This window comes from Drosophila takahashii, chromosome X (genome assembly GCF_030179915.1).
Source record: "Drosophila takahashii strain IR98-3 E-12201 chromosome X, DtakHiC1v2, whole genome shotgun sequence".
In the NCBI taxonomy this organism is placed as follows: Eukaryota; Metazoa; Arthropoda; class Insecta; order Diptera; family Drosophilidae; genus Drosophila; species Drosophila takahashii.
In genome coordinates, this window is record NC_091683.1 from 22,640,926 (window position 1) to 22,775,408 (window position 134,483).

General features: G+C 36.7%; 2 protein-coding genes and 1 long non-coding RNA gene across 4 annotated transcripts; 1 reads left to right on the forward strand and 2 right to left on the reverse strand.

Moving 5' to 3' along the window:
• Positions 1–11,110: 11,110 nt before the first annotated feature.
• On the reverse strand, positions 11,111–12,080 carry LOC138913913 (uncharacterized). The gene is made up of 3 exons (XR_011419794.1): positions 11,977–12,080; positions 11,683–11,758; positions 11,111–11,241 (listed from the first exon to the last, which is right to left on the reverse strand). It is a non-coding gene; the product is annotated as an uncharacterized lncRNA (long non-coding RNA).
• An 11,561-nt stretch (positions 12,081–23,641) lies between these two features.
• LOC108065066 (G2/mitotic-specific cyclin-B-like) lies at positions 23,642–25,825 on the reverse strand. The gene has a single exon (XM_017152923.3). It carries the CDS (start codon positions 25,634–25,636, stop codon positions 24,137–24,139), a length of 1,500 nt encoding a protein of 499 aa, XP_017008412.2. The 5' UTR covers positions 25,637–25,825; the 3' UTR covers positions 23,642–24,136.
• A 21,271-nt stretch (positions 25,826–47,096) lies between these two features.
• Cda4 (chitin deacetylase Cda4) lies at positions 47,097–113,507 on the forward strand. Of its 2 annotated transcripts, none has more exons than XM_070219060.1 (8): positions 47,097–47,160; positions 72,021–72,112; positions 72,173–72,284; positions 80,917–81,044; positions 89,666–89,808; positions 105,044–105,263; positions 107,409–107,794; positions 112,564–113,507. In XM_070219060.1, the coding sequence occupies exons 1-8, from the start codon at positions 47,112–47,114 to the stop codon at positions 112,886–112,888; spliced, it is 1,455 nt and encodes a 484-aa protein (XP_070075161.1). In that variant the 5' UTR covers positions 47,097–47,111; the 3' UTR covers positions 112,889–113,507. The 2 variants fall into 2 exon arrangements, with proteins under 2 accessions (XP_070075161.1, XP_017008523.2); XM_017153034.3 differs by lacking the exon at positions 47,097–47,160 and adding an exon at positions 64,087–64,260.
• Positions 113,508–134,483: the final 20,976 nt, after the last annotated feature.

Sequence of the window (134,483 nt, forward strand, 5' to 3'; positions counted from 1 at the left end):
AAAATAATCCCTTCTGCAAGTTTCGGAAAGAAGTCGAAGAGCAACATCGGCATCTTTGACTTCTAAATTTTTTTTCATTTCCATCAATATTTTATGAATTTTTCACTTTGAAAATATGGTAAAAGAAAACTACTTGCCCGAATTCTTTGAAACTTTGGCATAAATTAGTTTAATGTATTATAAAAAGGATCCCAAACTCAATTTGGTCATTTTCTTAAAAAAGAAAAACGTATTTTTGGCCAAAAATCTGATCGGCTGGCCCAGTGTGCAGAGGTAAGAGACAAAAGTGTTGAACAAAATAAAAGCAAAAAGACAAGCAAAGAGTCTTTTTTGTTTTTAAGCACCTTAAAGATTCTGTTTTTAACAGCTAAAGGTTGCTAAAGTCGGTAGGGCGTTTCCGAGGCCTTAACATCGGATTAATATATAGAAAAATATAGTGATTCATATATATTAAAACCAATAAGTTGGTAAGGCGTGTCCGTGGCCAAAACAGCGGATATAAAAAATATAAAATTTTGTGAAAAGTGCATTAAAAAAAAAAAAGTGCCCACAAAATAACATTTGCAAAAAGTGCCTAATTGCAAATGAAATACTCTTGTATTGGAAAAAAATCCACAAGAGAAAATTGCGCAAAATCCAAAAATTTGGAAAAATAAGGGTAAAAAGTGCCTACAAATGCTATAAAGCCAAGAAGCTATAAAGCATAAAATTGAAAAATCCGACTAAATAAAAATATTATTATTAAAGAAAAAGTGCACAATAAATAATAATATTACCATTAGCATTGACTATGGTTAACAAGAGCCTGCAATATAAATGTAAATATTGTAAAAGGGCCTTGAATTGAATCGCAATTAAGCGTTCAACTCCATTAATTTGGATTATGGGAAAATATACACCATTGGGCAAATAGCCTGCAGATGCAATATTGCATTTTAACATCCCGAAACTGGGATAAATATAATACATCAAGCTACCGAGAGGACGATCTCGGCACCATAACTTAATTTCATTTTGGAAGGAAGAAGACTTGCTGGCTGACCGCAGGACCTGGACACCAAGGGAAGTCGTCGCCAAAATCGTCGCTACAAGAACGTCGTCGACAACATCTTTGAAAAAACGCTATCGTCATCAATGGGCTAAGTCAACGTGATCAACAGATAAGTTCGATATTAGTAACTGATATAGTTGTAAAAAGCACGATGTCGATGTCCGATATTAGTTATTTTAGTGCAAAGGTGGCCTTCTTAGAGAAAGTCGAGCAATTAAACAAATATCTCGATGAGACAGTAAATAATTTGAGTGGCTGCAAGGATTCTCTTAACATAAGAAGACATAAGATTAACTATTTAGCTACAAATTTGTTTAATGTGGTGGAACAGGCTAGATGTTATTTTGAACGCAAAGAATTTGAACGCATTATTGATGAATTGGAGTTCGATGTTCAAAATATAGTAACGGCCATAAAGAAAAGATTCTGCACTGAAGGATATTGTCCTTGGGTTCTTAGGGAAGAAGAGTTTCTTCCCCTGCCAGAGAAACAGTTTTCTAATTATCTGGATGAATTAATTTGTGGCAATGAATTCAAACAAAATAAGAATAGTTTAGAATCAAATATAATAGATTCACAAGCTTCATTATCGAGTCCATTAAAAGAGAAAGAGTTAGGTAGCTTAACGATACACTGCCGTGATATTCCGCCGGCAGGACCTCACTTTGGAGGTGAGGTTCTTTTTAGTTCACCATCCGTATTAGTTGAGGTTAATGACGTTCCAACCGTTCATTTAGTAGAAGAAGAGTCAATAGACAAGGAATTAATAAATGAAAGTCCTAAGTCAATTAGGATAATCAAGTCATACTTTCGGGCCAAGTTATATAATTACAAATTTGTGAAGCAAAGTAGTAGCTATTTAAAAATGATTTGGTGCACAATAAAACTATGTCTGTTTAATTATACGGTAAATGTTAAACGGTTAAAGAATGAAAAAGAATACATGAAAAGGTATCATGTTAAAATTAAAGATTTAATAATTAATGATTATAAATTTGGTAATAAAATCCAAGACCGTTGCAGGGTGTCTAAACATATAAAATAAAAAGCAAATACAATATATCGAATTAAATATACAGTCCACTAATTTCATATTTGCATTGTTAACAAAAATAATCTAAGTAATTATAACCCCTACACCGCATCTTGCCGCCCTTGGCAGAATGTTCAAGAAGAACACTTTTTATAATAAATTTAAGAGTTTACGAGCTCTGTCAATGTCAATATGTAAATCTATCTAGAGCCGTAAATAATGATCTGTTATTTTAAACCTACAAGGGTGCAGTGCTAACACTTGTAATCATAAGTACAGGCCACTTCAGCCTGACCATAAATATAGTTCTCACACTGTACAAAGGGTCGCCTTGCGGGAGGCCGTTGATAAGGTTCCCGCTCAGGCAAACAGATGTGGTCTCTGCGTAGACCATATATAAGTATATCATAAGATTTTCATGTTAGTTACGTAAGCGAAGACTTAATGAAATAAAATCAGTTTTAATACAGAACTCAACTGAAAAGGTTGTTTTATTTAATTCATCCCTTTCAGAGCAGGTCGAAGTTTATGTACCCTCATGCGCGGATCCACGGGGGCTGATATGGGTGATATATCACCCCCCACTCGGGTGAAAAATGAAAGAAATTTTTGTATTCAAAAAGTATGCAACAAAAAAATTGTTCTGATATCACCCCCCACAAAAAAAATCCTGGATCCGCCACTGTATACCCTTGCATAAAAATCATATTAAGCAATTATAATAGTATTACTAAAACTGTAGAAACCGTATACCACAACTATTTTAATAGTTACGTAACCATCTTTGTTGGTCAGTTTTACCAAGCAAATTTTTTTGTGTGTGGAAAAAACACTTGGTAATTATACCCGTTACTCGTAGAGTAAAAGGGTATATTGTATTCGTGCAAAAGTATGTAACAGGGAGAAGGAAGAGTTTCCGACTCTATAAAGTATACACAGAGAGAATTTTTCATGAACGGTGCACTTAAATTGAGAATTTTCTACTCAACATAAATCCAAGTACCCACTTTAAGTAGAAAATACTCACTTTCAGTACCAATTTTTTAAATAAAATACCTTGAAATTGATTATTTTTACTCTATTTTTACTCTATTTTTACTCTACGAGTAACGGGTATAATAAACGGAATTGATGTAAATTTTTCTATTTTTATAAGCCTACAGAAGGTATTAAAAATGTCGTCAGAAGTTTTTAAGGCAGTAAAGAAGACCCTATAAAGTCGATATATTCTTGATCAAAAGTCGTTACAGCCTTGTCCGTCTGTTTCAATACCATTTTCGAGCTGCATTTAAAAGCTAGTGATCTGAAACTTTCATAGTCGTCATATAATATGTTCAAGTTTGAAAGCCGTACCGATCAAACTAAATGCAAACTAATAAACATCGGGGCTCTGATGTTTTTTCTCCTCTAATGCAAAGGTACAGAGAACTAGCTCAGAAGGTTACCATGTAAGAACAGTGGGAATTTCTATAATAATAAATTCCATTTATGCAACAACCCAGCCCCTCCGACATTGCTACACATAACCCCAATGCATATTCAAAGTCAGGTAGAGTTGGCCGGTCCTTGGCTCCTTCTGTCATCGGTTCCGTTATAAACGACCTTCGCGTGATTTCTAGCAGCTCGTGGTGTGCAAATTGAGGCATTGAAGCAGCTGCCACAGAAGCACCAACAGCAGCTTTGATGCGTTTTTAATCAAATTCAATAAAATTGCATTGCCCTCGCGCATAAATTTTGTGAAAAAATGGAAATCGAATTGGTTGTTGCACACCCACAAAAGGGAGGGTATGCATATTTATACACCGTTGGGTGTACACCTTCATGTTCATAAAGGTCTTCAGCTTTAATGTGTGGCACACTTTTAGAAAGCCAAACTTTGCAGTCCAATTAGACTGCCTGGAACATGAATCGAATCTCGGAATCTGTAGAAAATATAATGTTATATTAATAATATTTATTGAGCGGGCAGACTCTACGCAGCGCAATCTTATTTCGCGCCCCATTTAGATTCAGTTCTGCGAAAACTATCTGTTCAGGGTTGCTTTATTTTGATGCTCGATTTTACATATGGACGCATAGAGAGTCTTCCCATCCGATGCATATGGATATGGATATACAGCACAGTTCGCACAAAGTGCCGTAACATTGGCAGAGATGCGGTTAATCCAAGCTGCGGGCGGGTGGCGAAAGTGGGTGGCAGATGGCGGCCCACACAACTCATAAATATACAGATGTGTTTGCGCTCGTGTTTGATCAAACAAGATGGCGGGTGCATAAACAAATACGACGAGCACGCATCCATATGCATGAGGGCGCAAGTCAATGTGGTTGTTGTTTCCCGGGGGGCGACGGGGGAGTGGTGCCGCCACCGCATGCATTTGCCACCGGTGGCCCGCAAGGCCGCCTTTGATTTGAATAATCTCGGCTTAATGTTTTTTCTTTATTATTTCCCCCGGCACAGGACCCCTTTTCGATGGAGGTAGAGTGAGCGAAAGTGAATCGATTGCGTGGAGAGAATGGGGATCAAACGTCGATGCATTTGACAAGATACCACCGTTGACATTCTACGTTGACGGTTCACTGCAACCTACATAGGTCGCAATTCGTTTTTAGCTTTAATTGATGTCCGGCTAAACTATCAAAAACAATACCATCTTTTGTCTACGTGAACACCATCGATAGTCTTGTCTATCGATCGATATTATAGATAATATCGAAAATTACCAAAACATTACAGAAACAAAATAAAACTCAAAACAAAATTTAATCGATAAATTATTAATCGTAATCTGAAAGAAAAACACAAATCCTTTTAATTTTGCAGCAATTAAAGAGAATCAAGGTGCAATTTTGAGTCACAATTAAATTATCGTTGTGTTAAAAATGTAAAATACAAATATTTCATTGTTCTTAACAATTCCCAAAATGACATATTCAAGCGACACTATCGATATTGGATAAAATCTTAGAACCATCGATAACATCGATAGCACTATGAATCCTAATAAGCACGACTTTCGATGGTGGAAGTCAAAGAATATACATCAAGTATACTTCAGCGCGTTGATTTGAAATTTACCATTTACAGTATGAAAAGCAACATTATTTTTATCGTATTAATTACCAAAAAAACAGTAGATCCATTTTATTCAAATGCGATTTAAATCTTAGATGACCCAAATAATAAACAATGTCTAGTGAACAATCTAGTCGGAAAGTACTAAAGAAGCCATCGATGGATTTTCCTTAAACGTTAAAGTTCACTATAGAAAACCGTTATTTAACTTTATTCTCATGCGTTTTAAATATAGGATAGCTAAATAATAAACATTCAATGGTGGACAAACTACTCAAGGTATCGAAAACATTAATAAAATGCAAAACAAGTCGTTAAAGAATCGAATTTATATTTTAAATTTTTATCTTTGGCACCTTGCATTTCTAATTTAAGAATTTTATAAAGGTAAAACGATAGACTCTTCTTATAGTGCACGCTGAAGTCGTTGTCAATCTTTCGATTTGTACCTAGCAGGGTTCTTTTTTCATCGCGGCACTGCGGTTGCAAATGAAAATGAAAATTCGAAATGAAAACGGAAAATGCAGAGCACTCACCCACCCACCGCACCACCCATCCACACATGACAATACAATTGAATTCGGCCTTGTCGAACTGCGATGACGGATTGAAGAATGGAATGAAATGAAATGAAATGGCAATGGAAGTGGAAATGGAAATGGAATGAAATGGCTTAAGCCGGGACTTACAGAAGCCCCGGAGACATCTTCGGCGTCATCCCTATCCCGTCACTCTGTCAGTCTCCCGCCGCCTGCAATGCATTCCATCTCCAGGATCCGGGATACGGGATACGGGATCCGGGTCTCCATCCCCTCCCGACTCAGGGGCTCCGGCTCAAGACTCCGTATGCAACCGCTGGCGGCGGTCTCCCGGATTAAGCAAATTTCGCTGTAAAACTATGGAAATTTCCGTCAGCCATGCACAGCTTGCCAAAAAACTTTACTCCCGGCAGTTGTGCAAAATGGAGCAGGAGGCGCCTGCACACATGCGATATACATACCATGTAGTCGCGAAATACTGCATATGACCGCCCTATATACTATACTAGACTGGCGAAAATTTGGAACTCGCGCTAGGTCTTTGGCAAATTTTAAATCAGAAAAGTTTCTGCCTACGGTTACCTGTTGCCGAAAACTTTGCTCCTTATCGTGCGACACCAGCGAAAATCTGTTGAGAAAGAAATACCTTTAACCTGTGCCAACTGTGGGCATATTGTTTTTAAATTCATTGATCTAACCCATGACTAATGATATGTCCTTCATTTTTACCAGAGTTTGGGATGCACTTTTCAAAAAGCAGAGTGGACTTGAAAATATGTCTAAAATAACACGCGGTATCTAAGGCTAATAAGATTTTACCAGCACCTCAAATAACTTTTAATTTCTTCCGTAGTCCAGCGCTTTGCACCAACATTTCACAAGGTGCTTGATAATAATAATAATGTATGTATGTAAATTAGAGCTGGCAATTCGGAAAGCGACCAGAACTTTCGAGATGACCACCGCAATTAATAAACATTTGTCGTACAATTGGTCAAAATACTAACCAAAAGTTATCCCCCATAAATTTGACTTAAGCACGAACATAAGCCAAACACATTTGCATACAAAGTGGGAAAGTGGGGACGACACAGGAAAATGGGGTGGGTCGGGAAAAAGCGCAGAAAGAGAGAACAATAAGTTGGAGGGGGAAATGCCAAAGTCACGTTGCCATAATACGCAGCTGTAAACAGCCTAGACAGCCTGTCTGACTTTGTGGGCCATCGGAGGTGCTGGCTTAGGTGGGTGGCATTTCCAAGTGGGTGGCGTGGGGTGGGTGGAAAATGCCTGTCAAAATATTACACATTAGCATGCATGAAAAATGAAGAAATGCGCAAGACACGGCCAAATTAGGTTGTAGCGGGCGAACGAGCGACACTGAGACACATAAGTATGCAAACAAAGGGTGTGTGTGTGCTTGCACAGATGCGGCCAATATTATAGCATTTAGAAAGGGGATCCTATCTTTCTTTAATGCGATTACTTTTTACTTGCTCCCTATCTTTAAGTAATCCTTGAGACATTGAGATCTTTTATAAATACGGCCATAGATGGGCATTTGACTTGACCTGCTGCCTACCGCCTAAACCGCTTTCCAAAACAAGTAAGAAAGTCCAAAATACTATTCCCATGATCACCACTGTGGTTAGGTGAGTTGCTTTTGTGCGGAACAAGTTCGCCGCTGACACACAAACTTTTTTATATTCATATTTATATTTATACATACACCAGCTCACACAGACATTTGTCAGGGGCCTTACACATGTTTGGGCCCGTGTCGAAGGAAATACGCGAAGTTCATATTATAAAGCATATAGGGCACATAATGGGGCGTGTGCCACAGACACGCACATACACTTCAGCAGCCCAAACACTCGGCTTCCCTTGCAACTACTCGTGTGTCTGTAAGTTAACTTGGCGCGCTGAAAATGAACTTGCCAAACACGTAACGAAGGTCACACAGCAGCACCAAACATGCCATTAGAGCCGGAGAAAGGGGAAAACAAAGGCGACTGGCAGAAACAACGGAGAGCAACACGCCGAAATAAGGCTAAGCCTTGGGGATCGAAGTTTCGAGTGCCCTTATTTACATACAGACCTAACGTACAACACAATGCCAGCGGAAATTGTTTGAAAATGTACGGGGCAACTTTGTTCAAATTGGAATGGGATTTGTATTTTGAAATCTAACGATCGGCAAATTAATGGAAAACCAAAATGAAAATCTCCATAATTGTTTTTTTGTCACGTATACGCATGTTAATCAAAATGTAAAATGTTCGTAATAATTTTGTTAAAATCGGATGGGTATTACTGTGGACGGCAGTCCACTACTTTTCTCAGTTTTGGGGCGAACATTATATTAGGGCGATTTTAGAATATTTAAAAAATTATTTCTATGAGTGCAGTGAAATACAAAACGCGTCCTCACCTCCAGATCGCTCCCCTAATCTATACGGGAAACTCTGACAGAAACTACAACGCACTGTGCAAGGGTATGAAATTGAAGGATGTTTTTAAAGGAAGTCCTAGAAATGTAATAATAATAATGGTAGTTAAGTGCCCCTCCGCGACAGTATCGAAATTTAACGGAACGCATTTCGCTGCGCTTAAAGTTGGCAAACAAACACGAAGACTCACGCACATACATACATACCTAAGGACACCATATCTTTGTGTTTGTACATTGACTGACAGCTCTTTGGCAGGACTTGCCTTGGTATTAGTGTCATTTGCCGTTTGCTTTTCCAACATTCTGACATCCTCATGAACTTTCGGCGAACGACATGCAAAGTCAAAGCAAACCAGCGAGCAAACTAGCAAACTAGCGAACTAGCAGGCTAGCACACAACGCACAGAGTGCATAAGAAATAAAGAACTACAAAACAGGGCAGAGCCAAAAATATCATAAAGCTGGGAACTGAACTAAAGGAGGAACGGAGCGGAGAACAAAATAGAACTATAAAGTCGGAGCAAATAGTCCTTACAAATAGGCGACAAGCGGGACATGAAAAAATATTGAGAGATGCTACCCCTCTTAGTTGTCTGTTTGAGCCAACTGCCGGCAGGATGACTGACGGATATACACAGTGTCTTCAAATAGTTTATGCACGAAGTCAGTTCTCTGAAGACTAAGGAATCTAAAAAATTACCCAATGACAAAAGTCTTGGAATAATATTCAACAACTTAATTGTGCTAGTTCTGTAACACCTACGAATTAGCGGCTTCTTAAGATATTTTTCGCCAAAAACATTCCGCAGGTTAAACATATTACTGATGCCATAAAAAAGTGATGTGCAGTTTGTAAAAAAACGGTGATAATAACCATTTTGTTGATACAATATTTCAGTAGCATTACTTTTAGATACTCATACTTATATTTTATATATTTCCGGAGCGATTTTTTAATGGTAATTTACAGTATTGTCTTGGCATTACTTTTTTTTAAAATCTAACGAAATCAGTTGTGGGTAGCCTAACTTTTTTTTAACAATCTAATGAAAGAATTTTAGTAGCATTACTATGTTTCATAAACCTAATGGATCTGACTTTTAGGGTTATATTCATTTTATTTATTATTTTTTTATACTCTGGTTTAAAGGTAGTTATAAATTGCCCATAACACTTGGACCTTATTTACATGTATTCGAAACCGATGCCTATTTAACCTTTATTGATTAGCGCCATAACTCAAGTCAGAGGGAACCATTAACTTGCGGCACAGACTGTTTCAATGGCGCCCCTGTTCACACTCTCGTGTTCGCATACAAATCGAAGTGTTTATGTGATTTCGACTGATGTTTTCAGTTTTTATTTTATGTTGTCATAATATGCGAGTCCTATGGGACTTTGCCTGTCGAAGTCTGTCTTTGTGAGTGCCTGAATTTAAAGTCAGCACACAGAACTCCAGTCTGTCTTGTCGGCATCGATTGGGTTTACCAAATGGCTCTGCTCATATTGCTGCGAACAACTTGAAAATTCCAAATTCCAGCGCTTTTTTCACATTCTTTCTTGAATGTCCTGGAATCATAATATAAACAGAAATGTTTGGGTAAAAAATGGTTCAAAGACTTTTCTTAACATTGAATATTTTTTAGTGGAAACAAAGTGACTTTAACAGTTATATACAACTTGTAAAATAATAATAAATGCTAACTCTTATTTCTTGGACGTGGCTGCATTTTATTTTATTTAACGGTTAATCAATCTATCATTTGCAGCACATTAGGTAAGGCTAATCAGATTGGGCCACAGCTTATGTAAAATTAAACTAATTTAAATAATAAAAATTGTATTAAAATTAATTATAGAGGCAAAAACCACAGGACTAAATATATGATAATATTCACTCAAGAAAAGGAATTGGAAAAAACATAAAATTAAATCAAAATTATATAGCCAATTTCCCAAAAAAAAACCAATATTTAGTTAATAACTTTACGTTACCGACATATTTAATAAATACATAGTTTTCTTTGAAACTTCCTTTCACGTTTTTTTTTTTTTTTGGAACCCTGGACTATGCTTTATTTAATATGACCACAAAGTTATTTTGCCAAAGTTTCAAAGCGAGCAACACTTCGAATTTCGTCCAGTGGAGTAAAGTGAACAAAGTGGTGCTTGAACCGCGCGCATTGTGGCACGTTCTTCGTCTTTCATCCTTGGCTCTGGCCCCCTTCCTTTGCAGGTTTTTCGATTGTCACCTGTGCGTAGCGGCACGCACCGTCACCACCAATCCGCCCTCTCAGACGCGACCCTTGGGAAAAAGCTGTTGCTCTTCCGGACCGCGGAAATAGTTTGCATAGCGACGCGTCCTCGAAAACCAGAAGCAGGTTCAAATGAATGCCTAGATTTATGCGTAATAAATTTCAATCTGTTGCCAACAAGACGTTGATTAGAGGCCAGATCCCTTGGCAAACCCCTCCAACTTGCACTCATAAAAAAAAATCGAAGAATTTCCTTAAAATCTAGAAAATTCTTTCTTGAATTTTTGCCAAAGGCGACCTCACCTTTGTTTCAAGAAATGGTTTTTTTGAAAGGCACCATTAAAACAAGAAAAAATATTTCTTGTTTTAAGAAATTAAATTTCTTAAAACAAGAAAGGGTTTTTTAGAAAGCCACCATAAAAACAAGAAAAAATATTTCTTAAAACAAGAAAGGCGATTCTTGTTTCAAAGGTGGTTTGTTTCTTGTTTCAAGAAATTAAATTTCTTAAAACAAGAAAGGGTTTTTTAGAAAGGCACCTTTTAAACAAGAAAAATTCTTTCTTGTTTAAATTTCCTTTCAAGAAATTTTATTTCTTGATTTAAGAAATAATATTTCTTGAAAGGAAGTTTTATATTAACACTGAAACCCTAAAAATAAAATGTAACTTGGTTTTTTCTTGTGCATACTATATTTATTTACATTTAAAACATTTAACACTTAACATTTCAACATTTTTAAATAACACATTTTTGACTCAAGAAAGCATTATTTTTACCCAAGGTCTGTTGAACTTCATATGACCTAAGGTGATCCATTTTCTTCGCCTTTCCTCATCTATAAAAAAAGAGTTATTGGGATATCAATGATTTGTTTTTAGATAAACAACTTTTTTGAAATAATGTAATGTTAATAATAGCCAAAATACAAACACGTTGGACAGACGACCGAGAGAGAGGAGCAAGACAGGTAGAAAATGAAGGGTTGAAAATCGAATTTCAGAGAGAGAGAGGCACGGGAGAGACACGTACATACATACATATATATTTACATACAGTCCTTTGCGCGAAGGGAGACCGAATGTAAGCAGGGCAGATCGTGTCAGTTTTAAGAAGGTGAAGAGAGAAACGTCGCGACGCGTAGGTCAAGCGAGCGAGAGAGAGGAGCAGAATATGAAAGGGTTGAAAATCGGGTTTCAGATCGGGTGAGCCGCGTACATGCATATATATTTACATGCATACATAAGTATGTCAAACAAATACAACATATTTTTCTTACCTTAGAAGGTTTTAAAACAAAATTACAGCTTCGACAAACAAATTATTTGGCTGATGCAACTGCAGGTATTTTCACTCTGAAAAATAAATAAAATGCGAGTAATAAGATAAAGTTATTATAGAACTGTACACCCACAAATTTAAGTCCAAATGTATGTATGTACGTAGCTCTTAGCTAAAAAACAATTCACCTAAATTGGTATACGCTTGGTAAAAAGATTTGAAATGTATCCTTTAATTACATACATACAATTGTACGCCCGCTATACAAAAAATTATATACATATTTACATACCTTTGAATATTCGGAAAAAGGCTTCACCTCTTATCCGCTTGAAAATCACGTCCATCACTCACGAATTTTTTTCACAACTGACGCTCGGGGGATCAGAGAATTCGGTAGCCGAGTAGGCCCTTCGTCCCACTTCGTTTTTCTTGTCGTTAACATTCGGCAGCCGAAGGAAGTCAATGGCTACTTTCCTATATTCTAGGGTCATTTCATTCATATATTCAAAGGTGATTTTGTCCTTAAATACGTACAAAAATGTTTTGGCTGCGACGGCAAAACAAACATATGAGATTTTCATTTTTCTATTTTTAAGAAAAATTCTTTCTTGAATTTTTTCCATCAAGAAAGGTTTTCTGTATTCAAAGGACAATTTTCTAATAACAAGAAATTTTTTTTCTATTTTCAAAGGTAGGCCGATTCAATGGCGAGATTTCCAAAATTTAGAAATTAATTTTTATGAGTGTGCGGTTCATTTTGGGTTAGAGTCTCATGATAAATGACCGGTTAACTTTGAGCGGCGACTGACCACCACGATGAACTGGCTAAAAGGATACTGAAAGACCCAAGCCCGAAAAAAAATCAAGAAGAAAAATTGAATGGGAAGAGCGAAGCCCTAATAAAGACCAATATGCAAATTATAAGCGACAAGATGAAGAGAAAATCCGTGCACTTGATACCCGAGGGTGGCATTTTAATTCTTTGTAAGCCAAAGGACTCCTCAGGTGACTCAATATAAAGTTTTAAGTCTTGCTTAGGTTGGTACGACAACTGCGTTACAGGATAACGCCTATCTATACATGCTAAACATGCTTGTTACGGAACTAACAAGACAGTTTGGCAAAATATATAATTATATACCAGTTTCCAGACAACATCAAAAATTAAAGAAACTATAAAACAAATTACAAAAATAAAGTAAAAACAAGAAAGGAAGCTAGCTTCGGCCAGCCGAAGCTTAAATACCCTTGCAGATCATTCCTATTAATTAACAAATCGCAAAAATGTTCAATTAATTTCATTAATCTCATTAATTTTCCGATCGTTCCTATGGCAGCTATATGATATAGTCGTCCGATTTTGATCAAATTAAAATTGAAATTCGGAAATATTTAAAAAGAGTCATATCCTAGAGTAGAAGATAATACAATAAAAACGAAAGAATCTAGAATTTATTTCCTATTACTTTTCCATTAATTTCCCGATCGTTTCTATGGCAGCTATATGATATAGTAGTCCGATTTTTTAAATAATTAATTCGAAATTCAGATAAATTTAAAAAATAACATCCCCAAAAGTAGAAGGTGATATTTCAAAAAACACCGAAGCTAGAATTTTTTTAACGTTTTCTTTTCCGATCCTTCCTATGGGAGCTATATGATATAGTTGTCCGATCCGGTCGGTTCCGACATATATACTACCTGCAATAGAAAGAAGACTTTTGGGAAAGTTTCATCCCGATAGCTCAAAAACTGAGAGACTAGTTTGCGTAGAAACAGACAGACGGACAGACGGACAGACGGTCAGACGGACAGACGGACAGACGGACATGGCTAGATCGACTCGTCTAGTGATGCTGATCAAGAATATATATACTTTATGGGGTCGGAAACGTCTCCTTCACTGCGTTGCAAACTTCTGACTGAAATCATAATACCCTCTGCAAGGGTATAATAATTGAAAATATATGTTTGTATCATAAAACTAAATATACCATATATTGATTGATTGATATATTAATTGTGCTGAAAATTTTTTTACCAACCCTAGTAACGGCAGAAGTTGCACACAAATATTCAAGAAAGGAATTCATAAAAAAATAATAAAGGATTCAAATCTTATGATTTTGTGTCTAAATGCAGCGCTTGCTCGGGGAACCTCTTTAATTAACTGGTTGTCCCATCACATAAACACAATCTTTAGGTCGAGTTTCCCCGGGTAGGAAAATGCCTCATTGTCGTCAGCATTGTTGTCCTTGCGGTTAATGTTTTTCGAGGGCGGAGGAGTGGCCAACGCCTTGTTAAATGAGTTGTAAAAATGCCTGATGGTCACTGGCTGCTGTTTCTCTTTCGTGTTGAGTCGCAAAAATGCACAGGAAAAAACTTTAAAAAGTTTACTTTTAAAAGAGAGCTTGATGGAGCGCTTTAAGTAGCTTTTACTGGACAAATATGATATGATGAGTCAGCCAATAAGAACTTTAAAATGAATGAATTTATTCTAATAATATTAATCAAATAACTAGAAAGCCATATTATATGAAAATATTTAATTCAGGACTTTATACGTGTATTTAAATATTTCGAGTATTTATGCAACATCAAAAATATTCCATTTCGAGTATATGGCCCAGTTTGAGTAATCAAAATAATTATTTCAAGTTCTTTTAAGCAGGTTGATACTGAATATTAGTTGTCTGTCTGCCAGTTAGGTTTTGTCTATGAAAATATACTCGCTATTTTGTTGTTTATTGAGCGCTCGCCTGGAATGTCATTATCCTTTGGTGTATTTGTCTTAGGCGCTCCTGTGAAATATACATAACGAGTATGAGACCACGCCCAGGTGGCTAACCCAGATTGCCGCATTTTACCGCACCCCCGACCTTCCTCCCTCCTCGCTCAGGGAAAACCCAAACCTATGCTGCGACCCTTTCGGGGAAAACCCGCCCGTTTCAAGTTTTAGCCTGTCAACAAGTCGCAATTTCAGTTGCATTTGTCGTCTCAGCCGACGTCGTCGTTTGCCATTTCACTTTGAAAATTGCCATTTCCGTTCAATTTCGCTTGCAAATTAGAATTCCAGTGATACGCTCTGTGCGCCTCCATGCATATAGAATGAATACATTCACATTCGCATTCGCTTGCATGTGGGTGTTTTTTGGCATCTGTGCGCATTTGTTTTTGCCTGTTTAAACTGTTGCATTTTCGCCCCCTGGATATATTCCGCATATATCTATATATACGGACCGAGGAGTATATGTGATTCTACCTAAAAAAGAAACGTCTGCCATGAGAGACTTTTTTTCTGCTTTCCAACACATTTACAGCTTTGATTCACTGGCAAGGGGTATACGAATTTTTTCAATTTCAAGCGCCCCCAATGTAGTAGATATTAAACAAATAATAAATTAAAAATATTGTTCAAAGAAAACAAAATATTTGAAATAAAAAAAGGGGAAAAAACATTTATGTTTAAAAATCATATATCCCTATGAAACCTAACAACTTGAGAGTATTGCAAACTTCGCGTTTCACGGAAAGCCTTTCTTTGGTTTTTTCTATTTTTGCACTTGTCGTATATGAAAGTTTTGCAGTTTATTCCCCGGGCTAAAATTACATTCCAGAATGTCGACGACGGCGTCTGTCTGAGTTTTCTGTTTATGCGTTTTTCCGCCGCCTCAGCCGGCGTAATGCAACTGCATCTGGTTCTCATTCGGAGTGTCGACTAGCTCCGCGGTTCGCCCAATATGTCGCTGCATACTTGTGGCAAATAAATACACATGTAATTTCAAGATTTGCATTTAATGGCAAAGCGTGGCAGAGTGGCAAAGAGTGCGAAACGGGGCGGCTCAGAGGTGAACCGGGTGAGTGGTGTCCCATGGGTTAGATGGCTCGGAATGTGAAGAATACGCGGTATTAAATATGAAGTGTGGCGTCGAGTCAACAATCAGCAATGAAATGCTAATGAACACATTCATAATTCCACGATGAGCGACTGCCGTGGGCTGAAAAGCGATCAAGATTACCCAGTTTTCCTTCTACGGCTCCTGACTAGATATTTTTTTCCCTAAAAATATCAACGACTTTTTAATTAGTGGAAATTTAATTGGGGCATTAATCCTTAACATTATAACGAGTGCTTTTTTTTAGAGGTATATAACTTTAAGTTGCAATAAAACAACGATGGATTATTCGATTGACATGCATTTTTTTTTTATTCGAAAGATAATCTTGCGGCATTACATTTTATATTTGATTTCTGGCATATGACCGCCACGGCAGTCCACGTAGTGACGAAGCGCACCAGAAGAGTGTACGAAGACGACTACCTATATATACAGGAAGAAATGCTGTGATGGTCCGATCGTAATGTGTGTTTTTAAAAGTTTGTTGTTGTAATTGATCCTTTCCTGGTAATATTGTATTGATTATAATTTTACTACTAGACTAATTGGATAAAAAAAGATACAACATCAAACTTTTAAAAACATAGGGCGGCAACACTACTACTATTTTGACCGCAGCTGTATATTTTTAAGTTTTTTGACTATGTTTTCTGGAATTTATTTCTGCCTTAAAAGAATCCTAAAATTATTCTAAGTATGGGGCTTAAAAGATAAAGAGTGTATCTTTTAAAAAACTTTAACATAAAAACAAACCATGCATCCATTTGCCTCTGAGAGCTCCGCAAAGTTGGCCAATTTCAGCATTTTTCGAGCTTTGAGGTCCTATTGCTAAGAATCCTTGCATCGGGAAACTTTTTGGAAAACGCAGTTTAACTTAGGAATTCATAACGAATCCAAAAATATAGCATCCATCGAGGTAAATTTTTGATGCTGCATAGTGTAAAGGTGCGATCTTCACTAGTTTTTTTACCTCGTTAAGAGGTGTTTTTATTCTTTTTTATTCTTGATCAGGATCACTCGCCGAGTCGATAGGCATTATGCATGCAGATTTTAGGGGTTCCTACGCAGCGCAAGTGTGTTTCAATAAGGTGAGTGGTATACCCAGAAAAAAAAGAACGAAAAAAATCAAAAACATTTTTCTTGCCTTGCGAACAATCCGTTCTCCTTTTTTTGTTCTCACATTTTGAACGTTTGTTCTCAAATCTTCCTAATTCAACACCAATATGTTCTAAAAGTGACCCCATTCGTTCAAAGCATGACAATATTTCGGTCAAATTTTATGAACAAGCGTTCATGAACTGACAACAAACGGGCTTACGCTTTTTTTGACCCCGTTTGGGCTTGATTTTTGAACGTTTCGAACGGATTTTTTTCTGGGTGTACGAATACTTTGAAAGATGGTGCAATACAAGGCAAGGCAGAAATGGTGCTGCAAAAAGCTGCCAGCTCTAAAAGTCCGAGGAATTAAAATGGATTATTTTACCTGTTTATCCTCTATGACACCCCCTGGCCCCTCTAATTCCCAATATGATAATGCAAAATCTAAATTATTTGAAATGGGGGGCGCGTAAATCATACAAGTTCTTTAGTTGGGTAACGGGTATTTAATAATCGAGGCACTCGACTATAGCGTTCTCCCTTGTTTTATTCTTATCTCATTCTAATTTATTAAAGTGGATGTTAAACATTTATATTTCTTTGTTTTTTTAGATTATTACCCATAATTTGATCGGTAAACAAGCAATGAAAATGTTTTCCATTCACTGTTTATACCCGGCGCTCTCCACTTCCAGTTTTCCCATTTCCGTCAGCTTATCCCTTTTTCCCAGAACGAGTTCATTATTTTATAAAGTTTGGCATAGAAACGTTCCGACGGAGACAACTGTAAACAACATCGAGGCATTGGCATCGCACACAGATTGCCACCATTCGATTATCTCAGATGAATGAATTGTCTTATTCGATTCGATGAGCGACTGACTGAATGAATGCCAGACTGACTGAATGGCTGAATGGTTGAGAGGGTGGAGAGCTGTGGCCTGGGGTCGGGTCTGAAAAATAGCAGCTCCGGATGGGGTGGATAGATAGTTATTTGCATGAACTGATTGCGAAAACCTTGAGACATGCCAAGACATATGGCCGGAGTTAACGACATTATGCAAATTGGATTTAAACATTTACGCAGAGCATCGTTGGATCAATCTAAGTTGGACCGGATGAGAATGAGGAAAAACTAAAATTTCGAATATGGCATATTAATAAATGTAATTCTTAGCTTAGCTTAGAATATATCATTGATGTTGTTTATAATACTACTGGTTTCTGCCGAACACTTTTTATATTTTGAATACCCCATTAATGTACAAGCGAATATAACAGTCAATTAATAATTGTATTTTATTGTACCATGTATGATGTGGCCGACACGTGACAATAATTTTCAGCTGTCTTCATATTTTTCAGTGGCCAAGTTAATTGGGTCCCGAAGCAGCCACAAGGAAATGATGTCTGGCAAAAATTCTATTTATGTGTATGCAGGAGTTTTAGTCGAGAAGACAGTGTGGCAGGGGTAAAATTAAATTAGTTCCAGGAAAAAAAAGAGAGGGAAAGACATGGGCTGCACCGGTTGCATGAACCTTTACGTGGATTTTATGATTTCATTGATTCGGGCCATTAAATTGATAGCAGATCATAAACATTGCCAAGCCACGTGACCTGGAGGCCAATCAGTGCAAATTTGATTTTCCTGACGAAAAAGTGCGGCAGAGGAGGCAAAAAAAGCCATGAGCCATGGGCAAATGGCAACTTGGCCATAAATCAAAATATTGTTTGACATTATGTCGATTTTTGGAGGGCACAGCTGGCGACGCGGGCAGCAGTCGAAAAGTGAATGTAAAATGAGTTTTGAATTGCCGACTATTTTCCGTTTTGATTCCAAATGTATTCAACCGTGAGTGAGTTAATGTAAATTGTTGGTGTAACTGGAGGAATTGACACTCATTTGTCAACTGAAAATATTGCTAAAGTGTTTGTAAAAATCGTAATGTGAAATTTTCTGGAAAATGCTGCCAGTTTCGGCTTTAAGTCTTACCGCTAATTATATTTTATTCCGGAAAATAACATTTAAATGAACTTATTTTATATATATATATTGATATACATTTTAAGCATTCATTTTATAAAAACATGTATATGTTTAAGCAGAAACTTATCTATAAATAAATATACTTATAACATATAAAAAATTATCTTACTTGCTTTGAAAAACTTCATATAATTTTCTAGCTGTCAAAAATTTCCATTCGATTCGAGTCTAACAGCTTCAATCATTTTTCAATTTTCCTGGGAAAGCAGCTGTAACTCCCCTAAAAAGGCTCTAAAAACACCTAGAATCAGTATTGATTAAAAGCGCCATAGAACATGACCAGGCAATTCATCTTAGTCGCCACCCATCAATTGACAGATTCGCGCACTGCGCTGAATTGCTTTTCCTACCATCTTCTGTTTTTCACTGGTCTTTTCCTTTGCGCAACTGTATTCGTGTTGCCTTTTATAAGGATCCTTTTATCATAATTTGCTTGCTTGAAACGCGAAACAGAGCGAAAAAATATGCACCTACTTTATATCAAATAAAAACACCTCTTAACGAGGTAAAAAACTAGTGACGATCGCACCTTCAACATACAAAAGTTCTGATATCAACATTTGTGACGAAAAATTATTACACTCGTCATTAAATAGACTTTCTAATATTTTCTCATTCGGCCCGCCCTAGCAGACTATTCCAGCCTTTTTCCCTTCACAGGCATTTTCTATTGCAGCGTGCCGAATGAAAAAATATTAGAAAGTCTATTTAATGATGAGTGTAATAATTTTTCGTCACAAATGTTGATATCAGAACTTTTGTATGTTGAAGGTGCGATCGTCACTAGTTTTTTACCTCGTTAAGAGGTGTTTTTATTTGATATCAGAAGTTTTTGTTTGTTTACACTTGCTCTCATAGGAGCTAATATATACATTTAAATTTAAATTGGTCAATCATAATTTGTAAGCCATTGTATTTAAACAAATTAAGTTAAAAAGTATTTCAAAATACCTTTTAAACGAGGTATGGCACATGTCTGTACCTTTAGTAGTGTAGAACTTACAAACTAACGAAATTTAGCCATTTTTAGCTTTTTTCCCGCTAAAGTAGCGGCTTTTTCCAAAAGTCGTAGAACAAAAGATTCCTATATGGAACTCTTAAGTGCAAATTTACTGATTCCATGACCCTAAAATACAGTTCGGATACCCTCACACAAAATTCAATACTCAGGAAGCTTTAGTTGTTCGAGCTGGCAAAAGTGGCTATTTTCGTATAAAAATAACTTTTAAACGTGACTTTTTACAGTAATGTGTTACATACCAAAATTTTAGGAATCTCAAGGGCTATACAGTTTAACGTTTTCAAGAAAATCGTTAGAGCCGTTTTTGAGAAAAATAAAAAAAAGCTAAAAAAAAAGTTTTCAAAAATTGTCTTTTGTTCATATCTTTTTAACTATTACATTTACACAAATTGCATATAAAAGGTGTTTATAGCATTTAAAAATACCTTTCAAACGAGATGCAGCACAAGTCTGTAGCTTTAGTAGTATAGAAGTTACGGCTTTCCGAATTTTAGCTATTTATAGCTGTTTTCCCGCTAAACTAGCTGGTTTTTCCAAAAGTGGTAGAACAAAAGTTTTTTATATCGATGTGATGAACGTCATATCAAATTTTCAAAACTTAAAAAACATGTTTTGGACAAACTGACAAACTGACAAACTGACAAACAGAATTAAATTTTCATTTTGGGAAGAAGAAGAAAATCTTATTTTGGCTATAACTTTGGAACGGAGCGTCGGATTTTGACAAATGACCCCTCATTCGACGGGTATTTTCAAAAGGAATACAACTAAAACATTGCGAGGGGGCATTTATCCCCACCGGCCCCAACAGCTCCAAATTTCGAAATTTTCACTTTTTCACTTTCACCGCTCTCTCTCCCAAGCCAATTGATTTTCTTAAAGTCTTGGTATGCAATCCTTTAAGTTTTTGCAATACCTTTCGATTGGTGTATTACTCATTACGATCGGACTATCACAGCAGATTTTCAATTTTGCGGCTATATAATAGTAGTCGCCTTCGCACACTCTCCTGGTGCGCTTCGTCACTACATGGACTGCCGTCCATAGTGATTTCTCACATAATTTCAATGTCAAATTAGTTTGGGAAAAAACGCAGCGCTATCGAAGACGGGAAAACTACTTGGCCAAATATTTTTGTTATCCCATAGCCACTCGGCGTCAGCTGGTAAGATCCGGAGAAGTAAGCAAGAGAAACGTCAATTTGAATAATAAATGAAAATGCATTGAAAAGTGGCAGAGACAGCTGCAAATGAGGCGCGGGCAACGTCATTATATGGAAAAAAAAAAGCATTAGGAACAAATAAAACAATCGACGGGGAACAATCCAAGGGGAGAAGATGGAAAAATGGTAAGGAAAGCACAGCAATCTAAGGAAAATCTCAAAGAAACGTGCAGGGCCTCAAAAATCACTTCCGCATTTCCTTTGGCTTTCGGATAATAGTTTTCTTGTTAGCATTTTTGGCCCAACAACACATTTGAACCACTTACTGTCATTTGCCAAGGCGCCGACCAGGCGCATTTTATGTAAAAAGCTAAAAAACATAGTAATAAGACATGAAGTGCAGATCGTTCTGCACGCACCAAAATGCGAATACTCTACATTTGATATTCTTACAGAAGTCGTGAAGCGTTCTCATTGGCATAGTAATATGGAAAAGTGTAATTCTTAGCCAAAAACGTAAAAATTACACTAAAATCAAAGCTAAACAATGAAAATGTAGATAATAATATATCGTTTCAAATATTATTCACTTAAAAAAATAGAAAACTAGGTATTTCTTTGATATGAATGAATATTCCCTCAAGTTAGGGCATAACAAGTAAGCATACTTATGGGGGCACATGTGTGTGGCACACACTTATTGGTGAAAATTGTTGTGGAAAAGCAGGCAAAGTACTTGAACTGGCTAAAAGTGGCCAGAGCAACCAAAGACGCTTCCTGACGTGCAGAGTGACTCTCGTCGAAGTTGCCCTTAAATTGCTAGCATTTTGCTGCCGAACAAGCTGCACACTTTGCCGCCCATTTAGCTTCGATGGCGAATGGCGATGCTTTGGCGAAATTATGCAAGGAATTTTGCACAGACACACAGACAGAGCTGGCTGGGAAAAACAAATGTGAACGCAGGCAGGCGTATAGAGACAGAAACAGAGACTGGGACACAAAGGGACCGGGAAACGGTAAAAAGGAAAATGCATTTGTGGCATCGACTGCCAGTTGACACACATATTTGCCATGCCAGCGACTTGGGGACATCGCCATACGAGTCAATGACACGGCAACCACTCCCACACAATCACCTATCATCGTCCAAACACCCACCAGCTACACCGAAAAAAAAGATGACCTAACCTGGGTGACTTTCAGAATAGCTAAACTCTAAATTAGTAGAAAACATACACTTACATTTATTTTTGGATCGGACATCAGATTTCAACCGATCTGTTACACAGATACACAACCAAAAATTTCCAAACTTATGTCCCATTACTTACATGTTCCGCGGTATAACTAAGAATACAAAAAATCGATGTTCGCCGACATTTCGAATTATGCGGCCTATACAATTGGACTAACGTTTATTATTTTCGCTGAAATCTACTCTCAATGCATCACGGCATGCCTAAAAAATAGTCCCCATTATCAACCATTTACCATCTCTTTGGAATTCGACGCCAAAGTTAAAAATCCCCAAAAATTTCAAGTTTTCTCTGATGGAAAAAAAAAATCTGAGAATTAAATCTTAGATGAAACAGATTTTAACTATTCTTTGAATCTATTGTTCATTGTATGCTTTAATTTCGGTTTAAAGCGTTTTCATGAGGACATTTTATTGGATTTATTAAACGAATAAAACCGCTTTTTTGATTTTAATATCTACTCCTAAATGTTGTCAAATTTTGAATAAGTCATGGCAACCTTTTATTGGCTTTTATTGGAATTCATTGACCAATATCGAATTTTAAATCATCACTGTAAACACAACCGAGATATTTATAAGTAAATTATAGTGAAGTATAAATACGTATAGTATTTTTCTCTGTGGAATAGGCACCACCCCAGTGAAGCCCTGAGAACTGTCTAGGGAAATGACAGGCATCAGGAGTCAACATCAACTTAAGCATCATTTTAACGTGTCATTTCAGCGTTTTGTGACGGAAATGTTTTGCATCATCGATACACTCACTCACTCACTCACCTCGCATATAAATGCAACCTGAATGAATGTGCCGACTGCATTCAATAATTTAATCACTCAGCGCTCCCAGCAAGCTCTTTGTTAATTTCCTCAAATCAAATTTAGCCATTGCACTGCTTTGCAAGAACGGAGTGAAAAAAATAATCTAAGAAAGTGCCCGGAAATTCCAGCTTTTACCTTAAGTGTTTGTAAACCGATTTCACTGAAGAAAATTTTTGAAACGAATGGCGATAAATTAGTATAGATAGTATTTAATAAAATTACGTGGTTTGAAAATATTAGTGCTTGAAATTTGAAAAACGTGCATTAAAACTGCGCGCCTCTTAACAAAAATAATTTGATTTTTTACTAAATTTAAATCCCAGTGTATTTATATGTGATTTGATTTCACCTACTGCTGCAGTTAAGTGATTAAATTTGCTGATGATAAATTTTGGTTAGTCGATCTGAAATAATTTTTTGTTTCTACATTGACAAAAAGCGCTCATAAAATATTCGGCAGCTTTCTCTAATCTTTAAAAGTTGCTTTGAAATTTAAAGCATAATTTGTTCAACATTGAATTGATCAAGTTAGAAATTTATAACATGGGATTAGATGACTAAATCCGTTATTAATTTTTTTTAAGCATTAATTTAAAAAACAATAGAACTAGCTTGGGGTGCTTTTTTGTATATATGACATAAACTACAGATAGTCTAATCCCCTTTATATTTTTGGGATACGGAAATATTTTTGCACACGTTTTTTGGATTTATTCATAATGCACAGAGCGAACAGTTTCCCATCAAAGCTAAAACTAAATACAAATACAGGTAGAGGATAACATTGGTGTATGATTATAAAATATAGTTCTTGGAGTTCGTGGAGCAGGCGGGCTCCAACTTGGTCCGACACTTGGTCTTACTGGATTAAATCACTCCTAGCGTCCGGCTCGCGTTCAACTTGTGCTCCAGGTGCAAAGATGCCGGAGCCAGCTCTTGGCAGCGGTCGAAAAGTTCTCAAGGGACTCCAGCAGATTACGATGTGTGTAAGGGGTGATTGCTTATGATGGTGAAGATAGCTATGCGAATACGGATATTATACGCATTTTGTAACGAACACGAAACGAACAGAATATTGAATACGCAACAAATTTAAAAAATGAAAACAAATTAAACTAATTTAGTTGTGTCTGGGTCCTCCGGCTCTACTTCCTCAGGCTGCTCACGATCGAGTCAATCAGCGCGCCGGTCAGCTCAGTTCGGAGCGCAATCCTCTGGAACTTGCTGCCCTGGTATTTGCTGTAGATGGCCTTCAGCTTGCCCTGGGGGGCATCCCGGGCCAGCTTGGCAATCTGCCGCGTAATGGGACGCAAGTGGGCGGCCGAGTAGCGCGAGTAGTAGGTGAGAGTGGGCGTCCAGTGGCGGTCGTTGAAGCCCGTGCCAGCCCGGTAGTTTCCATTGAGCAAGTGCAGCGAAAGGAACAGCGAAGCAGCCGCAATTTCCGATGGCCTGTAGGAGGCCATGTCGTATTCCACGGTAGCCAGCTCAATAAAGTACTTGGACATCGCGTGGTGCTCGTCCTCAGCGCCGGCAGCCTTTGAGTACCGCCTCAAGAAGTGAATCGGCAACGGACGCGACAGATTGCAGTCGATGGCCTTCAAGATCCGCAGCTCCATCTGGCGGATCTGCCGGGTCGTGTAGGTGTCATCGGTGATGAAGACAAAATCACCGATGGCCGGCGGGAAGAGCTCCTCGTACTTGGTGGCAGTGAAGAGAGCCGTCACGCCCACCAATTGCAAGTAGGTGCGCTTGGTGTCCTTAACCACTTGCAGATAGCGATCGATGATGGCCACCGCCAGCTGGAAGGTCTCCGCAGCCAGGTGGAACTGCAGGTGGACCTCGTTGATCCAGTCGATCAGGACGGCCCGCATCTTGTGGGACACCTCCTTCTGCCCGGCGAGGTGGTCCTTGTGTATGGGCTGCTGCAGCTCCACCTGGTACAAATAGTCGTAGATGTCGTTCGCATATTCGGAGACCAGAACCAGGTTATCCTTGTCGTTGGCATCGATGTCCTCAATCCCAGCCAAGCGTTTGCTGGAAAGGGACATGGTGGTTGGAAACGTGGCCTTGATCAGGGGCATCCTGGTCGCTTCCTTCTTGGCTTCTGTCACCTCCTTCTTGGCTTCCAGTATTTCCTTGCGGGCCACAGTCACCCCCCTCACGGGTTTGGCCAAGGCAGCACGAAGCTTGGTCAGAGATTTATTGGACAGAGAACTGTCCTCGTTGGCATTCTCGTTGGAACTGGCCTTTACTTTAATCCTAACAGGTTCTACAGTCGTCTTGGCCGGAACGCGAGTGCGCACCGAATTCGATTGCAAAAAGGCCGACACACCCGCCTCGTTGGCCTTGGGTGGAGCGGCTGTATTGCCATTTGTGATGGTTCCCTGGGCCTGTTTCTTCCAGTGGGTGTCCACTCGAGCCTTCGCATTGCGCAGGGCATCTGTGAGCTTGAGATCCTTGGAGTCTTTCTGTGCCGCATCTTTTGCAGCAATGGCGCGATTTAGACCGCGATTTTGCAAATCTCCCAAAGCAGCGCGTTTTGTTGTCACCTCCTGCAAAGGCTCCGTCAATTTCTTCAGTTGCACTTGCCGGAAATTCTCCGAAGCGTTCTCATCGCCGCGCAATTTCAGGGTTGTGCCCACCATTTCATTTATTTCTTTTTATTAATACAAACACAAGTAACACAAAGATCAGCAGACGCTTGGCTGATTAAACGCTTTCTTAGACTTCTTGGATCGCGTTTCTTTAAATTGAACGTGGGTTTTAGTTTAGATATTGATTTTGTTGTCCGAATAATTAAGTTGTAATGTACAATTTCCAAGTCGAGTGTTGCTGAGATTTAGCCAATTCTCCGAAAATCTGAACGAGCTCTGCGACGAAGGGAAGCCAAGCTGCAGTTAGAACTTGAAAATTGTACATCTCCCCCATTTTCCGACAGCCAGAAAATATACTTAAAATGTACCTGCGAATGGAGCTAAGACCAATTGGAAAACCAGCAAAACACTAAATCACTTCATTTTGCTTTGCGAAAAAAATTTACAATTGCAGCAAGATAACATTTCGTGAAAAGCAATAAATTAATAATCGAAATGAATCCGAATTAACAAAATCAAATGTATCGGCAAAATAAACATAAACAGTCGCCGCCTGTCAATTATATGGCATGTTCATGACATTCTCGCGGCTTTAGGTCCAATACTATTTGATATATTTTCAGTGATTTCGCAGTCGCTTCTCTGTGGCTGAAGAGGACTCTTTTGTATATAAATGCGATTTAGACATAAGAATTATGTCATTACTAACGAATAATAGTACTCAAAAATTATGAAAAAATGTAAACACTTATTGCATATTTTCGGAGGCATTACTGCCGCTTTCACAGTTTTTGATGACCGCCCAGTTGCCGTGCCCATAACCCATTTACCCCCAAAGGCAGTTGTCGCATTTAGATAACAAATAATAGACATGTTTCGGCTGTTTTTTCAAATATTATTATTACTTTGTCGTTATTGTTGCAAGCTATCGTTTGTTTACACACCGTTATCGGCTAATTATTTACAGTTTGCCACCCCCATTTCTGGATGGGTGATTTTTCGGGGTTTCGGGTTTTGTGTTTGCGCCAAATTGCCAAATTTGCATTTAATTGTAAAGCCCAATATAATTGTCCTTGATATAGATAATTTAATAACAAAAGTAGATTGTCGATGGGAGGGAAAAATTATAGGGAACTAGCAGTAAAGCAATGTGATAAAATTAGCGAATTATTTGTGAAATACAAAGGTTAATCAAAATCATAATGATTTTTAAATAAAAACGGTTATTTTGCATTATTATAAATCTAAATCTATAAATCAAAAAAATAAATTGGAATAAATAGTCAAACCCAAGTAAGATGTCTATCCCTAGATGAAAATTTTGATGAACTAATGCTCTTATTTTTACTGTGTGTTTGTATTATAATTTTTTAAAATACAATGTATGAATGTTTCTCTCGAACCTTTTTTTATAATTCGAATTTTTCATTTAGTTTGGTTGTATATTTAAAAACAAGAAGGAATTTATAATTTAATTTTCTGACCGTTCATATGGCAGCTATGTAATATTGTGACCCGATTTTTTAAAAATTGTATTTAAAATTCAGAAATATATATGAAATAATATTCCCAAGAGTAGAAGGTAATATTTCAAAAAACACCGAAGCTAGACTTTTTTACGTTTTTTATTCGATCCTTCCTATGGAGCTATAAGTTTTTTTTTGCGAAAATCTCTTTTAAGCCCTGTTGGAATACATACTTTTCAACGATTAAATGTAGGGGAGGGTAGGGTTATATATATTGTGATATATCACCCCCCACTCGGGTAAAAAATGAAAGGAATATTAGTATTCAAAAAATATGCAAAAAAAAATTTGTTCTGATATCACCTCCCACAACAAAATCCTAGATCCGCCACTGTTGATAAAGATCTTATTTATACGTGTATATATTTATTTGATTTTATTTTCAACACATCTTCACTCTGGCACTGCTGAAACACAAATAAATTGAATAGGTTTGCTAATTTGCGCACCACCTTTTTAGACTTCTTATTAGTATTACGGTACAATGTACTGTGTACATACATTGTCGACACGATTAGCGGAGACAACTACATTTATTTGGAATTTTTGTCGTGATGTTATATGTGAGATTCGACGAGTTCGTCACATTACCCTACACTCCCCTACCGTTTTAACTGGAATAATAAAAGCTAAAAAATATTTGTACTTTGTGTTTGCTACCACTTACTTGGTGGTTTTTAAAAATCCTCTTGCGAGATCCCATTAAGAAATATACGTATAATATTATCAGTTGATTATTTGAGTTTGATGAGACCCCCTTATAGCGACGTCCATGTCAGCCCACATTAAAGCCAAAATGTGCGAACGCTCAGCATTTTTCGAGGCCAAATGCCAACTCATGCGAAACAGCGATAAAATTGCATTCAATTTTGTGCGTCGGTATGTTTGCATATGTGTGCGCAGATTGCACATAATTACAGTCATATAATAATGAAATAATATAGCAATGTAATAAGATTAAAAAAATAATAAAATCAAGCCCAGACGCCTCTGTCCTCTTGGGTGAATATGGTTTGACCTCTCGGGGGGCGGCATTATCGAAAAGTAAATAAACCCGCACTCATACACTCGCATGCGGATATGCCAACTGTGAAATTGCGTAAGTGGGCGTGAAAGTAGGCGGCAGTCGTGTGCGCGCACTTCCGCTTCCGGTCATACATCACTCGGAGGCCCCATCTCCTTGGGCCAGGCCTACGTGTCTGGGCCGCTATCTTCGAAATACAGAGAAAAAAGGACTATCAAAAAGCAAATTTAAGTTAATGTGGATCACAATCAGAAAACTGTGGAGACTTCAATATCCTAAAAAGGTTAAAATGACATAAAAGGTTAGGCAGAACACCTTCTATTAATTCTAATAGTAAAAATGACATAAAAGGTTAAGCAGAACACCTTTTATTAATTCTAATAGTCACAAAAAAACATACAAATATATCACAGTGGTTTTTCTAATCTTGATAGAAAATCAAATAAAATTTTAATTATACAAAGTAATCCAATAATTAGTTAAGAATTATTAAGAACAAACCATTCGGAATTACTAATTGGTTCGATCAACTGATTCTTCGGGTTTCCTTAGTGCAGTCGAACCTACACGTTCTGAAGCACCCAATTTGTGGCCAAAAATGGAAGGGAACCGAAAGGGTATAATGTAAGGGAGAGGGGGCGTTAGCGAGTCAAGAGACAGAGACAGCGAATGAGGGTCCACGTAACCAAAAGCCGTAAACGCAGCATAACATAAAATATAAAATGCGAGCAAAACAAAAAGAAACTTTTTTGATGTTTAAATTATGTTGACATCCTTCTTATGTGAGCTCTCATAAAATAGAACAAAAAATAAAGAAGAATAACAGCAGCCTGAGCGGCGACGTCAGGGAAGTCGCATCATCAGTTGGAAACGGGTTGAGACCGAAATCGGGATTGGCCTTTTTATCTGTGGGACGGTGGGCTCACAGGGATAGAATTTATCCTAAGATCCTTAATTTGAGCTATCTAAGTGTTTAAAATTGGAAATGGGGCGTGGAAATTTTTGGCTGTATACCTGTGTTATTGGACCCTGGTGGAGCACTTTTTAATTTTGGTAGGAAGTTTGTTTTTAACCCTTTACAGCAGATTTATTTTTGATCAGGATCACTGGGCGAGTCCACGTAGTCATGTCTAACTTTCTATTTTAATTGCGTCTTCAGACTAATTGTTCGAGGAAATGTTTGTAAAATATGATAAAACATCGACCTATCCATTTTCACATCGATATTTTCTCCACCTCTAGTATGGACAGAAAACAGCGTTTCAATTTGCAAAATTGTGGGCCCACAGTATTTTTTAAGTTTCAGCACGATTTCGAAATTTCGAAAATTGTCTAAAAAATGTGAGAATATATTTTGAATTCGAATGATCTTTTCAGTTCAGATAATGTTTCAATTCTCAGCATGCATTTGAATATTTTAAAGGTGTAAAGGGTTTTCCTTTTAAAGCAGTTTACTTATTCACACATGAAAACTAAATTCTAGTTCATTGCAAAATATTTAATACCTAGTGAGTTGGCTAATTTTTCAAAAACGCTCCCTTGACTACGCGTATTTTAACGTCTTCAGACTGGTAATATTTTATCTCTAATCAACCCCACTGTGCCTTGATATGGCAACAATGCGAATGGGGCTTAGCCGGAGTCCCAAAGACGCTGCAGTCGGCTCCAATGAAGGATGTGAAAATGGCTATACGGATGAGTCCTGATCCGCATCCGGCTGCCTATCCGGGTTGAGTTCGGGTTCGGGTCGCTGATTAGCGCATATGACGTATACGACATGTGTCTGTCCCTTTTTGCGGCCGCCTCGAATGTGTGTGTGTGGGCTGTTGCTTTGTCTTGTCCTTTTCAAAAACCCTTTTTTGCCAAAGCATCTGTTTGTGTTTTTCCTTGTCCCTTTTCCTGCATTTTTTCATACACAAAGTTTGTTGGTGTTTGTTATATTGTAGCTATTATATTATTTTAAGCCCCACAAAGAGCTCATTAATTTCCACACATAAACAGGCCAAAAGAGGGACATGAGTATATTCTCAAAACGTAAAAAATGTAACTTTAAAAGAGGGAGGGTAAATATATTACATCTAACAGCATGTGTTCTGCCAAAGAGGGAAAAGATTGATCTGAAGATGTTCTTAGTTTATTTTATACAAGTTAATATTTTTATCTTTGAATTTCCTTTCTTGGGCTTCAATAATTCACATTTATTCATGCCATTTTCGGTATCTTTTGATCTGTTGCTGCTTTCTTATCCATTAATGACATATGCTCCACTACGTTATAGTACAGTGGTGTTTAAAATAATAGTGGTCAAGGGAATTTGGCAGGCCATGTTAATATTTTCGCACAGAATAATTATTGGGTATCATTTGTGAGGCTCATTTTATTTAAAATAAAATTTGTTTCGTATTGGTAAGTTAATCTTCTTATAATACGTATAAACTCCTTTTTTTACAATTTGTATGATTTTCCCCACTTCATTACTCTTGTCTCTCATAAATTATAACTATTCCGGCAATATTTAAAAAATATTTGTTAGGCCACTGTTATTCTGAACACAGCTGTTTGCATTAAACACATATTCCCCTCTAACAAACTTAACCAATGGAGCCATAAATTATGAAACAGTTTTGTGCTGTTTAAGCATATCATAATGCGACGAGCCTCAAAGAGCCATTTCAGTCGTGTGTGTATAAAAATATATGTACCTATGTAGCTATACATACAGCCCTCCTACTGGACAGCAGCAAATCTACCCCAGCTCCACCCGTTTTTTCCTCTTTCCTCTGTGTGTTTATATGGGCTTTCATGTCTTTTATTTATTATGCAAGCCAGGAAAATCCAAAACCCTTGAAATGATGCCACAAAATAATTTAAAAGTAATCAGGCAACAAATGTTTGCCTTGTTCAGAGACACATTCCACCACTCTTTTGTTCGGAGTTCTTGGGATTATACCCTATTCCAGGGGAGTTCAGGAAAAGGGAAAGGGGAAAAGTTTTCCGAGCATTCCGGAATGCATAGCAATATAGCAATCTTCAGCACTCACTAATTGCCGGTCCCACTATAAATTTATTAAAGACGACTGGCAAATATGTTACTCCGAGGCATTTATAATTAATTAGCAGCACTAATTTGATGCCCTCGAATGGCCACAACAGTTGCCGCAATTTGTTTCCAGATGGAAGACGCTCGTCCTTCCGGAAAATGGAAAACATTTAACTGCCTAGGCCAAGGTCAGGCCAGCGAACAATGGGACTTTCCTGGAAAGATTTTCTTGGCTCCGAAGGCTGGTTCTTACTGCCCAAAAAGGGATATTAAAGCAAAGTTGCTTATATGTAGCTGACGCGCGTTGGCGAGACGTTGAAGGCGATCATTAGAAAATAACAAAAAGAATGCTGGGATGTCGAAAGGTCCATTGGAGTCACAGAATACATTTAAACGCATTTGGTTAGTCTCACTTACTATATATTTATAGCTACAATATTTTATCCCGCGGATAAACAACTCCAAATGGCGTTTCACCCGATTTTCTGTTGACACATCTGACTGAGGGGCCCTTCGGTCACTTCCGTCGGCTTGTCACTTCCAGCTACATAAATTGCATTCAAAAGTGGATCGGGGAATTAGTTCGGGGTCAGCTTCATTTGCAAAATGCATGCGGGAACACGTATTGCCGGCCCCAACCCTCCGAAACCCCTCCAAAAACCCCTCCATATCCATTATCCAGTGCATTAATGAGCGACCAGAGACGCATTAATATGCCAACCGACCGAAGTTTATCTGTTTTTTTTTCTCCAGAAGCTTTGACAAATTGAATTAAAACCAGAGCAGACACAAAAAGCAAATAAAGATAAAGCAAAACAGATGACACTTGAGACAATGGAGATGTGCGAGCGAAGCATTCAAGCGCTCAAGTGATTTAAACGGAAGGAAGTTGCGTCGGTCAATACAATTAGTTTTACTTAAAAAGCACTCAAATAATTTAAATTTAATTGGGGTCAAGAGAGCCTTGCGAGTGTGTGTTAGCGGGGGAGTCAGCTGCAGACATGTCCTCCATGATGTTGGCTGCATCTGACATTATCTAATTAGGCAGAAGTCGGCTCCCCTCCCCTCCCCTCCCCGACCCACTGCCTCACCAATTGCGTGCACTCGAAATGATTTATTTCAGCTCCCAGGAATGCCCCGCCACTGTTTAGAGCCTCGCACCGATGACAACGAATGCCAATGTCATGGTGCTAAAGGCGTGCAGATAGAGGATAAGGGGGTCTTAAGCGCACTCAGAAAAAAAAATTTACCTGACTTAGAATACAGAAAACATTTATACTTTTCAAAAATCAGAAAATTAAAACGTCCGCGATTTGAGAAATAGTTGAAAGTCACAAAACCTCAAAGAGCCTCAAAGAGTGTCTGTGTCTGGCGCCCACACCTTTAAAGATTTCCAAAAAGTATAAATGCAATGTTGTTGTGTATATGTATACCTATCAAAATGTAGAAGACATTCTTAACTGAAAACTTTCAAAAGTGCATTGCGTTTTATGAATTTTGAGTAAAGAGTCCACGCAAATCAATGCAACGTTTTTCATCAACAAGAATACAATTTTATACTTCCTTTTCGCCGGTTCCTGGTCCTTTGTGTTACTTGAATTTATTTTTAAAATATATATAGTGCTAGGATGCAAAACAAAGAAATAATAATAATATGACTGTCCAACTAAGAGCCTGTCCATCATACAAAAAAAAAATAATTTTCCAACTTTCAGGTCCTTTTCCTGGCACCCCGATTAATTGCGCTTTTTCGGGGGGTAGACATTATGGTAACTGCGGTGTAATTTTCAATTCCATAGTAAATCGATCAAGTCGTGTCAAGCAAATCGAGTAACAGGCGTCGGTCAATAATGTGAGATGAAAATTAGTTGGTAGTGAAGCACCAAAACCAAATCAATTACCAAACCAAAAACGTACAGAATGTGCTAGTTGGCACAAAGGCTGAGGAGGCAGCGAATCGGTTATGCCCAGACACACTAATCAAAATTCACCGCAGAACCCAATTTTGTGCGACAGTGTAGGAGTGGTAACTTCTATGGATCCATTATATGGCCCACTTGTGCGCTCGTATGCGGGGCCACCTTAAATATTAAGCAAGTTTCCAAATAGGAAGACACTCACACATGCACCGGGAAAAATGATGGGATAGAAAAATACAAGACATTGTTATACCAGGCAAACAAAATAAATATTTTAAAATATGAATACACTCCAAGATTCGTAGGGGTCATATTTCATAAATTAAAGTTAGATATCCCCATTCAAGATGGCAATCATATTTAACACCCAAGCTTTTAATCATAATAAGGGCCACAAACGTGGCCATGTGTAATGTTTTCGCTAAGTGTGCCCGTTTTTGGGGGCGTGGCAGGGGGCGGGAGTGATGGTAACCGCAACATTTTAGTTGCATTTGCGACGTTCACCGCAAGAGGCAACGCCACAAGGACCAAGGACATTTACCTAAATTAAAGCTAATGAATTGCCTCTTCGCAGAGAGTCCTCCTTTCCCCGCCCAGCCACGCCCCACCCGGCTGCGTCCGCAAAACCACACCCCAACCACCTACCTCCGCCCTCCGCCCACCGCCCCCGCTGTGCAGCCACTTTGCTGTCTGCTTTAATTTGCATTGCACTTGTGTATGTTTACATTTTTTATTTCATTCATTTTCATTCTTGTTGCGCCTTCTCGCCATCTATTTTTTGCCTCTTCTCTCCCCGCCACTTCGCTTATTCATTTATTTTTTGTGCTTTATTTTAATGAATAAGTGCATTAAATGGCCAAGGGGGAGGTTGAGGAGGCCGAGGCGGTTGAGGAGCGGAAACGGACATGGCGAATGACTGAATGGCTGCTAAGCCTTAGACACTCACCCACACACCCACAAAGGAATATGAATAAATGTGCTTAAATGTGTGCGAGCGAGAGGGGCGGGCGGAGGGAGCGAGATGGAGCGAGCTAAAGTGAGGCCTCCGAATGAATGCCAAAACCAAACAACACGAATGGCCCAGCGCCGTTGGACTGTGCCTCATTTTCCAGCAGCCCAAAATGGCAGTGTGCCATCAAAATTTTGAAATGGAGAACTAAAAATGGTCCTTAAGAAAAAAGGTCTAGTTTAAAGCACAATTTAATATCAATATCAAAAAGGTATACTCTGTATTTTCAAATATTTCCTTATTTTTTAAAATTTTATAAGTATTTAGTGTACAACAAAAATTAGTTAAACCAATTTTTCAATTTTGGGAGCAAATTTATTTATTTGTTTTTATTTTGTCAAATTAAAACTAGTCTACAAGAAAATGCCACTTGAAACTGAAGGCCTTCAAATTTATCTGTTCACTACACTCAAAATAAAAATAACCATGTAGGGGAGAGTGGGGGAATTTCGTCACAGGGGCAATTTCGTCACCTGCAATATCTCGGAATCCATAAGTCGTAAAAATATATAATTTTTTTGTTTTAGTCCTTCAAGACGGCCAGACACAACCAATGCATTTGTTTTGCACAGAAGGCCAAGATAATTAAGCTATAATATTAAATGTGTTTTAACAGTTCAAAAGCTACATTTAGTTCTCGACGAAATTTTTTCTGTATGCCACAATTCAAAAGGAATAAGATACACGATTTTTTATATAATACACAGTGCTATAATGTGCATTTCTGCGTCAGTGATTTTTAACTTCGTGCCTAATTTCGCAAGAAAAATAATTATTTCTAAAAAAGTACGGTCTGGGGAAATTTCGCCACCCTACGCTAAGGGTAAATTCGCACCTATTTTAAATACATATTTTTATATTTGACGAGCTGGCTAACGAACAGACTACCAGCAGCAGCAACAAATATAGGACGTCAAAAAAATGGTACGCTTGATCAGTGTAGCATATTTTCAGGCGTTAAACTCCCTACATTTTTTAGGTGACGAAATTTCCCCAGTTGTGTGGTGATTTTACCCCCCTGTGTGGTGAGATTGCCCCAGTATATTGGTTTTACATTTTATTTTTTTATAAATCACTAAGCTAATTAAAAAAATAGGGGAATGTCACATTTTAAAGCTTGGTGCTAACCGCATTCAACAATAAAAATAGAAATATGATAACGTGTCTCAAGATGGACAAAAAATAGCTTTGAAAAAATGCTGACGAAATTCCCCCACTCTCCCCTACCTACATTTTGATAAGGAAAATAAAATTTCAATTGGAATCAAACTCTTTATTTACATACATTGTGTTTTTATTGCTTTAATAGGTGTTTTTAAAATATCGGAATTAATATGATTTTTTCTCTTCCACCCACCCAAAAATGTAAACATACACACACAGGCCCATATAAGTATAAGCCTAACGAGGAAATGTTTTTTGTTTTTATAAACTCCACAGTTCAAAAAGGGTTAAGGTTGTACCTTATAAATAAGATTGAAACATTTAGCTTTTATGTTTTATGGTTGAAATTATTAACTTCTATTCACAGGGCTCCTATGCGAAAAAATTTAAACATTCCACTGCGGACTTTACTATAATGTGTAACTTTCGAGTGTTTCAAAATGTAGTATCAAATGTAATATTTCAATTAGTAACTCTTCATTTTAGTATCATTTTTGTATGAAGTCAAATGTTTTAAGGGAACGGCTTTTATATTTTTTGAATTAAATTTAAATGACAATATTTTTAAGTTAAATATCCCACCTTTCCCTATTCACACCATTAATTTGGGGAAAAATAAAGGCAACAATTACTTTGAAATGTAACACATGTAATTTAAATTTACTTCTTTAAGTTGTTCATGATTTTTAGAGAAAAATGAAATAAACAATTTATTAATTGTTTAAAGCCTGGCGAGTAGCGGCCATAAAAGCACTTAATAAGGGCATTAAAGATCATGGTGACAAAAACACAAAGAAATGTAGTCCCCACCTTATTAAAACAAAAGTTGTGTAAAGTAAACCCAGCTTTATGGCACAAGGCAACGCCATTCTAATTACGGCACCTACGCAAATGCAACTGGTTCCTTAAGCGGAATGCACTCAAAAGGCGCAGTTGCAGTATCCATGGCAATGCAATTACCAATCCCAGGACACTAAGTCGATGTCCTGGCACTCACGTGAACACAGGGTCTGCATCCGGTTTCGGTTGTCTGTTGTCTGATTCGTCCCACTGTGCAATGAGGCGGGTGGCACAAATAATTGCCTTAAATTAGCGCTGCATTCGGCGGAGCTGCTGGCTGGGTGGGCGAACAGATAGAAGGACGTTGCCTGGCATCAACATCAGCGTCAGATTCAGAGTCAGCTCCAGTGGCAGTTGCCTCGTTACAAGTACTTTATGCAGTAATTGCAGTACTTGTCCCGGCTGCTGCCGCTGCTTTTGCTGCTACTGCATTCAAGTGCAATTCTTTTTCGCTAATGAAAAGCGCAGTGCAAAAATACAAAAATATATCTCATCATGCCAAATGGAATAAAGTTATCTGCTTGCCAGCCGAAGCTAAAGCCTCCACATAGAAATGGTTTAATGACACTGAATGAATGTGAATTTCGGACAAAAGTGAATTTCCTGACAGAAAGTGACGGACAGAGGTAATTATAAATAATAATAAAAGCGAAAGCATGAAAAAGTTCTTCCAGTCGCTTAGCAACTTATTCTTGCGGATGCTCACAAATTTAAAGGACTGTCTTTTTGAAATTATTATTTAGTATTCTGTATTTTAGTTTAAGTCGATGTACGATATCCACCAATATTTCTAAAGTTGTTTTACTCGCAGGTCACTAGTTGGGTTCCCAAAAACGAACCAAGCACTGGAGGATGGATTTAGTAAAATATTTAAAACATCACAGGAAACACAACTTCTTCAATCAATATCATATCCATCGGTTTTCCAAATCATTTATTTCCTCAAGTTTCGCCAGCAAAGTGTTCCCGACACTTTGGTAAGAAATATTTTCAAATGCTCCATTTTTTTTGCCATTTTCTGGTGACCCGCCCCATTTTGCCCACCTCCGACTGAGATTTCATTTCCAGTGGCCATAGCGTTCGGTGTTCAAGGGGGTCTGCACAATTTCCGCTGAAATTTATGTGCCTTGCCCCACAGAAGAGCAGCAGCAAATGCACAAGGGTAAGAGGAAGATGCAACAAGGCCGCGCACAGTGGGGGCAAAAAATTGTAAACACTTATTTACTGTCCATTTCCGCTGGCTTTTGATGTGCCACTGGTATTTTTGCTGCCCGGCTTACAGCTGGAAAAGCTGGAAAATGCATTAGGCAACATTTCCATTTGTATTACCATTTGTATTTGTATTTGCAGTCATTTTTCCTTGCGCCGGGTGCCGAGTGCTTATTTATTCAGCTTGAGCTTTGTTTGCTGGTTTTTCACTTGCATTCCGCCGGCAGGTGCCCCCGGTCCCGCTCACCACCCTCCAGCTTCCACCCTCAAGCCCACGTCCATCGTCCTTAACGGCTCACCTGGCCAAATCAATTCTGTTACTCAACACACGCTCACCCATGCCCATATATCAAAGCGGGAGCCAAAAGTACGGCTTCTCGGGGCGCAAAATGAGATGATGCACTGGAGCATTGATTGCGGGACTCTTACTTTGGTCAGTATATTCCATATACAAGGCAGACGAAATCGAAGCACATATTTCTTTGCCTTTAGAGCATTTTTGGAGCACTTTCCATCTGTATTTATTTTCAATATTATTTATATTCACTTATTGCACACTTTGGCCGAACGCTGAAAAGTTAAGGTATAGGCAGGAAATTTACAGGAAATTTGTTAAGCCAAAGTATTCTCAAATAATTGTTTTTTATATGCTAAAGAAGGCGTTCCTCGGATTAGATTGAAAAAATGGTTATTCTTTCAAGAAGATCCAGTCAATTTGCTGTATTTTTTTTATCTGGCAAGTTTGTTAAAGAAATTCAAAACGGCAGCACAGTTTAAAATAATACTAAAACTATTCAGAAACCGACGACGGTTTTGGGGACGGTTGGCTTGGAAACCAACCAAACAAAACCGTCGGAAAAACAAACCACCGAGATTTGCATTGAGAGGGAAATTAGCTTGAAAAGGATTTCTGTGATTTAATTTTTCACCGAAATTGAAATACCATTGCAATGTGTTACGATTTTTATACCAATATTCTGATTTATATAAATATCCTTATTCGAAACCCCAATTATTTATTTATTTAATTATTTTTTATTATCCTAGCGCAGCAAGTTAAATTTAAAAAAAGTTGTATGAATATAGTACGATGTTTTTTATTATTATTATATTGATAGCCTTTTGACTGCAGATAGACCGAAAGTTAGGACTAATCTTTATTAACGCACATAGTGATGCTACGTATGTCTTTTGTTCTGGGTGGCAAACACCCAACAAAAATAAAAATAATCACTGCGGGGGTATAAAAATAAAAGCCTTACGGAATGCTTGCCAAAAAACTGTATTTGATAAACCATTTACAAGGATAAACAACATTGAAGCCCTTGTTATTTATTCATAATTAATCACTTTTTTATTTAAAAGCAAATTGAAAAAAACCTTAAGCGATGTGTTCATGGTTAAATAGTTTTTTCATGAAATGTCAGTTTAGTTCTGTAAACTGTGACCACTAAGCCGAAACAATTTATTTGATGCGGTTTTTTGCTAAAGTCTTTAGTCTTCTTTTTAAAATGTGCTTGCGAAAATTATTGAATTTTATTTAATAATAAATCATTTTGGTCACTCTTTATAAAATTATTTATTTATAAATAATATTTCCCAAAAATGTTTTGGTAAAAGCTATTGACTTTAAATAATTAACGATCCTTTCAGGTGGTCCATTGAGAAAGTTAATTATGAATGTAAGTCTGGCACACTTTCATTAAATAACTTAAACGTTCGAGGAATTTATATATTTTTGGCTAAAGTTTAAAGTTTATTGATTTTCAAAGCTGCAGGATCTGCCTTTTTTTTTTAATTTTCCAGGGAATTTTGCAAAAATAAGTTTAATGGTTTCTGAAGAATGTTTAACTTAAAATAATTATTGTTAAATAAAATATTTAAGTCCTATGCGGTCTCTACTAATGAAAGTGAATGCTTACGAGTCCAGTGCATATATTATTCAGGACTCTCTAACTTGCGGACTATTGAAAATATTTGATTTAATAAAAGCCTTCTTTTCGGGCATTTGTTTCAGCATTTTCCGCCCAGTCATCGTCAATCAATCAATTTGCCGCTGTCATAACAACTGTGCATCAGCAGAAAAGTTGGCCCGTTTTTACCCGAAAACCTCGAACTGTGGTTTCTGCGGTTTAGTTTTTTGGGTTACGGTGTACATCTTGGCACTCACCCGAGAGACTGGCACGTGTTTTTTATTTGGTTATTTGGAGGGCTGCACTTTCTGTTTCGGAATTTTCACGCACACATTGAGCTCCAGCACAATCAAGCCAAAAAAGTGCTCCACTCCCGCACAGAACACTCAAAAAATAAATCAACACTCGCGCAGGGTCACAGGACTGAATGTAATATTTATGTTTAAAGTAGTATACTTTCGAACGGTATTTTATTTATTTAAATAATAATGATAAAATTTTTCGTTTTTCGGAAGGGAGCTTGGAAAACTGTGATTTGATAGCACTCGCAAAATCTCGACAATGTCTGGCGTGCGAAATTCGAGCGTCGCCTGTCCGCTGGACCGCAGCAGTTGGAAAACGCGCAAAGACTGAATTTCGGCACTGGCCGTCAGCTGCCGGCAACTGCATCCCTCGCTCGGCTTTTCCCCGACTTTCCCCGACTTTCCCTGGCGAGGCGGTACGAGCGGCCCCGAAGTGCCGCCGATCATCTCAGCAGCATCCACGAGTGGCTTGTTGCCGCAACATATCGGAGCTCGTTGTCGTTGTCGGTGTGTCGTTGGCGTTGTCATCGGCGCTCTTCGGCGTTGTGTTTTCTGTTGCTGCCGCCGCGAGTGAAAACTCCCGCCGCGGGGGCAGCCGCTTTTCCTTTTTTCCACGGCGTGCTATTTTTGTTAACGCCGCCAATGCCGCTGGCTCACGTGTGCGTTAGGTCAGTGACGCTTCGCATGGCACCGTCTAGATGTTCAATTTATTTTCACGCTGCGACTGCACTGGGGGAAAATGGGAGATTCCGCACTAATTAGTTAAGCTAAAGCGCGGTCTTAACGCTACAACTAAGAGCCGTTTTCTCGTTCGCTTGTTAAATTTAAAGTAGGGTTAAAACCTTGAAATCGTATGGGAAATCAGAGTTGTAACCGTACTTTTAACGGACGAGAAAACGGCCCTAAAAATAAGGAAATGGCAAGGCAAAGGCAACTAGAAAATTCCCATAGCCACAGCTAGTGGAGGATCCTAGTTTTTTTTTTGCATACTTTTACAGTGTTTTAATTGATTAAAATTTAATTCACATTGAACCCTTTAAAGTCTAAAAATCTTTTCCTACCACATAAAGAAACTATATTTAAAAAGGATAACAGCTTAAAATAATAAAACAAAACATCTGTAATAAAAATGTTAACGTTATTCTGATACATTTATACCTGTGAAGTGTCAGTGAGAAGAAAAAAAAATGGATCTCTTTAATAATAGCACACCGAAAAAAATGATAATGGCTCATTTCGATTATGCTCTTCGCAATCCTGATAATATTCGTTCAGTTCCCAAGTTCCGTTTATTTATCAGTTTTCCTTTACTTTTTCCCGTTTTGGTGTTTAGCTTGTGGTTTGCATTTATTGCTTGCAGATGACACCGCCGTTATATTGAGGGAGATTTTCCATATTTCACGGACTTTATTCACTGACAGGCGACGAAAGAATTAATAAATGCAAGGAGCGGCAAGCGTCGCTAATAATAATAAATGCATTCAGAAAAACAGGTGGTCTTAACATAACTCCATTGAATATGCTTATTTTAAACGAGTAATAACCATTAATTTTTACACTCTGGCAATTTAATTTTGCTTAGGAATTTGTAGAGATGACAAATCCAACCCTATATATGATCATCATCACTAAAGAAGTCCATATACCGACATTCAGAGAAAAAAAATCAATGGGTCTGAAATTGAGTGAAGCACGCAATTGGGTCTTACTTTCATGTCAAGAACGTTGCACTCTCAAGCCCGCATTGCTAATTTGAGAACACTTTTCTTCGCAATTAATTAGGGGAGTGTAGGGTAATGTGACGAGTAGGGTAATGTGACGAACTCGTCGAATCTCACATAGGACGTCACTATAAAAATTCTGAATAAATGTAGTCGTCTCCTCTTATCGTGTCGACAATGTTTTTACTGTAATATTATTAAGAAGTCCCGTGTTCGTGTGGTAATTTTTTCTAAAAAGGTGGTGCACAAACTAGCTCCGTTGGATTTTCGAATCGTACTTTCACAGAAATATGCTGAATAGATATAAGCAACGTTCTGCTTTCACACTTTTAAAAAATATTGAATCGTTCGTCACCTTACCCTACAATTTTTAAAAGAACAAAATTAAAAAATTTAAATTTTTTTAAAATATTTTTCTGAAAGATATTAAGATGTCCCACAAAGTTGTTAAAATACCTCAAACGAGTCTCAAGTGCTGCACAAATTAAAAAACGGACCTTAATTCAAAAAAAATGTTTAAAAATAAACAGTAAGAGATAAAAAATTAATTCTCTAACGAAAAAAAAAGTTCGATCATTTCTGAGATTTGACCTTAATTGGCCTATCACGTTTCACGTGGAATGAGCCCTTTTCTAGTTGGCACTTTTTATATAAAGCAGCGGCCGGCAGCGCAGTGAGCATAGGGTTTTGTTCTGCCCAGCCGCTGCTCGCTCACGTATACTGTAGAACAGCGGTCTGCAGACACACTCTGATGATCTGCCCAGTGCAATTTACTCATACAAATATTTAACTAAATGTTATTGTATGTGTTGATGAACGGATTGCATCCATAATTTGAATTCGAATTTTTGTTAACTGGTCATGTGAAATACCAGCTTCGCCCATTTTTAGTATTTTTAAGTATCTTCTGTGCTGCGTGACACGATGAGATTTTTTGGTTTTTTTAAGTTAAGTAATGAGACTACAGCGGAACATGTCGGTTCAATAAAGTTTAACTCAAAATATACAGTCCATTCAAATCGGAAATAAACCGTGTTTATTCATCACCAGTATGTGTGTGCCGACCGCTCATTTAAAGTGAGCTTTATACTGTGAATTCCCATCCGTTGTAAAGGCATACAATATAGTTTAATATAATTAAAACAAGAAAGGAACTACTATTCTCTCAGTTTTTAAGCTATCGGGATGAAACATTCCCAAAAGTCTTCTTTCTATTGCAGGTAGTATATAAGTCGGAACCGATCGGATCGGACAACTATTTCTTATAGCTCCCATAGGAAAAATCGGAAAAAAACGTAAACAAAATTCTAGCTTCGGTGTTTTTTAAATATTACCTTCTACTCTTGGGAATATTATTTTTTAAATATTTCTGAATTTCGAATAAAATTTTTAAAAAATCGGATAAGGAACGGTCCACAGTGGGGCGAAAAAGCCAAAAGTCTGCCTTAAATCAGCGGAGCCCTATATCGAATATCTTTTGATGGGGCATTGTTAAAGGCAATTAAATATGAAAAAAAAAACATAATAAAGTGAATTTTTTTAGTGAAATTTTTTTGTTGTAGAAAATTTGTAAGAAAAAAAAAAATTGTTTTTTTAAGAAAAAAAAATATAAATAAATTACTTATAGGGTTCTAAGTTTCAAAATATTTTTTGTTAATTTAACTTGATTTTTGAAAAAAAAAATTATTCAAATCGGTCAACTATATCTTATAGCTGCCATATAAACGCTTAATACAAAGGGGAATGTCTCGGTTTTATTTCAATATTGGTTCATATAAATTGGGATTAAGTCATTATTTATCATTTTAGCTCTATGCTTACCTTTTGTTTTAATTGGTCAATGATATCTTATCTGTCTGTTTGTCTGTCTGCCTGTCTGTTTACATTTAAAAATGAAAATAAACATGTTAAACGACCATTCTAAAGCAAAAGATTTTAAAACTAAAAACAAAATATTTTGGGTGCAAAAAAAGGGTCGAAAAATTTTAAAAAGTAAAACGCTCCATACAAATTTAAAATGCAAATTCTTTCTGTGCAATCTTCATAAATGTTGTGCAAAGAGAAAGGTATTATATTCTTAGTCAATTTACTCTTTCACTATTAAAATCGGTCTATCAGAACTCAAGATAGAAAACTAAAGTATCTAAAAAAATCGGTAAAAATAGTTTTTTACCCTTTTCTTAATCAGGGACCTTTACCGGAAATCCAAGGTGGCATTTCGATGATTTTGCCTAGTAAAATTTAAATCATGATATAACGGAACATTGAAATGGATTGCAGTATGTGTGTTTTTATATCAAAAATTAAATGAATGTACTTTCTTCTTCGGTGACAGTCACTAACTTCTACACTCATTCTGATCAACTTATTCATGGAGTACTAACACAAGTATGTCATGCTCTTTTGTTCGATTTAATGTTTCACCATTTTTGGGTTAGCGTTTTGTATTGAAATTATCATCTAATTAGTTCATTTATCGATGCCAAAACTTGCCCACTGACATTGTACGCTTTGTTTGGCTTTGTTCCAAAACTCAAGCAAAAATTCCCAAAAGTGGTTAGCCAGTAAAAGGAGTGGCAGTGGCAGTGGCCGAAGGGAGGATGCACTGTACTTCGGTAAGCTCACTAAGCACACACACACACAAAAGATAAATCCCTGCTCTGCTAACCAAACTTAATTATGTCGAGCATTAAAAATGCAACTGTCAAACCGAGGCGACATTAGGATGTAGAGCTCCGCCCAGTTTTCACCTTCTCCACTTTTCACCCCCTGCTTTCCACCTCCTTGTGATCCCTACATTTCGGCTCTTAAGGATTTTTGCTGGGCGTGTGTGCGAGTGTGCAACTTCCTTTATTCTCAGTGCACAATGAACGACGCAGCAGAAGACCACAGTCGGCTTCCGTTCCCAGGTCACTCATCCGCCCTGTTGGCCACATTTTCGACCCGCAAACCGAACCCCTTTTCCCAACCACTATTCTTCGTTCTCCACTCTCCGTTCAACGTTCCCCTTCAAACCAAAAAACATTCGCTTAACTGGGTCACAAGGATAGCCATTAATTTATAATAATTTCAACTAAGATTTCACAATTTCTTTTGCAGCTGCCCCCACTGTTTTGCCTTAACAATTTTCCACACATTTTCCATTCATCATTTGCTGCGCTCCTCGCCCGCTTTTCCACCTTTTCCCACTCCGTTTCAGCCGCAATGCCACTGTCAGCGCCCGCAAAAGCAAAGTCAATTTCGCGCACTTTGCATGCCGCCGCCCACCCACTCGATTTTCCACCCGCGGAAATTCCCTGGCTGTTTTCGGAGGCAGCGCACCCGTTCTTGCATCCAAGTTTTCAACTCCCACAAGCCAGCATCAAATTTACAAGCGCAATGCATCAATCACGGGAATGGTTTGGGGAAAAGGGGGAATATAGTGGAAAACTCCAAAAAAGAGGTGGGCAAAAAAATACAAAACATATTTATATATAACCAACCCACTGCGCTTTTCGCGGCTCAACGCAAAGGAAAGCCCGAAGAAAAACAAAAAGAAATGTTGGCCAATTTGACGTTAAGATGGAATTTGTGAAAAATTCATCAAATTGACTGCATCGCATTTTCTCGTTGAAAACAACGAGCAGGGAAAAAGAGCAAAACCACCCAACCTCCCCACCCTAACGCCAACCTTTAAGTGACCATGGCCAGGGATAATCCAGTTAGCCGGCACTTTCGCATAATGCCCAGAAAACTCCTGGCGAGTGTCTGCACACAAAAAAAGAACAGCACGATAGAGGGATAATTTCCCTAAGACAGATTCAGCTGGCACGCAAGGAGAAATTCAGCGAGAGAAAAGTTCCCGCTTTAAGTTTACGGAGTCCTACGTTAGGGCTCAACAAATTGTACAAGCCAGATAAGTAGGTTTTAACTAATATATATATTAAATATTTACAGTTAATAATAAGTGTTTTATATTAAAGGTGTAATTCGGTTTTAATTACAAATGCATTTGCGAATTCGCAAATCAAATTTTTATTTTTTTCAAATAAATTACAAATAATTATTTGTAATTACCATGTTTCCAAATTAGAAGGCAAAGAAAATAATAAATAAATTTTTTCTGCGTTCTAATATTAAATATTTATATCGAAGTAACAAAAAACAAATATTTTTAGCATATTTATTAATTTAGCATTACTAATTTATCATAAGTTACCTCTACCTTAAACGTTAGCTACCGAACACATTAAATATAAGAAAAATGGGCAACATTTAATTTGAAACATATATTAAGCGATGTTGACAACGAGATGTTGCTAAACTTGCAGCCGGAGAGGAAATTCCGCTGACAAACCGAAAGGAAGGCAGATAGAAGATGAGAGAAATTCCCATTTATGCTGACAAGTGCCACAAATTCTGTTGCTGGCTGTTGTTGTCATTAACCAAGTGACTTATTGACTTACTTATGAACCTGACCTCACACACTGCCGCGCCAGTAATTTCCCACAAAAAGGGAAATAGAAAGCCTCTGGGGGCGCAGTGGTCGTGCGACTGAAGGGTGACCAATTCGCAGGTGGTGCGGTTGCTTGCCGCTGCTCTTTTATTTTCCTTTTTTAACAAAATTATTTGATGTAAAAAAACTACAATACAACTAAAGTCAACAAATTTCTTGTGTGGCATATTTTTGGATTATTATTGTATTATTAATCTATAACTTATAACGATAAACTAAAACTTTTATTTCTAGCTAGTCAGAGTTCTAAGCTCTGTAGGTTGTTACCAGTGGCGGATCTAGGATTTTTATGTGGGGGGTGATATAAGAACAATTTTTTTGTTGCATACTTTTTGAGTACCAAAATTCCTTTAATTTTTCACCCGAGTGGGGGGTGATTCCTGCATGGGGAAAACTAAAAATTTTGTTTCGAAAAGTTCTAGAAAACGACATTTTGAAAAAGAGATCTGTATGTTGGATAATTTAATCAATTTTAGTTAGTTTTAACTTGTGTCCCGTTCATTTTTAAAGAACTTAGACCAAATAACAATTAAAACCAATAGGCAATTTTCTGGCCAGAAACCGACATCTTATGGGCTTAGGCCTTGTTGTATGCAGCACAGTTGTCCCAGATGTACACAAAGTGTTCCAACCAACACAAAATGGGTACACACAAAAAACCAAACTATGTAAAATCGACATAAAAAAATAGTAGCTCACTATTTTCTGAATTTTTCATGATTTTTGTTGTTTTGTTTTTTTGGACATTGAATAGTATTTAACAATTAAAATAGTAGACAACATATACAAAAATTTTAATGTTTAATTTATTTGGCAAATTAATACCTAAAAAAAAATTGGTAAAATGAACCAATACAATTGTCAAACAGTCCCCAACCCCAAAACTTGTCAATTCTACCAATTAAATAGTTACTTTCACAACAGCAAAAACCAAATACACGTAACTATTTTTTATAGTTACCTAACTATCCGTATAGGTCAATTTTAGCAATAAAATTTGTTTGTGTGTAGTAACGCCACAACTAATATCGTAGCAAAACTATTTTATTTGTATGCATGTATTTTGTTGTTTTATTTTTTAGGTCATTTAGGCCATTGAATAGCGACACCACAATTAATATCGTAACACAACTATTATTTTCCTTCATGTATTTTAAAATACAATTATAAATTGTAGGTCAACTATTGCTTTGGACTTGTGGTGGTTAGAGTATCCAACTCATAATCTCTGGGTCGTGAGTTCAAATCCCGCTTTTGCAGATGATGTTTTTCCGTTTTTTTGTTAAATGCTGATTTCAAGTCTCTGGATTTTCCTTCTCGAAAATAATTCTTCTGTGGCCTACTGGTTAGAGTGCTCGACTCCGATGATTGAGGTCCAAGTTCGATTCCCAGCGGAGGCCAAAACCCTGATTGGTAAGTTTAAGTATCTGTGAAATATTAGTGTCAATAAATAATTTTCATATAAATTAACATTAACAATTAAATTAAAAATCGGATATAAAATAGTTAAAAAAATAAATTTAAAAAAACAAGAAAGGAAGCATATGTCGGAACCGACCGGATCGGACAACTATATCTTAAAGCTCCCATAGGAAGGATCGGAAAAAAAAACGTTAAAAAAAATTCTAGCTTCGGTGTTTTTTTAAATATTACCTTCTACTCTTGGAAATTTTATTTTATATATATTTCTGAATTTCAATTTAAATATTTAAAAAATCGGATCACTTTATCATATAGCTGCCATAGGAACGGTCGAAAAATTAAATGGAAAATATTAGGAAAACAATTATATCTTTGTTGATTTTCATTACATTCTCTTCTACTCTGGGATATGACTATTTTTAAATATATTCAAATTTTGATTTTAATTTTAAAAAGATCGAACTACTACTTATATCATATAGCTGCCATAGAAACGATCGAAAAATTAATGTGAAATAATAGAAAATTTAACATTTTTGCGATTTGTAAATTAATAGAATGATCTGCAAGCTAGCTTCCTTTCTTGTTTGCTTGCTTATAAGTAGACCTCGGATTTTGCATATTTGCTTATTTTTATAGGATAAATATAAATCATTTACGAAAACACCAAAGTTTGTTTCAATAAAAATATAGTTTTAAATTTTCATATTTGCATATGCATGCATAAAATATAAAATAAACTCAACTATTCAAGATTGACCATTTCAAACCCAACATAATTTAACCAAAGAAATTGTATGTTTCTTTTCGTCATTTCTGAGATATCTAATTTTTTCTCAAATTTAAAGAAACCCAATAAATTGCTCGCCGTGTTTACTGAAAAATTTGAGCCTCCAGTTCTTCGCATATATTTTGCATGTTTCCGATATGCATCAGAATTTATTACATTTGAAAAATATGACACCTACCTAGAAATTTTGGTAGAAATCGGACCAAAAATGGACAAATAAACACAGTTTTCGAGTAATCATATGGCTAATTTTTCCATATTTTTCATGTAACAAAAATCATTATTTCCGCATTATTTTGCTTATCGCTCGAGGATATTTGATTTTTAGTCAACTAAATTTTTGCTTATTTACTAGTTACGATTGAAGCTGTGATGGCGAAAGGCTGCATACTTAAGGGCGCTATAGAGGCGATATAACGCAAGATGTCTCCATCTTTTTTGCGCTGCTGCAATGCTGGCACAGTCCCTCTCTCTCTCTAAGCCGCATCTACGTCTCTTTCTGCGTGTGGTGCCAACAGTTTGTGGCTTTGTTTTGACTTTTATACTTAGTTTGTGTTTACTGCTGTGTTCGTTATATTTATTTGCTGGTGTTGCCACAAGCGGTACTTAAGTGTGTTTACATTTGTGTGGGGGAGCGTGTGTGTTGGCCACACTTTAACCGGATTATTAATGCTTGTCTAGCTGCCTCAAATTAATCAAGTTGACCATTCATTCATTCAGGCCAACAGCACGAAGGACGCATGAAAACTTAATTAGACTTTAGTGCTGGCACACTCGCTCGGGCACTCGCTCGGGCACTCGCTTTTCCGCTTTCCTTTCGGCTGGAAAAACGCTGCGTGTTAATTCCGATTGCTCAATTCAATTCCGCTTCTCGGCCAACCTGTTAAATGACGTTATGGGCCTTGTTAACCGCCCTGATTGATGAAGGTCGAGCATTAATTCTTTTTGATTTATGTCCCGGCATTAGGAGGTCCTTCGATGACTTGCCGTCCGCAAACAATCAGCCTTTGTTTCTTTTGACTAGAATATTAGAGGGAGGTTTCGTTTCTGACATCATCTTTTAAGCAACAAATGCGTCACTAATGAAAGTAATATACATTATATATATATATATCTTTAGCAGTTTCATCGGCATTGATCATTTAGAAAAGAGATGTACTTTGCTTTTAAATTTAAAATATTCAATCCCAACAAAAATTATATCATTAAATACAATTTTTCCAGCTAATAATTCATAATCAGCTATAGGATCAGCACAGGCACGGAATCACAAAGGAAAGCAATGAAAACTTTTCACGAGCAACACATTTTTTTAAACCTGGAATAATGGGCCTAATTTCGGAAACAACTTTTCCCCCACCTCTGTAACCACTTGAAAATATATGCGTAAAAAAATGTCCATATGCTACTACATTCAGATATGGTGAGGCTACGGAATTTAATTGCTATTAAAGCGCCCCTTCCATTTTTATCATAACAAAAATCTTCTTATTTTATATCCAAATGCTATTAATTACACTGGCCAACAGATGTCTTGTCCAGGCTTGCCACAATTTCTTTCGATGAATAAGTCTTTTTGAAGCATAATTTGCCACTACGCATGTAGACTTTTATTTAAAAAAATAACAATTTTTATTTCGTCTTTTGTCGTCTTTCAAGAATGGTCAATGGTGCGCATTTTAAATTTAAAAGTCAGTTAAAAACAAGAAAGGAAGCTAGCTTCGGCCAGCCGAAGCTTATATACCCTTGCAGATAATTCCTATTAATTTACAAGTTGCAAAAATGTTAATTTTCCTATTATTTCTCATTAATTTTGCGTTCGTTTCAATGGCAGCTATATGATATAGTAGTTCGATTTTAATAAAATTAAAATCGAAATTCGAAAATATTTGAAAAGAGTTATATCCTAGAGTTTAAAAGAATACAATAAAAACCAACGAAGCAATAATTTATTTCCTATTATATTCCCATTAATTTTCCGATCGTTCCTATGGCAGCTATATGATACAGTCGTCCGATTTTTTATTAATTTTATTCGAAATTCAGAAATATTTAAAAAATAATATACTCTTGTGAATATAATAAAGGTAATATTTTAAAAAGCACCGAAGCTAGAATTTTTTAAAGTTTTTTTTTCCGATCTTTCCTATGAGAGCTATAAGATATAGTTGTCCGATCCGGCTCGTTCCGACTTATATACTACTTGCAATAGAAAGAAGACTTTTGAGAAAGTTTTATCCCGATAGCTTGAAAACTGAGAGACTAGTTTGCGTAGAAACGGACGGACAGACGGACGGACAGACGGACATGGCTAGATCGACTCGTCTAGTGATGCTGATCAAGAATATATATACTTTATGGGGTCGGAAACGTCTCCTTCACTGCGTTGCAAACTTCTGACTGAAATCATAATACCCTCTGGAAGGGTATAAAAAGACTTTTGGGAAAGTTTCATCCCGATAGCTCAAAAACTGAGAGACTAGTTTGCGTAGAAACAGACAGACGGACATGGCAAGTTCGACTCGTCTAGTGATGATGATCAAGAATATATATACTTTATGGGGTCGAAAACGTCTCCTTCACTGCGTTGCAAACTTCTGAAATTATAGCATCCATCGAGGTAAATTTTAGATGTTGGATAGTGTAACCGTTACTCAGCTAAATGGAGTGCCAATGACATAGAGAAATGCAGTAGCGCAGTCATTCCATTATTTGCTCATACCTTTTTAATGAATGGTATGATTTAAAAATGTTCTTACGAATCGATGGGTAATGATTAACAAAATAAAAAACTTACTTAATATATACTTACCTACTCTTTTACAACATCTTTTGAAAATTTTGTAATTACTACAATAAATCGTTTATTTGTTTTTTTTTAACGATCGGAAATACATTTGTTGTTTAAATTGAATAACTTTTTAAATTGTGCAGCTTTTAATATAAATAATTTAAATATATAATATCACTTCCTTATTTGAAACGAGTTTGTTACCAACATTTTTTTATTTCACTAGGTATGTATAAATACATTTATTGTTATACCCGTTACTCGTAGAGTAAAAGGGTATATTAGATTCGTGCAAAAGTATGTAACAAGTAAAAGGAAGCGTTTCCGACCCTATAAACTATATATATTCTTGATCAGGATCACTAGCCGAGTCGATCTAGCCATGTCCGTCTGTCCGTCTGTCCGTCTGTCTGTCTGTATGAACGCTGAGATCTCGGAAACTATAAAAGCTAGAAGATTGACATTTTGCATGCAGATTCTAGGAGTTCCTACGCAGCGCAAGTTTGTTTCAAAAGGGTTTCACGCCCCCTCTAACGCCCACAATCGCTTGTATACGATTTTAAAAATTTCAATATTTTGGAAAAGTAAAAATGCAGTTTTATTGTACTTATCAATACCTATCGAAATGTAGAAATTTTGTAAATCGGACCATTCGTTAAAAAGTTACGGCGGATCAAAGTTTTTCTCCATCTCCTTCGCACTCCCTTTTGCTGAGTAACGGGTATCTGATAGTCGGGGCACCCGACTATAGCGTTCTCTCTTGTTTTTTATTTGGGGAAGTCTCAGATATGTTCCGCTGATCTTTGAAAATGCACTCAATGTCAACTTACACATATTTCCAGTTCCCAATCTAAATTGTTTTCGGTTGTTGAGACATTTTGTTCTGCTTTTGTGCTGGAATCGAATTGGTTGCAATATTATTGAAGTTTAGCGCGAAATTCGATCACGAAATGTCAACTGTCAGATGGAAAGAGTTTCTTTTTCCATCGGTTTTGTTACGCGATTTATCTGGGCTGTCCCCGTACGTAACATTTTCCGACCTTTTACTCAGGCATATTCCTACCACCCTTGGGGGGTTTCCCTTCTAACCCCTCGCATCCTGTTTGTTTGCTCTGATAATCCGCACACAGCTTAGAACGCGAATCTTTGGGGTCGGCGGAAGGTGGCTTTTCAGGGGCGTAGGAGTGGGGGTGGTAGCTTTGTTTCACCTGCAAATATTTGCTTACAAGTAAAGTAAGCTTCGCTTCCATTAGTTACGGGCGAAAAGAGGCTGAAAAATTGAGGAGAAACGGAAAAAAGTGGGCGGAATGTCTGGGCTGTAAAATGAAATTACGGCCAATTTTCTGCGCATTAGCCGGGTGCTTCTTTTACTGGACAAAAGCCGAGTGCACGGACGTAACAATATTTGTTGTCACTTTTTCCTTTAATACACTTTCGGGCCAGACGCACAGAAAGTGAGTAAACAAGGGTGCCAAAAAAATTAAATCATTTTCAGGTGTAAATCGCTTCCATTCAAAACGGCCAAAAGTAGTCGGTGGTGTGGGATCAGCGGCAAAAAATACTTCCAATTCAGATTTTTTAAATTAGCTGTGACTTTAAAATTATTGTATCTTAACGATTTTGTGAATGACACAAGTAACTATTTAATTTTGATATATATGTATAAAATGAATAAGGTATATGATAAATATAAATCCTGTAAATCGACCACTGTTCAGGCCCCAATTTGTATTTTATTTGACCTTATTTGGTCGTCCCAAGCAAACGAAAGAAAGCAGTTGGGCAATCCATGTCAGGGCAAAGCTTTCTTATTTCTTAAATTTGTATCAGACTCCATCTCTTAAATTTATGCCACTGCACCTGCTGCCCAGGCAGTGTCCTTAAAAAATTTCTGCCCTCCTTGAGCCAAAGTGAATTATGTGGCCGTGCACAAAAGTTCACAGCAAAACACCAAAATAAATCGAAAAACTTTTCATTTCTATTAAATAATTTATTTTCAATTTCTTTTCATTTTTATGTGCTTATCCTTCGTCTCCGCCAATTTAATTTATGTGCAGTGGGCTGGGATTTCAGTTAATAAAACTCATTTGGATTAATTTATAGCTTACAAAGCGCATTTAAATAAATGCAAAAACCGAAATATCATTACGAATATATTTCTTTGTACGAATTAATTAAAAAGCTAATTAATAAAATGTTTCAAACATCTAGTTGGGATTTATTTGCTTACAAATCCATTTATATGTAGGTGTCATTACTCCGTCGCATATGAAATAATTAAAATTCCACGAAATTCCCATCGCAACATTAATTGCGCTTTCTTAAGTGCTTGCTTTTGAGTACTCATTAATCACGTGATGCATTCGCATAATTCATTCACACACCATCAGCTCCGACATTTGATTGCCATTCTTGGCCTATTGGAGAGGTCCAGTAATTTAGCCAGAATCCACGTCCACCAGCTCAAAGGTATTCATGAATCCTAGCGAAGCATGCGAGCAGTGAAGCCCACCCGCACATGCGAAATTATGTAAATTTCTTGAAAAGAGACCGGCTAAATGAGTACCTTCTGAATCGTAAATCTGCCAGGGATCGTTTTGAATCTCATCTTTTGTGCCTTGCCGCTCGTCGTACAATCCCTTTTCTGGCACCCCAAAAATTTTGCTTCGATAGCACAGAAGAAAAATTCCGTACAGAAAAAATAGTTTTCAATTTATTATTTATTAATTACACAGGCCTGCCACCATTTTATTTCGATAAATTAGGCTTTTCTAAGCATAAGTTGCCACTACGCCTATCAACTCTCTTATTTTCGGTATCTTTAATTTAAGAAAATCACAAGTTTTCTTCGTCTTTTGGGATATATCTTCAAGAGCGCACTATGGGGAAAAAGTTCCAAAGGATGGGTTAAGAACATTTTTGTGTCATTTAAACGGAATTGAAGTGCTTTTTCTATAGGTGCCAAAAATTTATATTAAAAGTTCAAAATGTGAGTACAGTTAACATTCAAATCTGTCAAAATAATTATGCCGACTGGTGTATGTTTTCTATTAAAAAAAAAATATTCTGAACATATTTAGGGCGTTGACCATAATGCAGAGGTGGTGGGTGGGTGGCTGTGGGTGGTGTTTTTATAACAGTATAGTTTATCCAAAAAATGGAAGGAACCGTAATTCTATTTGTGCAAAGGGAGTATATATTATAATTTTCAAGGCCCTATCTTTAAAACTAGAGTTTATGTCAAAAAACGGACTTTTTCCCCACTGTGCAGTAAAGAGTGCTTGCTCTCTGTCTTTTCCGAAGCATGGACTCTGACATTTTCCTGATTTTCCCGCTTTTTACCAAGTAATTTGTTTTTCATATGCCAGAATTTAGAACCACCCTTTGGACCTCCCTTTCTTCCGAACATGATTGTTAAACATTTTATTTACAATATTATTATAGGTAAGGTGTCCCGTTCCTATACCATTTAGTGATTGTCCCAAGGACATATTCCAAATTCAATAAAGAGGAAAAAAAGAATTTAGAACTACATGCTATAAAAATCGGACTATAATATATATTTAGCTCCCATTGAAAGCATCTAAAAAGTAATCTCAAAATAATGCGAAAACTACATAATTTATGTTTTTTCAACATATGTGCCGGTGCATCAAAATGTCAAGTTTTTGTTTTTTGTCTGATATTAGTTTGTAATTTTTTACAAGCTTCAGCTGCCATGGAAACGATCTGCAAGCGTATATGAACTTCGGCTTCCCGAACATACATAGCTTCATTTGTCGCTTTTGCAAAAATTAATGGATTAACGATAACTTGTGTTAACTGGTGTTCTTATTTTTCCAGTGATTTTGAGCCCTAGAGCTGGTGTCTGTGCCTTACTTGACGCGCTGCATTGCTTACCTTTAATCTATTCTCCGCTCTGCGGGCGTTCGCCGGCAAGGAGCCACTCCGTTGTGGCCAACTGTTATTGTTGCCACTTCTTCGCCACCTCCATCTCCCGCGACTCTAAAAGGGGGCGAGGCGCGGCGGTGGACGGCCGAGCAACTGACCAGGAGCCAACAAACAAATAATAAACAGACACACGCATAGGCCGGACCTCCTGACGGATGATTCGGCACCGGGAATGGTTTAGGTTTCGGTTTTGGATTCGGTTACGGAGGTATCGCATGTGGTGAATGGGACCGAGGTCGAGTCGAGTCCGGAGTTGGAGTCGGAGTCATGCTGTGAGCACACAAAGGGCCTGTAATTGAGTGGAGAGCTGCAGGAAAACAGGAGCTCAGCTCCAATTTGCAACTGGTAATGCCACCCCGAAAGAATCGCCCAGAACATACCGCCCCCCGTTACGGAACGGTGGAGGGAGCGGACTCGTGACGAAACAATCGCCCAGCATTATCGGCCGCGTCAATTGAAAATGAGAATTGGAATTTCGTGCAAATATTTCCAATCCAATTTCAATTTGGAACGCGCAGCGCATATTTATATTGCCTTTTGAATACTCTAGAATTTCAAATCAATTTTTGGAAGTGAAAATGGTGAAAAATGTTGAAATATCTAGTAGTGGAATAAAAATACTACTAAAAAAATAGGATAAAGTGTGTCAAATATATATATTTCTTTACATTTTTCGATTAATTGTAGTACATTTTGTTTGAATTTACTTATTATGTTATAAAAATGAGATTACATTTTTTTAAATTATTTTTTCATCTGATTTCTGCCATACCATTCTCCATGGGCGGACCCACGGGGGGATATAGGGGATAATTTCCCCCTCCTACTTGTGTAAAAAATTAAAGATATTTGAGTATTGGTTTTAAGATCCTCTTCCTTATTGTTTTCATAAGGATAAACCAATTATGAAAATCATAGTACCTCCTCAAGGGTACATCCACATGGACGTGTCCACCTTCGGGCTGCAGAAAGGTTTTGTTCTGCAGCTACGCCCACATAGCCACCCTCCCCATCCATTTTGCCTGCAGTTTCGCTCCAATTCATCATAATTAATGTGCCTGATTTGCAGGCTGACCTGGTGGTGTTTGGTGGCCCTCGAATTTCGCCAGGAGCCAGCATTTCATTGCAATTCGTAGTTTTGTTGTGCTTCCCAATGTCGAAATAGATGGGGACGGGTAGATTCGGATTTAGAGCGACGCTTCAATTTGATTTCGATTTGAATGGCCGTGCGGACTTCGCTTTATTCTAATTCGCAATAAACTCGAATTTGTTTGTCCAGTTTTCCACACCCCTATTGCCCGGAAAACGCAGTCCCATTTCCCCTTTTTCGCTCCAGGTTCACCAATTTTCCAAACGAGCCCATGGCTAATCACGAGGCAATCCATTCACTCACAAAGGATTTTTGTTAAGCCATCGTTTATTTTTTTCAGTTTCACTTTCCAATTAGGTAAACAGAATCAGAGTAGTTGATTTGGGAAATTAGTTTGCAGTTTAATTTTCTAAATTTTCCACAAATCATGATGTTGAATCTTTCCTGTTCAGCTGAGTGAATTTTTTTACTTTTTTTAAACGACCAACTTTAATAAGGTTCGGCTGAAACAAAATTGCGCTGCGTAGGAAGCCCAATAACATTTGTAGGTTCCGAGATCTCAGCGTTCACACAAACAGACAGACGGACATGGCTAGATCGACTCAGCTAGTGATCCTGATCAATAATGGGGTCGACCACCTATTACATACTTTTGCACGAATACAATATACCCTTTAAAAGAGTCTTCCCACAGAGCTCCATCCACCATCCGTTGAACTGATGGTCCGTAAGGTTTGCCGTTCCGAAAACTTCCCAGTTAGTCCGCCATCCAATTTTGACGGCCTCTTTTATCCGAAAGTTAATTTTAATTTAATTTTTATTGATGTAATATTTTTTTAGTTAGGCGATGTTTTTTCGGTGCAACTCTAAATTCTTCCTCTTGACTGTGAAAAATGGAACGTTGACTACGAGAACAAATCAAATCTGTGGCGGGAAAAAATTAAATAATGCCTAAGTTCATTGTTTTTTGGCTATCGTTGAATTAGTTGTAGTTTGTTATGTGTGGGCCAAAATGTAAGTTGTTCTGTGAACGAAAACATCAATGTTTGCAGCGAAGTCTCAGAATATGTTCTGCACTTCGTAAATAATAACTAATACTTATTAAAAGGTTACTATGTACTCCTAAAAAGTTCCAAAGTTGCAATAAATTACCAAAACAGCAAAAATTTGGTTTTGTTTACAAATTTGTCATATTAATATTGGCTAGACAGAGTCGTAGTTAGAGCGGAGTGTGGGGTACTGGAGGTTAGGCTCTCCCCCAGTCAGCAATATATATGCATACTCGTTATAGGATATCTAAAAATGTTCAGATATGTTTTTTAACCATTATCTTATGCTATTTATTGTATTATTTTGAAAAAGGATTAGGAGAACGCAATTTTACGACAGTTTTCCGAGTTGAAATCCCCCTTCGTTAACGTTGAGCTGTTAGCTGTCAGCTGTTATTGGATGGTAGATGGTGGATGGAGTTCTGTGGGAACACGAGTATCACATTCGTCAAAAATCCCAACCGTCTCAAACGGATGGACTCTATGGGAAGAGGTTATTAAGCGTTTTCGGCTCGATAGAATGACAGCTGATAGAATGACAGCTGATTTTCCAAAACCAACTAAGAAGAAGAAACGAAATCACAGCTGACTTTTCCTTTGAACTATACCCAAACAGCTGATGAAATAATCAAAATTCTTTGCGTTAACAGCACTCTGTAATTGTTACTCGTTCAGATAAATTAAAGCAGTCGAGAAAGCGGATTTGCTTTTACGAACACTGAGAAAACTTGAGAACGAAAAAACCAAGAACGAATCTTCTTGATTTCAGTATTTTGTCTTCTCACTTTTTTTAGCACAAACGTTCTTGAAATCAAGAATAAAAGCATTCTTGATCTGGCTTTTTGAGAATACATCATTCTAGATTTCGTTAATCAAGCATGAACACTCTTGAAATCATACCCAAGCATTCTTGAAATCGTTCTCAACTTCGTCTCAGAGATAAAAAAAAATGAGAGAGACATTCTCTCTGAAATTTTTCGGCAAGCTACAGAAGTTCACTTCGGCTCTCGTCAAGGGCTCGTTTTTTTTCGGCCAGTTTCTCGGAGTAAGTGAAGCGAGCATATTGGAGTGCGCTAACGACTCACACGACACACGTGTGAAAAACTATCTCTATCTCTATGCTCTATCCCAAATGTAAGTATTTAATAATATAAGTAGTGTTTATTAAGTGATGATGCATTTTCTATTATGTACACAGAGAGAATTTTTCATGAACGGTGCACTTAAATTGAGAATTTTCTACTCAAAATAAAACCAAGTACTCACTTTAAGTACAAAATACTTACTTTCAGTACCAATTTTTTAAATAAAATACCTTGGAATTGAATCTTTTTAGAGATTTTTTTCTCAAAAAACGGGGACAAATAAGAGAGAAACAACATGGTGAAAGAAATAGGCTTCTTTTTTCAAAATTTGTCCACAAAATCAGTATTTCCTCAAATTGAGAATATAAATACTTAATTTGAGAACGTCAGTCTTCTTGAAAATTTTTAAGTCCATGTATAGCCTTATTTAGCCCTTTTAAAGCCATTATTCCTTAAATCAAGGACAATGGACTTAAATTAAGGAAATTTTTTTTTCTGAGCGTGTGTACCAAAACGAACCCTTGCTTTATTTACTCTCTAGCAAATAAAATAATTAAATGTTTTTCCATTTAACAGCGATTTCAATTGGTTTCTTAATTGACCAAACAATGGGCCAAAATCGCTGGAACATTGAGTGAGTGTTAATGGAATATGTCCCAAACCGAGAACAAGAGTGTGCTTCTTGTGACCTCCAGCCAGCTTCTTGCATTCCTGCGCAGCCATGCGTTTGTCCTTTCAGTTGATTTTAATTTCCATGTCCGCTCACTTGCATTTTCATCGCCTTTTGTTTGCAGTGTTTGTTGGCATAAACAAAACTATGAAAGTTCATCCGCTTCTTCGTCTGCTTCTTTGTCAGTCAAAATCGTTAAATTCTCTGACAATTCTCATTTATCATCGGCATCGTCAGGCCCAGAAAAACTTTCGTAACTTGGCCACAGACTCCAGAATACACTGACAGAAACTTGTAATGTACCCAATTAAGAAATATTAGTAATTTAATGATATATTATATGGGTACATACCTAAAACAATTTTATTTTAATAGTTATATTTATACCCGTTACTCGTAGAGTAAAAGGGTATATTAGATTCGTGCAAAAGTATGTAACAGCTAGAAGGAAGCGTTTCCGACCCTATAAACTATATATATTCTTGATCAGGATCACTAGCCGAGTCGATCTAGCTATGTCCGTCTGTCCGTCTGTCTGTCCGTCTGTCCGTCTGTCTGTCTGTCTGTCTGTATGAACGCTGAGATCTCGGAAACTATAAAAGCTAGAAGATTGACATTTTGCATGCAGATTCTAGGAGTTCCTACGCAGCGCAAGTTTGTTTCAAAAGGGTGCCACGCCCCCTCTAACGCGCACAATCGCTTATATACGATTTTAAAAATTTCAATATTTCGAAAAAGTAAAAATGCAGTTTTATTGTGTTTATGAATACCTATCGAAATGTAGAAGAAATTTTTTAAATCGGACCATTCGTTAAAAAGTTACGGCGGATCAAAGTTTTTATCTCCATCTTCTTCGCACTCCCTTTAGCTGAGTAACGGGTATCTGATAGTCGGGGCACCCGACTATAGCGTTCTCTCTTGTTTACTTTTAAATAGTTTCAAAATATAACATACTATTTACTAACGTTGCCATGATTTTTGTCAGGAATTTCATAAAATGGTTGGTATATTTGTATAATGCGATTTTTATGAAGGGAATTTATTATAATCTCATAATTCAATGCTAACATTTAAGTTTTTATGATATGTTTTGACTAAGGGCTAGAACTCAACCCAACAAAAAGTCGTCCAAAACAAAAAACTTCATATGAAACAAATTTTTTTGACGCTATTTTCATATGAAGTTTTTTGTTTTGGACGACATTTTGTTGGGTTGAATACTAGCCCTAAAGGATTTCTATCATGATTTCTATGATATGATATGATATGATATGATTTCTTCCAAGTGCTGGGCACCATTCCAAAACTCATTCTCCGTCCGCCGGTTTATCCGTCCGTCAAGCATCTGGCACCTGCAGACTCGGAACTCAAAAAGCGAGATCCGCTCAACTCAACGACTGCGATAGATATTTGCATACATTTGCCAACTTTTATTCTCTCGCATTCACTGAAACTACTCAGCCATGGATCTCCGCAAAAAATACTTTTCCATTTCTTTTCCCTTCTACTGCTACTTTTTTCTTCGGCCTCCGGATGAAAACGAGGGGGCGGGCCACAACTTTCGCTGCAGTTAGCGGCGACTCAGCTCTTTGTGAGTGAATTTAATTAAATTTATGAAAAATTTACATATTTATTGGTTTAAATGGCCAAAAACTGTTCGTTGCCCACACGCATACACAGTTTCAGACGAGACTGCATGACAAAAATTGTGATTAATTAGAATATTTCGGTGCGTATTTTCTTTCGCAATTTGTATGTGGCTTTGCATCTGGATCAATATTTGTAATATCGTTTTAAAGTGTTTCATAATATACGCATAAACTTATTCAAGAAACATAAAATGAAAATGATTGAAGTTGCAAGTAGTTTGCTTTATATTTATGAAACGTACTGCGTGCAAGGGCTTGAAAGTGTGTGACTGAATATTCATAAAAAAGGAAAAACAAAACTTTCTGTCACAGTAAGTGTGTGGAGGCTGGAATGAAAACCCATTCATTCCCACTCTCAGGGAAATAGTTTTTGGGAGCCAACGAAAAATGCACATAATTCTACCGAAAACGAAATGGAAATTCAACGAGTCCAAAAACATCCATGAGTGTATTCATTTAATATTCAGAGAAACTAAAACTTGTTCAGATATTTACATGTAATCTTGATTACTGGTTTGGGAGAATCATCAAGCTGAATACTTTCTCCTCCATCCGAAAAGTGGCTTTTCATAAATGGATTATAACATATGTATGTATTAAAATAAAGGGAAATATTCTCCCAGAATTGCAGTAAAATATTGTTGGTATAATTCCAAACGGAAAAAAATATATTTTGTCAGACTAATCCCTATTTTAATTGAAGTTTTCATCCGTGTATTAGAACAAAACAAAAAAAGGGAAATCAAATCGCTTAAAATTCCATGAAATAACAAACAGAAACGTAAATTAATTCAAGTTATATTGACATTTCAACTAAAATTAAAAGTTCGTTTGATATGCCATATATGTATATACACAGATAACAATTTCATTGGTTGAATAACCAAGTTTGACTGTAAAATTTGTTGCTTTTACAAAGCAACATACTTATATATAAGTATTGTATTTTAATTAACATATTTAAATCCTTTTTTATTATTAAATATTTTATTTAATTTTTTTTTATTTTTTAAAAGCTTAAAAAAGATTTTTACTTTTTTTCATCCAGAAATTGTCAAAAGACTTAATATGTGTGGGAAATTTCAACCTTCTAGCTTTTGTAGTTTCCGAGATCTCAGCGTAAATATAAGGGTATTCTGTTTCTATTTTGGTAAGTTATAATTTTTGCTTTTAATGTGATTAGTATTCAAATAACTGGTTTCTCTTTCTTAGTAAGTTTGCCGCTATAATGCTGCCAAGAATCTAGATTTGAAACGAGACAATTGCCCTTCACTTGTGCATACAGACACGATGAAGCCAATTAAGTGTAAAACACAGAAAAAATGTATTTATGGACCAGTCCAATAGAAATAACTGTATTTGAATTCCGAATTTTAATCATAAAAATTTGACAAGTGCAAAATAATACTTTCGCAAAGTAGAAGAGTAATACCGCAAAAGAAGAGTAATGCACTTCCGAAAGCTTCACACGGATTCGAATTTCCGAGACTTGTTCCACGTCTCACTTCCGATAGGTTCTTGCATTCTTAAATACGGAAAAATTATCAGAACAATTTGTAAGCTATATTATGTTCCAAGTGTTGTGGTAAAAATAATTGCACTGCGTTTAAAAATTAAACCGTTTATTATAATAAAGTATACTTTCTTCGCCTTTAATCTATAAACGCGAACTGCGCCAAATACGGTCTAGCGTTAAAGCGCAAATGAGATTTTTTTTAGTTTATTAAAACCAATTGTTTAGGTCTAACGATCTCTAAAGAAGTTATGAGCAAATAAGGCAATCGCCGCTAGATGGCGTGCGTTCAAAACGTCGCTTTGGTGCTTGCATATCTCCACCTTTTTCTTATCTTGTTCAATGACTCGATGTTTTTTTAAACCTAAAAATTATTTTTTAGAGAGACCTTTAAACTTAAACTTACCATATAAAAGCAGAAATTCCTATAAGAATCGACAAGAATTAAGAACTACTAATTTCGGTGGGAAAATCTCAGTTGAATTCCAATTCTTTTTAAATGGTTGTTTCCTAATGGTTCTTAAAATTGTTTGGTATAAAGCGATGTGACTTGGATTTTATTGTTTTCCAGGGAGGGGTTCCATACAAGAGTACCAGGTAAGTACCTGATACAGTAATCTGAGATTAGCATTTGATTAGTATGCAAACGTGGCCCACAATCGAGAAGACCGAGAACTTGTTCAGTTGGCTGCGGCGACCGTTTGGGCAGATTGGTCGTCATGCATATGGATGGCGAGCATAATGGGATGGCCAATATGCATAATTCGAAATCGGCCCCAGTCGCCACCACATCCACAGACACATTGTTTCGCCCGCGGGCTCATTGAAATGCGCACGCATGCGCAGACTTCTCCGCTTCCCAAAACCGGCTTTTGTTTCGTTTTCAAATTCACTCGATTCCACTCGACTGAGTCGAGTTGAATCATCCCACAACCAGTTCAAACGAAAGTGAATTGAGATTGTTTGCTGAGCGAACGAACAATTGAGCCTACGATCCATCGTTAAGGGGACCGCACCTAGTACTCAGATATCAGGGTTGGTCATTTGCCGAGACTCAGTACAGAAATCAGACTTGAACCGAAAGAAAATTTATGTTTGTCATGCCACTTTTGTGGTAATTTGAAAATTGGTATTTAAGGACTTGAATATTAAATAGTCAAAATTACACACTTAGCGTTATAAAACACAACGAAAACGTTTAAATCCCTTGCGGATTTTACTAATTAAATAGCGTTTAAAATTATATAAATTCAAAACAATCAACAACAAAATATAAGCAAATTTCTTGAAAAACAAAACATTTTATACTTCTTCATTGTATTCATAAACAGGACATATTCGGTCAGATTTTTCGTCTGATCAGGCTATAATTAAATAAGCACGGCTTGTAAGATTCATGTTGTTAGTTTATAATCTTCAACATTTTTTCTAAAGCTGGAAAAGTTGAATTATCAGCTGATTGACAAGTCCTTTTACCCTAAAGCAAAGTTTCAAGGCTATACTTTTTACACTTTACAAAATATCTTCGGAAAGTTTCAAATCCTCTATATTTTTAACTGACCTTGTAAACGGTTTTGAAAATGTGTATTTTGAATTAAGCGTGCCCCTCTTGAATTTATCAATTATTTTCAGGTCTTGGAATCTATTTAAACGAATAAGGTCGTATTATTGATTAAATGAGTCCAACATCGGATCATCAAAAGTCGGTATAGGTGTGGGCGTAAAATGGGGGATTTAAATTTGAAATTGGTGGCATACCCGATTTCATTAGCATTTTTTCTTGATTTATAATCCTCTATTTGCTCAAAACTCCGGCATTCATAAAGCATTTAATCAGAAAGCATTTACCCTTTGTTTGTTTGTCCGCCCTTTTAGCAACAGGCAAAACGGGCTCATAGTCATTAGAACTTAAAGAAACAGGGAAAATCAATAATATTTGTGGGTCAGAACTCAATTCAAATATCGAAACCCCTTTTCTCACCAGGGCTCGCTGGAATAAGTCAAGAACAATCTTGCATTACGAATTTCAAAGAACTTTTCGAACAGTTCCGACAAATTTGTTTAGTTCATGTCGAAAATATATTTAACATCCGGTAGTATTTATCGATCTGCCGCCGTTTATTTGTTGCAACCCTTTTCGGATTCATTTCGTTTCGAGTCTTGCTTTTTCTCGAATCTTTTTTCCAGCGGATCGGAGCCGCTGAGCCAGCTGAGTCGGCCACAATCGATCGAGTGGTTTTGGCCCCGAGAGTTGGAGTTGGTCGAGAGTGGCGTCGCGTTGGCTTCTTGCAATTTCTCGGGCGCGGGTCTCGTTCAGTTGTCGGTTTGCACTTGCGCGTTGCGGACGTCTCGCCCGCCCCGATCTCCCTATCTCTCGCACACACTCTCCTATATCTCGTTCCGGAATCGGGATATACATATAGCTGATCCGTACACGTAGCCAGAACCAAGATGTTGCGGCTTTCTCTGGTGGCCGTGCTGCTGGCTGTTGCTGGTGTCAATGGTAAGTTTCCAGCCAAACGACGAACGATCACCAGAAGTACATATAGTTTCCGCATTCACCATCTATAAGTAAAAGAGCAACAGATGTTTTTTTTGCAATTTTTGTTACTGTGCTTCGTGCGAGTGAAAGAAATCAGAGAGCCCACAGAGCTGGATAGCCTCTTCCTGAGTATTGGCCCATGGGTCTGAGTGCTCGAATACAAGAAACTGACTACTTAAAGCTGGCAGCTTCGCTTCCTGTTTGAATTAGGTAACACCACCAGCGGTTTTCCCAACAGGTTTTCACCCTGACGGCCCGCAAGGTCAGCTGTCCTGTCGGGAAAACTGGTTGGCGGGACATCCAGTTCGCGGCGACCACACTCTTCCCAGTTGCGTAATAAAAAATCTGCCAACCGACAGCCGACAACTGCCGAACTGACCTCCAACTTGATTAGCGGCAACTTTTGCAGCTCTCGCTTGGCTAGTCGCTCATGCTAATTAGCAACTCAGCCAGAAAGCCTGCATTCGGCATACATTTACATACACAGCAAGAAAATGCCCGAACGTAGTAAATTTACTTTGTTTTTGGGTAAAATAAATAGGTTGAAAGATGTAAAACAAAAAGTGAAAAAGTGCTTTAGAGTAATGTTAATTGCATGAAATATTTATTGGAAAAAAGTTCGCCACTTCGGAATTGTATACCAGACCAGAAAGATAAATTTGAAGTGCCAAGATATGACACATTTCTTTCTGTGCACCTCATGAACTTCATAAATATGCAAATCCTGCCCAGTCTTTTCTGCACAGATTTCATGGTCAACTTTTGCTTTCGTTTCTTGCTCACGTACTTTTATTTACATATTTCTTTTCTATAGGACTACATTTTTCAAGCATCGTTGCAGCATCACGATCATTCGTAAAGTTTCGTCTTTCGACTCCGACTTCGATTTCGATTTCACTTTCATTTGTGCTTAACGGTAGGCGAATAACTTGTTTCGAAAACAGTGCACATTTCAGTGCATTATGTAAACGCAGATGTAAAATGTAAGAAACAAACCGTAAAAATAACGGAAATTGGAAATGCCAATCGATTTTATTTTTGTACTTTTTGGGAGCTTGGAGCAGATGCTGAGCTTTATTTATGCAACTTGATTGTGACATTGATTTTACTTTTGCCTTTTATTTGTTGGTCATCGCCGAGCGCGTTGCATAATTGGTTTTGCTGTGTGATGAAAAATCTGCCAAAAAGTTGTACAAGAAAGCAAAAACAAAATACTTTCATTTCATCAGCGCGCCGTTGCACAAGTGGAAAAATATATATTAACGGACTTTTGTGCAACGTTTTTTCCTGCTTTTGGGGAATCGTTTGAAAAGAAATGCTTACAACATAATGAAAGTGTTTTAATACAGGAGGCGATTTTGTTTATAACGTTTTTCATGGGATGCACAGATGTTGAATGAATGGATTATTTGTTTGCCGCGTTGCTTGTTTTTCTTAAATATTAGTATTTACCTTGTGCGCACTTATGACCAGTCTTTCAGATATTGACCGCAAGCACAGTGCTTACTCTGATTTCCATCAAAATCACCTAAGTATTTGCTTTATTATTCCGAAAAAATATATAGCCTGCAAGCAGCTAAATCCGTTTTGACAAATGCAGCATTGATTTAGTGAAAAGGCCAAATGTCGGTATTCTAAAAATAAGTAAATTGGGAGAATGAGGAATACATACATCAGCCTCAAGTGAGACACATTCACTTCATTTGAGCCATCTTTCTTTGGTAAAATAAAAAAAGTGCTGGTAATTTATTTATTTTTTTATGCCGCTCACTTAAAGAAGACGAAATCAACATAATTTAAAAATACATTAAAACGAATGGTTGAGGGTGGAAAATACGGTGGAAGGGAGGGAAGGAAATGGAGTAGGGGGAAGCATCAAGCACATGAGCCATTTAAACGCAAATTTGTTCACAAAGGCAAGTGGCTTTGGCCATTACACACTCGAAAACTGAACACTGGGGTTTTCCACTCGGCCGTCTCTTTCGCCTGTCACAGTTGCCGTCTCTTTCGTTAACCAAATCAGCATTATTTACAATTTAAGTGTTGTAAATGCAGAAAAGCAGCAACTGAAACACACGAACACAGCGCGAAAAAATGGCAAATGTTGCAAAAGGAAGCGACAAAAACATTTAAGCAGCTTAACACTCACACACATAACAGACACAAACACACACAGACACAGACGCATGGACAGGCGTGAAAAATGAGGCGCAAAGCAGCCACAGAAATGCGTGAAAAATTACTTGAAAATACCAACGGATAAACAACAGCAAACAACAACTGAAACGTTTTACCAAATAAAAGAAACAAAAACAGTTGCACAAGAAAGGGATAACTATAGGGCGGCGATGAATGTAAAATGTGTTAAGTGAATATCTGTACATAAACAACTGGATGGAAATGTGTCAGCGAAAAGAAAGCTCGTTTTAAACTCCACTTTCTGGACCAAAAACAATTAATACCCCGAAAGAAAAAGAGTCCTGGGACTTTTTTGTACACGATAAGCTTCGACAATGCGACCAAATGAAAAATATATATTAAACTATTGAGAAAACATAAGGCCAATGCTTATAAATTGAAAATAAAGATTACCTAAAAAAAAAAGAAACAGAGCACAGATTACCACATCTTTGACCTTTAAAACAATAAGAATAATACAAAAGGCATTTAATTCGTCAACCTAATTTTCCAGCGCATTTGTTGAAAAAATCTTAAAAATAAAGATGCTATTTCACGTTGATTTAACGACATTCTGTACAAAAATTGAATTTAATTTGCCAACTGTTCGATATTCACCATTCTTGCTTTAAGCTTTTGTACAAATGTTATATAAATTATGGTCAGAGAAAAATCACAAAGCAACAAAAATGCGAAGGAAAACTTCAACACAAAAAAATCAGAGCAAAATAAAACAAGAAAACGAAAACTTATTGCATGATGTGCATAAAATAAAGACTTTTCCAGCTCTTCACCAGGTTTTCCCCGTTTTTTGTTCTTCAATTTTATTTATTTTCTCGGGCACATTTAATTTTCCCAGAGCGAGACACAGGCAGCACTGAGACCGAGGGAGAGGGAAATGTATCCTTTTGAACGTTACGGTTCTCGGCTTATTTTTAATTATTATTTTCCGCATTGGCAATTTCTTAATTAAGGGCAAAGAACAAAAAACGGTTTCCATGTAATTGGCCTTATGACTTTTAAATAAATGTGCAATAAATTTATTATTACTATTATTTTTCGTCTTTTTATTGTCGTCATGGCTGTAAAAAGTCAAAATGATTGATATTGGTTGAATTTTATTGGGTGGAAAACTTCTTTAAAGGTCCTTAAACGGGACAATGAAAAAACCATTTTCGATATTTCGCTAAAAAATTTAGGCCTTTATTTAATATACATGTATAACTGATAACAAAATCAGGTCAGTAGTATCTATCCTTTTTTATTTTGTAAGTTTAGTTTTACTGAATAGTATAGAACAGTTCCCGCTGTTAAGGGCCATCTACTGCATGTAGTTTCAACCTGGCCAACTTTTAAGTAGCTCCCCCAGGAGAGTTGACTAGTTCCATTCAAGAATTCAAGAATCCCCTCTACTTCAGCTCAACTATCAGTGGTGGAGGGGAGAAAAGAGACAGGGGGAAAGGGGAATATTAAGCCGCTTAGAGGACGTCGCCTCATTAGCCATGACTTTTGGTCTCCTGCCAAGGACTCGCCAGTGTTTATGGACATGGAGGTTGTCCTGGACTCGGTTAATAAATATTAATTAGCCATAATAATTATATGAAAATGTTTCTCGCCACACTTTCCCCCTGGCCTACTATTTTTGATATTTTTTAGCGCAACATTTTCATTTGATTTAAATCTGGTATTGCTTTGTTATTGTTTATTTTACACATTCCATTTAAATTAACTGCCAATTTTGTTGCTTTTTCCGCCACATTGTGGCCGCTGCTGTTGTTGGCTAAATATACACATAAATAACCATAAATTGACCAAGCACCAACACACTCAAATATTTTAGCAAAATATTCCCTGATTTTTTATTGATTGCTTTTGTTTGACAAAACTTTAAGTGGTCCCTTTTAAAGTTAGTGCCTTATTGATAATCGCTAAATTTATATAAAAATACAAATAATGTATTTATGCCAACAATAAACTGCGAGTACCTATATAAAAATGCAACATTAAATGGCAAAAGTTAGCAAAGGTTGGGAAGAAGGTGCAGTTTTTTTCTGACCAACCCAATAACAAATATTCCCACAGAGTTTTAAGTTGCACTTTGGCTTCGGCACCGAAAGTTCACAGGGCTTAAATGCGAATCTGAAGAATCGTCTATCGTGTTAGTCAGTCAAAATATATTAGAAATAAATACATATTTTCTATTGTATTGCTACATTAAATTTGCTTCTGGTTAACGCGGGTTCAAAGAAATAAAATGACTCAAATCAATCAGTTATACGTATATATTTGCAATCCGTGTTCACTGTTCATATAACAAATTAACAGAATACATTTACACAAAATAAAAAAAGCCAAATCAAATTATGAAAACAAATTTGCTCAAGACTATTTCCCAAACCGAGTGTCTCTCGAAAAAATGTCTTCCGCATGGCATTTCATGAATTTTAATGAACTTTGCGGCTTGAATAATAGCAAAAAATCCATGGTTTTATGAATATCTTTTGTGTTTGAACTTAAAGTCAGCGTTCGGTGAGACAATTCTAGTTTGTCCTTCACAAAACCTTTATCAATTTTAGCTAGTTCTAGTTTGTTTCCCGTCATTTCTTAAAATACTTTGCAAAATTACAATTAAAACTAAGAGGCTCTTTGAACGGGTCTCAATTCCTCTAAACTTAATGGAAAGTACCTTGTCGAAAGCGTCTTTGGTGGGCTGAAACAAGTTTGTATGCAAAACAGGTTTATTTTTATACCCTTGCAGAGGGTATTATGATTTCAGTCAGAAGTTTGCAACGCAGTGAAGGAGACGTTTCCGAACCCATAAAGTATATATATTCTTGATCAGCATCACAAGACGAGTCGATCTAGCCATGTCCGTCTGTCCGTCTGTCCGTCTGTCCGTCCGTCTGTCCGTCCGTCTGTCCGTCTGTCCGTCTGTCTGTTTCTACGCAAACTAGTCTCTCAGTTTTTGAGCTATCAGGATGAAACTTTCCCAAAAGTCTTCTTTCTATTGCAGGTAGTATATATGTCGGAACCAACCGGATCGGACAACTATATCTTATAGCTCCCATAGGAAGGATCGGAAAAGAAAACGTTAAAAAAATTCTAGCTTCGGTGTTTTTTGAAATATTACCTTCTACTTTTGGGGATGTTATTTTTTAAATATTTCTGAATTTCGAATTAAATATTTAAAAAATCGGACTACTATATCATATAGCTGCCATAGGAACGATCGGTAAATTAATGGAAAAGTAATAGGAAATAAATTCTAGCTTCTTTGGTTTTTATTGTATTATCTTCTACTCTAGGATATGACTCTTTTTAAATATTTCCGAATTTCAATTTTAATTTGATCAAAATCGGACGACTATAGCTGCCATAGGAACGGTCGGAAAATTAATGAGAAATATTAGAAAATTAAACATTTTTGCGATTTGTTAATTAATAGGCATGATCTGCAAGGGTATATAAGCTTCGGCTGGCCGAAGCTAGCTTCCTTTCTTGTTTTCATTGTAAGGAATTTTCGAAATTTGTAAAACCCTAATATAAGCCCTGAATTCATTTTTAAGCGAGTTTTGAAAAAGGTAAAAAAAACTTTTAAGTTAAATAGTACACAACTTTAATATGTCTTGAGCCTTGCTTATAATTATTTTACTAAAAGTTTGGTTACTGAAAAACATATGAGAAAGTCGATTGTCCCACTAACAGACCTCTCCTCTCCACCTATTAAAAAAATGTCTTGCAATTTATATTTTTTGAATTATCTGCTATTATTATTTGAATCTAAATGATTTAGCTAATTTACTTAACATTTAAAAACAAGGTAAACCTTTAAGAGCTTTCTAAAATTATTTAAGCTAATCGCCGGCTGATTATATTTATTTTCCGACAATAAATCGTCAAGAGCATTGTCAACTTCGCCTGTATCCATTAAATTCAATTTTGATATTTTCGGTTTTTCAGTCTTAGCTATCAATTAATTGCCATTTTCGTGGCATAGCAACAATGAAAAATCATAAAACTGACAAATAATTATAATTATAATAGGAAATACACGCAGCCCACGCCGCGTATACGTAATGCAATTGTGTCCAATAATAGTTTTCATTTAATTAACATTTAGCTCCAAAATGGATATGTTTTATGAATAATTTAAGCGGCAGTCAACCGGGAAAGTGGGCGTAATTATAATCGCCACTAGATCTCATCGATTTCCCCCCAAATAAGCCAAACATTTTGGTCGAAAAACGGATTCAGGAAATGAGAACTGGGTTGGACTTCTGCTGTTTGTTGTTTTAGGCCTCTGTTAATCTAATGCTGTTAGTCAATTTATATTCATTATAGTTCAACTTGTCCAAAACCGCAACAAAACAGGCGATAGATTTGAAGTTAGAATTTAAAATATTTTCATTAATTTAGTTTTTCACGCTTTCCCGTTTTGCGCATTTTTTTGCCACTTGATCAGAACGTATATCGACATTTAATTATAACTTATCTGTTATTTATTTATTTATTGGTTTCATTCGCTTATCTCTCACCCCTTTTGTGGCTTTTTGTAAATGTCAAGCCGCCAAGCCTTTTAAACTTAGATTTGCCTCATTAAAAAACTGAAAATATATATGTGTAGCTATGTATGTTCTGCGAAATCATCATAAATATACATTAAGCGATTATAGTTTGTTTTTTCCTGCCGGTCAATCCTACATACATGAACAGATAAATCTGGTGCGTTACACAAAGTGTTACGTCTATTATGCAATTAATTGCCGGATATTTAAATTCCACGCGCAACTTAACTCTATAAAGAAGTTAATGCAAGTGGTTTATGGATTCGTTGGATTTTGAAGCAGCAGTATTTCAAATGGTATCGGTTAGCAAGTCTCATTGGAAATTCAGTTTTTTTGGCTTAACCTTCACGGAAGACAGACAATTGTAAACAAATTAGTGAGCAGGTCTTTTAATGGTTCTCAACAAGTACGATAGTTAATTATTTATTTTCACTGTAGGTGGTAACAAATTAATTTATAAACTATTTGTCGAATTGGTTAATTTGATTGGATACCAATCTACAAATCTAAGAAGTTTACAATTTGTTTGTTTTTTTTATTTAGCGAGTTAAGCAAGTTTTCATTTTAAACTTCTGACGAAATAGAATTTTTAGTGTAAGATATGGCTCCTTCAGTGCGTTGCAACATCTGTCTGATATTATAATATCCTTAGCAAGGGTATAAATAAGATAAATAAATATTTTACGCAGAAAGATAGCGAGTATATTCGACGTTAAGGAACTCTAGTCGTTACTGGAATGGACAACTAAAATATACAGCTCATAAGAATAATCAAAAAATTATATATGTAAATTAATAAATCAAAATTATATTTTCGTAGTTCTTGGATTTAAATTTTCAATCAGGATTAAATTACTCACGAATTACATTTGATTTAGGTCATATATTTGCTTTATGATTATAAGTAAAGTCAACATAATTTTCCAATTTTGTGTTTTTTAAATAACGACATTTTATTAATTTCTTGAAATTTTGCAGGCCAGGGAAAGGAGAAGGAGGAGTTCCAGTGTCCCTCACACATTGCCAATGGCAACTACGCTGATCCGGCGACCTGTCGTCGTTTTTACCAGGTAAATTCAGCCACTTGTAATGGCACGAATATTTTCCCTCTCTCACACTTCATCTTACAGTGCGTCGATGGATTTCCGTATTTGAACCGCTGTCCATCCGGACTTTTCTTCGATGATCTGCAGAAGTACTGCACATTCAAGGATGAGGCCAAGTGCGGTCCTCTACCAACAAGTAAGTGATTAGGAAAGTCTCAAAATTCCAGGAAGAAAGTGCAACATAAATCAGGGCGAACAAAGAAAATGGGGTAAAAACTGTAAGTGCACTCTAAGTGTGGCCACCATTCCTTGGGCAGGTTTTTCCCTCCATCTGTCTGTCTGGCCTGCTAAACGATTTGAAGTTTTGAGAGGGACACAAAAACCCCAGACCAAAAGAACCGACGAGGAATATAAAAGCCGGGCTAAGCTTAGGGCATAGAATTTATTGGAAGCTTCAAATAGAATCTTGGCAGACTGAGCATGCAGAAAAAATATGGCCCACATATACAATATTATTGTGTCTCATTTTTATCGTTTATTTAAAAAAAAAAAGTCGCAGACCGTAAGCGTTATACACGGTTTTAAAAGCCGAATTAAAAAGTAAAAACAGTTTAATGTAGAATTCACTTGACTTCAGTATAATTTTTTAAGAGATTTCTACAAATTTACAGTTTTTCTCAGTAGACAGGCACACATAGACAAAAGGAGGACATTTCTCAGGCCGGATGTTGCACATTAGGAAGCAATTCCGAGTAAATGTCGCATAATTCATTTATGGTTGCAAAATTCGTGTGCATGTATTATTGTGTTTGTGCTGGCCAAAACCAAACTGAAACGTAACCAAAATCGAAATCGAAATATAGCCGATGACAAAAGCAATGAGCAAATGGTGGCCACCACTCCGGGGACACAATTCCAAACATTGTCCGCTCTATTGACTTGTCTAACGACGCTGCCCAAAGGGCCACCTTGCCGCAGGGTAAAGGGCGGTTGGGAAATGGGTTGGAAAGGGAGGGGAGTGGAGGGAAGGGGCGGAGGTTAAGCCATTGCCAAAATGAATGCCAAGTACTTTGGCACACCACCCGACCACCCACAACATTGAGTGCACTTCAAATGGGGCACAAACGCGACCGCTTAAGAATATCCAAGTCTATCTTTCGTTCTCCATTTATCTACACACTGTGGGTCAATAGAATGGTACTACAAATTTTAGACAATAATATTGTAAAGTACTTCATTTTATTTTGTGTGCGTTTTTTTAAGAAGATCTGTGGAAATAATTTAACCTTCTATCCCATTTTGGCCTCTTCATATTTTTATTTTATTCGTGGTCCCTCGAGAATAATTAATTTGCTGCCGCTAAATTATTTATCCACCACATATTAAGGAAAATATCGACATTTTTAAGGTTATAAGGCATTTAAGACAAGATCTGCCCATTTTCTTCAAAGTTTTCCATTTGATCAAAAGTATATTTTAGTCTAGGTGTGGGATATATCAAAGAATATCATATATTATTTCTAACTTTAATTTATTTTTAATAATTATTCCACCGAAATCACAAATGGGAGATCGTTTTATATTGTAAATGGCATAGGAGTCGTATTAGTGATCTTTTAGAAAGCTTTATGATCGGCCGCAAACCGTCTTTAAATTAATTTATTTGGCTTTCAAAAATACAATACTTTATTTAGTCTTCAATTCATATTAAGCCGTATACAGTTCTATATTCGTGACCACAGCTATATATGCGTGTGTGGGCCATTAAAGCTGACATTTACGATTTAGTTTTACGGCAGCCTCAGCTTCAGCCTCGGACTTTTGCATCGCTTCTGTGCGCATTTTCCTCTTTTTTTACATTTTTATTTTGCATACACTTTAGAATTTAATTTTGACTTACCGCAACAGCAAGTCCACTGATCTTATTGGTGTATTAAGCATTCTTCTTACTTGAAAATGTTGGTCAATAAGTTCAAAGGTGAATAAAAAGATTATGGTAAGTTTTAGGTATATATACATTCATCAATTTACAAAAGTTTCCAATAGTTGAGAGTACGGTATAATCGAGATCCTGGACAATCGGATACCCGTTACTCAGCTAAAGAGAGTGGTATAAAAACTGTATAACTTTAGATGATGTATAATAGAATATAATCTTAAGAGATTATGTACATTACTTTTAGCAAATGTAGGTCACGAAGAGAACAAAAATTCATCAGAAATCAAGCAGGCATGACACTGCATGCATTAACTTCATTTAATTTCGATTTCCAGCTGCAATGAAATATGTAGCTTTGTCTTTACATACAAGTTTTTTATATTGTTATTATTATACGGGTGTAATACAGAAATCTCTCTGGGTAGATTTTAAGTAAGCAATAATATTAGTTACAACCAAATTTCGTACAAAGAGAAATTGCTCTAATAATTTACTTAATAGACTAACTGGTAGCTGATTTCTTCTTGTTTAAGAAGCACCGACTCTTGCATTTTACCATGATTTGACTTATTTTCAGAAACTATAAAATGGTATTATTGTTAAATTTAAAACAAGAGAGAACGCTATAGTCGAACGCATCAGATACCCGTTACTCAGTTAAAGCGAGCGCGAGGGAGATGAAGATACGCAGTCGTCAGCGTCATCTAGTGACTGTTTAAATTTTTGCTCATAACTTTGATGTAGTGGCGGATCTAGGATTTTGTTGTGGGGGGTGATATTAGAACAATTTTTTTGTTGCATACTTTTGTAATACCAAAATTCCTTTAATTTTTCACCCGAGTGGAGGGTGATGTATCACCCATATCACCCCCTTGTGGATCCGCGCATGCTTTGATGGTTTGTCCGATTTAAAAATTCTTGAGTTCGTAAAGTTGTGACTGTCAGGCTTTTTTCAAAGTCCTCTAAGGCGATTGTGGGCGTTAGAGTAGGCGTGGCGCTCCGTTGAAACAAACTTGCACTGCAAGCCCAAGAATATGTGTGGGTAATCCCAACCGTATAGCTATTGTAGTTACCGAGATCTCATCGTTCATACGGACAGACAGTCAGACAGACATGGCTAGATCGACTCGACTAGTGATCCTGATCAAGAATATATATAAGGCGTGTTTTAAAACTATACGACACCAAGACATTTTTTTTAATTTTGTAGAATTGTTGTTGTTTATAAAAAGCGAAACATTTAAATGCAGATCGAAAGAACAATATATCATGTGTACAAAAAAAAAATTAGGGGTAAAATCCTTAAAAAGAGGATCAAGGACACATGATACATTGTTCTTTCGATCTGCATTTAAATGTTTCGCTTTTAATAAACAAGAACAATTATTTGAAAAGGCCTACTGAGATGTGTACAAATTTTAATAAACAATTTGACTGATTTTTAAACACTTTATAGGCATGGACAAATAATAGTTTATTGGTTTTCTATATTTGTAGACATCCATATACTCTGCGGACAAGAGTAAAACAAGTGTTATTTTTGTACTGTGTAAAATAAAAATCTTAAATAACTGTTATTTATGGTCTCTAGTTAAATGTGATACTTATGGATATTTCAATTTGACGATATTTTTAACGAACTTTTTCTCCGTTATACATCCCCAGTTAAGATGACAGATTATTTTTGTCAATCTTCTAAGTCAGTCTTAAAATGTTTTAGGATACGATAAGACATTGCTATAGTACTTTACTGTCGCAGTATTATATATATTATATTATATTATATATATTTTTGAACTCGTTCCGAATTGTGTTTTCCAAAAAGTTCCCCGACGTAGGGATTCTTAGCACAAGGACCTCAAAGTTCGAAAATACTGAAATTGGCCAACTTTCCGGAGGTCTCAGAGGCAAACGGATTCATGGTTTGTTTTGATGTTAAAGTTTTTTAAAAGTCACACTCTTTATCTTTCAAACCCCATACTTAGAATAATTTTAGGATATTTTTTTAAGGAAGAAACTAATTCTAGAAAACAGAGTCAAAAAACATAAAAGTATACAGCTGCGGTGAAAATATTAGTAGTGTTGCCGCCCTTAGTTTCAAAAGTTTTTTGTTGATAAAGATAAGGAGTGTATCTTTTAAAAAACTTTAACATCTCAAAAAAACCATGAATCCGTTTGGTCTCCTCCCGAAAGTTGGCCAATTCAGCATTTTTCGAGCTTTGAGGTCCTTGTGCTAAGAATCCATGCGTCGAGAAACTTTTTTGAAAACACAGTCTAACTTGGGAATTCGTAACGAACTCAAAAATATAGCATCCATCGAGGTAAATTTCAAAAGCATTCATTTTGTTGCACAGTGTAATGTATGCCACTGCTTGCATTTCTTACGTTTTCTAGAACCAAAGAACCAAAGGCGAGTTTCTAAAATTCCTGGTGAAGTTCTTTTGAGTGTAGGGGCTTGGAAAAGTTTGATAAGGGTTGGCAAGGAAAGGAAAGGGGGTGGAAACACACACACGCAGCCATATGCCGGGTGACATATCGCTCACATGCAAACACGCACTTTTGCAGTAGTCGCCATTCCGGTTGCAACTGCGACTAGGACTGCTTTTTTGGATACGGATACGGAAGAGAGCGCATAATGGCCGGGGGAGCATGGGTACGGGTTTTTGGGGTTTACGGGTACGGAAGCTGATCCCGGTCCGTCGGTTGACGGTCGTTGGTCGGAAGCCAACCGCTTGGAAGAAAGCTGCGACAGCTAAAGCGTTTGGGGATTTGCGTAATACCGACTTGAATGTTGTATCATATAAATAGCTCTCTGTGTGTGTGCCATTTATGTTATTACTTTTCTTCACACATACGCAGACGGGGAGTTCAAGGCGAAATATTGCAGCAGAGATTAGGTCAAAGCTCTGTGCATGAAAAGTTGCTCCCGCTTGTTTTCCGCTGACATATATATTCATACATACATATATAGTTATGCAATTTTTGCCCGGAAATTTGGCTGTTTTTCATTTAGTAAATTTACTTGAATTAAAAAAATGTTCATAATTATATTAAGCACATTTTCAAAAAGAATACAACTAACGTGGTCCAAGGGGCCAAAAATAAAAAAATTACAGTTATTTTTTGAGTTTTATTATAAAAATCAAAATCATTACGGATTTGTAAACTACAATGGCTAATAAAAATTGTGGTGTATTAAAAAAATTTTTAGGACCCTTCTAAGTGCGTGATTTTTTTTGTATAAAAAATTTACAATAACAGATATTTTCGGTCCCTTAATTAAACTTATGAAGTAAAATAAACATCGGTCAGAACGTATATCCACCGTGGAGTAAAAACTTAAAAGGTTACATCTATTGCGTGAAATGATAGCGTGAATTCGGCATCGTATAAACACAGTAATAGATAGATAGATACGTCTATGCTTTAGATTAAAAATTGCATATATTCGATCTAAATATTCTCCAATTTAATGTTTAGTCTCTTCTCTAAATATATACACTTTGCCGTTCATTATATGCCAGCTTTTTATGAATTTGTGAATGCATGTTTTTAAATATATGTAATTTAAAGCAATTTCATGGAAATGAGTGAAAAGAACTAACTGATTGCCTATAATCGTCGGGAGCTTTAATTTTGCAGCCATCTGCCAACTGCCTAAGCCATCCGAGGATTAAGAGCTCTGCCAGCCGAAAGACTTCCTCTCCGACATCCGTAGCTCCTCGGTACCCTGCTTTCCTCTCGAATACTTACTTGCCTCAAATCCCAACTGACGAATTGCGTATACGCAACGAGTTTCAACTGAATTTGAAATTGTGACAGCAACTTGTCCCCAAAATAAATAAGCAAAATGCGGCATGTGTGTGCCCTGAAATATATGCAATACATTGTGCATATAAATGCGAATTCATTTCATTTCATTTCGATTTGATTTGACCAAGGCGAGACACGAATTAAAATATTTAAGCCACTTTTTTAAGGGGAGTCGTATTTTGGCAAGGGTTAGAACGCTTGACAGGCAGCGTGTCCAAGGAAATGACAAGCTGATTTTCCACCTACATCCATACGCACACGCACACACCCACACATCACGCAGCTGAGCTGATAAAATGCAAAGAAAAATGTTTTGCACTGAATAGTTTTCAATTTCATAATTCAGTGAGCACGCTCAATGACAGCATTTCAATATTGCTTACACAACAACAAGAGCAGTAACACCCGCACACACGAACAACGAGAAAGGACTGGTAAAAATAGTAACAAAAACTTTAACGATAATACAGTAAACTCTTGAGAAAGTAGGCAGTCTCTTTAACAGTATCTGTGTATTTACATTACCACCTACCATTTAAATCATTTCGCTATGATATATTTCGTATAATATTTATATGTATGGGTTTGGTCATCTAGTTTTTATTTAATTTTTAAGAAAATATGGCCCAAGAAACAGAATCAGTCATATGGCATTTGAGGAATCGGGAAATATCCATCGATTATACAATTTTCCAATCATCATAAAATATATGCACCTAGATCAAAGACATATCCTATAGTTTTCATATGAAAGATTGGCTTAAACTGGAAAACGTATGCTGTTTTGAACGCATTTTGTCCTGTGCAAACCCTAAATCGTTTTTTTAATGCTAGCTTGGTCAGGGAAAAAATTCTTGCCGTTCGGTTAATTATATATTTACATTGCTGCCATAGGTAATGTTTAGATATTTCTACATTTCTAGACACAAATAACTTCTTGCCGTAGTGGCCTATCGTTCTCGCATTCTTTGGAGCAAAATAGTTATTTTAGTAAATTTAGATATATATTACATTATCTTAAATACTGTCTTGATTTGTATTAGTTCACTGTAACACCCGTTCACTGTACAACAAAAAACAAGGAACAGAAAAACAACAGCAGCTGCTGGATGGAGTGGCAGTAGCCGAATATTACGTATACGCATCGTGTGCGAAGATGTGAATCGTTGTCCGTCCACCGACGACAAAATGCATAAGACAAAGTTACTAAAAGTGTTTATTACATTTTATTCAATAACTCAGCACAAGTTTGGAGCGAGACGGAACTAGTCGGTGTGACAGAGTCAGACAGAGAGAGAGGGAGAGAGAGAGAGTGTAGGATTCTTGAAGTTTCTTTTTGAAATAATAAAATTTTATGCATTTACTTTCTGTTGGAAAAGCTGGACAGGATGGTTGGCAAAGAGTTTGGTTTTCCAGCCCCAGAGAATGTTGATTGCAGTCGTGTTCTCTGTGTGTCCTGCGTCCTGTGTGTCCTCTGTGTGTGTGTGAGTGTGTTTGTGTCCTGGCCAATTAATTGCCAAGCATTTCATTTTCATTGCCGTTATTTATGATGTGACCACAAATATTTTTCAAAAGGCATTGATATGCCACAAGCATTTATTTTGTTTTCCTTTCCGGTTTTACTTTTATTTATTTTGCCATTTTGCCCAGCAATCTGATCAGAAATGCTATGTTAATATTTTAATAACTCCTAAAAAACTTATTCATATATATCGTTTATTACTTTTTTACACCCATCCGTGGGAACAGATTGAAAAATGCAAAAGAAAGAAAGCCCTCCAAAAACTAAGGCAATGAACACTTAGGAGGACAGGTCGGGCCTTTATTTGCATGAAATTGAAGTTAAATAATTAAATCTCAGTTAAGCGTGGTTGAAATCGTAATCGAAAAGAAAACTTCAAGTTTCTCCACCCGCCACTTCTTCAGAAAAGAGGCTCAAGCTCTTGCCCAAACGTTCTTAAGGGAAAAATAAATAAATGGGAAATGGAAATAGAATTTATTTGATTGATGATGTGTCCCCGGGAATTAGGAGAAGCTACCATTTCACAATTTAGTTTCGATGACAACATTGTGAGGAGGAAGTTGACTTCTCTGAAAGCGGAAATCGGATAATCATATCGATTGATTAATTACCTTGAGATAAGAGCTTAACAGTACGAAAAAAGGAATCTTGAAAACAGTTAAAACCAACTTTTTTAAGTTATACCAAAACTTTTTAACATAAATCGGATAAATTGATTTTTGAATAAGTATTTTAAGTTTTTTAATTAGTTATTAGTTATTTCTATGAAATTTCTTTGAAATTAGTAATTATTAAATTGCAAGTAGATAATTAAATAATAAAACAAATATTTTTGGGGCTTCAACTGCACCACTGCAAGTGATTCATATTTGTGACACGTACAGGCTTTAACCTTCGGATGTTACTGGGGAATTCCCTTAGCCCCCGCACGGCAAAGTTCGAACGGAGCTCGAAATCAAATCAAATCAACGCCTCCGGGCACGACTTTCGATGGCGCATCCATATCCATGGCGAGTGCTAATTCGGTTAGTGCATCTGCCGGATGCTCCGGATATGCCTTTAATATTTGCCAAGGAACAGGGTTGCCGACTTGGCCTCACCTTTTGTTTTGCGAACTTTAAGCGAATTTGTTTACTCGATCGCAAAACAAAACAAAACAAAACAAGCCCGAACAACTGATTGCCACTGAGGATGGGGCTCTGTGGAGAAAAAAGCAATTGAATTCGATTGAGTTTCGGCTCGGCTCGCAATCACATCACATCCAGATCCCACGCCCAAACACCACCCACATATGCAAATAGCTTTTGAGAGCGGAGAGAGCTCGGATTTTGGCTTAAGGTTATTTGGCTTCGATCCCCCCACTGCCCCTCCCGTTGTTAACTTTCTTTTAACTCGTTTCTTGCACACACTCGCCTTGGATTGCCTGCTTATTGACATTTCGTCCGGCATTGTGCCGGCTGACTTGTTGACTCTCGACCTCCCGGCATCTGGGATTGGATCCCGCATAACGAAATAGATTTTAAATAATTTCCAAACTGATTTTCGCCCTTCCAGCACCCGCCCCTGCCACCGAGGCCCCGGCTGACACCGCCCAGCGGTGCAACACGGAGGAGTGCGCCCTGCCCTACTGCTTCTGCTCCAAGGACGGCACCCAGATTCCCGGCGACCTGGAGGCCGAAAAGGTAAGCAACACTGGGCGGTGGTTGGATATTCGGATTGTAGAATGGGCGGGGTACCCGGGAATACGTCGGTTTTGGTGGCCACTCAGGTGCTGCCAGGGTATTCAAAACGGGTGTATTTGTTGGGCTGTGCCTGGCGATCTTAACGTTTACACTCAACCATATTGCTCGTTGATACTATGTACAAGACACATATACAAAAAAAGAATTAAGTTTATTATGCGTTAGGAAACAAAAATAAATTTATATTTCACCCAGAAGACGACCAGAAAGACTTGTAAATATTTTCTTGTACTTAGAATATTTACTTAGCCCTGCTCATTAAGTAATTTTAGGTCCCATTTAATAATTTTCATAAGTAACATACCTACTAAATTATTTATTTGAAATTATTAATTACACTATGCAGCACCAAAAATTTACCTCGATGGATACTATATTTTTGGATTTGTTACGAATTCCAAAGTTAAACTGCGTTTTCCAAAAAGTTCCCCGACGCAAGGATTCTTAGCAAAAGGACCTCAAAGTTCAAAAAATTCCGAAATTGGCCAACTTTCCAAAGCTCTCAGAGGCAAACGGATTCATGGTTTGGTTAGATGCTAAAGTTTTATAAAAGATACACTCTTTATCTTTCAAACCCCATACTTAGAATAATTTTAGGATTTTTATTAAGGGAGAAACAAGTTTTAGAAAACATAGTCAAAAAACATAAAAGTTTACAGCTGCGGTCAAAATAGTAGTAGTGTTGCCGTCATGTGTTTTTAAAAGTTTTTTGTTGTCACTTTTCTTATCCAATTAGTCTAATAGTACAATTATAATCAATACAATATCACCAGAAGAAGATGAATTACAACAACAAACTTTTAAAAACACAGGGCGGCAACACTACTACTATTTTGACCGCAGCTGTACGTTTTTAAGTTTTTTGACTAAGTTTTCTGGAATCTATTTCTGCCTTAAAAAAAATCCTAAAATTATTCTAAGTATGGGGTTTGAAAGATAAGGAAGGTATCTTTAAAAAAACTTTAGCATCGAATCAAACCATGAATCCGTTTGCCTCTGAGAGCTCCGGAAAGTTGGCCAATTTCGGAATTTTTCGAACTTTGAGGTTCTTTTGCTAAGAATCCTTGCGTCGGGGAACTTTTTTGAAAACGCAGTTTATCTTGGGAATTCGTAACGAATCCAAAAATATAGCATCCATCGAGGTAAATTTAAAAAGCACTAAAAATGCTGCACAGTGTTATTGATACCTAGCCTTTCTTTTAAACTATCGAAAAAATTAAATAAATTCATAGAATTTGTATGGATGAGCATCAAAAACTATGTTTCCCACTGTCTGTCCGTCCAGCTGTCCGTATAAACTTCTAGATATCGGGAGCAGCGAACGCATGCGATTTGTAATGGTGCAAACGTGCGTAAAATTGCATTATTTTAAGTTAAAAACATATTGTGCTAATACCCATTAAAATGCTAACATTTATTAACAAAACATCACCTTTGCCAAGTTAAATGCATTCAACAAACTTTCATCAATCAAACTTTTCCTGCACACATTTGCGAAACTTTCCCCATGCATAAATGCAGTTATCACACAAAATTAAACGCAAAACTGTGTAACTTCGGTAATTGTTCACAAAACACCAGTGTAATTTTTGCAGGACATCGTCCAGTCGAGTTTCGCTGAGATCGAACTCGGCTACTTGTTGGCTTCCCATTTTTCCATTTTGCATTTAAGTGTTAATTTGCAGGGCGATAAATTTCAAGTGCATTGACAGCTTTTATTTTTACGACACAGAACTGGGGCTATGGCAGCTGTGGATCGCAGCGCTTTGGATGAGATATATGTATATAGGTTTCACGAATCCAGTTCGCCTCTGGATTCCAGTTCTCAGTGTCCTGTGACCATAAATCTATGTATTTGCATTCGGTTTGCTCTTATCGTCGCTTTGCATAAGGAAATTGTGCTCTTGTACTTTTTGCCATCTGTTGTTTTTGCTGTTGGCCCTCCCTTATTGTTGTCAGTTATTGTATTTGTTGTTCTTGCTACTGGTGTTCCTGTTGATTCGAATATCCTGTTTAATAACTACGCTTTGTTTATTTGGCCAAGAGTTATGCGCTCATGGTGTAAATAGAATGGCAACAGCAAGCCGGAAAACTCATAAAATTGCTTTACAAAATGTATATATTTAAAGCTTTTACCTTAATACAGTTTTTACTTCGGCCAAGACTTTTGTATTTTTTTTTTTTTGTCGATTTGAATACATACGTAGTGAGCCGAAACCCATGAGCTTAAATTATTTGTTAAATATTTCCTTTGCTATATTTTTGCCTCTATTACAAATGTAAAAATCTGTTAATGCACATATGACCCCCTTTTGCCCTTTGACTTGTGGACTCTCTTCCTGCAAATTGACAGACAGTTTGCAGTGCACATTAGTTGTGGTTTCGCTTGCATAATAAGGAGAGATACAGAAAGCGGACGAATCTCAAATGCACTATGGAAAATATGCGCATTAAATAAAATTATTAATTAATGCTTTTAATGCTTCTTTATTTGAATTTCTATTAAAAGACCAAAATAAATATGTTAAATGTGTCATAAAATGTAAATAAAAATGTAAATAGAAATGTAAAACTTTTGAGTTAGTAAAATAAACCATTCTGAATATTAAATTATACGTATCGATGATTTAAAATATTTATGTAACATTTTTTAGCATAAGATTGCATTTTGTTGCATTCTGAAATAAATCGATAAGAAACCCCGTTTGCTCAGATTTTAAAAATCCTAATATATATCATTTTTCATACTACATATCCTCTCCATAAAGAGTATAAGTTGGTGGAAAAAATAAAAACCAACATATATAAGTTGAAAGCAAAGCGGATGTTTATGTGGCGGGGCACACATACAGACATATACGCAAATCGCAGACAAACAAACAAATCCGCACACACACACACACAATCTCGCGGATGCATCAACACAGACACAGGCACACGCACACGCAGACAGACAAATACACGCATTCAAATACAAACAAGACAAGTGAGCCACTTAATTTCGAAATTGAAATGTATGTTTGTCCTCGCTATCCGTTTTGTCCTGTTTGTGGGTGTATGCTTGTGTGTGTGTATTGGTCGTGTATTAGTATGTATGTACGTATGTATCTCTGTGTGGGCGGGCGAGTGTGTGAGTGTGTTTGTCGGTGCTTATTTAAGTGTTATTAGCGCTTACATCATGTAAGTTACATGTGTTCGCAGCAACGCAGCCCCCAAAATAATTCCATTTGCTAACTGAATCTTTATCTATATGTGAGCGTGTGCGCGTCGTTTGTGAGTGCGCGGGCATAATTATAATTAATATCATCTCAATTAACCGCAAACAAGCGGTTAATTTGTGCATGCCAAAAAGTTCCTTTTGATTTGGGTTCGCACATAACGCATACGCCGCGTGGGCCATAGTCCTCAGCCATGTACTCCCACTCCCCACTCCCCACTCCCCTAATCGTTCAGTTCACCTCTTTCGTACTTTTTACCCGGCTTTCAATTATCGTCTCACTCCATTTCACAATGTGCCACCAATTTCCGTAATGCAAACGGAAGTTTGGGCAGCCAAATTAGAAGCATTGAAGTACCCCGATTTAAACTAATTTATAGCGAATAATGGTAAGGCTGTTTCATATTTAGACTCTTAGTTGGGATCATCGATAGTTTTGGCTATCGATAGTGGCCACTATTACTATATCGATACTATCGGAAATTATAGAAAATAAACAAGATATTACAAAAACTTAAAATAAATGCAATTCAAAATGTATGCCACTTCTTAAGGAAACAAAATCTGTCTTCATTTTTATCGTGAAACTATATTGTTGAGCCCTAACGCTTAAAATACCGTCGAGATCTAAAAAAGTATACTGTAACATTTTTTTTTAATCTTAAAATATAAAAAAATTAGTATGTTAAATTAAATTATATAGCTGGGCGATACTCGATATTTCGCCCGAGCCATCGATGTTTCCAAAAATTTAAAACCATCGGTAGTATCAATAGTGCTATTGATCGTTTTACCAACTTTTAAACTCCTTTCATATCACAAATTAACAGGATATTGAAACGAAATTCATTCTTTCAATACAAAGTACAGTCTTCGTTTGATATAAACGAAAATCCAATAGCACTTTTAGCCATGAACTTTGTGCAGTAAATTAATAAATGGCAGTACACCCTGAGAAATGTGGGACTATTTTTTAGGTAACGTATGACCTAAAAAATTTAAATAGACTAAAATTTCAGATTTAGGTTATGGGTTACCTGAAAATATTAGCATGTGGACTATGTTCCTAATTTTTAGGTAAAGCTACAAAGATTTTTATAGGCCATCGTAACCTTAAAATTGGTCCATAAGACCTAAAATTTAGGAATAGTTTGAAATAGATTTTTACTCACAATTTAATACAAATAATGGTTTTTAATAATATAATTTTAACTTTTTTGAAAATACCTAATATTTTGGTAATTCTGACCTAAAAATTTAGTCCACTAGTCATTTTTTAGGTAACGATTACCAAAAATAAATCTAGGACTGCGTACAAAATATAGTCCACATGACCAACATTTTAGGTAATGCATGGCCTTGGCGCCTTTTTCTGGCCATGTTTCCGAAAATTTTAGGTAATTAGGCCCCTTTTAGTCCATTTTGTTTTCTGGGTGTACACTTAAACCTCTAAGATGTGTACATAAATTAATGAATTGAAAAGGCTCAACAATTTATGTTTTTCCAAGGGCTTAGCCACTGAGTTAATAACAATTGCAGTGAAGCTTAACAGATTTATAAGGCAAAAAGCCATTTCATTTTCCTGTAAATCAAGGTGTTGGCATGGGCCGGAGCAAAGGTTGAAAATCGGGCAAAGGCGTTAAATAAACCGCTTTTGCTCAATTTGAATGCGAATTGAATTTGATTTGGGAAAATGAAATGAAAAGATGGCACAGTGTCAACAAAAAGTTTGTGGATGCCCCGATGGCTGGATAAGTGGTGAGTAGTGAGTGAAGCTGATGGCGAACGGATAATGGCAAATGGGTGGTGCAATCAATGAGCCGCTCAATTGTCGCTGCGATTGAGCAACTGAGCTATGCAAATTTGCAAGGCTCCCCCGCCCCATCCCCATCCCCTCCCAAATAGTTCGCAATCCTCGGTGACGGAGGAAACTTCTGGCCCCGACTCTCCCGCCCACTCCTCGCCATCATCCCTGCGTTTTCCCACCCTCGGGGTAGGTGCTCCTGCTCCCCAACACTTCGACTGCCATATTTGCTGAAAGACTAAAGTGCAAACTTGAGTCGCATTAGGCAAAAATTATCAACGCACACAGAAGTGCAAAGGGAAATATTCCGGCACGTTCGTCTACTATTTGCCCTGGCCACATAGTCCCAGATATCCAAACTTTAAGATATCCGAAAAAGAGAGTACAAACCGTTTAAGCGAAAATTTAAAATAATTTGGCAATAGCTGAATATGGGGTTGGTAGTTTGGACTATCGATAGTTTTGCCCATCAACATTGGCCATCATCAAAAATAACGATACTATCGAAAATTATTTAAAATCGGAGAATATTTAATGACACTTTAAAGCCAAGTAGTTAACCCTTCTGTTTTATTTTAATGGAAGCTTAACAACAAAATTGAATACCTCTTAAAATGTAATAACTTTTGATTGATTTCGGGTTCGATTTCGTTGATTTGGTACCGGTCGGATTTTGTTATATCCTCTTTACAGGTCTCTCGGTCTCCCAGTTTCTAGCGAGAGCCTTTCTTCTTTCACAAAATTTTTTTTGACTGTTGTCTTACCACATTTTAGTCAGATTCCTTATACACCGAAAATTAGGAATTTAACGAAGAGCCACCCAAATTGATTGGCCGGAATTTCGATGTGGGATTGCATGACATTCCCAAGTTAGAGAACTTGAAATGCAATAGCGTTCGGGACGATAGGCAATCGGCGATTCAGCAATATGGCAATCGCATAATGTTCAAACAGCCCACAATGGCTGTCACGCTTTTTCCCTCACCTTTTCTACGAAAACTTGGTCTGAGCTGGAAATTTATAAATTGCTTTAGCTCCATTTCTCGCCCTCCTTGCGCGCCTCACATTCATTATATTTGCAATAATATTTTTACTTCATAATTCAGCAGAAAGGGGAAAAGTTTTGCAGTTGATTTGCACTCATTTTGCGGAAACTCGCATTTGAAATATGCCTTTCAATAAAGCCGGCCACCGAGCAAAAGGCAATAAGGCGAAATGGAAAGATAGAGGAAAAGTGCGAAAGTGGGAAAAAAGAGGGAGGAATATGAAAAGCTGTCAAATCGAAGCGCGAATTTCAATTTCAATTCAATGCCGACTTGTCATCTAAGCCGCACTTAAACTGACCGCCGAGTGTTTCACGCCCCTGCATAATTTTGCCAGCTCAGTTTGGCTGGATGCTGGTATCATCATCGCCATCGTCATCGTCATCGCCTAGTCATCTTCTTCCTTCCACCGCATTAATATTGAATTTGTACAATAATCCTTTTTATGTGTCCTACAATGAGCGCTAAGTGCGTTCCTGCTGCCGTGCCAACCGCCTTTATGGCCAGATCTCGGACCAAATGCGAAATGCATTTCCGATTTTGCTGCAGCTACCACACAGAAAAAAATTCATATAAATTTGATATGAATATAGATTGGTTTATCTTATTTTATAATATTTTTTTAACTTTTAGGAAATAACTGATTACTAAGTTGATGTGTTTGAATCATAAATTTGACATTAACCGTATCGCCTTTTTATTGATATAGTGATAAGGTAGAAATGACCATATTTCATATCGAATTTTTTCTGTGCATTTTACTTTCCCTTCTCTTTTTCCTGACCCTCCAGACTCAAGTTTTCTTGGGAGGTATGGTGCTTTCATAATAGACTTTGAATTTACATTTTAGATGTGCTTTAAAAGAAGACGATATAGATTGCATTATCGGCTCGTCTTTGTCTGTTAGCCCAAAACTGTTGTGACTCTAAGAAATGAAAGAGTAGAAAGCAATTAATTCTGAGATAACAATAATGCCTGGACCGTCAATTTAATAGATAAAACGTTGAATAAATTTTAATTAGCAGAAAATTCCCTAAAAGGGCCAATTACTTTTTAGGGTATCCACAAGCTTTAAGAAGATTTTTCCAATGCTGTTTTACCCTGTTTTTGTAGGGCGTCATTTCTATAGCATTATTATTACTTTCCCTCGTCCATTCTTTTTCGACTGCACTCGGCGGTCTTTGATTATGGAATTGCACTTAAAGTGTTGCAAGAGCAACAAAAACATCAAAAGCTACAACTGCAGGGTTTTCTTTGGGGTTGGGTTTGGCTTTGGGCTTGGTTTGGGGTTCGGCTTTGGCTTTAGCTGATTCCCATTTCGTTGTCCATATTTTTGGGTGGCAATTTTGTAATGGAATTCGCAGTGCGGATGTTGCTCCTGGGTGTTATTGATAGTCGGGCATTATTTGAAATTAATTTGGTTTCGTGAATTGGTTGCCAGTTGCCATTTGCCGGTTGCAAGCTGCAAGTTGCAAGTAGCTAGTTGCTAGTTGCTCTCACTCCGCCGGTTGCCCACATGCCCACTAATTATGTTTAATGCTCAAGCTGCGAGTTGTGCCAAGCCGAAAGTGGGGCTTAGTGGGTGGTTTTGGGTGGCTGGGTGGCTGGGTGGCTGGAGGTGGTTGGGAAATGCGCAACCAGGCGCAACGCAGACAGGAAAAACAAACGCAAAATGCAAAACCTTCAATTAGAGCTGCTGCTGCGGCTTCCAATGCCATCGCATGCCCGGCTGATTTTGAGGTCGGCAATCCTCTAATTGGGCACAAACGCCCACCCACTCAAATATGGCCCCTCCTCACACCAACCTTGCTCCCAGACTCATGTGGCTTCAAGTGCTTATATTTATTTGGAGACAGAGGCAGTGTCAAATCGCATAATTAAGAGATTTGCCTTTGGGTTAAAGATTCACTCACATGTGGTTCGGAAAAGCAGACATATTTATTAAGGCAGAAAATCACTAAAATTAGCGACACTAAGTTTTTTTTTACCCTTGCAGAGGGTATTATGATTTCAGTCCGAAGTTTGCAACGCAGTGAAGGAGACGTTTTCGTTTAAAGTATATATATATATTTAAAAAAAATTATATCTTGGGTGTTTTTAACCTAGAACCTCCTATAACCTAGCCCGATCGGACAACTCCAATAGGAATAATCGGGGAACAAAATTTTAAAAAAATTATATCTTGGGTGTTATTGAACGTCTCCTTCACTGTGTTGCAAACATCTGACTGAAATTATTATACCCTCTGCAAGGGTATAAAAAATGTATCTAAAAAAATTAATTTCTTTCTGCCATGAACTACCATCCTATTTCTTGGTGTATTTACAAAATAATATTTTGCAAACTAATCAAAAGAGGCTGGTTTAAAAAATGTAAATTTATAATTATTATTTATAGTTTGTATTTGTTTAACTTTTAAATAAAAAAAAACCTTTAAAATACCTTAAAATAAATTTGCAATTATGATAATTAATTATGCATCCCTTCCTGTTTGCAGATCCCCCAAATCATTATGCTCACCTTCGATGGGGCGGTGAATCTGAATAACTACCAGCATTACCAGAAGATTTTCGACGGCAAGCGCAAGAATCCCAACGGCTGTCTGATTCGGGGCACCTTCTTCATGTCCCACGAGTACAGGTGAGTTGTCAGCTCAGGTGGCAAATTGTAGTTTAATAAGCCAGCTGGCTGAGCTGACACTTGACAATTGATGTGTGCTGTTGCTTCTGTTGCTTCTGTTGCTGCTGCCGCTTCTCGTTTTACTGGGGTGGCAGCCATTTTCCAAATGCACATTATTTTGGCATTACAATATTACGCATACGCCGGGTATGCAGGCAGCGACCGAATGCGTCTCCTCGAGCTGTTTTCAAAGTTCTCGGGGCCAGAAAGTCAAGTGAGTCGAGTGAGAGTCTCTGTTTGGCAGACAAAGTTTTTGTTCAAAATACTTGTCACATACTTGCCATGCCCCACCCGCCCACACCCACTCTCGCACACATAGCACACACACGCACACGCTTGTCAGTCAAGTCAGTGGGGTCCGCTCTGCTCTACTAATTGTTGTTGATAAATTGGGGCTGACAAAGTTATGTCAACTGCAAAATGAATTTTCGCCAAAATATATGAACTACATTTTGACAGACTTATAAAAACGACAGACACACACACACTCGCACAGGCAACAAAGTAAAAGACCAACAACAAAATGAAGTGAAAGAAAATGATGGAGGAAAAGCAGCAGTTGCAAAAGTACATGTGTACATACAGTTGAGGTCATAACTATAGTCGTAAATATGGTTTAAGTAATGGCTATGAAACGAACAAGTTTGGATTTGTTAGTATTTGAATAAGTTCCATTTAAGCTCAATAACAAACCTCATTAATATCTTATATTATTATTAGTAATGGAAAGTATTAAAAATGGCTTTAAGTATTGAAATACTTTATCCTTTTAATTAACAATGCCAATTACTCTACGTCATAGTCATATTATGTATTTAAAATACATTTCAAAAAATTATATTATTATTTTGGGTTAAAAAAAAGCAGATCTATTTCTTCTTTCATATGCACCTTACTAGAAGCCAGCAAATCTATAATTTTTTTTATATATACACAACGGCAATCGTAGATAAGAAAGATACAGTAGTATCCCAGAAGAAGCGCTTTTGCTTCAGCATGCAAGCCCAAAAGTTAAGAATGTTGAACGATGGAACAAATCAATGGGAAATTGAAGCTCTAATTTTTGGAAAAACATTCTAAATGAAATAAAGTTCTTTCGCTTTACATTCTGTTATTTGTTCGAACGAAATAATTTCTTCAAAAAGTAAAGGAAAGCTGGAGGATATTTGGTTGGCATGTGAATGCTATTTCTTCAGCTTAATTTAAATGAATTAACCTAGATTCGTGAATGAATTTTAAATTCAGTTCAAATCAGAGCAACAAATTTTTAGATGATTTCATAAAAGGACAAGGTTTTATTTGCCGCACTTTATTAAATTTAGTTGCAGTTTTATTACTTAGTAGAAAGTTTTTTCCAACCAATTATGTTAATTCAAACCCCAAACCGTAAAACCCTAAGTTTTATTTTCCTAATTGCCGAAATCGCGTTCTGCTTCCATAGTGCAGAATTCCGGGAGTTGGCGAAAAAAGAAAAACTAAGTGAGCAGCGACAGTCAAAAAATTTGCGAGCCGAGCGTGAACGGCAAAAATCTTGAGTGAAGTTTAAAAGCTTTTTTCTACTTTGGCCGCAACACAGGGAGGGTAGACTTCGAGGGAAGCCCAGAATTCAAGGAAAACCTGGAGGAGGCGATGGGAAGAGGGGAAGAGGGGCAGTTTTGAAGTTGAATTGAAATGCGCTGAATGGCAGTAATTGCCTGAATATGTTACACATGCACACACATGAATGCGCTAATCGGACGACTGACTATGTGCGTACGTGTATATATCCGTATAGTATATAAGCAGACTACAGAATACTTTCCTTTTTTCGGGCGAATCATTTTCCTGCCACTGCCACCGAGGGAAATGGAGGAATGGAGACACACTTTTCATCTTTTTCATCTTTTTCCCCCAGCAGCAGCCCATAAATAGTGGTAAACTGCAACTGCCTGCAACTTGCGACTTTCCACACAAGAACAGGCCAAAAGAATCTGCCTGCTCTGCAGTGCGGAAATGATTTAATGTGCTCGGCAACTCTTCAGCTTTTAGCTTATTTTGTTAAGATTTTTATTTTCCATTTTCCGTTCGCCTCGCTGACTGCCGCAAAGTATGCAGCGAATTTTCCTTTTTTGTTTACGTCCGCCGAGGCAATTAGTTTTGTCAGTTTCCCCAGGAATCGAGTTTTTCGGCGGAGAAAAATGCATATCCTCTGTCATCGGGCTGTGCGGTTCCTTTGGCCAGACCCCTACACATGAATCATATTTTTCCACAGATTTTTTGCGTGCGATTTTGCGGTCAGCAATTGATTTAATTTCGGGGAGAGTGCAGGCACCGAGATGTGACACTCCACTCCACTCGCACGTCAAATTTTATGTCCGCCAATTAAAGCAAATGTGCGAATTGTTCTTTGATATATGATGCGATTGTTTCTAAAATTAAGTTATTTTAAATTTCAATTTTTAAGGCCTGACGATTGAATCGAATTTCTAGTAAATGAAAGGAACACTAAATTAAATGTAATCATATAGATACATAAATAGAAATGCATAATAAGGAGAAAGAAAATTCAAGCAGCGTCGAGGAGACACCAACGAATTCTGTCGAAATGTACAATATTTATTGCTATGCTTGAGGCAATCCCAATATTTTATTTGCATTCTTTCTATTTACTTAAAGTGCCTGCCACAGCACCAGAGCATTGTGATTCACTTCCTAATTGCCCGACATCGCCATCGACGAAGGGCAAACGCTGCGCTCAGGACCCAGGATTTGGTTCTTCGGTCCTCCAAATCTTCGGTCTTCAAAGAGCTTGTGGCCCAGCTGCTTAGAATATTCATTTCAATTGACATTGCCAGCACGTTCGCCACGGCAACTGGGAACTGTTAACTGCTAACTGGGAACTATGAGTACAGAGCGAAAAAGTACCCTATTTTGGCTATTGGATATTGAAATTGGATTAAGGATCTATTGTAAAAATTGATGTATTACAGTTGGTTTCAAGTACCAACTTTAGCAAGAAATATTAGTTATTTGCAATAGTTTTTCAGAACAACTTCATACACAGAGCATTTTTAAAAATAACACAAAGCACTAGGGTTGCTAAAACAAATCGATAGCGATACCATCAATGGTTTTAAAATTAAGGAAACATCGATGGTTTGAGCCCAAAATCGATTCTATCAAAATGTATTTTGAAGTATATATTGTAGAACAAGACGGTATTTAAAGGATTAAGGCTAAATATCATATTTTTTTCACTTCAATCGAAGTAAAATTTGTATCGTTTTTTCCTTTTAAGTTTTATAATACAAACATGAATTTTCAAATATCGATAGCCAAAATCATCGATATTAAACACTATCGAGGTTTTGGCAACCCTACAAAGAACTTCCGAGTTTTTCGCAGGAAAATATGGTATTTTCTCTCAGTGCAGCAACTACTAACTGGGAATGGCTGGCGAGCTGGTTAGCTTTTCGCAGAAGAGTTTTGGGAGCTTTTGGGGGGAACTCGCTGCTCAATGCTCACAGCTCAGTGCTCAGTGCTCAGTGTTTGCTATTTATACGCCGAAATGTCACTGATAACGAACTTTCTTGCCATCGAATGCTGCTCCTTCTGCTGCGGCTAAGAAAACAATCAGACAATTGCCACAGGACTTTGCACACTTTTCCGACTGCAGGCTAACGCAGACGCACACACAGACACACTCGCACATACACACACACATGAGGGGCTGAGACAATAGTTGTTCATTTGTATTTGGCTTTGGCAAACTGCAAAAACCAAGGAAAAAATTAAGAACAATGTTGAAGGAAAGTTTTTGCGCAGCATTTTAATTGCACGCAAAAAGTTTTAACTAACTAACAAGCCGAAAACTAGGCAACACCTCACTGAACGCACACACACACACACACACGCACACGTACAGAAGCACAAAGAAAGAGGTGGAAGCTTGAGGGGTCATAGAAAGAGATGGGGAGGGGGGAATATGGAGTGGCAAAGGCCAGACTAAAGCCAACTAAACAAAAGCGACTTGGGGTCGAAATCTAATTTTCAAACATTTACGTTTTAATTTTCCTTGTTAACAATACACTAACAGTTCCCAATGCACTGCGAAAATTAATTGAACTCATAGAAGAATTTTTTGACGAAATATGCAAGTCCTAAGAAGCCGAGGCTGACTTTCAAGGTTGTAGGAATATTATCGGCAGAACTAAGAGAAAATAATACCTAATAAATATATTGAAGGTGGATTCAGCCTTGGGCTCCGTCTTATTGCCCACAAAATCGAAGCCAAGATTTGGCATCCACAAATAACAAATAATTTGTAAATTAATTGTTATATATTATATATTGTGTAAAATAAATACAGACACTAAATCCTCTAACACAATTTCACAGCAATTTTTCGCTGTGTGCCAGGGCCTACTGAATAAACATGAGCGAGACTCTTCCCGCAGAAACCAGAAGATTGAAATCGAGTCCGCGTTATGTTCAGTCATAGCTGAGGGATAAACTTTTATTGCCGGCCCAGTGGGCGTGGCCACCTGGCAGCAGCCCAGCCAACTTCCAGCAGCAGCTGGTTTAACTATGTAATTATTTATTTTAAATCGTTTTCCCTCTCATCTTTCTCCACCAGCAGAATAGAGAATTGGCCGGGAAAACTGACGGGAGAAGCGGGAAAAGGCAGTCAAGTGTTCGGACACGAAGGGCGTGGCCATTAGATGGAGTTAAAATTCTATTCAGTTACCTAGAGCTGACATTAAGACTGGGGCAGGAGATTGGCCAATTGAGACATGATGTGGCGTCATTAAATCTTTGAAAACAATTCATGCAATAAAATAAAAGGTACAATCGAAGTATGTCAAATAAGAATATATGTTTGAATTGCTTAAATGAAATGTATATGCAGTGAAATGAGGTTTATTTTTTTGAGTATTTTTAATAGATACAAATTTATTCCAAGCCAACACTTCTGGAAGATAGAATGGTCTTTGTAATCACAGGATTTACTAATCCTCAAAAAAATGTGGCCAACTAAAAACCAATTAGAAACCCATTTTGCGTATTCCAAGGAATTTTCAGATTCATTTTTTGCTTGACATTAACGTCTGTGCGTTTGACTGAACCATTCCATTACTGTCGAATTCATTGGTATCGAAACCAAATCCATTAACTGCTATGTGGATGGCACTTATCAAAAGCGTTTCCTTGCTGCATATTTAATGCCGTCATAGCCCTAATCCCAATTGCCTGCTGCCACATATCGATTAAGTAGCATTTATAATGGAATCAATAAAACACAAGATCCAGCCGCAAGCCCAACTTCTCCAAGACATTGTCCCAGATTCAAGTTGTCCACTCGCATTTGCAAAGTGCACTTCGAGAAATACTCGTATATAGGGGCTAATTAGGTGGGGGAAAAACCATGGCAAGGTATCTTAAATTATACCATTTTTTTCCAGAACTTTATTTTTAAATAAATAAATTAAATTAAAATTAAAAAATTAAAAAAATTAAATTAAAACTTCAAGTTAAAACTAGACGATGGCTTATTTTTCAAGGCATTCAATGTCTCGATGCTGAAAGTAAAGTACCTAAAATAATTCCAGTATAATGGTAGATTTTTAAAAGCTCTCCGTGTTCTCTCAGTGCGCCTGTAAATTTGGGCAAGGGCAAATAATTGCCTTTCGTGCGTTTGAGTCGATGTGCTCTTTGATATTGCATTTCATCAATTGTTTACCATCGCTCGACCTCACCAACCACACACGCACATGCGGAAAGGACATGCTGTTAAGAGCCATTGGCAATTACCAAAGGTGAACTTTGACACGCGTAATCAACACCTTGCCATTCGTCGTAGGATCGAGCCGAAATCTGTTTAGCATCCTTGTGCCGTCTAGGTAACTTTGCTGTCCTGGCTTACCGTACACACATTTGCGGCAAAAGTTCGCTTTTCATTTTCATTCCGGTCCCGTTTCAGCGACTTAATATTAATAACTTCGAGCGGCGGCTCGAATCCAACGGCTAACCCAGCTGCCACGCCCACTTAGAGCCCTCGACGGTGACCATATTGTGTCAGGGTGCTAGAGAATGAAAGTGGGGCAAATACATAAAGGGCCCAAAATAAATAAAGTTATATTCGATTCTCAGTGCCAATTTGGTTAAAATTAATATTTTAAAATTTTCATAGCTTCAATCTTAAAGTGGTGAAAACATTTTTTAAAAATTACTTTATATTTTTTAACAACGTGAATTGTATCCCGCGCTGCATTGTCAACGCAAGGGTATTTTATACTGGAGCTAAGTTATATTGTTTTAAAACTTTACTGATTAATTGTTTTATGATATTGCTTTTATAGGCATTTGCTTTTATTTTACAAAATTAAATTAAGTATACAATACTAAGTCCACTTTAAATTAAATACGCGGACGAAAAATAGCTGCCAACGGAATGTTAATTTTAAAAAAATAAGGAAATCGCCATAATTTAATTTTTATTTTACGTATAAAGAAAATTTAAAATTTTTTAAAAATTTTTGAAAAACACTGTTTTAAATTTTCTTAAAAACGGACAGCCATAAAAACGATCTTCAAGAGTATATAAACCGAAGCTAGCGTTCCTTTTTTGTTATTTATTTGTAAAATAAGGCCTGGCAATAATATTTTACAGGGCTCTGGCCCCGTTGTTTAGACATCATCATTTTACAAGATTCGTTGTATTCAATAATAGGTATTAAAATAATATAAATAATAATGAGAAATAACACTGAAGAGCCACTTGAAACAAACATTTTTTTTTCATTTAAAACGAAAAAGATCTACCCTTGACGAATAAAAGATTTCTTCTTTATTTCTGCAATGTAAACGCAATTTTTGCCACTCAAAACCCACTGTGCAAACTTTATACTTTTTTAGTATCGTAACTTGTACCTTGACTTCGTCCAGCTGCTGGCGAAATTTTCTATGCCTAGCGGCGGGCGGTTTCGCCTGATGTTGATGCTAATGTTGACGTGGCCCTGCCCTTGATGCCAAAAACAAAAACATCAACAGCAATACGGGAAAGTCCAACAACAAGTAAGCAACACAAGAAAAGACAGCGAGGCCGACATCTTTAGCTTTAAACTTTCTAAATGACCTGAACAACTTTTGAGCAGCTGTCTGGCGAGGTTTGCAAGTTTTAAGTTGCCATCAAAAAGGCAGCGTAAAACTCAACAGGGGAGAAGTTCGAGGGGGACGTAAATAACTTTCATGTATGCAAATTTCACTTTAATTTGCTTCAACTGTCCGCGACACTATTTGCTCTTTGGGCGCACCGAGCGTATACGTAATGTAGGCTGGCAATTAAGGAAAATTCCATGCTGCTATTTCTACATTTTGAGTGGGTGACTGGGCGCAACAATTAAAGGTACGAACGGAAGAGATTTGTAAAGGATTTGGGATAAATAATAATATGCAATAAAGTGTACAATTTAGAATTAGTAATTGATGAAATCGCAGAACATTAGTTGAGTATTTATTGTCTAGATCCTTTACGAAAGAGGCAAATTGGCTTAAATCCTTTTTTGCCACTAACACAACCCTTTTTTTTATAGGGGTTCAGACTTTAAACGATAAATAATTAATATGTTGTTCAAATATAATTTTTTTTATACTTTAGAATATAAAAAATCTTTGCCAATTTATTTGAATTTTAAAGTGATAATAGATTCTTTAAAAAATATTGAAGAACACTTTCCCCACTTTGAGTTCAAATTTGAGATTTATCTCGCCAAAGCGATAGGCGCACGGCAATGAGGGACTTACAGATCGTTAAGTTAGTTACCCTTATTAAATAACAATTAAAATCCATTTTAAGAGCTCCAATTAATCGTGTTTCGTATTCCCATTGCCTTCATGCATTTGTTCGCTCTGCTTCGGGGATTTCCGGCAAGTTCAGTGAAGTGGGCATCCAAGTTCCCATCCTTCCTTCCTTCTGCCACTGCACCGCTCTCTTTGGACCCCGGTTCTTTGGTCCTGGCAATTGGTTTAGATCACTGAGCTGTGCAACGAACGTTCTCTCTCCGTGTTTGCAATTTGGTAGGAAAATATCCGTAACGTTAATATGTAGATGCTGTTCGCTGGCTAATGGTTTCTCCATCGGTGTGTGTCCTATGTCTGTTTCTGTGTCTGTGTCTGTGTCTGTGTCTGTGTCTGCGTCTGTGCCTGTGTGTGACATGTCCATGTGCTTTTGTGTGTGTGTGGGTGTGGTCGCTTTTGGTCGCTTTTCCTGTTTTTCTTACTGCAAATTGTTGATGAAGGCCCGCTTGTTGTTGTTCTTGTTATTGCCGGCATTGTTGTTTGTTGTCAGCATTGCTGTTGTCGACAATGATGATGAGACTTGGAGCAACTCCTGAAACGGTTCGGTTACGGGCATAGAAAGGGGTACGGGTTGGGTCCTGGTCAGGAGTTTCGACTTTCGGACCCAGTGCTGTCCAGTTAATGCCACGAAGGGTAGCTGAAGACCCCGATTCAACTTTGAAAATAACTTGAACTCATTTAAAGCCTCTGGAACAAAATGGAAGTTATCACTATACAATTGAACAGGTACTCATTTAAATATCACCTAGGCCAGACCTATTTCATATTCGTTTTTATAACTTTTTCTAATATTAATTAAATGTTTTAAATGATCAAATGATAAAAATATAAAAATACACTTTTTACATTATTATTACAAATAATTTAATAAATATTATGGGTTTCTCTATATCATCACACTATTCATAATTTTGTTTCTGTTTTTAGTAAAAATAAAATTATAATTTGTGGTAGTTCTATTCAAAATGGATTAAAAGAAGTCAATTTCCATCCTTAAAGTTGGAAAGGAAAATAAATCTGTTCTAAAAACGGTCGAACCTCTCCAGAAAATAGCTAGATGGGCAAAACGGCTCGGACAATGTCGCAAACTGCATCCGAAGAGATTCCAACGAACGGCGATGATGATGATGATGACTATGTCGTTGATGTGAAATAAAGATAACGACAACGTTGACAATGACTATGACAACAACCCAATGACACTTTAACAGCTCTTGCAGGTGCCTTGCCGTGCGACTGAGGGAGTGTGTGTGCTGTCTATCCGTACACATGTGCACGTGTGTGCGTCTGGCCGTATACTTTTGCCAACTCAAAAGCTGTTGGGGTACATTAACTTTCGGGCCAGATCTTCAGGGGCTTGCAGATGGGCGTGCGGAAGGGGACGAGACTGGAGAAGGGCTGGCTGATATTATCCAAAAACAAGAGGGAACGTTATAGTCGGGTGCCCCGACTATCAGATACCCGTTACTCAGGTAAAGGGAGTGCGAGGGAGATGGAGATAGTGATAGAAAACGTTGATCACGCATAACTTTTTAACGAATGGTCCGATTTGAAAAATTTCTTCTACATTTCGATAGGTATTGATAAACACAATAAAACTGCATTTTTACTTTTCCAAAATATTAAATTTTTTAAATCGTATATAAGCGATTGTGGGCGTTAGAGGGGGCGTGGCACCATTTTGAAACAAACTTGCGCTGCGTAGGAACTCCTAAAATCTGCATGCAAAATGCCAATCTTCTAGCTTTTATAGTTTCTGAGATCTCAGCGTTCATACAGACAGACAGACGGACAGACGGACAGACGGACAGACAGACGGACAGACGGACATGGCTAGATCGACTCGGCTAGTGATCCTGATCAAGAATATATATACTTTATGGGGTCGGAAACGCTTCCTTCTCCCTGTTACATACTTTTGCACGAATACAATATACCCTTTTACTCTACGAGTAACGGGTATAAATATATATTCCAGGCAGTGACGGATCTAGGATTTTGATGTGGGCGGCGATATAAGAACAAATTTTTAGTTGCATACTTCTTAAATACCAATATTTCTTCCATTTTTCACTCGAGTGTATCCGCGCATGATTCCCGGCCACTTGGGCCTACAACTTTGGAATAATCAGGTTGAAGTGATACCTGAAATTAGGACAATATTAAAAAAAAAAATTGTTAAGCTTCATTTTTTATAAACTTTTTTAAGTTACCTTTAAAAAATTTTACATTGGAGTAATTGGACTGGCTTAAATAAAAGCTTCGTAAACCCAAATACAAAACTGGACTGAGCTTGGCTTACCTTTTTTATCGGTTAATTCTCTTTTTTCGTTTCAAAGTTTCTGTTGATGATGGCACACATGCACATCTGCATCTTTGTGTATATGCAAAGTGCACTCCATGTGCACTAGACCTTGCTCCACTCTACCGATTTTTTCCTTTTTCCACCAACGTGCAGTAGTACCTCGATATATTCCTTTGCGACATTTTTGTTGTCATTTGAAGTACACTAATTTAAAATTATATTTCCTCCTTTTAGCTTTAGCTTTTAACTCAATCAAAATTAATTGCACTAGTTTATACGAAAAGAAATACACTTGAAACTTCTTTTTTAAAATTGGTGTTGCTAAACTGAACCTATTCTAACAATTTTTAACGTGCCGTTAAGCAAATAAGATCTCGACAAGGAGACAACATTTTTAAAATAGTGTTATTTACCATTAAACATCATGGGCTTCTTTTTCAAATTTTATTTTAGAGCAATAACCTAAAGATAAAAGTGTATTGTTGTATATTATTATGGAAAAAAGCACCTTAGTTTTAAACCTGCTCTAAATACACCTGAATTATATAATATATAGTTAGGTCCAAGCATTATTTTATTTCTAGAGCGGCCTGTGTTATACTTTTCAGGGATTTCGAGAATGTTTATGTGCCGGAGTGTTAGTTTGCATTTTCCCCTCTGCGTTTGGCTGTCTGTTTTTATTAGTTCGCTCTTGTAATCACTAAAGCCACCCACACGCCTTTCACATTTTCTCCCCTGGTTTTCCCACTGTTATTGCTTAACTGGTGTTGATAATAACGATGATCACGGAAGAAGCACAAGAGAAAGGGAAGTCAGCAAGGCAGCCATAATTTTTCCATGTGAACAGAGTCGCCCCCATTTTGCCGATTTTCCCTTTCTGCATTTTGCATTCTGCTTTCTTTTTCTTAGTTCTTGTTTGGCTTTTCTCTGTTTTTGGTCTCTTTTTTCCTTGGCAATTTTCTTTATGAGTGTGTAGAGCGCTGTCGAAGAGCTTTATTGAAATCGTGGCGAAAGGGGGGAACTTATTGTTTTTATGCCTTTACCGAAGTCAGGCTACCTCGTTAGCCATGGTAGTGACACACACACACTGATACTTCACACACATACCCCACACAGATACCCTCTCACACATGCACAATATGTTCGCCATGCAAATGAAGTTAGTTTTTGGTGCTGGGCGTAGGAAAAACAACAGAAATCTCATTGCTATGAAAAAATTGCCATGGACCAAAAAGCCATGGCCAAGGGAACCTGTAGATTTGGCTTTTAAAAGCACATTAAAAGAAATTGCTTGACTTTGAGACGAGCACAAATTGAAGAAAAATACGTGTTCGTGTGTGCCGAAAAATTCAGCTGGGTGGGTTTAAAAGTTTTAAGATATGACATTCCCACAAACTTGGCTCTACATTTTTTTTAATTATTTCAAACGTAGATGACAAGGCAATTAAGCAAGTGTCAATAAAAATTCAGTTTATGTATCAGTCTTATTTATAACCAGAGGCGGTTCCAGGATTTGGTTGTAAGGGTATTTTGACAAAGATCGTAAGGTACAGGCCTTGATTAGCATTATAACTGGTTCCAAGATTGATTTTGACCAATGGTTCAAGATATTTACAAAAAATCCCCTCAGCCTCAAAAGAAGCTCTTAAAAGAGGCATTGAGTACGAACAATGGTAACAATTCTTTTAGCACTAAAAACGACATACTTTTTACAAAGGTTTTTTCATTTTAAATTTGGATTCCGAGAATCAGTAATTTTTGTATTTTATTTATTTCTTTGAGACATCTTTTAATCAAATCACTTTTTTCCCTTCTGTATATTATTTATTTTAATTTGAATCGAACTGCCAAATCCCTCAATTCAATTTAAAGAAAAAACACATTTTTCTCCTCCTATTTTTGGCTTTTCCTGGGATTTTTCCGCCTCCCTCCCACACAAGTATGTGTGTGTGTAATCTTACAATTTCTAATCGTTCAGATTACATGTGTTTCTGCCTTTTTAAATGCAAATTGAACTTGTTAGCACACGCAAAATTCGAGCAGAGTGCTTGGGGAAAGGGTGGGAGGGCAGGGTGAATATCAGTTCTTCGTAGCTGGAAAATTTAACAGGCGAGGGCATATTTTAAATGGGTTCGGGCAATAAAAGTTGTGGAGGAACCACTATTGAGTGGGTGGTCTTGGGTGCTTTTCGGTGAGCCTTCCGCGTGAGTGGGTGGCATAAACAATGGCTGCACTTTGTCTTCGGCCACTCGCGACAAGGCTAAAGGGAGATTCATCAAATGTGACTGAGTGTGACGCACTTCCACCACAGACTTGGTCCACTCTAAAGGACCACCCCACACCCGGCCCAGCCACTCAGCCTTGTTTGTCAGTTTTTCTTTGTAGCGTCATTTGACTATTTTTGCTTTGCCTCGGTGGCTCTGTTAATTGCTGCTGACATTTGTCACCTCCACTTCGTCGTGCACCTCCGTTTTGGCCTTCGGTTCCCCAGTGTAACCACTTCTTTGAGGGAGGCTGGATGATAATTTTGGATGTGCCAAGGTTACCATGAGATGCTCGCAGAGAATGGATTTTTTCCACAAACTATTGCGTAATGTTTATTGAAATAAATTTGGCTTTATTATTTATTGTTTTCGTTTAACAACAATTAATTTTCACTCTAAAAATCTATCAGCATGCAGTGACAACTAGTGTTTGAAACTGTGAGCTGGTCACACTGGAAATAGTAAAATGAACCTTGAAGTTGTATCTTTTAAAATTAAATTTGACAAATTGTGAAACAAAGATTTCTGGACCGTAAATAGGGTTTTCTTACAATGAGCCCCGTTTGTCATACTATCTGTCGAATCATTCGGCGCAGAGACCATCGACAATCCTTTGTGTCACGTTGCTGGCAACACTGTTTGTTGGAATCGTTGACTTTCTTCGGGATTCGTTTCCCTCACTGGGCTCGAGTTTTTTACATCTTTTTCCGTTTTCCTCATTTGGCCTTGGCTTCAAGTGCTGTCACCCCTCCGGTTTGCTTCTAGTTCTTCGTCCAGCTGTTTGTCTAACAATTGAAATGTCATGCAATAAATCTACCCCACACATACGCACCAAAGGATGCACCCACGTACACTCACACATCCTGAGGCCCAGGCTTTTCAACAACTTTTCACATTTCCACATTTTTGCATGAACTTTTTGACGATGTCAGATAGTTTTGTGCCCGTGCGCTATTGTTTGAAAGTGCAGCAGGGGCTCAGGGGCGGAAGAGGCGGTAGGAGGATGAAATAATGGAGGTGTAGATGCAGGCCCCCTTATGCAATGGGCGTGGATGCAACGCCCACGGTGCATCAAGTGCGTCATCAGTACTACATAAGAAGAAATTGGTCAAGAATATCATAAAAAAAAAAGTGGTTATCAATATTTTATTTATTTGCGTAATATAATATTTTATTTATTGCGTCAGGATACAAAAAAATTACAAAATACATTTTATATAGCATTAAATATGATTATTTAAATCAGCACAAATGTATTTAAACTAATGAGCAAAAGGCTAATCACTTTAAGTTACAAACGTATTATTCCTAACATCGTTGTAACATATTTTTTTACTTTTTTATATTTTTTTTTTGTGCACGAGCAACAACTACAACAAAAAACTCATCGCATTCATTATGATTTTTACTTCTCGTTTTCGTTTCTCAATGGGCACAAGGGGTTGGTTCGGGCTGTTTGGCCCAAAAGTTTGACTTTAGGGCGTAATTTCATTGCAAAATATTTACAGACACACACACAGAGAGAGAAAGGCTCTGCGAGTGAAATGTTTAATAAATATATACATTCGTGCAACATTCTTGCTGATTGTTGCTGCTGTTGCATGAAACGAGTTAACAGAGGGAAAAATGAAAGCTAACAGAAAATGGAAAGACAATGAAAAAAACAGCTGAATACATTCATAATTTTATTTCATTTTTATTTATATTATTTTTGTCCGCCGCTCCCAGCTTCTCGTAACTATTTGTGCTTTGCAAGCAGCACCGAAAACTATGCATTATTCGTTAGCAGTATCCTCAAGCTTCGCCTTGCCAACCCCCTTTTTAAACCCCATTTTTGGCACCCTTTGAAGACATAAATTTCACCCATACATGTGTATATTTTGGTACTCTTGCAATTGGTGGTGCACACTTTTTTCTTCTATTTTGGTTGTAAAAACCTTCCGTTTTCGGAAAAGGTTTACGAAAGATAAATTCAAAATATATAGAGATCTTTTTTATCGATAACCATAACGGAATATACAAAATTTTGTATGGCTCTCGGACTGAAAGTCGAAAGATATTTACTATATTTCAGGATAGCACCATTTTTTTTCGATTATCAACTCAAAACTGGAATTACATTTTCGAATGTAAAGAAGAAAATAATTTGTGTTTTGCTAGAGCATTTTCGATTCGAAGACTTTTCCTGACACCTCCTAAGTTGTATCTATTTTTAAGCATCTTTCCCCATCCACTCCGAAAAATTTCCTCCCCCGTTCCAATTTAGTTTGGCTGTTTGGAAATTCTTCTAATTGGCAAAAACCAGTAGTGTGAGAGATTCCATGTTCATGTTCGTCAGTTAGTTTCGAATTTTCACTTGTCCAGATGTGTGGGTGTGCTCTTCTTTGTGTTAAGCCATCAAGTGTGAAAATGATTTGCCAGTAGTCGGAGATAAAAGGACCACTCGAACTGCTTGTTCCAGAGTTTATAATGTAAGAAATAAAATGGGAAACTTTTCATAATTTCCAGCAGCAATTAGGATGGTTTATTTAGTGATTCTGAAATTAAACACAAACCCAACTAACCCGTGATGACACAAATAATAGCCTCGTTGTGTTTTCATTTGATTTTTTCACCAAAACAGCTACTATCCAGTACCATATCCTTTTAATTACTTTGAATGATTCACGCAGGGCTCTAATAAGAACCTCAAAGAAACAGAAACAAGCCGCAAAGGCCTCTGATTACAGCCCAATGATGGCCAATTAATTTCCGTACTGACTCCAGATTTTCTCCCAATCCGAAATTGCAGCAACTACCAGCAGATCCAGCACCTGGGATACTATGGACACGAAATCGGAACGGAGAGCATCTCGCAGCAGCAGGGGCTGCAGGACAAGGGCTACGAGGAGTGGGTGGGCGAGATGATTGGCATGCGTGAAATCCTGCGACACTTCGCCAATGTGTCCGTCAACGATGTGGTCGGCATGCGAGCCCCCTTCCTCAAGCCTGGCCGCAACACCCAATACAAGGTGAGTTGTAGTTGTTGCAGTACGGGGGGTGGCACTGGGTGGCAGGGTCTGCTCTGCACAAAAGAAATGCAAACAATGAGAACATCAATTGACATGCAATTGTCGAGTGCGATTTCTTGAATCCAGAACCAGAGAGATCGGGAGAGGTGGAGGTGGAGGTAGAAGGGGAGCACCCCAGAGATCCGAAAACAGAATCGGAAATCGAAAAGTGATTCATTTAAAGCTGCAGCTTCGGCTTCTGTCAACGCGGCCAAACGGAATGGGCAAACGTACTCAATTTATTCGCTGGCAAATGGGATTGCTTCTCAGCTTAAAGTTTAATTTAAGCCCAATTGGTAATCAACTTTAAGGTGAACGGATTTCAAAGCTTGTTAATTGGTCGTGACACTACCATTGTTATACCCGTTACTCGTAGAGTGAAAGGGTATATTGTATTCGTGCAAAAGTATGTAACAGCTAGAAGGAAGCGTTTCCGACCCCATAAAGTATATATATTCTTGATCAGGGTATAGCCATGTACGTCTGTCCGTCCGTATGAACTCTGAGATCTCGGAAACTATAAAAGCTAGAAGATTGACATTTTGCATGCAGATTCTAGGAGTTCCTACGCAGCGCAAGTTTGTTTCAAAAGGGTGCCACGCCCCCTCTAACGCCCACAATCGCTTATATACGATTTTAAAAATTTCAATATTTCGGAAAAGTAAAAATGCAGTTTTATTGTGTTTATGAATACCTATCGAAATGTAGAAGACATTTTTTAAATCGGACCATTCGTTAAAAAGTTACGGCGGATCAAAGTTTTTATCTCCATCTCCTTCGCACTCCCTTTAGTTGAGTAACGGGTATCTGATAGTCGGTGCACCCGACTATAGCGTTCTCTCTTGTTTTTAATATTTAATCATTTGGGACATCATTGAACAGATTTAATACACATATTCTTCTTACAAGGTCATCTAAATGTAAAGTTATGTAAAGTTAATTTTTCATATATATTTAGTTAGTTCGACTAATACATACATATGTACATTTTGAAATTAGCTAGATATGAAATAAGTTAGATTTTCATCAAAACCTTATGTATTGTTCTTTTATCCCCATCCATTGTTTCCCGCATGAGACTGGAAAAAAAGATCGTTTTTGATTTAAATTGACGTGGAATTGGCTTTAAATTGAAATTGAGTTTGGTGGGAAATCCAATGAGGCAATGACAACCTAACCGTAACCTCAAACTCCCCAAACACACACACACTTTGACTCGGGCGAAAGTTTCTGGTTGACATGACATGACATGACATGACATCAATGTCACAACACATCTACGTACATAACGGTTCAAGAGCCCCATTATGCGACACCCAACCATCCCCCATTCCACCCCCAAATCTCGATCAGATTCGTTGGCACATTCACGCATTTAAAATCATATCTATGGCAAATCTTTTTATGCAGATAATGGGACCAAGTGAAAGGGTGTGTGCGACATGACAGCGCATCGAGGTTGTATTGTATACACATATATATGTACAAGTTTACACACATATACGTGTGTGGGGCGATGGGATAATTTAGATAGGTCCGTCATCTGTTGCTCTGGTAATGCATTAATTTTAGCACTGGCAAAAAAAATTAAAAAATGAATTAAGTTTAAGCGATTCAATTTTACTTTAATAATTGAATGGATGGTTCGATTCCAATGAATATGGTGCCATGGTTTAAAAAAAGGCAAGGCTTAAATTAATTAAAGTCATTTGAACAATTAATTTAAAAACTAAACCAGTAAAGAATAATAAATATTCATTTTGCACCGTGCGATATTTTAAAATTTTTATTAAATATTACTTGTCACAAAAGTCAAATGTTTTTTAAGTCCTAATTTCTGTTTATTCTTGGGAAATTAAAAAATTTCCAATACAAATTGCCAATATCACCTATATAGTTAGTTTTACATAAGCAAATGGTCTGGTAAGAACAGAGCTAGCTTAGAGCTTACGTCTATACTATGATAGACCACGATGTATGTATGTATAAAGGCCACCTTCTGTTTTAGTGGAAGGTTTCTGTTGATAGAAATTATGTCGGTTGCATCCTTCTTCAAATAATGTAGTAGTTGATATATTTCAAAAATCGAATTATTCTTACCAATAGGTGCTGGAGGACTTCGGGTACATCTATGACAGTTCGATCACCGTTCCACCGGTTGCCGTACCAGTGTGGCCGTACACCCTTGATTACAAGATCTCGCACGAGTGCAAGAGCGGCACATGTCCGTCGCGCACCTTCCCAGGCGTTTGGGAGGTGCCCCTTAACACCCATTACGTGGAGGGATACGAGGGTGGTCACTGTCCCTACCTGGACCAGTGCGTCCTGCACAACCTCGACGAGGAGGAGGTGCTACAGTGGCTGCAGGAGGACTTCTCGCGCTACTACGAACAGAACAAGGCGCCCTACATGATGCCCTTCCACACCAACTGGTTCCAGACAAAGCCACTGGAGAACGGACTGCACAAGTTCCTCGACTGGGCCCTCGAACTGTAAGTATATGCGTCCTATTATATGGTTTTTACCTGAAAAGTTTACCGCCAATAGTGTATTAATATTGACCAATAGGTATTCGAAAGTTATGTAAAATAATAACAATAGAAGACAACACGATTAACATAAAATAATAATAATTTATTCACGGCTTTCAAAAATTACAAAAAAAAAGGGCAAAGAAATTTTATAGCTCTGAAACACCCAAAAAAACATAATCCCCAAAAACTTTTTAACAATCACCTAAAAATTTTGAAAAAACTTACGTACATATACATACAAACGAAGCTTCCATTCTTAATGTTATATGAAACAAGTTTAGAAAACAAGAGTAGTCCGTTCTCAAGCTGCGTTTCCCAGCCGTAAAATGTTTGATTTTATATATATTTTTTTTGGTAGACATTCTTTTTTGACTCTATTTTTCTAATATTTTTATTTTGATTTCGTTAGGGATTTTTGTATGGAGCGTTTTAACCAATTCTGCCATATGCACACACACTGTTCTCAATTTTTCATAAATTTTTTTTTTCAGCCTTTTCTGTTTTTGGCTTTATACATAGCACACATAGTATATTTTTGTTGTTGGTGTTTTTATAATTGAAAGCCAACTTTGGAACAGGCTCTCTCCCTCATGCTGTCTCGTTCTATTCTCACACTCTCACACATGGGCAGCAGGCGTTTCCTGCAGTGCACTTCCGATTGCCGCTGGCAAGTTTTATATTCAATTAAAAAAAGCCAAGAGAGATGAGCGAGATGAGAGCCTGGGAGTCGGAATAAAAAGAAGCGGGAGAAAGTGGGCCGGAGAAAGCAAAGGCAGGAAGGAGCAGCAGCAGCAAAATTGGCAATTGCTATAAAAATTGCTTGTATGTAGAAGCGGCGGCACATGTTGCCCGTCCGTCGACAGGTTGAGCTGTAGTCCCCGATCCCCCAAAAGCACCCGCAAACAACACCCCTGTTAAAAAAATACACCGAAGAAAATTGTATAGTATTACAAACAACTAAAATATAATTATCATATATAAAAAATAATTAATGAAATTGTAATTCCCAGTGGCTCCTCGCAAAAGAGTGTCCAAAAAAAAAACATGTATATTTAAAGGAATTTCAAACAGCAATTAAAGTCAAAAGTTCAAAACAGTTTATTCCTTTAAAACTGGCAACAAAAAATTCAAAAGTATTTCTTGTGATTTCTTAATTTATTTCTTCATATACTTAATTTGATGTCTAATAAATCCGCAGTGACTTCGTCTGTCTTCGTACTTCATACTATTTTGTAGCACACTTTTCGGCACCTATAAAAGCTATTTCGAAACCCTCAATGCATTTAGCTCTCAAGCGAATACTTCCTTCAGCCATTTTTGTGCTGTGCATGCTGCCAATCCTGCTGGCAGTCACTCAACCATATGCACAACTCTCGGCGGAATCTCTGGCCCAGCTTTCTCCCACTTTCGCCCGGCTACTTTCTCCCTTTCCGTCGCCCTTTCGGCCAGCTCACAATGGCGACGCTGCGGTCAGCGTTTAAAAAAATCATCAGCAGGAATAAGAGCAGTAGCTTGGATAAGGATAAGAAGAGAAAAAATCGCACGTTTTAATGAGAAAAGTTTAATTTTGTTAAAGTTTCATTTTGAAAAATATCAGTGCAGGCGCAGGCCAAGGAAGGAAAGGGGAAGAGCGAAGGTCTGGCAGTAGGAAAACAAAAAGCCAAAACAGGACAGCGGTATTAGGGGTTGTGGCCAACTAAAAAGCACTGATAAAGCGCGCAAAAACAACACAAGTCAGATAATGCAAGCTGCCAATAGAGAGCACACTGGCCATACGAGGAGAAGAGCGAAAGTGGCACAAAACTTGCCTAATGAAGTTATGCTGATAGAATCGCACTTTGTCATCGGCATCACTCAAGGGAGTCTGCGAGTGTTTGTTTTGGCCATGTTATCTGCCATCTTTGTTTGTGCGGAGCAGGTTACATCTTGGATATCTCAGGATAAACGTCTTCTGGCCATTAAAACAAGTCGTGGAAAAAGGTGGGGCCAGGTCGGCTGGCAAGTTGTTATATTGGATGGGCTAAGTTGATTTAGGTAAACTTAAGCTCATTTGAATGTTTGTAGAACTTTTATTCGTGGCGCCTCTCGGACTGTATTTTTAAAATGGATATTAAAATTAAAATTCGGAAATATTTAAAAAGAGTCCTAGAGTAGAAGAGAATACAATAAAAACCAAAGAAGCTAAAATTTATTTCCTATTACTTTCCCATTGATATTCCGATCGTTCCTATGGGAGCTATATGATATAGCCGTCCGAATTTTTAAATATTTTATTAGAAATTCAGAAATATTTAAAAAAAATATATCCAAGAGTAGAAGGTAATATTTTAAAAACACCGAAGCTAGCATTTTTTTTTTCGATTTTTCCTATGGGAGCCATAAGATATAGTTGTTCGATCCGGTCGTTTCCGACTTATAGATTCCGGCAATAGAAATAAGACTTTTGGGAAAGTTTCAAGCCGATAGCTTCAAAACTGAGAGACTAGTTTGCGTAGAAACGGACAGACAGACATGGCTAGATCGACTCGTCTAGTGATGCTGATCAAGAATATATATACTTTATGGGGTCGGAAACGTCTACTTCACTGCGGTGCAAACTTCTGACTGAAATCATAATACCCTCTGCAAGGGTATAACAAACCGAAATGTAACCCGAAAAAATCACTAAATTGTAAAGGTTTCTAAATATATTTTGGTTTTTGATTTTAGGATATTAAATGTTAAGATATGTATGTTGGGGTGCCACAGAAATAGCTAGGTTTTTTAAAATCTCTTACAAATGTCATAAAATGTCTCATAAAGTATGCAATGAATGAAGGATAGTCAATTTCCTGTACGAACTCATATCACTTTTGGATAAAAAATATATTGTTGCATACTTTTGGACACATATTTTGGCATTTAAAAGGGATTTCAAAAACTGCAGTTTCTGTGGAACCCCTTATAACAAAATTGTGGTTTATAAACAATTACTCGGGGGCGTGAGTGTTGGTAGAAAGTCCAATTTATTTTTGAGACCCTTGACGCGTTTCCATTAAATGTTTCTCAGCAATCCAATCCACGTTAAATGTACAGAATTACGATAGATTTTAGTGTTAACCCTTTAATGAAAGCCATTGGCAAATGCATTTTAGGGCAGCAACGAAACTGAAACTTTTAAGTGTTGCCTTTTTCGAAACTGAAGAAATTTCAACTTAATTTTCCACAAAAAGCCGGCACATATCTTGGCCCATCCGCCCACCTTTTCCGCTCACCTGTTTCACACCTCATGCATTAGTTTACGGCAAACTGAGAGAGAGGAGTTAAAAACTATAAAGATCTGACCCATTCGGTGGATAGAAAGGGGATAAGCGAGGGGAAAACTGAAGAGCAGCTGCTGCGAAACTATTTCTCGCACAATTGTACGAAGTTTTTAATTAGTGTGAATGACTTTCAACATTGCGTTGCCGTTCGGACCAGGCTCAAACTGAACCTGAAGCTGGATCTGCAGCTGAAGCTTTGGCTTCACGGGAAATGGAAAAGTGGAAAAGCGGGAAATGGATAATGGGGGAGTGTAGAAGTGCAGAGCCCAGAACGGTGGGCGGAATGTACTGTTTGCATGAGATGCCTGAAAATGCGCACCACTCTGCCGAGCAGCGCAAAAGAATGCCGTAAAGTTTTCTTTTGCATCAACTTGCTTAGGCCCTCATTCCCGCCACCATTTGCCACGCCCACAGCGGGCCATCATCATTACTCTTTTGTTTTGGCCTAAAGGTGTATAACGTATATTGTACAGTGCACCTGACGTTGTAATGAACGTATGTGAAAAAGATTAAGGTATATTCTATATGTATTCTGTAAAGTTATGTTCGCAAAAAAAAAGATTTTTTTAAATACCGTAGTTTTTCAAAACAGTATAACGCTCCATATAAATTTGTGTTTACTTAAGGTTTATAAAACATTCCCTTTCAATTATTTGTAATTATACCCGTTACTCGTAGAGTAAAAGGGTATATTGTATTCGGGCAAAAGTATGTAACAGCTAGAAGGAAGCGTTTCCGACTCCACAAAGTACATATATTCTTGATCAGGGTCACTAGCCCAGTCGATCTCGCCATGTCCGCATGTCCGTCTGTCTGTCCGTCTGTATGAACGCTGAGATCTCGGAAACTACAAAAGCTAGAAGGTTGAGATTTCCCACACATATTCATGGGCTTCCTACGCAGCGCAAGTTTATTTCAGTCGAGCGCCACGCCCCCTCTGACGCCCACAATCGCCCACTAACGATTTTAAAATGTGTCCTGCGCCCACATCTTTAAAGATTTCCGGAAAGTATAAATGCAATTTTGTTGTGTATAAATATACCTATCGAAATGTAGAAGATTTTTCAAATCGGACCATTCATTAAAAAGTTGTACGCAATCAAAATTGTTTTTATATCTATCTCCCTCGCACTCCCTTTAGCTGAGTTACGATTATTAGATAGTCGGGACACCAACCCGAGTACAGCGTTTGCACTCCCATTAGCTGAGTGACGGGTATTAGATAGTCGGGACACCAACCCGACTATAGCGTTCTCTCTTGTTTTACTTATTTTTCTTAATGCTTAACTTAAAGAGAAACCTAAAAAAATATAATACAAATGCTTTTTGGGTTTCCTAAAACTATTTGAAGACATTTTTAGACTAAAGATTACAAAAGAGAGACGGAAAAGATCGATAACCAATTTTTATCCTTTGGTTCCGCAGACCTGACGTCTACATCCTAACCGTCACCCAGATGCTGCAGTACATGACCGATCCCAAGGAGCTGCGCGACATTAGCCAAATCGAGGCGTGGAAATGCGACAAGAGCGTAGCGGTGGCCCCGAAGCCCTGCAACATCTGGCAAACGTGTGCGCTGCCCTTCAAGATCCCCGAACAGAACGTGACGGATACGCGCTATATGGAGACCTGCCGGGAATGCCCCAATGTGTATCCCTGGCTGGGCGACGCCGGCGGTACGGGAATCGCTGGTCGGGATAACTATATCTTCAACGGAGGCACAGATAGTTCCAGCGAATCTACCAATTAGAGAAGATCCTACCTTTTCACTCCTTTTTTTCCTTTTCATCTCTCTTACTCGTAAAGTAAAAGAGTGTATTATATTCGTTGAAAAGTAAAAAATTAAAATTATGAAGCCTTTCTATTTTTAAACAGGCTCACTAGCCTTGTCCGTCTGTCCGTTTGAACGATGAGATCTCGGGAACTATAAATGCCAGGATATTAAATATGATGATTGTCGGGCTTACAACCTTTTAGTTTCCTTTTACCAAGCCAATAGAATTACACTTAACGTCATTGAAATTGATTAACGAGTATAAGATAGTCGAGACACTCGACTATAGTCTTCTTTCATGTTTTTTTTTTTTGTGTCATGTCTCTTATTGTTGTTGAATTTGTTTTTCTCTATATTGAACTCTCACTAATTTCTCACACATGTGCCAGTCATCGTGATGCAATAATGAGCTGCTGCCTTTTTATAAATAACTCTTAGTTTGTTCTTCGTTTTTCCTGTAGTGCTGTGTGCTTCACAGTGTACTTCTCTAGTAGTTCTTAAGCGAAATCGTGTCAAATTGTTCTTAGTTTGTAAGCGACAAAATGTTTGTAAAAAATCACATTTTTTGTATGAATAAAATGAATATTTTTCTAAACAGCTTTAGATTTTCAATGATTTGCATCAGTACGCCTTAGCAAGCAACAATCCCTGGCGCCTGTTGAAAATAAAAAGAACTAGAAACTATTATAAAACATCAAACAGAAAATCGTAATGACGAGTGGAAAAATAGGTAGGTAAATCCTTGGGACCAGGAAAATATTAAAGCTTCTTGCGGCTTGTTGTTTCTTATCACAAGTTTTTGAAAATATTTTTTATTTCTTCCTACACAGAGAGAATTTTTCAAGAAGACTGGCGTTCTCAGATTAAGCATTTGTATTCTCAATTTGAGGAAGTACTGATTTTGTGGTCAAATTTTGATAAAAAAGCCTAATACATTATCCTTTATGTTTTCCCCTTATTTGTCCCCGTTTTTGGAGAAAAAAAAACTTTAAAAAATAAAACTTTGTACTCTTACGTTTCTAGTCCCGTATGTCTATAGACAAAAAAAATGGATAGGAATCGTAGGCCAATTTGACCTTTTTTAATATCCTTTTTAACTTGATATGGGGCCAGGTAAAAGCGAGAAAACATGCTTTTGAAGTACGTCAGTTCGAATTTCGATTACGTCTTTCTCGCTTCCACTCATGTCATTTTGCTCGCCATATTGATTCCTGCGCTCTTTTTCGAAGTTAGAGAATCTCCGAGAGAGAGAATTCGGCAAAATGATACTATTTAATGTAAATTTTATGAATATTTCAGGTAGAATGGATATGAGTATGAATTACCTGAAAATTACCTGGACTTATCCATTTTACGGCGACGTGCTTTTTTTTGTGTGTACAAATATATTTGTAAATATGCTTACCTAAAATCCTCAGCCACTGGCCCAAAGTTGAAAGCCCAATTTAATTGCTACGTAAATTGCGTAACTGTGGCAAAGTGACAAATATGAATTGCCGCACTTTCCCTTTACTTTCATTTGCTTTCTTTCACCTTCTTTTTTTGCAGCTCAACCACAATGTCACGTGCCTGTGTGTCGGGTGTATATTTGTAAAGTGGGCGTTACAAAAGGCGGTGGGTTAATTGTTAAGCGGCGTGTGACTTTTCCAGCCACAACTCTCAAGCCGCTTACGCACACAGACACAGAGCCGGAAAATGCCACACGAATATGATGTCAAGAGCGTAATTATTGAATTACTTGACACACACACAAAAAAAACAAGGAGGAACGCTGCGGTCCAGTACCCCGACTATCAGATACCCATTACTCTGATAACCAATTTCTCTTTCAGCCTTTATATATTCCTTTTAGCACAGACACATTTTTCTTGCTATGAAGGTATCAATGCTTAAATTTGCATCGTTGTTTTTGCCAATCCTCTTATTATTTTATAAACATGTTCGAATTCCTATCAAAACAACAGCCTGGAGTTCAGGGTATGAAATACTTTTGGACACATCATTGCAGTCTTTCTATCTTTCTACCATTCAGTTGAACTAGTACACACAAAAAAAAATGGATAGGAATCGTAGGTCAATTATAATATAATATAATTATTTTTATAATATCCTTTTTAAGGGGTTATATACCTTTTTTGAGCGAAAAAATTGAGGGAACTTTGGATTTTTTTTTGGTGTGTAGCAATTATTTTATGACAGTGAAGTTATTATTTATTGATAGTACATGTTTTTATCGAAACAACAAACCTTTGTTCTTGAAAAAATATGAAAAATTTACGAAGTTATGGCAATTCTTTCGGAACCCTTTTTTTTTATAGCGGCTTGCGGTGACCACGATGGAAGTCCAGCAGGTCAACTTATATCAAAAAACCAAAAAATTTTAGTTAGTATAGTATTATATCCAGTTCGTGAACGATTATTTTTAAGAATATTTGCTTTTTTCAGCATACAGTAACAATTTTTCCAAAAAGTTGATTTTTCGAGTTCTAAAAATTTTATTAAAAAATTGTGATCTGCGAAATTAAAATTGGCGCATAAAAACTGAATCGTTCACGAACTCGGCACAATCATTACGAATAATTTAAAAAAAAATTGAAGAAGATCGATCGAATAGTTCTTGCGCAATCGTGGTCACAGCGAAAGCACTTTTGGAAAAACACGACTTTGAGATAATCGCATTCAAAGTTTTACGTTGACGTTGCAACTATTGAAGTCGAGCGCGTCAAAACGCTGTTTTCCTATCGAACTATTATTCGGATCTGTATGAAAATTTGGGAAGATGTTCTCTAGGGGATATACTTTAGGATTCAGCAAAAAAAAAAATTTCGTTTTTTTGAAAAAAAAAAAAGGTATATAACCCCTTAACTTGATATGGGGCCAGGTAAATGTGATATGATCGAAAAATTAAGAACGATGTTTCGGTAATGAAGTACATCAGTTCGAATTTCGAATACGTCTTTCTCGCTTCCACTCATGTCATTCATTTTGCTCGCCATATTGATTCCTGCGCTCTTTTTCGAAGTTAGAGAATCTCCGAGAGAGAGAATTCGGCAAAATGATATTATTTAATGTAAATTTTATGAATATTTCAGGTAGAATGGATATGAGTATGAATTACCTGAAAATTACCTGGACTTATCCATTTTACGGCGACGTGCTTTTTTTTGTGTGTAGTGATATGCAGTATCTATGAGCCAAAAACAGCAAGAGAGCAACTGAGCAAGTGTACTAAAAGGATCAAATTAGAAAGCAAAACTGAGCAAGTGAACAAAAATGGGCAAGTGAGCAAAAATAAACAAGTGAACAATAAAGAACCAAGATATCGACGTTCATATGGACGGACATACATATGGCTAGATCGACTTGGCTAGTGATCTTAAACAAGAATATTCCACCTGTTCCTTGCACACTTTTCAACGAATATACCGCTTTACTCTACGAGTAACGGGTACCAAAAAACTGAAATGGGGAAAGGAGGTCTCTAAAAAGTCAGGTGGCATATGTGGAGACTTGGTAATATTATGCAATATAAAGTGGCAACTTGTAAATGTGTAAAAAAGCCTGTTAAAACACAGGCGCATCTTCTTGTGTCTGTGGGTGTGTGTGTCGCGCAAATAACTAAAAACCAAAACATGGCTATCCGGTTAGCTGACACCAAACAAGCAGCAGAAATGGCAACAGCAACAGCAACAGTAACAGTGGCAACAGTAGCTGCCACGTCCGTGGGCGGCCAGCTACGCCCCCTTTACACACACAGATGCAATGCACTCATACACGGGCACTCCCGCTCTGAGCATTCGTTTATGCGGTTAAAGTAGTGGCAAAAGTAGTAGCCACCAGAAAAAATGGGGGAGAACCCCCAAGATTCAGTATTTCAACAAACCTTACACTGAACGAGAAGCTTTTGTCTTTTTTCTACAGGTAACTTCAATGTGTCTTTGTATTTTTTCTTTTTTTTCAGGAGCAGGTAAAATTTAAATTTTTTCTAGTATTTTTAAAAATATCTGAATACACTCTACTGGTCGAAATAATAAGTATTTCTCGCTAGTTGTTGAGGGAAAGCCTCCCAAAGCTTTTTAGTTTGAAAGGTTTTTGTGTTCTGAAATATTTTAATAGGCAATAAATGTGGGGAGACCCTGTCTATTTAATGCTTAGCATACATTTGTGCTGAAAAGTCGGTTTTGGTCTGGTCAAAATAATAAGTAATATATTAAATCCAAAATGGGGTTAAAGCAGGGCCCATTTGTCTTTTGAAAAAGTTCCGGACCGCGAATTTGGCTAGTTCAAAGCCACCAATCATGATAAAATCTGTTTTAAGGTTTTAGAATAATAATAATAATAAAAATACTTTAAACATGTATTCGGAAGATATTAGGTTCTTACACCGCAAAAAATGAAGAAAATACCAAAGTTACTTGTGGTATTAATTTAAAAAATAGTAAAATATATTCAAGTTGTTGTTGGATTATATGAGATATGTATGTTTCCTTAAAGTCGGCATGTTAAAAAACAAAACAAACAAAAATATGTGACGAAAACTAACAAAAACAATATTTTCTTTTATTGTTGCTATGATTTTATGATTGTGTATAGACTACATTTCACAGAACAAGTATTTGGATTTTTTCCCTGTTTCATATTTTCGCGTGTGTGTGAGTGGGGAAAGCGCGTGCCCTTTGCCGTCCATGTGGTAGCACACCCACACAACCTCACACACGTACATAGCGGCCCTTGTTCAAGCTGCTCGCATATGCATAGAAAGAAATGTTTACCTTATATTACCGGTCCGCAGTATAACCAACTCTTCGCCTCTCTCAGCCCCCTTCTAACCACCCTTTTACCTTCCTTCACCCTCTTTACACCCCCCAGCCCAATTCCATATGTGTGTGTGCTTTTGGGCTGCTCCAGCAAAACTTTGTCATTTAGTTAGGTGTAAGTTAGTTTTTTGGCTTAGCTGGGCCAACACTTTAAACAGAGAGTGAACGTGGCCGAGAAGGGGAGCAAAAGCGAGGGGCTCATAAGGCGAAAGGGGGCTTACAGTGTGGGAACAGAAGAATCGGACGGAGTCACCTTAATTTAGTGTAGTTTGCGAAATGTGCGTACGTGTAGAAAGAAGCACTTCCCCACACCCACTCCGCCCTGTGGAAGTTGCACTTCCCTTTAAATCAAACACTTGGCGAAACATATGATCGGAAAAGTTGGAAAAACGCACTTAGAATGAGTCATGGAAATGAGTCTACGCCAGGATGGATAACTTAAAACATTGCTTTTACAGCTGCAGCCACCCAAACCAAAAAGCGGTAAAGTAAAATGAAGTATGAGTTAAATTTTACAGGCAGACGACAAAGCGGCCCTTAATGCACTAATTTATATCGATATGTACTTCTTTTTATTACGTATTTCTCAAAATTTCTATGGACGTAGGAATCCAGTTGAAACATAATTATAATTAAAGCTGATGTGTTGAGTTTAACTCCAAAAAGAATTACTTTAAGGACACACCCAGAAAAAATAGACCGAAAAAATCTAAGACCGAATTTCTTACTTTAATACCGTTTTGTTCCTATTTTTTTTCAAGACCATATTCTTAAATTGATACCATACGGTATTAATTTAAGACCAGTAGACCATTTGTGTAACAAAAATTACCGTTTATTTCTCATTCTCATACCATTTGTTCATAATGAAAAAAATTTGGCAGTTTGTGTAAAATATTATACCGTTTGGTTTTAGATCTTATACCATAAGTTCACAAATTAAAAACAGTGGACCATTTGTGTAAGAATTAATACCGCTCGGTTATACATACGTACATAATTGTCTCCATTTTTTTTTCTTAAATGACTAACCGAAACATTACGGTAAAAAAAAGTCCACTTAGTTCTAATTGTTGTACCGTTTTGTTCAATTTAAATCTAAAATAAATTTTTCCTTTCAGGAGAAATACAAATTATATATGTACATATGTATGTATGTATGTATAGAGCCCACCTATGTACACATGTATAAAATGTTTGTAAAAAGCAAACAAAAATACTACATTTTATTTAAAAATTGAAAAAATAAAAACCTAGCCATGTGACATTAACAATATATAAATGTTTAATATATTTTTTATGTACATAAGTACAAATATCCGCAGTGCCATTGTTTTTTCCAACTATATGTATGTATGTATATATATAATAACTAAAAAAAAATAAATTTAACAAAATAAATAAATTTCATACGATACAAATGCATTTATGTATGTAAGTACATGTCTTCATGTACATACATATGTATACAATTAGTTCTGAAGATCGTTTTTTTTTCTAATACTTTTCCCACAAGACTATTTGTTTGAATAATTTTAGCTTTACAATTGTACATTGTATGCCTGTGCCAGCATGCACTTATCTACATATGTAGGGTTTGTGCACACTTGCATACATATATTTATATAAATAAGTCGGTTTCTGTACGTTTTCTTCCTTTTTTCCTTTTTATAACTGTTAATGCTTGCTGTCTCGCTTTTGCCCGCGCCGGACTCAAAATCAAAGAGGCGCGTGCCAGCGTTCTTGCTATCTCGCCTCTTTGCAGGCGACACACAATTGCTGACAAAATGTTAGCGGAAAATAGCTAGTTCTAGTAAGGAAGTTAAAGTCGACAGAGAATTACAAAAAATTGAAAAAATATTTTTTAATTACTTAAAATACTAAAAGGGTTTTATTTTATTAAACATTAATTATATTAATATATCAATTACATTAAGTTTTCTAACTAAACATAAGACTTTTTTTCATTATGTCAGTTTACTTCAATTTTCTCACTAGAAATAGCTATTTCCCGCTAACTTTCTGTCAGCACTAGTCTTCTTGCTTAGCTTTAACAGTTATGAAGAAGAAGAGGTCGAAAAAGAAACCAAGTGATCGCTGCTGCATGGCACGCGTCACTTTGATTTTGATTCCCGGTGCGGTAACATCTACAACGATGAGTGATTATATAGATCCCAAGTCCGGCGCGCTTAATTTAAGTAACGAGATTATAAGCGAGGAGTGTTTGTTAAAAGACTTTTTAAGTGTGCGATGCATAAGTTCTGGTGTACTTCAATATTTACTTGGTGAGTATAAAATCTATAGTATAAATTACTTATTCTCTAAAAAATCAAGTGCGAAAATACATACATATGACAGATGAAAAAAAACATGGGAGCAACCCAATTGAATAAATGATGATTTGTGCAGTGAGAGGTAAAAACATTTTAGTACATGTGTGCGCGCGTAATAGCATCCTCTAATTTTCTGTGTATGTGTGTGTGTGTGTAATGCTAAAAACTGTACAAAACAAACTGTATTTTGCAAAAATCGTTAAGCTTTATATGTGTTGGTAAAAATGCACGCGATTATGAGCATGAATATAATGCTCAAAATGCACAAAAATCGTGCGCATTTTTACGGACACACATACATACATATACATATGTAAAGCTGAACGGTTTTTTAAACTCAAACTTGCATAAAACTCGAGGTTTCAGTTTCATTATTGTCTTAATACTCTAAAAGTGACGCGTATTTTCACACGAACATGCACAAAATTCGCGCGAATTTTTACCAACACACATACATGTGAACCTAAACGGTTTTAAATGGAACTTCGTGTTTTTTAATTTTCTAAAATAGGCGCGTACTTTAACACACACATGAACAAAACACGAGTGTATTTTGACATGCACATGCACAAAATTCGCGCGAATTTTTACTAACACACATACATGTGAACCTAAACGGTTTTAAATGGAACTTCGTGTTTTTTCATTTTCTAAAATAGGCGCGTACTTTAACACACACATGAACAAAACACAAGTGTATTTTGACATGCACATGCACAAAATTCGCGCGAATTTTTACCAACACACATACATGTGAACCTAAACGGTTTTAAATGGAACTTCGTGTTTTTTCATTTTCTAAAATAGGCGCGTACTTTAACACACACATGAACAAAACACGAGTGTATTTTGACATGCACATGCAAACATTTACATACATATACAGTGACTATCATTAATATTCGGTTTTTTTTTTGCAACTTCAAACAAAAATAAAAGGTATAAAACAAAAAAAAATAAAAAATTTAATGATTTAATGATATGCATAAATGAAAAAAAAGGCGAAAATTAAGTCAACATAAATATTCGGTTTTTCTTTTTTGTTTTAAAAATCCAAAAATTTATTAAGAAAATAAACTTAATTTGACATTTGAAATGCTATCCTGTCTATCGTGTCCTTTTAATAATTTGGCATACTTTGAAATTTTTTTTTGTATATTTTGGGCCAGTTTTATTGATATAAAAAAAGGATGAGCAGGATAAAGTCAAATCTGTTAGTAAAGGTACAACAAATTTTATATATTTTTTTTAGAATGGACTGCTAAACGGATTTCTAGTGGAAGGTGAAGGGTTTAGCAGTCCATTCTACAAAAAAAAAAATCCTGTATCATTAAATTTTTTCATTTTATTAGTTTTATACCTTTTATTCTCGTTTGAAGTTGCAAAAAAAACCCGAATATTAATGTGATCCACTGTACTATTTTTTTTCTTTTAAAATGGAAATGCTAAAAAACTGAATTGTATTATTTTTCTTAATGGGTTATTCTTTTCTTTTTTTATAATCCTTCAACATTTTAAGATGCAAACGTGACGTTTGAGTCACTAAAATATCTGACCGAATCCCAGATCAAGGAAGCAATTCCGCCTTTGGGCTTACGAGCAGAGTTTCAAGGAAAACTTTTTGAATGGAAAGCTGAAAAGGTGAGTTAAGTTAAACAAATCCTATTTTTAAGCTAATTTTTTTTTTTGCATATTTATAGTTTGGTTTGGATGTTTCTTCGTGCGTTACAAATCTGAAAAGTAAGGACTTTTCCCTTTCTTCCACTGCATCTACAATCGGCAGCAAAGTTTTCAGTTCGGTAAGTACAATTTCCTGTTTTAAAACGTTGTGATTACTTATTTCTAATTATTTTTAATAATATTATGTAGATAAGCGTTAGGATAATATACCGAACTAACTAGATACTATTAAAGATACTAAACTTCTTAAATATATTTATTTCTCGATTTAATATACAGCTTTTAATACCATTAATAATAATTAGTAAATTGCATGAAGTGCCTAAAAAAAAACTTGTTAAATTAATAATTATATAAACGTATACAAAAATAATTTTTCTCAATCATAAAATTGCCGTACCGTAAATTATAGCCAAAAAATTAACTTTTTAGCCCACAGTGCATTTCCTTAATTTATATTTGGTTCTCCATTTAATTTGTTTAAATACCATTTTAATATGTTTTATTAAGTTATATTTTTTATATAATTGTATTTTATGTTCATGGTAGGCCCTGGTTGATTTAATCAGAGAGACGGTCAGTGGAAGGGCTATCCTCCATTACTATCAGGAACATAAAAATTTAACGTCAAGCCACCGCGAAACCTTGGTAAACATTATCATAGAGGAAGTCATCCGGTGCCAAACTAAATTAAGAACTCACGATTTCAATAATTTGTATAAAGAAATCTGCAACGTGTTCCCTTCTGAAATTGTAATGGAGGTAAATTTAAAAAAATTGTAAAAATTATTATTCTCTTATTTATTATTCTATAATCGAAAAATAATTGATTTAAATCTGATAACTGGAGCATGTGCCCTAATTTGAAATCAATTATTTTTTTAAATGCGAGGGTATATACATATAGTTTTTTATTATTGATTTGTTGATACATTTTTCATTTTTATTATTCACAGGATTTCTATTATATTTCACGAAAGGGGAGGGCAAATGCAGGCGGAAAACTGTTTTCAAAGTACAAGAACACAGCCGTGAAGAAGCTAAAGCTGGAACAGGCAACATCAACTGCAACAGCTACATCAAGTGACGAGCAAATGGAACACGACTCTACAGTAATGACTGCATATAAAAACGCCCTTAAAAAGGATTCAGACGAAAGCTGGCCAGACGTAATCCAAAAATGGTTGAAAACGTGTCAGGTGCGCCAAACGGATTTAAAAGTCATGGGGAGCATAGAGTTCCTAAGCGCTTGGCCAAAATTAGCCCATCCAAAAGCCCCGGAACTAATTGATATTGACTTCAACTATATATATCCGGAAAAAGGACGGCTGCTAAGTCAAAATTGGGACACTTTTAAGCAAAAAATCGGAAAATGGTATTTGGAAAATATGAGTAACGCATTCTGCAAACAACTCCTCTCAAAGGCTTCGAAAACTAAAAATATTGGTAAGAAAAATGTAAATTATTTTAATTTTATATTTATACCCGTTACTCGTAGAGTAAAAGGGTATATTGTATTCGTGCAAAAGTATGTAACAGTTAGAAGGTAGCATTTCCGACCCTATAAAGTATATATATTCTTGATCAGGGTCACTAGCCGAGTCGATATAGCCATGTCCGTCTGTCTGTCTGTCCGTATGAACGCTGAGATCTCAGAAACTATAAAAGCTAGAGGATTGACATTTTGCATGCAGATTCTAAGAGTTCCTACGCAGCGCAAGTTTGTTTCAAAAGGATGTCACACCCCCTCTAACGCCCACAATCGCTTATATACGATATTAAAATTTTCAATATTTCGGAAAAGTAAAAATGCAGTTTAATTGTGTTTATCAATACCTATCGAAATCGGACCATTCGTTAAAAAGTTACGGTGGATCACATTTTTATCTCCTTCGCACTCCCTTTAGCTGAGTAACGGGTATATGATAATCGTTGCACCCGACTATTGCGTTCTCTCTTGTTTTTTTTTTATTAACATAACACGTTTCTAATTTAAAATTAAAAATTTTACGTTGAAATAAACATCTAAATCAAATAATAAATCTTGGCAATCCATACTCATAATTTCCTTACACTTTTTTACAGATTCGCAAGATTTCCTCTACACGCTCCTCTTGCCAGCCGCACTGCCCTCCCATTCGCGTTTTCTCGACGGATCAGGAAAGCGCAACAGGAAGGTTACGTTAGCAGACGCTCAGGAGAGCATGGTTCTCCGCTTGACGACCATTAACGACTACAGCAGGAGCATACAGGAAATAATTAACAAGTATTACTCGGCTAAGTTAACTGTTCAGCCCTTTATCATTGTAGTAGGTATCTCCGAGGAGGACCTAGAAGGGTTTTATGTTTTTTTTAACAATAAGCTTCTTAAAATGTCAACCTTTGTTGAAAGTCTAGATCTTTGCTTCAAAATTTTTCAAATAATGGGCCTTAAATACCCTGAAGCGTGCAGTGACGCCTGGCTATTTTTACAAAAAAATCTATATAACATTACCACCAAATACGACCTTAAGTCAGCAAAAGTAACTGCTTTGATAAACGAATTGCAAAATATGTAAACAAAAATGTACACATGCTTCAAATGTTTTAAGGGCTTTGAGCAGCCGAAACAGCTCATTATTCATTTGAAACGCGAACACTACTACTTACGCGAAAATTTGTTAAAAATTCAATGTCACCAGAAAAACTGTTATCAGATATTCACAAGCTTCAGGAATTTTCGTTTACATTTAGAAAAATGTCATTTAACTACACAGAATGTTTCTGAAAATGAAACTTTAATAAAGCCTTTAAAACGTCTCTCACTTGAAACTTCTTCAGTGGATGATTCATGCCAAGAAACGGTTTCCTCGAATCCTAGAAATGTTTCTATACACTTAGAACACTTACGAAGACAAGCTTTATGTTTCGCTTTAAAACTCTATGAAAACAACTCAATGCCAAGGAAAAGGGTAGTGGAAATTCAGGAAATGATTTCCGTTCTAATGTCAAGTGTCTCAGTAGCGTTTGAAGCTTGTTTAGATAAAGAAATCAATGAAGACATCAGACAACTTCTTCGTTTCTGCAGAGATCCTTTTAGTGATGTAAGGTCGGAACACCGATTTTTTAAGATTTTGAAAGACATGAAATTGTACGAAGATCCCAAATGTATTACCATTAATGAGGAAATTTCTGAAGTTGTTATCAAGGGTATTCCAACTCTGGCTCCAAAGTCGGCAAATATTTGCGTAATGCCTCTTAAATTTATTTTTAAATCAGTTTTTGAGATCCCCACACTCTTAGATGAAACAATACAAAATGGGAAACAATTTTTAAGTAGCAACGTTATAGAAAACATAGCAAGTGGAGATATTTTTAGAAATAAGATTAAAGCCTTTCCAAGCAAAACAGTTATTCCTTACGTATTGTATTTCGATGATTTTCAAATTAATAATCCATTAGGAAGTCATAAAACTTCAATTTGTGGATCATATTTCAATTTTCCTACCATGCCACAATATCTTTTGTCGAAACTTGACTACATTTTTTCAGCCGCTTACATTTTAACCTCACATTTAAAAGAGCATGGCTATGAACGCGTATTTTACAATTTTGTTAACCAGTTAAGGGAATTGGAAGAGGGTATTGATATTGTAATTGAAGGCAAAACACATACTGTTCATTTCATATTAGTTCTACTAGTCGGTGACAATCTAGCCCTGAATAGCTTTTTAGGTTTCGTACAGTCTTTTAACGCTAACCGATACTGTCGTGCTTGTAGGAGAACTAAGCCTCAAATGCAAAAGGATGCATTCGAAATTAAGGACAGTTTAAGAAACCCTGAAAATTATAAACAAGATTTGGAAACGAATAACGTAAAGGAAACAGGTATCAAAAACACATGTATATTTCAAAATCTTCCCAGTTTCAATGTCACGGATAACTTTTCTTTTGACATGATGCACGACGTGTTCGAAGGCGTTTGTGAATATGACGTGTGTAACATTTTACTGTCGTTGATCAAAGAAAAAGTTATTGAAATAGATACTATCAACAGCCGAAAATCGTTGTTTAAGTACGGAGAAATTGAAATAGGTAATATATCTGTTAACCTAGACATGGCTAGACTTAATTTTAATTTAAATATGACAGCCAGTGAGACAAATAATTTTGTTCACTTTCTTTCATTAATAATAGGTGATTTAATACCAGAAGAAAATGTACATTGGCAATTTTTTACTATTCTTCTGCAAATAATAGATATATTATCTAAATCAAAGGTATATAAGGAGGACATAAATCGTTTAAAATTACTTATTAATGAGCATCACGTAAGGTACGTCGAACTGTACGGCCCACTAAAGCCAAAACACCACTTTTTAGTGCACTACCCAACTGCCTTAGAAAAGTGTGGACCCCTTAAATTTATTTGGAGCATGAGGTTTGAAGGAAAGCACCGAATTTCAAAAATGTATTTTAATAACACAATGTCCCGTATAAATCCGGCCTGGTCTGCAGCAATAAAAGCTGGAATTAAATTTTCACATTTTTTGTTAAACAGGGAGAATAGTTTTGAATCAATAGTTAGCACTGAAAAGTCGGAAATCATTGATCGAAAAATGGCATTAGAGTTAAACAAAATTTCCAAGTTTTCAAATATTAGTTTTAACGAATGGGAAATTACCAGTGAAATGTTATATAAGGGCACGAAATACAAAACTAACTATTATTTAGTTTTAAAAGATCATCCTATAGAAATATACAGAATTAAAAACCTTATTTTTAAGAATGATACTGTTTATATAATAAGCATAAAAGTAAAAGTGGAAGGTTTTAATAATCACTTACAAGCATACGAAGTCGGCTCGGCCAACAATAATTTACATCTTGAAAAACTTAACGAATTTATAAGTTATCCGTTTCATTTATATCCAATGAATAACGGAAAAATTTATTTTAGATTTAAATATATTTAATAAGCACTCTTTAATGTAAAACCATTAAAATATATTTAATAAGTACACCATTTAAATATATTTAATAAGCACATTTTAATGTGTAACCTTGTGTTCAACCGTTGTAAATTACAAGTCTAATTAAATTATATTGGATTTAAAAATTCAATTAAATAAAAGCTTGAAAACAATTAAACCAAATTGTTCTTATTATACAAACCCATGGTTCTCGACAAACGATCAAAAGGTCGCAAACGATAACAATACCAATTGGTCTTCCTTTAAGAAAATCTTGTTCTTTAAGCAAGACCAAAAAGGGGTTAGCCCCACGTTCCCCAAGTAATACCATTTGGTCTTAATTTAAGACAAATTTGTTCTTAAGTATCTGAGACTAAATTGTTCTTAAGGTAAGACCAAGTAGTTCTTAGCCCCGCGTTCCCCAAGTGATACCATTTGGTCTTAATTTAAGACAAATTTGTTCTTAAGTATCTGAGACTAAATTGTTCTTAAGGTAAGACCAAGTAGTTCTTAGACCCTCGGCCGAGAAGTAATACCATTTGGTCTTAATTCAAGCCAAATTTGTTCTGAAGTTTATGAGGCCATTTTGTTCCAAATATGTTACCATATGGTCTTAAATCGAGTCAGAATCGTTCTTGAATAAATAATACCTAGTGGTCTTAATTTCAGAACAAAGTGGTACTAGGGTAAGACCATTTGTTATTAAAATTTAAGTAAGTTTCGTTCTTGGAGTAAGAACAGCGGTTTTAAAAATTCGTTTGAAAAATGATACCATAAATTCTTATAATGATACCAAACGGTTTAAAGCTATTTTTGAGACTCAAACAGACACGTTTTTAGACACAATCAGAACAATTTTTTCCCTGAGTGCAAGATAGAACTTTTAGATACTGGCACTAATTGGTTTGTTTGTAAAACTTTTCATATAAATAATAAATATCTCCTTTACCTTGCACCAGTTTACCCATTGTTAATGCCTATTCATTGCATTTAACTTCCAAATTGAACCTGCAATACTCAGCACACATGTGTACTTTTTAGTGGGGGCATAAATACAACCAACAAATTTTCAATTACTTGTTTGGGATAATATGTTTGGGAAACGCAATTTGTCTGACTAACTTTATTCATTCATTTTGGGATAGAAGTTGCTACAAGCGCACGAGCACACAGATCCGCTCGGAAAGAAACCCAGTCGGAAGTAAGCACCTACCACGAATAGTTTCCCGCTTAAGCCTAGAACTCACCTTAATCAAAAAGGGAACGAAATTTTTTTGACCGAAATGTCTATTATTTTGAGCATGTGGAACGTGAAATTTATTTTAATTGTCAAAGTAGGTTGTTTACTATAATAAATAATGAACAATAATATACATCGCCGAAAAGCTCTTTTAGGGCGTAATGCCGTTATCGTGGCGGCCATAGCCTTCAATGTGGTACAGGAGGAGTCAACTAGATCTCAGCGCCGCACAGTGGTGGAAATTACTGATTTAGCAGCGATTAATTCAAATTTCAACTTAATTATTGGCGCCAAAAATGTTTTGTAATCGATAACTAATATATCCGATAGGCCAAAAAAACTTTTCATTTCGCTTTCCTCTCGATATTCGCAAAGCTGTAAAGCTTTAAACACATCATCAGCTGCCACTAACCGCTCTCCCGCCAATTTTGACCACTCTCTAAAATTTGCAAATAATTCGATTTTATTCATTGCAATTCAACTTTTTGCTATTAATATGGAAAAGGTATGTAATTAACTACAAAATAAGTATTTGTGACCTGTGATTGTGTTCGTCCCAAAATTGTATGAGGTGTAGTGCACGTAAGAGATATAATGTTTACTAACAAACTAAACTTTCGTAGACCAGAACTTTTAAGGATCGACTGGGATCGATATCAATGTTTTTTATAAAAATTATTCAATTTTTTGCGCTGTGGAAATGTCCAACATGAGCCGCATATTTCCTTTAAATATTTGTTTAGCCTCATTGCCAGTGTCCAAGCGCGTGCTATTTTCAGTATAGCTGATAGAAAATGATGCTTCCAAAAAAAAATTTTTTTTCCACATACGTCTACAACAATATTATGGGTAGATATTGTTGTATATAACAATATTGACTGCCCCAAAACAACTGAGAAAATAAAAAATTTTACTAAAAAAATTAAATATTAAAAACAAAAATAAAAATTAAAAATAAAAAAAAGTCTGAAAAAATTTGTTGTATATTAATTTTGATTTGTGGTTCGAATCCCTACCATAAAAAATAATCTCTTCAAAAATATCATCATTCTTGCAGAAGATATTGATAAATCGCTGCTACCACTGTGAGACAGACAGAAATGGCTATATCGATTTGGCTAGTGACCCTGATCAAGAATATGTAGACTTTATGGGGTCGGAAACGCTTCTTTCTAGCTGTTACATACTTTTGCACGAATACAATATACCCTTTTACTCTACGAGTAACGGGTATAAATATAAATTCAGCAATATGTTAAGAATAGTTAGCTACACTCAAAATAAATTTAACCCTAAATTTTAGAAAATCGCCATTAAAATTTCTTTTTTCTAAATACAAGAAAGTTATTTCTAAATCTAAGGAAATTTTTCTTAAGTCAAGAAAGTTTTCCTTAAATCCAGGAAGTATTTCTTAAATGTAGAAAATGGTTACCATGAACTAAAATCACCCTAAAATATAGAAAAAATGCCCTTAAAATTAGAAATAATTTTTTGAAAAATACAAAGGCAAACGAAAAAAATAAAATATTTTGGCAACACTTTTTCTAAAAATGAGTGCCCTAACCCTAAAATTAAGCTAACCCTAAATAATAGAAACATTTTCTAAAAAGTAGAAAGTTTTTCTAAAAAATAGAAATAGTTGATTTCACATGCTCTGGCACACCAAAATGGTCAATGCCAGAACTTGTCAGCTGCCGGGCGGCTGTACTCGTAGCGCAGACGGTTAAAGCGCTTGGTTAGAAATCGAATCGACCCTGGTTCGAGTCCCAGAGCAAACTATTTTTTACCTTTTTTTTAAACTTTTTTTTTGTATTTTTTTTTTTTGTATTTTTTTTTAAATTTGTTTTTTTACTCTTTTTTTTATTCCTTTTTTTTATTGATGGCAAGCGGTAAACCGAAAATAATTTGGTTTATATTCAGCTATTTACATAATATAAATTGCGATAGCATAAATATATACATAAGTATATATGTATGTAAATAAGTAAAACGCGAATGGTCAAAATTATGCAATTAGTATTCAAATGTGTTCTCCGCTTGACCCTTTACATACAATGCTCGGTTTGCCACAGCAAATTTAAGTGCTACAATGCCCCAGTATGTAGGCCGTTCGCTCTTCGCGCGGGAGATCCGGGTTCGATTCTCACCGACGGACAAGTAAAAATGTAAGTTTTTTTCTTGAAGATAAAAAGTTAATATTTTATCATCAATATTATTATTAATATTTTATTATCATAATTTCTACATTCCCAATCTTCAGCAGTGCCCCGTAGTCCACATTTACAACCACAGTTGGCTTTGGTTAGATAAGAAATCCAAGCGCAAATACATAATAATAAATACATAACCTTTAACATTCACAATATACAAGAAACACAACGCCTGCATATGTATATAGGGAGGAGTACATAATATAAACGTATATACAAAAAAAAATCATGATTGAACATGTTTTTTGTTTTGTTTTTAATTTCTATTTTTTAGGAAAATTTCCTACTTTTTAGAAATTTTTGCCCTTAAATTTAGTAAAATTACCCTAAAATTTAGAAATATGACGTCAAAAAAAATCAAAAATATAGAAAAATGTGACCCTAAAATTTAGGGCGAGCTTGTCTTGAAGACAAAAGTAGGGCGATTTCCTTGACTTTAGGGTTAATTTTATTTTGAGTGTAAGTATGTAAATATTAACTAAACTATCTCCTTATTTTTTCTAAAAAATGTCGCATATTTAAATGCTAGCAGAATTTTCGGTAGAGATAATTATGTTAAAATTAATTTCATTTCATTTGAATGGCATTAGCACGAATGCCCTGTCATTAGCAGGCAAACTTGATCCTACTTTGTGGTTTTCGCTTTAGGAGTGCGAAAATACATAGTTGGGGTAATTCATTGTTATGCAATTGTTGTTCTAATTTGTTGTTGTCAAATCAATACTGCATAAATATTTTGCGTTGACACTCGCAAAGCTGTGCTATATTGAATTTTACTGCAATTTGTGACTCGAGTTCTGACACAGCCTATAAATTAGAATTTTTAAAGGGCTAAATTGCTACATTTTTATAACGGGGATTCTGAAATTTAATTTTTGCCTGAACTACGGTTTAATGGTTACATACCAAAATTAATAAGTGTGCCAATTGTTTTTTTTCGCTGTTTGTACCGCTTACTAGTAGAGTAAAAGTGTTTGTTGTATTCGCTGGAAAGTGTGTACACCAAAAAAAAACTAAGTAAAATCAACTATTTTATAGTGAAAACTGTATTTTACCCGAAAAAAATTGTTGTTCAAGTCAGATCAGGTTTTTTTGCCTCCGCTGCGAATCGAACCGGGGTCGCAACCATCGGAGTCGAGCACTCTAACCACTAGGCCACAGAAGAATGATTTTCATAGAGGAAAATCCATAGACTTGAAATCAACATTTAACAAAAAAAAAGGAAAAACATCATATGCAAAAGCGGGATTAGAACTCACGACCCAGAGAATATAAGTCGGATACTCTAACCACCCTAAATCCAGAAAAATAGTTGACATGCAATTTATAATTGTATTTTTAAAACAACAAAACATAAAAAGAAAAAAAATAGTTGAGTTAGGATATTAATTGAGGTGTTACTATTTAATGCCCCAAAAAATAAAACAACAAAATACACACAAACAAATAAGATAGTTTGGCTACGATATTAATTAAGACGTTACTATTTATTTGACAAATGAAAAAAACAACAAAATACATGCAAATTTCGTAAAAAGGTTTTCTACTATTTTAATTGTTAAATACTATTCAATGACCCAAAAAATAAAACAACAAAATACATGAAAATGTATATTTTACATGGCTTTTTTTTTGTGTAACAAGTATGTACGATTCCGACTAAATAATAAAGTACCTACCTAAGTAGGTACGTAATCTTTTAAGGATTCTAAGCCATATTGGCGAACATACTTATGGTCTAAAATGACGTTTGACCCCCCCAAACGCGAATGAAAAATACAGCTTTTTTTGAGGAAAATATCATAGTAGTCAGCTCAGATATATTACTGAATTTGATATAAAAATTTGAAATTGATAGTCAGTAATACATCTGAGCTGACTACTATGATATTTTTCTCAAAAAAATCTGTATTTTTCATTCGCGTTTGGGGGGGTCAAACATCATTTTAGACCATAAGTATGTTCGCCGATATGGCTTAGAATCCTTTAAAGATTACGTTCCCCCTATACTATTTTTGGGGTTCCAAATCGACCCACCCTAATGCACGTAGAGAAACAACATCGAATCTCGAGGCAAAGGGAGAGCGGCGATTGACACGTTGACTCACCGAAAACAAGCAAAGGAATGTGCAACTTGACGATCTTTTGAATGGCATACGGTCAAAACAACGACCGTAACCCTACACCAGTAGCTGTCAAAGTGCATCATTCGGGCATTGACACTATCGATAGGGGAAATCATAGGTGGGAACACCTAATAAACCTAACCTATATATCGATCTCCTTCGTAATCCCTTTAGCTGAGTTACGATTATTAGATCGGGAAACCAACCCGCGTACAGAGTACTCACTCCCTTTAGCTAAGTGACGGGTACTAGATAGTCCGGACACCAACCCGACTATAGCGCTCTCTCTTGTTTATTCGTTAAGTTGTCAAAATTGTTTGATTTTTTAACCACCTCTTTGGTGCTCATTGTCAGTGCTGTTTGGCTCCTTACTACACTTAATTTAACCTTAAACATGTTTACAAATTAATTGGCCTCTGGTTATACCCGTTACCCGTAGAGTAACTGGGAGAAGGAAGCGTCACTAGCCGAGTCGATATAGCTGTCTGTTTGTCTGTCTGTCCGTCCGTATGAACGCTGAGATCTCGAAAACTACATCAAAATGTAGAAACAATTTTTCAAATCGGACCATTCGTTAAAAAGTTACGCCCGACCAAAGTTTTATATCTCCATCTCCCTCCCACTCCCTTCAGCTGAGTAATGTGTATCTGATAGTCAGAGCACCCGACTATAGCTTCTCTCTTGTTTTGTAATAATTTTGAAAAAATATATATGTAGGGGAGAGGTCTGTAGGTTGAGACAGTCTGTAAGTTGAGACACTCAATTTTCTCAAAACTTTTCCACTAAAAAAATTGTTTTTATTTTTTTTTTTTAGTCCTTTTTAGTGACAAAACTTTTGGGGAAAAAATTATAAGCCAGGCTCTAGCCAGATTTAAGCTGTGAGAGTCGTGTACCATTTTGCACCAAAAAAGTTTTTGTCTACTTTTTTCAAAATGCCATTTAAAATTAATATCGTACTTAAATTAACTTGGTAAGAGATTTAAATCATTAGTATATTAACTGTTAACTAATTAAAAAAAGAATCAGCTTAATGTGACAGTCAGAACAAAAGTTATTAATTTTTTCCCGAAACATCCCATTTTGTGTAAGTTGAGACACCCGTTTTTCATACAAAAAGGCCTTAGGCCAACAGAGGTCGCTTTCTGCCTAGCACATTTCTTTGATATTAGGGGAAAAGTGAATGTTCAAAGAGCCTTTTGATTTTAATTGTTATTTGGTCAAAGTTCTTAAAAAATGGATGGGAAATAATTTAGGACGAACTAAAATTGATTAAATTAACATAAATAAATAGTTCCTTATAGTTTGGAGTACTTTTTGTGTGAGTATTATTGACTTTAAAAAGTGTCTCAACCTACAGACCTCTTTTTCAAATTGTCATTTTTTGGCACTTTTAAAAAAAAATAATTTTTTAGTTTTCCCAAGGGAAAAAAAAATTTTTTTTTTGCTTTATTTTACAGCTAAAAGACTAAGCTTTCGATCGGTACTTAACACGTGAAGTTTCAAAAGCGAATGTCCAAATGGGAGACTAAAAACAAAAGCTGTCTCAACCTACAGACCTCTCCCCTATATATAAAACAGTGCTATTTGTATTTAAATTATCTGTGTCTCCCTTTTTTTGAGTGTATAACGCTGCCTTTGTTATTGTCGCGTTCTCGACGTGTGGCCCTTGTAATTTTTGTTATGCCAGTGTCGTGTCTAATTTCTGTTTTATATACATAGTTGATATTGCTGGCAAAAGTTGCAAATTGTGCTTTTAGATGCTGCTTCTAGAGCCGCTGAATAATGCATTAAGGCAATTTTCAAGTTGAATTGTGTGTGGTCGCTCTACTTTCGGTGGACTCGGTCACACTTTCGGGAGTCAAATATGACCCCCAGATGGCGCCAGCTGGACCGTCGAATCCGGCATGATTTATGTCCGGCAGTTATCGATTGTCAGTTTATGAGCCACCTGAACAGCACTTTGGGGATTGCCATAGTCGAGGCTTGGGGCACTATTCCCGGTCACCCTGTTCCAAACTTTCCGCTTTCCATAATTTCGTCCGGAGAAAAACTTTCGACCAAGTGCTGGACAAACATTTTAATTGAAACGGTTGGTAAACAAAATTAAACACGTTTTACGTCTGGACTATTTTTTTGGTTGCAAAGTTTGCCACATAAATCTCCGTTTAATATCGCTTCTAAAACTCTAAATAACTGACAAGTTACACCAGCTT

Excerpts from the sequence above, each read along its gene's own strand:
- LOC108065066 (XM_017152923.3), bottom strand. The coding sequence starts at position 25,636 with ATGGTGGGCACAACCCTGAAATTGCGCGGCGATGAGAACGCTTCGGAG.
- Cda4 (XM_017153034.3), top strand. The coding sequence starts at position 64,209 with ATGTTGCGGCTTTCTCTGGTGGCCGTGCTGCTGGCTGTTGCTGGTGTC. Across the intron at positions 72,113-72,172 it reads CCTGTCGTCGTTTTTACCAG|TGCGTCGATGGATTTCCGTA; the intron begins GTAAATTCAGCC and ends TTCATCTTACAG. Across the intron at positions 107,795-112,563 it reads CTCGACTGGGCCCTCGAACT|ACCTGACGTCTACATCCTAA; the intron begins GTAAGTATATGC and ends TTGGTTCCGCAG.